This window comes from Hyperoodon ampullatus, assembly GCF_949752795.1.
Source record: "Hyperoodon ampullatus genome assembly, chromosome: 14".
NCBI classification, from domain to species: domain Eukaryota; kingdom Metazoa; phylum Chordata; class Mammalia; order Artiodactyla; family Ziphiidae; genus Hyperoodon; species Hyperoodon ampullatus.
The window spans coordinates 22,572,442-22,707,229 of NC_136927.1; the positions used below are offsets into that span (position 1 = coordinate 22,572,442).

Below are 134,788 nucleotides of genomic sequence, written 5' to 3' on the forward strand. Positions count from 1 at the left end.
CAGAATGAGGAAGGACATTCTTGCTAGAAAGACTGACCAGCAGCAGGTCAGTTTTTTTTTTCAATTTTTTTGGGGGGGCTGAGCCTCGATGTGCAGGGCACGTGAGGTTTTAGTTCCACGACCAAGGATTGAACCTGCTCCCCTTGCAGTGGAAGCGCAGAGTCTTAACCACTGGACTGCCAGGGGAGTCCCAGCAGGTCAGTTTGCTAATGTGAACCATGAGGGAACAGTGAGGCTATATGCTGCTTCTACGGTCACCCATTTATCAGAGCTACAATAGAGATTTCCTGAAACTAAGAAGAGGCTGCTAATTAACCCCCTTGCTTGGCCCCTTCCAGGTCTCAACATCTGTTACACTCCAGTCACCGCCAAGTAGACAAACAACTTTGCGCGTGAAGCTTGAAGACCTTTTCTGGGAGAGCAAAGAGGCCCTTGTCCCCCACCCCCACCCCCCACCTCTGTCTCCACGGCCTTCACACAGAGCTGGCCCAGGAGCGGCGTCACCGCCTGGTCTCCGCCTCCAACCTGCTCCCCGCCACACGGCATCTCATGGGCTCTGGGGCCCCTGGGCATGGGGGGACCCCCTTCACCCGGGGTGATGTGAGACAGGCAGCGTCTTTTCTTCCCGTGCCCCCTCCACAACCTTCCTTGCAGCCCCAGTGCCCCCTCCCCACTTGACATCTGTGAGGGGGGTGGCTCCGTTCCCAGGTCCTTCTCAATGACCCCTGACCCCTGACCCCTGACTTGCCTGCCACCCCAACAGTGTTGCCCCCTTTGGACCACAGGGCCCAGGGCCCCACTGCCACCGCGGGCGGGGGGCCTGCAGAGCAGGGCAGAGCCCAGAATGAGGGTCGAAAGCACGGAGTCAGGGTGCAGAGTGGCAGGGGGGCGGGAGGTGAGCAAACTGAGTATCCTGCCTGAGAGCAGCAGGGCGGGGGAATCTGGGTCACAGCCTTCTCCTGGCCTGGCTGCCACCTCCCAACAGGCCTCCGCTCCTCCTGGGCTCTGTCCTGCTTCCGTCTGTCTGTGTGTCTGTCTCCCTCTGGCAGGAAACCCTGACAGATAACCAGGGCCCAGCCTTAGTGCTTTGTTTGTTAATTTTATAGCCCTGTGACCACCCTGCGGCAAGCACGATTCTCCAACCCATTTTACAGATGAAAATGGAGGCTCAGGGGGCAAGTCGCATAGCCATGAGGCAGAGTGCCCAGACAGCCTCCCTGCCAGGCCTTAGGCCTGAGCCCACACCCACTCCCAGTGGCCAGAGGAGGGTTGAGCCAGGTTTGCACGTGTCTCCAGACCAGACGTGAGGTGGGACTGCCTGCTCACGAGTGCCCCCTGCCCCCTGTGAGGATCCAAGCTCCTTCTGGGCCTCCCCCTCCCTGCTCTGTGTCTCCTTCAGCCCTGTTCATGCCCTCGGGTCCAGCCCCAGACCTGCATGGCCTCAGGAAGCTCTGGGTCCACCTGGAAAGCGGCTGTCATCCTGGCCTGCGGTGTGGGCTCTGTCTCTCCCGGTTCCCAGGGTCTGCAAGACATCACAAGGGGCTGGCCGCCCTGCTCACTTCCTCTGCGTGGCCTTGACATTCCACAGACTCTGCTCGGCCCGGCCACGTGGGGTGCTACATGTGGTAAGCTGCCCCCAAGGGCGGGAGGGAGCTGACAGGGGCGGGGGCTGAGCCAGACACCTGGCGCCCCTCCAACCTTGTTCCTCCTGCACACCTGCCGCAACGTGTGCAGCCGCCCACAGGCCCGCAGGTGCAGGGGGCCGCGAGGTCTTGCTGGCCCCCTTGGAGTCACTGAGGCCTCGTGGGGTGAGGACTTCTCTGAGAGCCCTGTGGGGGGACCCTGGGCCCTGCAACTGGACAACTGCCTCCTGCCGACCACGCGGGGACAGTGGGGCCTGGAGACTGAAGGCCTAGGAGCTCTGCCCAAGCGTCATCTGCTGTCCAGTCCATCCCAGTGCTCAGCTCACTGACACCTTTTGGGGGAGTCAGGAGGTGGGGTTCGGGGAGGAGGGTGCCACCTGGAAATTCCAGAACAACTGCTCCGGCTGCACCAGTGCTTTCTTGGGGGATAAAGACCAAACCTTCCAGTTCAGAAGGAAGATTGAACAGAGCGGGTAGTTCTCAGCCTCTGGGGGCGGAGTGGCCGGCACAGACCAACATCTCTGGTCACTGAAGGTCCCGGCTCTCCCCGGCACAAGCCCACACCCTCCCCCGTCTCAGCTCCCTCCGTGGACTCCGAGTCAGGAACCTCTGCCCACGTCCTTGGCCACACCTGCCAATCTGCATCGAGGGACTAGGGCCACACACCTTCGGGCCCCCACCTCAGTACAGGGGACCTTGGGTAGTGGGTTGAATTGTGTCCCCCAAAAGACAAGTCCAGGTCCTAACCCCCAGTACCTGCAAATGGGACCTTATTTGGAAATAGGGTCTTTGCAGATGAGGTCATTGGGGGTACCCTAGTCCCACGGCTGGTGTCCTTACAAGAGAGGAGATTTAGAGAGTCAGACACACGGGGAGGCCATGTGGTGATGGGGGCAGAGGCTGGAGTGACGCAGCTCCCAGCTAAGGAAGCTGGGAGGGGCAGGAAGAGCCCCTGGGGCCTCCTTGATCTAGGACTCTGGCCTCCAGACTGTGGGAGGATGAGCTTCCGTTATTTCAGGCCATCTGGCAGCCCCAGGAGAGTCACACGCCCTGTGTCCTCCTCACCCTGCTCCCTGTGACTGTCCCTCCAGCCGCCCACCCCCAGGCAGCCTCCCCGGCTGGACAGCGCCGGACGTGAACCAAGTCTGGCCCCACTGCACCCCCCACCCCCACCCCCACCCCCTCCCCCTCATGTCACAGACTCCGGTGGGTCACTGGGACCCCAGAGGGGAAGCCCTAACTGGCACTGCCCCAAGAGAGCTGGCGGCGGTGGGGAGCTGGGCTGGGCCTCCCTCGCAGCCATGTCCCCCGGCTAGGTCCCCCGTGCCGCAGGCTGGGAGCCGCTCAGTCAAGGACGGCACTGAGCACCCACTGCATGCAGGGCACTAGAGGTACCACTGACCCTGCAGCATTTGGGATCCTTACAAATGGCAGGGTGCAGGGGCCTGTGCAGGGGGTGACAGTGTGTGGGAATTGGTCCAGTCCAGGTGGACTTCCCGGAGGAGGCAGTGTCTCACAGTCACAGGAGCATTTGCAAGGCAGTCCCAACCCCCAGCCCTGCTTGGCACAGTTGGCACTCAATAAACAGGGCTCCACAGAGGGGGCTGGAGACGTCTTCTGCTCACCCAGCCAGTGGCCAGCACGAACCTCCTCCAGTCAGCCCAGAGAGCTGGGACCAAATCATCCCCTCTGAAGGGAACCTCTTGAGCTCCTGCTGTTTACCTGGAAGGCGGGCCTGGGTGTCTGAGGCCTGCCCCCATCTTTAGGACCTGTCCTCGCTGTCTCCCGGGGCTACCGCTCCCTGTCAACTCATCCTTTTAAAATATTTAATCCTGTTAAATATTAAACCTCTTCCAAGCCCCAGTAATAATCACATCGATTCTGGGCTGTGGCTGTGCTGCCCCCTGGCGCTCTGCCTCCTGGTGCCCGGGTTGGCCTGGGGTGTTGGGGGGCGAGGGCCTCGTGGCGAGGGCGGCCGTTGGCCCCACAGATGCTGTCCCGGCCCAGCAGTGCCACCCAGCACCCACCAGGGACAGGAGCTGGTGCTCCTCCCTGGCTCCCTCAGCTCCCAAGGAGCCTGGGACACCAGAGAAGGTTTCTCTACAGCCCGAAGCAAGCATCAGCCCTGAGCTCCAGGAGCAGGGATCATCAAACCCGTGTGACTCTCCTGCTTTCCTGGCCACAGCTGGAGGTGGATGGAAACATTCCCAGGAGGTGGGGCATGGGGGAATCCCCTCTGGAAGGGAGACCCTGGGAGCCAAAACCAACCTCTGTTTAAAACCAGTTTCAAATTGTGAGATACTGAGACTTCCCTGGCAGTCCAGTGGTTAGGACTCTGTGCGTCCACTGCAGGGGGCAAGGGTTTGATCCCTGCTCAGGGAACTAAGATCCCACGTGCCACGTGGAGTGGCCAAAAAAACAAAACAAAAACAAATGGTGAGATATTTCCAAACTGCTAGAAAGTTCAGAAAATAACAGTGCTAACCCTGGACACTCCTTGGAGATTAAACACACACATGCATCATGTGGCTTCAGGTGTTGGGTTATTGATGGAAGTTACCTTGAGTTTATAGGTTAATTTTGGGAGAATTACCATCTCTGCCATATTGAGTATTCCCATCCACGGACATCATAGTTCTCCAGTTTTTTAGATCTTCTTTTATATCTTTGAATAACATTTCTTATTGTGTTCTTCGTAACTGTCATGAGCATCTTCCCTCTCCCTCAGCAGTCCCTCCAGCAGGAGTCAGGGAGTAGAAACCCTTTCCGTCCAGGTTTGTCTGAAGTGTCTTCACGTCTTCACTGACTGGTGCCCACACGCAGAGTCTCGCCAGCCCCTCCTCCCTCCAAACCTTGGGGGTGCTGTTCCATCGTCTCCAGGGTCTGCTGTTGGTCTTCTGGCTGTTCCATGAATCACCAAACCCCCCTCTCTACTTTCACCAGGACCCTGTCTTCACCTGGGTCCTGCAGCCCCACCTGGCCCAGCCTCGGTGGGAATTTGCTCCTATTTATCATATTTACCCATGTTTGCGTCTCTGGAATCTGAGGCTTCCTAGCTTTCATCAGTTTTGGAGAAGTCTCACCTGTAACCTTTCAAGCTTGCGTCTCCCTCCTTTCTTTTCGCTCTCCTCTGGAGCTCCTTCTAGGGCAGGGATCAGAAGTATTTTAGACCATGGGCCCAAGTGTCTTTGTCAACTATTTGACTCACAACATGTGTACTCCTGGGTGAGGCTGGTTCCAGTAAAAAGACGGCGGGGAGTGGGGGTGAGAAGGCAGACGCAGCCCTGGTCCCCCACCCCTGGTCTCCTGACCTCTCTTTCATTTATTCTGTCTTTCGGCCCCTCTGTGGGGCACTCAGGGTTGTCCCCAAACCTTCCTCTTCCAATTCACTAACTCTCTCCGCAGCTTCGTGCAGTTTGCCGTCCGCCCTGCCGTGCACTTGGTACTCTCAAAGGTCGTCTGCACATCTCCGAGTTCCACTCCCCTTTCCCATGATGTCTCATTTTTCCCTTGGGTATTGGCTCCTTCTTTTGCGTTTTTCACACTCTTTGACACCCTCTTGCTGGTGCGTGTCTCTGACATTGTGTAAGCTCATGTTTTGTTTTGTTTTGCTTTAATTAATTAATTTATTTTTTGGCCGCACTGCAAGGCATGTGGGATTTTAGTTCCCTGACCAGGGATTGAACCCATGCCCCCTGCAGTGGAAGCACGGAGTCCTAACCACTGGACCTCCAGGGGATTCCCCAGCTCATGCTTTTGAGCTCATGGTGCTGGTTTCCTTGTGAGCTGAGCCCCAGCAGGACCTGGTTGGAGGGTTATCCCTTCAGAGGAGTTGACAGCATATGGTCCAAGGGCCTGGGGTGTCGCTGGCCGGCTTTTATGTCATGCCTTGGCTGGAGGATTTCTAGACCAGCAGGGCCTGTGTGAAGCCAGCCTGTGGTTACGAGTTCCGGGACACACCTCTCTCTCCCGGCCAGGGGCCAGGCGGACACAGACAATGCCTGTGCCTGCATCTTTCCAGCCTCCTGGGACCCCAATTCCAATCCTGCCTCGCCTGGATGCAAAGCCTTGTCTCCTCATAGCAGTCAGCACCAAACACCCTGGTTAGGAGACAGGAACTCATGCTGCTCCAGCCCCTAACCCAGACCATGGATGCAGATTCCAGGCTCATCACCTGGTTCTTCGAACCCTCAGCTGTGGTCTGAGTGTCTGTGTCCCCCTAGATCCATGTGTGGAAACCTGACCCCCAGGTGATGGTGTCAGGATAAGGGGCCTTCGGGAGGTGACTAGGTTGTGAGGGTGGAGCCTCACAGTGGGATTAGTGTCCTTACAGACAAGACCCCACAGAGCCCCTCCGCCCCCTAAGGACACAGAGAGAGGTTGGCTGTCAGCAATCCGACCACATTGGCATGTGGTCCTGGACATCCAGGCTCCAGAACTATGAGACATAAATTTCTCCTGTTTATAAGCCTCCCAGTATGGCATTCTGTTACAGCCGCCCAAGCGACCACGACACCCCCTTCATTTATTATCCCCTTTCTTTCCTGGTGAGCCCAGCTAAGCCCTTAAAGTAGCCCTTAAAGTCTGTTGTGGTTTATGCAGCATTTCTCAGTGTCATTGGTTGGGATTTTCAGGTTACACTTTTCTCCTCACTGCTGCTGCCCGGGACACCCCTGGTCCGTCCTGTATATGCCTGGAGAGCCTGGTGCCCCTTGGCCAGACCCCAGCTCCCCTGAAGACCCACAGGGAGGCAGAGTCCACGACTTCAAACAGGTACCCAGTGGCCACTGTGGGCTCTGGGGACACAGAGCAGGCTTTGTCCTCCTCCCAGCGGGGCTCTTAGACGCAGACTGTCCACGTTCCAGATGAGGAGAAAGAAAAGAGAGAGAGGAGGCCGGGTCTGGCACCACCGGGAGATGACTGGCCAGGAGGCTGCAGCAGCTGCTTGATAAAGCTGCAAAAAAGCTGCAACAAAGGAGACCCATGTGACAGTGGAGGGCATTTCCCGGGGATGCCTGGGACAGCCCAGGCCTTCCCCAAGGCCACAACGAGGCTTGTGCACGAGTCAGAATGGGGCCAGGTCTCCAAGGGTGACCGAGCAAAGGAGGGCTGAATGCGGAGGGGAGTCGGTGGTGGACGCTGGGGGTTCTTTCAGTGGTCAGGCGATGGGCTGTCATGCGGGTAGGGACCTCGGAGAGAGCCCCATGACCTGCCTCCCACCTGGCTGTGTCGTGGGACAAATGCTGCCCCCCAAAGACACGGCCCCACCTTAATCCCTTAACCTGTGAGTGGGACCTCATTTGGAAGAAGAGTCTTTGCAGATGTAATTAAGGATCTTGAAATGAGATGATCCTGGATTATCCAGGTAAGCCCTAAATCCAGTTCTTTATAAGGTAAGAGAGAGAGAGATGAGACAGACACACGTGGGGAGTCGGCTGGGTGACAAAGAGCCAGAGATGGGGGTGATGAAGCCACAAGCCAAAGGACACCAAGGATGCTGGCAACTCCAGGAGCTGCAGGCAGCAGGACAGGGCCTCCCCCCACATCTTCGAGGGAGCGTGGCCCTGCAACACCTCGATGTTGGATCTCCAGCCCAGACCGTGAGAATAGATGCCCGTTGTTTTAAGCCCCCTGGTTTGTGATGGTATGTTACCATGGCCCCCAGACACTCACACTGGGCTCTTCTAGAACAGAGACCCCTTGGTGAGCACGAACACCGCTGTTTTAGGCACTCACCCAGCATTTCCCGTGTAGAGACCGCGCACGGTCACAGGACCCTGTGGGGGAGTGACCAGTATTCCCACTTTCAGAGGGAAAACCGAGGCTCCCAGAGGTCAGCCCCTCAGCCCTGGTGATGTGGGCCCCAGGGACAGAGTCGGGTCTTGAACCCGGCCCTGCACGGAGTGGAGCGTCAGGTTCATCTGACCTCAGGTTGGAGGGGTGTCCGCCCCTGAAGGCAAGGTCAGCCTGCTGAGATGGACACATGGGACTCTGCTAGAGGGGGCCTTCGGGAGGCCTTCGGGAGGGGGGTGCTGAGAAGGGGCCTCCCGCCTGCCCCTCACGACAGCCCTTCCCTCGGACCTTCCCCGGCTGCCTTTGGAGGAGGAAACCCACTGCTCAAGGTCCCTGGGCACCTTCGCCCACCACCCTCATCCTCCAGGAGGGCCGCACCCAACCCTCCCCTGGCCATGGAAGGAAGCACATGCTAGAGGCTGCAGGGCCCCAGGGCAGAGGATCCCAAGTCCCTGAGCCCTTTGCTGCCTTCCTCAGGGCTGAGATGTTGCTTCCTCTGCCTCAGGTGCAGGATCAGAGGGGAAGGAAAAGATAAGAGCATGAGTGAGAGAGGATGTGTGTGGCCTGAAATCAAAATCTCTCCGGGAATCCTGTTCGGTGGGAACCTCCGCCCCATCAGGACCTGCGGCCTGGTGCTCAGGCCCGTAATGGGGCTGCCTTCCCTCTCTCTCCTCCAGCACGTGTGATTCTCTCTCTGGGAGCCTCTTCACGACTGAGAACAATGAGACCTAGAGGAAATGCACTGATACAAAGTGTTCAATTCACTGAAGGTGGGGTGTCATTATCTCTGAGCACAGATGTTTTCAAGCGCTCTTGTGAGGTGTGATTCACGTGCAATGAGCTGCCCACGTTTGAAGTTTGACACACGCGGGAAGCCTGTGAAACCATCACCACAATCAAGACAGCAGAAATGCCAATCTCCCCAGAAGTCGCAAGCCCTCCCCCTCCCCCTCCCACGACCTGGCTCTGTCACTGCAGTTGGACTTGCGTGAACAGGATGGTGTGTAGAGTGTGTCCCTTTTCTGTCTGTCTTCTCTCCCTCAGCATCCCTGCTCTGGGCTCCATCTGCATTTACTCACCCCTCCCTGCTGCATCCTCGTGCTCTGGAGTTCCCCCGGTGAGGGCGTTTGGGTAGTTTCCAGTGTGGGACTTGAATTTGGGGTCTGAATATTTGTGTCCCTCCAGAATTCACACATTTACACCTGACCCCCAGGTGATGGTGTTATGAGGTGGGGTGTTCGGGAGGTGATCAGGTCAGGAGGGTGGGTTAGTGTCCTTATAAACCAGACCTTGCAGAGCTCCCTTGCCTCCTCCACCCTGTGAGGACACAGCAGGAAGAAGGACACAACAGAACCTGCAGGCGCTGTGATCCTGGACTCCCAGCCTCCAGACAGTGGGAGAAAAATGTCTGCTGTTTGTAAACCCCCCAGTTCCTGGTGTTTTGTTCTGGCAGCCTGAGCCAACTGGGACGGGGGATTACAAGGAAGCTGCCGTGAACCTTCAGACAAGTCTTTGTAAGACTGAACACTTTCTTCATCTCTCCTGGGTAAATACCCAGCCACAGAAAGACCAGACTGCATGTGTGAGTCCATTTAACTTTTTAAGAAATGGCCACATTCTTCCCCAAAGTGGTCACACCACTTTTGAATCGTGCCAGCAGTGTGAGAGCTCCGGCTGACACTTGGTACAGTGGGCCCCCACTGCAGCCCACCTGACAGGTGAGGGTCTCTCCTGTGGCTTGCGGGTTGGGTCTGCATCTACCCAGTGACTAGTGATGCTGGGCTTCTCTTCATGCGCTTCTCTGCCATCTGCATGTCTTCCTTGGTGAAGTGTCTATTGCAGCCTTTTGACCATTTCCAAATTGGGCTATCATTTTAATGTGAATGTTGGTGTTTCTTTATCCATCCTGGATGTGAGCCTTTCCTGTGGACCCGCACTGTGAATGCCCACTCCCAGTCTGTATCTTCCTTTGAGTTTCTTTCGATGGGCAGTTTTTTATTTATTTATTTATTTATTTATGGTCACGTGGCATATGGGATCTTACTTAGTTCCCCCACCAGGGATCGAACCCCCTCCCTCTGCACTGCAAGCACAGAGTCTTAACCACTGGACCGCCAGGGAAGTCCCTCATGGGCTGGTTTTAGTTGATGAAGCTCGATGTATCAACTTTTTCTTCTATGGTTATGTTTTTGTGTTTTCTTTGAGAAATATTTGTCCACATCAAAGGTGCAGAGATATTCACCCAGAATTTCTATGGACGGTCATAGTTTTAGTTTTTATGCGGGGTCTATGCTTTGTTTCAAATTGTCTCGTGTGTCCGGGGGTCATTTTCCTGCTGAGTTTGCCAGTTTTCCTGGCACAAGTTTTGGAGAAACTTCCTTTCTCCCACTGAACCCCCCACCCCGACCCCCTGGCTCCGTCAAGGCCACGTCTGCCCTCAGTTCTGCACATCCCCTGGCATCCATGTGACATTGTCGTGGCGTCCATGTGACATTGATCACCGAAGCTTCCCTGCAGATCATGGTTAGTTGAGTGTGAGTCCTCCAACTCTGCTCTTTTTTCTTAAGGTTATTTTAGCTCTTCTATGCTCTCTGCATTTCCATGTGTATCTTGGATTCAGCTGGTTAATTGTTACAAAAAAGCCTTGGGGTTTTGTTTGGGGTTGTCCCAAATCTCACAGGGCAACGTGGGAGGGGTGACAGCTTGGTGACACCAAGGCTCCTGGCCCCTGATTGTGGACGGAAATCTGCATCTCTGCCTGTTGAGGTCTGGATCCTCTCGCAGCAAGTTTCTGCTACTCAGTTCACTCCAGAGGTCTGCACATCTTTTGTTAAATTGATTTTTACATGTTTTATGTTTTGTGATATTTTATTTATTTATTTACTTATTTGATTATTTATTTTTGTGGCCGCGCTGAGTGGCACGTGGGATCTTAGTTCCCTGACCAGGGATCGAACCCATGCCCCCTGCAGTGGAAGCACGGAGTCTTAACTACTGGACTACTGCAGAAGTCCCTGTTTTGTGATATTTTAAATGGAAGTGCTTCTAATGTTACTTTGCTGTTTGGTGCCGATCCACACTTTTGTATGTGGTTCTGTGCTCTTGCTAAGCTCCATATTGGTTCTGGCTGATTTGGGGCAGATTCTGCAGGATTTCCAGACAGTCCTGATGTCTGTGTAAATGGTTTTACTCTTTCCTTCCCAAACTTTCAGCCTTCTATTTCTTGTTCTGGCCTAATTAAACGGCCTAGGGGGACTTCCCTGGCAGACCAGTGGTTAAGACTCCGTGCCTCCACTGCAGGGGATATGAGTTCGATCCCTGGTAGGGGAACTAAGATCCCACATGCCACGCAGCACACCAAAGAAACAAAAACACAAAAATCCAGGCTAGGCCTCCAGCACTGTGTTGAAGAGCAGTGGGCAGAGCGGGCGTGGTCATCTCATCCCTGATCTGAGGGGAAAAGCTTCCAGCCTTTCACCATCGACTGTGAGGTCCACTGTGGGGTTTTCACAGATGCCTTGGTCAGGTGGACAAAATGTCTGCTATTCTGGCCCCAGTGGGAGGATACTTAGCAGGTGACCAGCAGGCCCTGGCAGCTGCCCTAAGGCCCAGGGGCCCTCTTGCCGCCTGTGCAGGATGCACAGCATCAGTGCTGGTCTGCAGGGCAGCTGCACATCCCATCCCGAGTGGAGCCTGACAGTGATGGGCTCCATCTTATCTTGGTAATGAAGCCACAGAACACGCTATAAATCCAGGGACATTAAAGCATCGGCATCTGTGGGACAGAATCCCCATCTCCTGCAGCTGCTTTCTGGCCAGGCGAGAGGGCAAGAGCTGGACGAGACTCCTGCCACTTGGGCGGGGTGCTTGGAGAGGCCGTGCGGTCATTGCCTCCGGCCTGCACACAAACCCTCCTGGACTAGCCTGGGGGCCTCCAGTGTCCAGGGCCCTGTCCCAAGGCCCAGCCTGTGGAGGTCTTTCACAGAGGCTCGGGGACCAGAGAGGGACCCCAAGGGGCTGAGCTGCCAGCACGGGTCCAAAGCTCAGTCTCAGACTCGCCCCCACCCCCTGCTACACCCCAGCATGAGTCCAGGTGTGCGGGCGTCCCTCCCCAAGGCCCAGGTGGTAGGCTGCTCTCAGCTCAGGGGAACCTCCACTTCACATGGAGAGGCCCCTGGAGCCCCCTCCCCTGGGAGCACTTGGCTCAAGTCCCCAGCTGAACCCCTGTGCGTCCCAGCCCACCTCTGCTGCCCCCAAGCCCTCATCCCCTAAAAGCATCCCCGGGAGGCCTGATCCCGCCTGGCTCTGCAGACCCACCCTGTGACCCTGAAATAGGCCCTGCTTCTGCGCTAAAGTGGGTCTCCTCTGGGACTGGGGCTGCCCAATCCCCAGACTGCTCGGCCCCAACTGTCTCTCACCGCAGCAGCACCTCTATGCCCTTCCCCACCCTCATCACCCCTCTCATCACTGTTGGTGTGATGGGGAAAGGATTTGAGAGACTAATTCACACTAAAATGTCAATGGTTGCTACAGCTCATGACACAGCCCCTCCCAGAAGGATGTGGTCTTTGAAAAGAAGAGCCCAAGTGGGGCAATGCTTAACCCAACACTGGAACTTCAGGGGAAAGGCTTTCCAATGCTCCACACACTCACCATGAGTCCCTCCCTCCAGGAGAGGATGAGGCATCCGTGAGTCCTGCAGGCTGGTGGCCGGTGGGGGTTGGGTTGGATTAATTTAGCAGGGCCCACCCTGCATGCCCCGCAGGCTGCTTGGCGCCCTGCAGAGGTGTGGACGAGATCAACGAGGCTCGTGTGTACCCCCAGGCCATGGCGGCCAGCCAAGAGAGGGCCCATTCCAGCTCAATGACGTCTGCCTTATCACAGCCACTGCCAGAACACACTTGTTACAATGGCAAATGATGCTGTTTTCTTTTACCTTCACCTGCTCTGACAACAGTTAGAAGATGATTTGCTAATAAACACGGGAAGGAAAAAAGCCTCGGTTCTCTCCTTGCTGTCTGAAGCCTGAGGGTGATTGAAAGGCCAGCTGGAGTCATCGCTCAGACCTACATCAGGGCCCACAGGAGGGAGCCCCTGACGTCGCAGCAGCCTTTCCATCCCTCCCCCTCCCCTGGGCTCATGGAGCTGCCAGCTGAGCACCTACTACTGTGTGTTGGAGAGGACAGCAGGGGTCTGACACCCACCTCCCGAAGCCCCGGGCGTGGAGGGGGCACAGTGTAGGGTCTAACAGCGTTGAGGTCTGCACTCAGAGGCTCCCAGTGCTGGGGCAGTCACACCTGGAGCACAGTAGGTGCTCAAGAAACAGGTAAAAAAACCCAGGAAGACTTGGCTGAGCAAGGGCGACACCCAGCAATTCAGGGAGGGGCCAGAAGACCCAGGCACCCAAAGGTGGTGACAGGAGCATGTGGACAAACACCGCCCTCTCTCGCCCCTCAGCGGATGACTCCGGGGTTCAATCTACCTGATCCCGTGGGGGCCCAGCAGGACTAAGGCCCGGATGCCCATGGAAAGTCCAGCTGCCCAGGAACAAACCCATCTCTCAGGCAGAACCTATCATTTTATATGATTTATTCTCAGGCCCTTTATACTCCGAGGCTGCCTCATCCACTCAGCACGCCCCTTCTGCTCCAGTGCTGCCCATCCCAGCCAGAGACCTGGAGCCGTCCTCACCCCACCCCCTGCTCAGTCCTTCACCAAAGGTCCTGGGTACATGGAGAAGGAACACATGCTTGCTTGGACCTCAGTCTTGGGCTGACCTCACACCTTGACAGCCTCCTCCTCACCCTGTGCCCTCAACCAGGCCAGCTTCTCCAGCACCTCTTCCTCATCCCTAGCCTCTGAGCCACCACTTCACGGCCTGACACACTAATTCATACGAAAGTGTTGATGACTGACCATCAATGCTGGCTTCGCTGGGGGGTGAGGACAGCTCCTTGGAGTGCCCATTTCCACTGGGAATATGACATTGCAGCTGGCAACAGACCCTGGTGGGTGAGACACTCAGAATGACTGGGCAGGCTGGGAACAGGTTCTGGGTGGGGGTCTTTCCTGGTTACCCTCTAAGGCTGGCACAGCTATTGGCAGGTGCTGAGGGGCAGCTCATATCTGGAGGGGGTGAAGGAGGCAAGCCCAAGGGCTGGTGCTGTGAGAATGCCCCTCACCCTCGTGGACAGGCCCCTCCTCTCTGGGTGCCAGTCTCTCTGACTGGCTGGGAGGCAGGTGCCTTCGAGGCTGCTGGAGGCTGGTAACTCTGAGGGACCTTATCTCCCGGCCATCCTGTGCCCCAGCCCTACAGTGGCTCCCACGGGGTTGCTGCTCCCCCAGCCACACTCCCCAGAAGGCTGGCACCGCCTGGCACTCTCTGAGCCTTGACAAGCCGGGGCTGCCCTCTCACCCTTCATGCTGTACCCTGAGCATGCTGGTGACAAGATGGCACTTGGGGGCCACAGTGGGGCCTGGCATGGGTCTGCTAGTGTGGCCGTGGCCTCAGAGACTGCAGGGTTGGTTCAGGAGCCAGGAACACTGAGCCATTGGTCCCACCCTTCCCCAGCTTCCGGCCGCGCCTGGAACGTGGCCTGGGAAACGCCTCTCAGAGAACTGGCTGTGAGGGTCACCCCTCCAGTGATGGGGAGACAGGACCCACCCCAGCAGGGGCTGGAGGCCTGGAGGCTCAGAGCCTCGAAGGCCTCAGGAGAAAGGCTGTGTCTCTTTGTGCTTCAACACCGTGCATTAGGGAACTGGAGGCAGGGAAGAAGGACCAGTGCTGCAGTGGGCAGCCCCCAGACTCACCAGCCAGGACTCCATGTCGCAGGGGGTCGGTCCCGGGGCCCAGAGGCTCAGTCAGGCCTGGCCCTGCTGCTGCTTGTGAGGAAGACCCCAAATGCCCCAGGCTGGGTCTCTACGGGCTGGGTGCCTTCCTGGGTCCTTCAGGAGAAACCCTGTCCCCGTCGGGGTCCTGGTATATCCTGGGGCTGCACCAAGCCCCTCGGATGGCCACCCCGGGCCCTGCCCCCATGCAGGTTGTGTCCTCCCTCTGCCTCCCAGCACTGCCTGCCCTTCACCTGCAGCCCTGCAGCCTCCCCCGCTGTTCCCGCCTGGCCCACCCACCTGCACAAATGCACTTCCGGGCAGACAGACCCTAACCCCGCACGGTCTGAGTGGCCCCATTTCTTTGGGGTAGAACAAGACTAACTTGGGGGTTGCAGGCCACCTCCAGGGACCCAGGCGAGCTGGATGGCCACCAGATTGCATCTACTCAGGAGCCCCCCCCCAGGGAATTCTGGGGACCCGCCACCCCAAGCACAGGCTCTGGAGTTGGGCATCTCCTCCCCCTCCACGGTCACGGGTGCTCATCCAGTGCTGGACAATCCCCCTTCCTTTGAGTTGGGGAGGGGAGAGGGGCCAACGCTACCATGGACAGATGGGGACACAGAGAGGAGGACGCTGCCCGCTGGGCCCAGAGGGCCACTCTGGACCTCCTCTGTCCTCTCGCCCTGAGGTCTGTGGCCACCCTGCCTCCAGGTGTCCTCCCCCAGCCTCCAGGATGTGGCCAAGAGGCCCTGCCTGGCTGGGCCTCCATCTCCACCCACAGTCTCTAAGGCCCCACGGCTAGGCCCATGACGGCAGGGTCCCCAGATCAGCGGCAAAGTGGGGAGGGCTATAGACATGATTGGGAATTAGCCGGGAGTTGGCGCTGGCCTGGCCAGGCCTGTGGCCCACAGTCTGGAAGCCAGAAGCTTCCAAAGTCTCCACTTGGGGTTGAATCCTTCTGGGTGCCAGCCCGCCCACTTTTGCTTCAAGGACTCAGATTTTCAGAACGAGATGGTGGGGAATTCAAGGTGCCCCTGGGGCCCACGGAGACAGTTCCCGGCCCTGGTGGGTCAGGCCGCTCCTGGGAGGTGGTGGCCTGGCCGGTGGTGCCTCCTGCCTCCACTTCTGGGCAGGAATGGACCCAACGGGCCTTTTTCACACCTTCTGCTCATGTTTTCTCAGCTCCATGAGCCCTGACTGCCCATCTGAGGGGCTGGCCCAGGCCAGCTTAGCCTAGGCGGCCATGCTGTGTGCCTCCATGTATCCCAGGCCATCTCCTCGAAGCCCTGGGGTCCCGACGTGTTCGGCCAGACTGAGGCTTGTCAGGAGTTAGCGCTCCACCACCGGACAATCTGAAACTCCTTCCGGGGGAGGCAGGGGTCCCCCGTCCAGGGAGGGACGCCGGGCGTGCTGGGTGGTCAAGGCACAGATGGCCATGGCTCCTGGTGGGCTGGCAGCCCGTTGTCACGGCAGCGTCTTGCGTTGGGAGTGTCTCCCCTGCTCAGAAAACGTGAATTTCCTGCAATGTCCAGCTGCAGGCACTGGAGAAGGTAGTATTAAGTGGAATCAAAGGAACATTAAACAAAGCAGGAATGATTTACAATAAGTTATGTTAATGCTGTTGGAGCCTCCGCCTCTGCCAGGCCCTGGTGGTGGCCGAGGTGCAGGCGCCACATCTGCCACCGCAGTGCCCTGATGCTGCAGCTGGGGAGGCTGCCCCACTGTCCTCACAACTGGAGGGGCGTCCCTTGGGAGGGGCTGCTTGAATATGGGCAGTTGACAACTTAACCCATTTAACCAAAAGATAAACAATGTACCGGTACCCGGTGTGAAGAGGGGACAGGAATCAGAGGACCTCCCTCTTAGCTGGGTCCCCTGCGTCCCGCTGACTGCTGACCACTGACCACCTTGGTTGACACCTCCATTTGGTTCTCTCCAACAGAGGACAGGTGCAAAGTCAGGGCCACCGCAGTGCACAGGGCAGCCTTGGCCCCCAGAAGCCCTTCACGGGCTGTCCCCCGTGTCACCTGCCCAGACCAGGGCTGGGCTCACGCATCCTTCAGATATCACGCTCCCCCCCCCACTCTGTCCCCCCGGGTCACCTGTCAGTTCAAGGGTCTCTGTCCTGCTGGGTCTGAGCTCCGGTGACGGCACATGGGGTGGGAGGGGTGAGGGTCAGGGAAGAGGCAGGCATGCAGACCACCCAGTGGAAGGCCTTGTCTGCGTCTCAGGGGAGAGCTGGACCCTCCCGGGTAGTCACCAATGGCTAGGGCCAGGTAGACAGGGAGGCCAGCTGAGGAGGAGCTCGGGGTCTGTTGGGCCAGCAGATTTGACCTTCCAGGGGCCTTCCTCTGCTAAAGTCCCAAACCTTGGAAGGGACCCCGTGAGTGAATCTGCCTGCAGGCAGTGGGTGGGTGGAGCTGGGGGGCTGTGGAGAAAACAGGGTTTGAGGGGAGAAGATGGGATGACATCTGCATCCGGCCTTCCGCTTTCCCACGGCCCCTTCAAGGTCCTCTGGAAACACCCAGGCCGGCTCAACGCCCCCCATTTCCTCCCCCCAGGCCAGCCCTCATCCCTCCCCCCTCAGGAGCGGTCTTGTTGGGGGGCACTCAGCGGCTCAGGCTGGAGGGGCTGTACTCACTCCACCGCACCCTGAGGGGGCTGCACCCCCAGATTCAAGGCTGAGACACCCCCTTCAGAGGAGTTCCTGGAGGCTGCCCTGACTTACTGGGGTGGAGGCTGAATTCCCATGTGTGCACCCCCTGCCTGGCCAGCTGTGAGGCCTCGGCCCTGGCCCCATGATGTTGCAAGGTGGCCCTCCAGGGTCCTCGATGCCTGAGGACCCTGAGGAACAGGTGGGCACCCCAAAGGGTGCCAGCTCTGGTCCCCTCAGGCCCATCTCCATCCCGGGGCAGCCCCCCGAGGACTGCCCATCTCCCCCCGCTACCCCCGTCTCAGGGTCAATAAAAACGGCCGGGGCCACAGTCACAGGTGTTCATCCAGTGCTGCGCCTTCCCTGTCCCACTCCCAGCTCGTCGGGATGTGGTTCCCACGCCACACGGTTTACCAGATTGGGTGGGGTTCCCAGGATATTCCGAGTGGGGCGGCCACCACCTCAGTCAACTTTGGGAACATTTTCATCACCCCAAAAGGACACTCCACTACATTCTCCTCCCTCCACCCCATGGCAATCTGTGGATTTCCCAGGTCTGTGGAATCCTGCACCGCGTGACCTTGTGTCTGGCTGCTGGCACTCGGTATCATGGTTTCAAGACTCGTCTGTGTCTGTGCTTCACTCCTCTTCGTCGCTGAGTTGGACTCCACTACACGCACCGACCACGTGCAGTTCATCCAAGGGTCTGTCAACATTGGGTAGCTTCACCTTTTGGCTGCAGTGAATCCTGCTGCTGTGAACTCTCGTATGAAGTGTCCGGATGTAGTTCTTCACTTCTCTTGGTCACATACCTGGGAGTGGAATTGCTGGTGGCTTGGTAACTGTGTTTAACCGTTGACAGGAACTACCAGTTCAATAACACTTTTCACCTGATGCAGGTCTTTTTTCCCAGAGGAGGCAACTTAAGGCTCAGAGAAGTCAAGACACTTGCCCAAGGCCACACAGCCAGTTTGTGGCAGAGCTGGGATTCGAACCCAGGCCCTGTGGTTGCAGAGCCCAAGAAAGGCCCTGAGCCTCCTTGTAATAAGGCAGAAGGATTCTGCACTCAGTACTGTTAAGGCTTAGGCATTTCATATTGAAACTTTCAAAAATTGTTGCTGTGGGACTTCCCTGGTGGCACAGTGGTTAATAATCCACCTGCCAATGCAGGGGACACAGGTTCAATCCCTGGTCCAGGAAGATCCCATGTGCTGTGGAGCAACAAAGCCCGTGCGCTACAACTACTGAGCCTGCCCTCTAGAGCCTGCGAGCCACAACTACTGAGCCCACGTGCCCCAATTACTGAAGCCTGCGCGCCGAAACGAAGAGTAGCCCCCACTCGCCACAACTAGAGAAAGCCCGTGCACAGCAACGAAGACACAACGCAGCCAAAAATAAATAAATAAATAGTTTTTTAAAAAAGTTGTTTAAAAAAAAATTTTTGCTGAGTTAAGATTTCAGGCAATATCTGAGGTCCTTGGAGAAAGGGCGGCCCCCTTTGTGAGCTGGGGCCTGGGTGCCTACCGCCCGGCAGTCTCCAGGCCCCTGCCCACCATGGGGGGTCACCCCTCCCAGCACAACTTGGGTGGGGGGGCTGCAGTTCAAGGTAAGCACAAACCCCTGCAGCTATCCAGTCAGCACACATTCATTTAGCACCTACTGTATGTCAGGCACTGAGCAAAGGAGACTCACTGCTCCCACCCTTGAGGGTCTTGTGTCCAAAGCCCCATGGAGTTGTGCAGCTGGAGAATGAAGGTCTAGAAGCTTCCATGCTCCAGGGTGACCTACCACGCTTTCTCCTGCTTTTGAAGTCTGGGAGCTCAAAGGCCACACTTCGCAGTCCCCCTTCCCTCCCACGCTGACGCTAGGGAACCTGAGCTGGCTGGCCGGGGGTGGGGACCGAGCCCTCTGAGCCTCTATGGGGAGAGGCAGGCGAGCGAGGGCCAGCCTGCAGGGTGCTGGCCACGCAGGCATACACACTCAGGGTGCCCCCGGCCCCAGTTTAACACCCCCTCCCCAGGCACCTGCTATTTCACCCCAGAGCCCTGCAGCAGGCACCTGGCTCAGGTGGGGCCCAGCCCCCTCCCTCCCTCCCTCCCTCCCTCCTAGCCCTTCGTAGACCTGTCGTGCTATCCCAAGTAGGGGCACTAGATAAGATATAAAACACCCAGTTAAATTTGAATTTCAGATATAAACAAATGTTTTAAGTATAAATATATCCCAACTATTGCATGGGATATACCTATACTAAATGTTATTCATGTTTGTCTGAAATTCAAAGTTAACTGGGCAAACTGTATTTTTATCTGCTAAATCGGAGACTTCTGTGAGTAGCGTGGACTGTGCCCATTCTGCAGCCGGAGACCAGAGGGAGGCCTGAGGGCTGGGACACCTTCTCCTTCTTGTCCCTGGTCCAGTACTGCCCTGTGGGGACCCAGGAGGCAGAGGGGCCAGGGCCATAGGGAGGTGGGGGGGCAGTGGATTGGCTTGTCTGGGAGACTGGCAGGGGCAGAGCGGGCTGATTCTGCAGGAACAGCTTGAAGAATGGACAGGACACTAAAATGCAAAGGAAACCACTGTGCATTATACAAATGGCATCATCTGGACACCTGTGTCAACCGGTGCTGTGAGTTTCAAGTAAGAATTTAGAAAAGCCTCACCTTTAGCGCCTGCTTCGTCCTGGGGGCAGGGGTACCATGTCCAGCATGTCACCCCTTGAGCTGGGGTGACAGCCGAAGATGCTCGGGACCAGGCAGGCATGGATCTGGAGTAAGGCGCTTGTCACTGGAGGCGTCCCAGCTGGGCAGGGGTCCAGGCTTGTGCTGGCCCTGCCGCCTGCCCTGAAGGCCACTCCCTGCAGAGCCTGGCCTCTAGCCCCACGCATGCCGAGGGAAGCACCTCTGGGCCCAGTTTCCAGGCAGCGGGGAGCTGGGCCCTGCTCCTTGGTGATGGTGGCAGGTCCAAGAGGTGTAAGGTGGGCTCAGAAGGGCCGGGGTGGGGGGGGTGACTGAGGTGGATCGGCCACCTGCAGAAGCCCCAGGCCACCCCCCCGCCTTTGAGGTGTGAACCCCCGGCAGTGGCTGGGAGGGATCCGGGCTCAGCCTCCACTCCTCTGGACATGCTCACCTGCTGGGTAACAGACACCTCACCTCTGTCAGCCTTCGCTCAGGTCACCACTCCTGCCACTCATGCACCCGCTCAGTGTTTCCTGGCCACCCCCCAACCTCCGGGACGGGCACTTGCCAGGCATCTCAGGCACATTAAACATGACACCGTGGCCGCCCTCGGGAGCCCCAGTCTGGCCTGAACACCGCGAGGTGAGTGCTGTGGGGGAGGTATGTGGGGTTGGAGAGGCCCTGGAGCGGGCACTGCTGGCAGGAGGGCACTGGCTAAGCATGGGCCATGCAGGAGCATCCTAGCAGTGGGCACTGCAGGGCCAGGGCTGGGGCCTGGAGGGGACTTTGGCTGGTGAGTCTGTGGTCCAAAGGCACAGTAGGGCAGGACAGGCTGGAAGTGGGATGGAAGTGGGTCATGCCATCTTGAGGAGGCTTGACCCAGTGGGGGCTTCTGGATGGAAAGGGATGTGTGGAGGGGAGGGGGACAGTTGGAGAGAGAAGGAGGAAGCCACCTGAAAGGCAGGAGAAGGGGCCGATGTGATGTGAGGGGTCTTGTGGGCTCCAGACAGCCTGAGGGTGGATGGGGTGCCTGGGCACAGAGCAGAGTGTCTGGGTGGGGGTGGTGAGCTTGGGCAGGCACCTACATGTCCTGATGGAGGTGACCATGCTGCCCACTGCCCCACGGCCCAGCTTGCCAAGGTGGAGGGCCCCCAAGGTAGCCTGAACACCCCCCCCATTGCAGCCATGTGCCCCCAGGGTACGAGTCCTCTCCTGGGGAGGTGTCTAGTTTCTACTTGCCGCTGACTGAACCAATGGGCCATTTGCCCTCTGCCCCCATCTTTGTCAAGAAAAAGCTTTGCCCTTAAAAAAAAAAAAAAAAGAGGAAATAGCAAAAAGCAGAACCAAATTTTCCAGAGGCCAGGAGGATTAAAAAAAAAAAAATCTGAACACTCTGTTCTGTTTAATTAAATACTTTTAATGCCAATTTCCAAATTGTCCTGTGCTTCATCTCTCCAACATTCCTTTCTAGCGATGTGAATGTATTACTGCTTCATTGTTTCTAATGCTATTTTCCCGTCTCATACCAATCCATGATCTGTTCCTCATTTCCCGTCTGCAGGGTGAGCTGTCCCCCGCGCGGTGCAGTCTCCCTCTGGCTGAAGAACTCAGGCCTGAGACGCATCGCCCTCAGCCTCGTGGCTGAGCCTGCCACGTGGGCTGGGTGCCATCAGATGCCACACAGAGTCAGTGAGTATCAGCCCAGGGGACTCAACGCCTTCAAGAACAAGGTTCTCAGATGTGCTGGATGGAGCCGGAGGTGGTGGGAGGTGGTCTCCTTCCAAGACCTTCAGGTGGATAATGCCGTTCCAGTGTCTGTGCAGCCTCACCGGTCTATAAATGGGCCATGGGACACCTGAAGGCTACAGTCTTTGTCAGCTTAGAGATGCTGTCTTTAACAAATAACACCTATTTAAAAAATCCATGCCCTGTCCCTTCCGCAGATGTCCAAAGGACAGAGTGCGCAGAGCAGGGTGACAGTCTGTCACATTTAGGAATTCCCTGCACCATGGGGCCCCGTGGGAACCCCTGCCCTGCCCTCCCCGCCCTCACCACCCTGCTTCATGGCGGGGCCCCTGCAGGGCACCTCAGGCTATCTCTGGTTCTTCCTGCTCCTCAGCTCTCTCTTGCCTGCCACAGGGCCTTTGCAGAATCTGCTCTTGCTGCTGGGAGGAACCCCCTGCTTCTCTTCCAGCTGCTTTCGTGTCCTCAGACAGATCCTCTGCCTCCTATCTCAGCTCTGAATGGCACTTAACACAGCTTTTAACTATTTTCTTCCTCTAGCCACAAATTTGTTTGTGGCTGCCTCCCAGCTGGAATGAAGCTCCAAGGGACAAGGACAGGGCCTGTACTTGCCACCGCCACTGCCTCCCCAATTCCATGCAGGGCCTGGCACACTGTCGACCTCCCACTAATTTTTGTCCAGCAAATCACTAACAGTTCCCCAGCTAGAACCAATCTTGAGCTTCACCCTAACGTTTAATGAGATGGGCATTGTGAAAAGGATCAGGAGGTCCAGGTGATCCCTGCCCAGTATCCTGCTGAGGATTTCATGTCTATCCCACTCTTGCAAGCTTCCCTGCAGGGCTCCATCCTAGGCCCAGGGCTCTCCCAGTCCCTCTCTTAGGTGGCTGGAGCACTAATTGCTCTTTGAGGGCCTTAATTACTGGTCATGGCCCTCCATCGCTAAGTAGTAGCATTAAGATAGAGTAAATGTTTTCCTTTTCTTGAAAAGTTCACATATACAAGAGGAGGTGCTGCTGAGCAGTGATGGGCCAGCGCAGGACACCGCCTGGGTCTTGCATGAGAGCTGCCATGGTCCTGCCTTCCTGTCTTCCTCACCCCAGGGCCCAGCGGTGGAGGAGGGCACAGGGCCTCCTGGGGCCTTCCCTTCTCCCCGAACAGCATGTCCACCCCATTCTGGATGCGCTCTCTGCAGTACCACCGCGCAGGTGGTGAAGCCCGGGCTGGCAGTGACCTTGCCAGAGCCTCTCCAGGTCTGGGGGTCCCCACGTGGGCCCTCCCACCCACCCATCCACCCGAGCAACTGGTGAGGCCTGAGGCCCCAGGATCCGGCCTGTGTGGACCAGCCGCCCCGCTCTTTATCCAGCGCTGAGAGTAGGCTTGGAAGGAGTGAGGTCACACCCGGAGCCAGCAGACTTGTGGTCGTGGGGAAGTGGAAAGCCCGGCAGATCCTCAGGGGCCAAGGGGCCGGGAGGGACCCCAGAGCACAGGCGGAGGTGCTCTGTCCCTCGTCTCAGTGTGAGAGTGGGGGGCTGCGGGAGGGTCTGGCCCCTTCCCCAGGGTCCCACAGGTCTCGGTCGGTCCAGGAGGGGGCTAGGCGAGGGACAAGTTCAAAGAAGCTGCCGTAGGTGCGCTTGTGTGCGCGCGCGCGTGTTGTTGGGGGGATGCGGATGCACGAGCACCCAGAATCCCACCCACGGATACAGCAGCACATCACACGCGCGGTCACACCCAGGACACCCATGCGGAGGGGGAGGGGCACGCCGCCCGCGGTCAAGGCCTCAGGGCGCCGCCCAAGCCCGCCAGCCTAGCCCCTTCGCCGACCCCCGCCCGCGACGCGGAGGGGCAGGGAGTGAGCCCTGCGGCGGGGAGGGGGAGGGCCGGCCTCCGCGGCTCCGGCCGCCCCCGCAGTTGGGGGCGGGGAAGACGCCGGCGCCACTCCCCCGCCCCCGCCAAGCTTCTCCACCAGCGCCCCCTGGCGCCCCGCGGGCTAGGAGTGGGAGGTTGGGGGCGCGGTGGGGGGCTCGGGCGGGCCCAGCTCCGCCCTCCTGGGTGGGGGGCGGGGCGCCCTCCGCGACGGGGGAGGGGCGGCTCGCGCGCGCGCGCGCCTCTGGGCGGAGCGGTCCCTCCCCGAGCCCCCCGCCCGGCCCCGCCCCCCCGCGCCGTCCCGGCCCCGCCCCGCCCCCGCCCAGCCCCCAGCTCACTCTGAAGTTTCCTGCGCCGAGTGCGGACAGGCTCCGGGCTTGTTCACCGCCCCGCCGCCCGGCTCGCGCCCCCAGCGCCCCGCGCCCGTTCGCCCCGCGGACCCCTCTGCGCCGGGCCGCCGCCGCCGTCGCTGCCGGGCCAGCCGGAGCGGGAGCAGGAGCGGGATCCGGCGGGCCGGGGGCGCGGGCCGGGGGCGCGGGCCGGGGGCTGCGGCGCTCCAGCCGGGGCCGAGTGCCGTGCCGGGTCCGCGGTGACCGCGCCGCCCGGGCGATGCCCGCGGGGACGCCGCCGGCCGCCGGAGCGAGGTGAGACGCGGCGAGGACGCGCGCCCCACTGCGCGCCGGGACCCTCTTCAACTTGAGGCAGCCGGCGAGGGAGCCCCTGGGGCGCCTGCCCCCGCCCCGGCGGTGGGGGAGGGGCCGCCCAGCCCTCGCCGGAGGGAGGGGGCGGGCGGGGGCGGGGGGCGCATTTGTCTCTAATGAGAAAAGACAAAGACATTCTGGCGGCCGTGGCTGCTTCCGCGGACCTGCTCCACCCGAGGCGGGCGAGGGTGTTGTTCTCGGGACCCGGTTACCGGCTGTCCCCCGCAGGTGCTACCCGCCGCTACCATGACAGAGAGCGTGCAGGCGGCCGACGAGGTCCGAGTGCCCCTGGGCGCGCCAGCCCCGGGCCCTGCGGCGGGGGCGCCCCCGGCGAGCTCTGGGGCCCCGGGGCCAGAGGCGGAGCGGGGGTCGAGGCCCGGTGCGTCGCCCCCCCAGAGCCCGGCGGCCGAGCGCGGCGCGGAGCTGAGCGCCGACGAGGAGCAGCCCGTCCCGTACCCGGCACTGGCGGCCACCGTCTTTTTCTGCCTCGGGCAGACCACGCGGCCGCGCAGCTGGTGTCTCCGGCTGGTCTGTAACCCATATCCTTCCCGGGCCGCCGGGGTTGCGGGGATCCGGGGCATGGGGGTCCGGGGCGCGGGACCTTCTCCGCGTGTGCCTCCCACGCTCGGGCTCTTTGGCCTCAGCGCGGGCTGGGGACGCAGGGCAGGGGCGCGAGAGCAGCGCTCCTCCGAGAGAGGCGGCCCCGGGCCGCGCTTTGCTGGGCGGCGGGGGTGACTCTTGATACGAATGGGGTGTTCCCGCTTCACAGCCAGCTCGGGACGGAGAGGGTGGAAGAGAAGAGGCGAGGCCACCGCGGGCTTGGAGTGGAGAGGGGTCGGCAGGGAGGGGTGGGCGGAACTCAGTGCGCCCCCATGGGTGCCCGTCAGGAAGGGAATTCTCTCGTCTGGGTTTACACAACGTCTAGCCTGAGGCAGGATCTTAGCGAGGAGGAGGAGGCCGGCGGGACCTCAATAAGAGAGCAAAGTTTTCACCCTGTTCCTTGCGCTTCGAAGAGCCTAGGAGACCCTAGGGGGCCGGGAAGCGGTGCGCTCTCGCTGGTCCTTTTCCGTGGAGAGAGGCAGTGACGTTGGTTGTGAACTCGCCTTTTCAGGCTGAACTCGGTGTTGGGGTTGATTTAAGTCATGCGCAGCTGGGGGGTGGGGGGCAGGGAGGCAGTTGGCACCACACTCGGGCACACTGGTGACGCTTTTCTCGGTGCTTCCCTAGCCGGAGAGGAAGGGGCTCCCCCTTTTTGCTCTTAGTGTGATGGACACAGACTTTTAAAGAAGGTTCCAGATCAGAGGTGGGTCGGGTAGGGGGCATTTCTGGGACGCAGGTAGCAGTCTGGTGGCCCCCAGCAGGTGGCCTTTGGGGACTGTCAGCAGGCCCTGTGTCCCAGCTGGTTCTCCCACTGGCCTGTGGAGCTCGTTGCCAGGTGGCTGGGCTGTGGGTGCCAGGCATTCCCTCCCCCCGGCCTGGAGGGATTGGGTGACAGCACGGTGGGTGTGCTGAGGAGAGGAGGCTGACAGGGGCGAGACCTTGCACGTGAACTTCCCTTGTCTGGTGTGGAGGAGACAGGCAGAATGAGCGATGCATGTATATATTTTTCCTATCGTGTGTGTCTAACTGTACAAACATCACACACGAAGAGGAATTTGTATCAGGAAAGTAATAAACCGCATCTTTTTTACTTTTCTGAAATTCAAACGTGGGCTGAGTCAGGTTAGCCCCCTGGTTGTGAAGGGGGTCGTTGTGGCCTGGGTAGAGGGTGATGGCCCGGGGGCCGCCACACTGTGGCAGCAGGCTCCACTGCCTGCCTTTGTCCCGCAGCCCCTCGGTGGGCTTGGCAGCCCCCCCTCCCCCAGAACAGCTGCCAGGCTGAGCTTTCAGGGTGACTGTAGGCTAGTCTTCCCTCTAGAACCCTGGCCATTTCCAGGCCACCTCATTTTGGCGGGAAGGTGGCCTGGCTGGGTGAGGTGGTAGAGGATGGGGTGGGTGACCTAAGGCCCTGGGACCGGAGGCTGCCCTCCCTGCGTGTCTGTCTTTTCCAAGCATACGCAGAGACCAGATAGGGAAGGATCCCAGCGGGCCTGCACTTTCTCTTTCCTGACAGCCCCTGCCTGGTCTGGCTGCTCTGTCCTCTCTCGGCCCAGGGAGTCTTCCAGCCTGACCCTGTGTTCTGGATGTTCTTGGCGGGCTACGTCCTGAAGGACGTCTAACAAGGTTGTTTGTGTTACTTAGTGCAGGGGAGGTGGGGGGATGCCACACGCATGTGGGGTGAGGCCCAGGGGGGTGGGGGATGAGACTGGCTGGGCCACCTGCCAGTGTCCCTATCCCTGGGCTTCTCATGACTCCAGGAGCAGAAGATGCTTAGAGCAGGAGGAGGAGAGGCTCTCAGCCAGGGAAGAGCATCCCTTCTGACTGGCAGGGGTGTGGAGGAGCTCAGGTCCCAGGATCATTTTACCCTGGCCTGGCTGTGGAAATGCTGCATCTGTTGAGTGGGGTGGGCTTGTCAGGCCACCAGCGTGTGGGGACGGCTGCTGACCTGCAGCAGATGCCAGGCCCTGGTGCTGGGGTGCCTCGGCCGCAGGGAGAGCCTAAAATAAGCCAGCCCGCCTGGACAGGTGGGGACTGGCCCCCTCGGGGAAGCCCGTGGGCCTCAGCAAGGCTTTCCAGAGCGCTTCAGATTCCTGGGAGTCGGGAGTGGCGGCCTTGAGAGAGGCAGGAGCTTGGAGGGCGGCCTGTGGTTTTCTAGGGACTGCCTGTTGTCTGTCCTGGGGCCGAGGGTGTGCGCCTTGGCCTTGGTCTCCCACCCTGCAGGTGGATGTCGTGTTACCCACCATCCTTCCCTGGAGCCTTTCCTGCTGTGGAGGGTAAACTCGGAGAGGGAAATAGGATAATTGGGTTTGCTCTGGGAACCCACACTCCGTAAAGTAACTCCTCGCTCCCTGGACGCTGGCAGAGTCCCAGCTGGTCCGCCGAGCCCAGCCCTGAACAGGGATGAGATAGGTAGTTGGAACACAGGAAGAGGCCTTACTTAAGTCTTGGACTTTCCGGAACCCCCGCGTGGACGGCCCCCCACACAAATGAACACATGTGTTCTGTCGTTGCCTTAAGGGATACCCGATCCACAGCAAAGAAGCTTCCAAGGATAGCACCTATCAGTAATGATTTAGTTTGCTTTTTGAAAACATAATTGTGTTAGAACTTTTGGGGCGAGTGCTGTTTCTCCTACACAGGTTTATTTATAGAGGAAGGTGGGTGGGATCTATGTGTTGTAGCCCGAGAGGCTGGGTTGTGTTCTGCCCGGGCTCCCCTGGGGTTCCTGACTTGGCGCTGCCTGTGATGCAGCTGCCACGTCCCAGCACCCAGGCCAGGAGGGGCCTCCCAGGGGTGCCGGCTGGGAAGGGGGCCCTGCCGCGGTTGCCACGTGAGCCACAGAGGCTGGCTGTGGCCCCGTTGGGGTGTGTAGGGACTAAGAGGTGGCCGAGGAGGCACTTTGGAGCTTGGAGATGGTGGACGCCTCCAGGAGGTGTGTCCCAGGGAATGGGCACCGAATGCCCTGAGCATAGGTTTCAGAGAAGACAAAGGACATGACAAGGTCACACGGCTGCTGGAGGACAGAGCTGGGTGAGCCTGGCCCGACGCTGGAGTTCGAGTGTCTGGCTGGGCCCTGCCCGGCAGGGAGGTGAGGCGGATGCATCCAGGTCCTTGAAGGCATTTTGTAAAAATCAATGCCCCAGACTGTCATGCCGCTCGCTCTGTGGTTGCTGCCTGCACCTGGGCTCTTGGGCATGGGCACCTCAGCGAGGACACACAGGGCATTGATGTGGAAAAGGGTGGGCCACCATCTGCCCTCACCTGCCCCCCACAGCCCCCTCTGGCCCCACAGACTGGACATGAGCAGACGGTCTTGTGTCCTTCTCAGCCTCCTGACCCTCTGGCCATGACCCCTGAGCACTGTGTGGGCACAGGCCCGGGGGCACTCCCTCCTCTGAGCCTTCCCCTCCCCCCAGTACCTGTTCCTGGGCCCCACCTTAACGCTAGTGTGTGTTTGTTTCTCTGGACCTGGAGTTCCCAGGCCGCGATGCCCAGATTGGGAGCCTCGTGGCCCTAGGCCGGCCAGGCTCATGTGTCTGAAGGGACTCTGGGCTCCCCGGGGCTCTGGGGCGGATGAGGCCGCCCCGACTTCTTCTGACTGGAAAGAAAAGGAGTTGCAGTACGTGTGTCTGTGTGTCCATGTGTCTCTGGATCTGCCCCCCGCCCCACGCTCCGAGGGCTTATGTCGTGCCCTGGGGTGGGGAGGAGAGTGGAAGTAAAGACACCCCCAGCAGTGGAGATAGGAGTCCATAGTAGGGGAGCTTCCTGGGGAGGGACATTTTCCTGACAACTGGGGAGGGCAACAGTGGAGTGGCGGATCTCTGAGCACCTGCAGGAGGTGGGGTGGGAGGAGTCCCGTCCCTGGGGTGGCTGCTTCTGTGGTCCCTGGAAACGGGCCTGAGCTCCCATTGGACCCTGAGTTTAGAGCAGGGCTGTGATGTGTCATCCTCTTGGCTTATGTGTTCAGGAGGGCTTCTTGAGGAGGTGAGGCTGGGTTGGGCTGTTTGGGTGGATATGCGAAGGAACAGGAAGGTCTTGGGGCAGGGGGGTGTAGAAGGGGGAATTCGTGTGAGCTGGGAATTGTCTGCCCTGGAGGGCCCCGGCTGTGTCCGTGTCATGTTCAGTGTCGTTAGACTGCCCAGGAAGCATCCTGGCTGAGCCCCCTGCACCTCCTCCCCAGCGGCCTGGACTTCTAGCCATTCCCCACCAGGCACCCACAGAGCCCTGATCTGGGCAGACAGTTGGTGTCCCTCCAGCTTACTGGTGGCCTGATTAGTAGGCAGAGGCCAGTAAGTGCTGATTAAGTGCCCTGTGTGTGTGGCATGGTGAGGCCGAGTGTGGCCCCCACCCCCACATCTCCTGCCCAGCTGGACCCTGGGAATGTTGTGGGGGTGGGGAGAGCGGTGCAGAGCAAGGTGGGGGCTCCTGCAAACACTCGCTGTGGGGTGGCCTCGCTATACAAGCCTCTCCTGTCCTGAGATCTGTGCTGGGCCCACCAGGTTCTCCCAGCAGGCCCACTCTGGGACTCGGCCAGCTTCTAAACCGTGTGCCCGGCAAGGCTATCCTGATTGTGGTGGGGGTACTTGGGTGGGTGGGTTGGGTGGGCCAGATGGAGGCTGTTGGGGGCTGGGAGTCAGGGAGACTCTGCTTGATGGACACAGGGATTTGCGGAGGGAGGAGAGCTGGAGGCGGGTGGACGTGGAGCAGGGGTGTCCCAGGCAGAGGAATGGCACATGCAAAGGCCCTGAGGCGGGTAGAATGTGTCCCTACAGCTGGAGCAGGTGGGGGGTGTGTGTGAGGTGAGGGGGAGGAGGGGTAGGGTGGGTCGTGGGGAGGGAGACCAGGAATGGCCTGTGAGCATGGTGGGCAGGTGATGGGCTGGCCTGGAGGCTCAGGGAGTGGGTCTGCCTCCACCTGGGGTTGGGGCTCGTGAGGGAGGGGCTGTGTTGGGACCAGGTTTGGGGAGAAGTCAGGAGAGGGCAGGTGGAGGGCATCTCGGGCAGCGGCTTGAGGTGAGGACATGGCCAGTGGCACCCCTTCAAAGGAAGCTCGTGGATGCAGTGGGTGTCACATTCTGACCACCCAAACTGTCCTGACTGCAGGAGGCTGCAGGCGCCCTCCCTGGCACAGTGGAGCGCTCAGAGGTGGTCTGGGTGCTCCCCGCGCCTTCCCAGGGGCGGCAGATGAGGCAGAGGCAGTGGCTCCCTTGAGGTTCCAGGGTCAGGATGTGAAGGAATGTGGGGGATGGGCCAGCCTGTCAAACGTTCGACGGATGAGTCCAAGCAGCCCGTCTCTGGCTCCAGAGTCTAGACATTGGCCCCAGCAGTCAAGGTCGGGCGGGAAACACGTTACCTTCTTTTTTATGAGTGTTGCACATGCGTCCCCGCTTCCGCCCGCACAGAGACCGCCTGGGAAGGGGTGGCAGCTGTTGCGGCTGAGTTAGGAATATTTTCTTTTCTCTTCTTCTTGCAAGTGGGTATTTAACTCAGTGACACGAAAGACCAGTTGCTCTCTCCTCCCCTCAACGGTTAGCTTTGACAGAACTGGGAACACCTCTGAGTCACGTGGGCCTCAGGCGCCCATCCTGGCAGCCACAGGAGTGATTTAGGGCCCAGCTCCCCCGGGGGAGATGGGGGAGTGCCTGGGGAGGACGGGTCTTGGAGAGAAGCAGCCCAGCCCTTGCAAGTTGGCAGCGAGTTCAGGCACCGTCCCCAGAGCCAGAGCTTTGCGCCCGCCGCAGATGACAGATGGGGGCTGCTTGGCTGCGTTGTCTTCACATAGTGAGTAGCGGCTCGTTGTCATTTTGTTAGGGAGGGCCCCACGGAACACCCAACACACACACACACACACACACACACATGCGTGCGCGCGCGCACACACACACACACTCCTCCAGGGGAGGCAAGGCTGTGCTGCTCCGTGTGGCCCAGCAGACAGGTGGGAGGACCCCGGTGTCCCCGGCTTCTGGGATGCTTGCTCCTCTGCTGCTGGGAGGAGCAGGGTGTCGGCGGTGCTGGCAGAGCCCTGAGCTCTGATTAGTGGGGACAGTTGATGAACGTGCTCAGTTAGAGCATTCGGTGGGGACGTTGCCATCTCTGTGGACGTTGCCATCAGGGGGCATCGTGGTGTGAGCATCCTGCCTCTCCATGACCCTGAGCAGCTCTTGGATGCGTGCAGACTTCAGGGGTTTCGGGAGTACCCCTCTTCCTAAGTGGGATGCTGACAAGGACCAAGGCCATGTCCCAGAGCAGCCCCCACCTCAATCTCACTCATAGCTTCTCTCTTTGCCAAAGTTGGGCGCAGATCTGGCAGAGAGAGGACCCAGAACCCCCTCCACAGGGGCTGCCTGGGTGAGACTGGCCCCCTGCCCCTGCTATGTCTCGACCGGTGCAGGTGTGCCCCCAGTCGTGTCTGGGGTCAGCTCTCCCTCCTGCATGGGGCCCCGGCCAGGCCTCAGCCTTGGCGTCCAGCACGGTTGCCTGAACCTCTCAGGCATGTAGGGAGCTGATGTTAGTGAGATGCTCGCGGCTGGGCGAGGTGGGCCGGGCAGGCGGTGATGCTCAGGGCTGGCGTGCAGGCTGGCAGTGCAGGGAGGAGGCCAGCAGCCCCCTGACCTGCTTGAACCTGGGGGACAGGCCAGTCTTCTTGGGTGGACATGGGCCGTGTCCACTGCCTGGAACTGGGCAAAGCCCGACCTGGCACCGGTGCCAAGAGACATGGCAGGCAGCGGCCGGCCTGCTTGGTCACACTGTCCTCTCCCTATTCTGGGCTCTGCCAGTGCCCCTGCGCAGCTGGCCTCCAGGTGAGGTCAGGGCACTGGTGCGGCGGGGACAGTGCCCCTTTTCTGGGCCGCAGTGGCCTCTCTCTGCTCCCCACCTGCTCCCGGCAGAGCCCCCAGCTGGGGGTGGTCATGTTTCGGGCCCTCGCTGGCCTGAGGACTGTGGTGGGGGGGCACCCTGACGCCTCTTCAGGGGGCAAGGCCCCTGACGTCAGTGACCACCCTCCCCCCGCCAGGAGGTTAGGCTGGGACCTCTGGGATTTCTGGGATTTCTGGGGTCTCCTGGTCACAGGAAGAGGGTCTCGTGGCCCTCCCTCAGCCTGGGTTGTGGCCTTGGTTTCTCCCTCATGTCACCTCTTCCTTTTCATCACTGAAAAGGGTTCGCTGGGCACCCTAGTTTGAGGGGTGAAGGGCCTAGTCCAGTTTAGCCGGGCTGGTGAGAGGGTCTCGCAGCAGAGGCTCCGGAGGCCTGACAGGGACACAGCCCCCTCCCCAGGTCTGAGAGTGGCCCGGGGTCCCCAAGCCCCAGCCCACACAAGAGGGTGTGCAGAGTCGGATGCGTTAATGGAGCGAGGGAGAGGCTGGGGGATTTTCCAGAAGGTGGTAGAGCTTCTGAGGTGGACCGAATTTGTGTCCCTGAAGCCTGATGCAGCAAAGCAGCGGTGGGCTCTGGGCCCTGTCAGGGTGTTAGAGGCTGGGGCCCCATTGTACCTAAGTGCTGGGGCCACTAGGGCCACCACCCCAAAGCTGAGGAGCCTTGGTGGACGGGGTTGCCTCCTGGACCTCGGTTTTCTGATTTGAGGGGCAGGCCTGTGCCCCTCGACACCTCTAATTGTGGTTGTTTGTGGGCAGTCAGTGCCAGCTGGGCACTCCCATCCACACCTGCCCAGGGGGGGTCAGGCAGCTGGGGACCATCTGCTGGACCGTGGCCTGAGCGCCTCTGTCTCCTGTGGGAGGAGGATGCCCAAGGAGCTGGGCTGGTGGGCCTGGGCTCCTTGGGGGAGGGGCTTTCGTGGACTCCTCTGGGCCGCCTCTGGCCACCGACGGCTTTTGGGCAGTGCCTATGTACAGAGCTTCCCCCTCAGGTTCTCAGGTGCCAGGCCCGGGTCTCCCACTTGGTGCCTGTAGGGTGACCTCTGAGCTGCACCTGGGCACCCCTGGAGGTCTGGGGTCAGACGCTGCCTGTCTTGGCCTTGATCTGGGTGGTTCCTGTGACTATAAGGAGGTGCCTGTCAGTGGGTCAGGACACCCACGTCCCCTGAGCCCCGCGTGGAGCGGGCCAGGCCTCTGGAGCTGTGTGCACACCCCGGGCTCTGCCCTCGGTGCTGGCCCGGGGGTGGGATGGGGTCAGGTCCTTTCTGGCCGTGGGGAGCCCCTGAAGGGGACGGAGAAAGACAGACGTGAGGGCGGCAGCATTGGGGCCCCCTGCCCTATGCTGGGGGCATCATTGCAGGCCCTGGCAGAGCAGCCAGGCCAGTGGGGGTGGGGGGCCAGGAGTAGCCGGAACAGGCAGGGTGGGCACTTAGGGTGGGCAGAGTGTCAGGGATGGGGGTGCAGCGTCCAGGGTGTGGCTGTGGGTGTGCCCATCGTCCTCACAAACTGGCACATGTAGGCTAGTGCACTGGCTGGAGTGTGCCCAATTCATGTCCACCCAAACCTCAGAATGTGACCTCACGTGGAAGTGGGGTCTTTGCAGCTGCAGTCAAGTTAGGATGAGGTCAGATTGGGCTGCTGTGGGCTCTCAAGCTGATGACGGTTTCCTCCTAAGAGGAGCTGACACGGACGCAAGGAGAAGCCGCGTGAAGGTAGAGGTGGACGCTGGGTGAGGTAGCCACACGCCCCAGAAGCCCAGGGCTCCTGAAGCCACCAGAGGCCGGGAGAGGCCTGGATGGATCCTCCCCTCAGCCCCCAGAAGGATCAGCCTGCTGATACGCTCATCTCAGACTCCTGGCCTCTGTACCGTGACAGGAAGAATTCCTGTAGTGTAAGGCCCCCTGGTCTGTGGTGCTTTGTTTCGGGGGCACCTCCCTAGCTCACACACCTGGGCTGCACACCCGGACTTGCCCCCTGCTGTTCCCCCAGAGGGAGAGGCAGGAGGTGGGGACAGGCTGGTGGGATAAACCACGTCAGCCACCCCGGGTCCGCCTCTCCACGAGGAAAAGGGCCTCCTGGGGGGAGGGAAAACCAACTGTGAAATTGGTCATTTGGTCAGACCTCCAGCAACCGGTTGTGTCTCTGGGGTTCCTGAGGGGTTGCCCTGCTGGGGGATTTCCCTGAGGAGGTGTCCATTCACGATGTGGGCCTTCAGGCGCTTTTCTGCTGGGTGGAGGCTGACGTCCTGTCCCTGCGGGAGTCTGTGACCCTCACTCAGCCAATAACCCTATGCTGTCGGGGGCTTTTGGGGGCTTTCCTGCTGCTCCTGGGGGTAGTTCGAGTGCAGCGGCTATAGAGGGAGTCCCTCGTGTCCAGCCTCACCTGGCTCTGATCCGAGACCCTTGGCTGGGCCCAGGGCGTCCTGCAGGGTGCAGCAGGGATGGCTAGAGGGCGATGGGCCAGATTCCCAGCCGGGGACCCGCTCTGGCATGTTCAGGGCTCTGGGGCTGTGCTTGGCTGCAGAGGTGGCGGGTGGGGGGAGGCAGTGGACACGCAGACAGATGAGGCCCAGACCTTGCTAGGGCTGAGGCCGACTACGGCCGGGCCTGGGGGATGGTCTGCCAGGACTGGGGCATGCAGGCCGAGGCGGGTGGGTGTGAGCAGTGGGGGTGGGCCCCGGGGTGCCTGTCTGAAGGGTGGTGGGGGTCAGGGATGTGGCGTAGAGGCAAGGAGACAGGTTTGGGGCGCAGCTGATGTGGACAGAGTCTCGGGGCCTAGGAGTGCCTCAGATGCTCTCCTGAGAAGGGGGAAGCCGGGAGGGTCCACGGAGCCTCTGACCTGGGCCCACTGCTTTCTGAAGCCGTGGCCCCGCCTGCCACAGGGCAGGGAGCAAGCCTGGGGGCCTGTGGGAAGGTGCAAGGGTGGCGATGGCCTCTCCCAGCCAGGTGCGTGCCATGTAGCTCACCCCGTGCGTCCCTTTGTCTTTCAAGCAGCCGCCAGGCGGCCGCAGTCTGATGAGTCAGCCTGCATTAGCGCCTCGTCGAGATGGACGAGGACATGTCCCGGGTCCTGCTGGCAGGGCAGCCGCCCGGCTCTGGCCGCGGAACGGGCCTGCTGCGTCCCCGTGACCGGCCGCATTGGCCAGCATGCTCTGTGCCTCGGGCATGGCGGGCCCGGTGCTCCGGGTCTGTGGGAGTGCCCTCCAGGCGCTGGTCTCAGGATCATGTGGTTCGGTGGGGGTTCCAGGACGTGAAGGCTGCCCCACACAGGGGTGCAGACCGTGGAGGGGGCAGGGGGTGCAGGGTGGGCCCCCGGGGGGAGCGGGAGACATGAGAGCTTGCAGCAGGTGGGCGGGCCATCTGGGGTGGGACTAAGGGGGAAGGAGGCTGGCCAAATGTGGAGACACGGGGTTCCTGGGAAGGACCCTGCCTAGCCCCCCATTCGCAGTGCTTGGAGGCAGGGGCAGGGGGTGGGCACCATTGTCCTGAGGAATGTTCTAGAAGCTAGAAGCAGTGTCAGGATCGGCCATCCAGTGGACCTGGGCAAAGCTTCACAAAGCGCATCCCTGGGCCGTGGGTTTACGTTTTAGAAGCTGGGCTTCCTGGCAGTCTTTCCTTGCTGTTCCAGAGCCATTAAAAAACCTACCATCGAAATCTGGGTCGCTGGAACAGGACGGGAGGGCAGAACCAGCTCAGGGACCTGTGGGCAGAAGCAGGTGCCCTCGGGGAAGGGGGTCTGGCCTTAACCTCCCCTCCCCTGCTCTGTTCAGCGCTTCTCACAGTCCAGCAGACTCCTGGGCATCGGTGTTGGGGAGGGGGGCGCCTGGGCACCGGGGCAGAGAGAAGGGGTGTGTCTGGGATAGCCGGGCTCCTCCTGAGAGTATTCTCGCCACCCCCAACCTGGCTCCAGGGCCCGGGGGCGTCTGCACCGCACGCTGCCTCCTGGGGTTTCTCTTCCTTCCTGAGGTTCGGGGCTTGACCTGCCCCTTCCTCGGTGTGGCTCCCAAGTGGGTGACTGGCCACGTTTTTGCTTCCCTCACCCTCATGGGGCGTGAGGGGCTCAGAACAGGCCTTGGGGCCCCTCGTCACCCATTGTCACCTTCCTATGCTGCAACCACTCCTCGGCCGTCGCGCAGATGCCACCAGGCCATGTGTCCCATCCCCCGATTCAAACCGAGCAACCTGGACTGAGTGATAGGGATTCCCCGCGTTTGTGTGTTTTCTCACTCAGGTGTCACCAGGACTCGGGGCGGGCAGGCCACTCAGTGTGGCCAGGATGGGGTGGCCAGGTCCTTCCCAGGATGTCCCTCACCCTGGAAGGCCATGCTGGGCTCTGGGTCATGTTTCTGCACGCAGCAAATGGAAGGGGCCTTTAGGTCAGGCACCTGCTCACCTCTGACCTTGGGGCAGAGGAACAGTGGTGAAGAGGCTCCACTGCATTTGGGGTGGGGAGCCCTTCACTCTGTCTCAGCCCTGGGTGGGGGACTTCAGCACCGAGTTCTGTCTACGGATGAGGAAACTAAGGGTCAGAGTGGATTCCTGCATGGCCCCCAGGATTCGGAGCTCAAGGCAGGCTGACCCAGGCGCCCGCTTTCTTTTAGTCTTGTTGAGATGTACACACATAAAGTGCACCATTCAGTGGTCTTTGTTCTAGTCAGAGTTGTGCAACTATCACTACCGTCAATTTTGGAACTTTTTCATCACCCCAAAAGGAGACCCCGTCCCCATCAGCAGTCAACCCCCTCCCCCAGCCCCTGGCACCCACTGGCCTGCCTTCTGTCTCTGGATGTGCCTGTTCTGGATGTTTCACAGAAATGGAATCTCACATAAGTGACCTTGTGTGTCTGGTGTCCTTCACTGAGTGTGTGTCCTCAGGACTCATCCAGGCTGTAGTGCGATGGTGCGTCACTTCTTTTAGGGCTGATGCCGTGGGAAGTTGTGCTCCTTGTTCACCCGTCGGTGGACGTGGTTGTTTGCACCTTTCAGCTACTGTGAGTGGGGCTGCTGTGTGCGGTCGTGTCCAAGTTCTGTTGGGCATGTACGCAGGAGCGGAATTGCCCAGTTATGTGGAACCGCATCGGATTGCTTGAGATGCCAAAGCGTTTTCCGAAACATTGCCTACTTCCTACCCGTCTGCACCCTGGACTTGGGTCTCTGAGCCAGTGGGTCTGCAGCAGCCTTCGCGGTAGTCCCCAAGAAGGCAGCCTTTCGGCACCGGACACCACACCCAGCCCGTGTCTGAGCCCACCAAGTAGCAGGACTCGCCCGCCTGACCTCCCGAAGATGCTCCTGGGGTGTCCCCCTGGGAGGCGGGCAGAAGAGGGGTCTTGGTGGCCTCCTGGGTTGAGCAGCCCTTCTGATTTGGATCTCCCTTCAATGGACCTTCCAGGCAGGGCCGTCGGAACCACGTGGCCTGCCAGTCACTGCGCATCCTGGCGCACAGGTGGGCACACGGGTGGGGTGGCGCCGAGCCCTGGGCCGGGTGGTGCCAGGCTGTGGGTGGGAGTAGCTGGTGTGTGTTTGCCCGGCATCCGTCCCTCCATCAGCCCTCTGGAGAATTTCAACACCCACACCAGGAATAAAAAAAAATTATTAATGAGCTTGGTGCGGTTGCCATGGGAACCTGTTGCTAATGAATCTCTGGGGTTTCCTTTTACCTCTGCAGAGCAGCGAGCCCCAAGCCGTGCTCCCAAAGACGACATGTTTCCGAATAATCAGGTTGCCGTGGCAACGCCTGTCACTAATCCCCAGCTGGGCTCCTGGTTTACTGGCTTGGCCTGAGTTACATAAAGCGATTTAGCACATTGAGGGCTGCTCCAGGATTAGAGACCCCTTGGCTCCCCCACCCAGCGCCTCGGATGCCTGTCTGCAGGGTGTCCCTGCTGCCCGCGTCCTACCTCCTAACAAGGGCCATCCCTAGGGTTCCCCAGACTCAGAATTCTAATGGAGGCGCCAGAGCCCGTGGCATTTGGCGTTTTGTTAGAAGCCATGGAGGGTCGGATCTTTGCTTGGTCCAGCGTGTGTACGGTGCCCGGGGGGCTGGCACCAGTAGGTGCTCATTGAATGCCAGGGAGACCAGCGGGTGGAGTGTTCATGGCTGGGAGCTGCCTCATTCCCAGGGAGCCTGGGGCCCCAGGGCCAGTACCCATGCCTCTGTCTGCCCCAGGCCTGGTGAAGGGAGGACGTTCTAGCAGGAGCATGGGCTCCTGTACCTGAGCGATGGACCAGAAGCCCGGGGTGTGCGGTGGGAGGTGAAGGTGGAGTCCACCCTGTCATGTGATGGGAAGGATCCCTCGGTGACCGTCCACACCCTCAGTCCACTCCCAGGAGTCCACATGGTCTGGTCTGCTCGGATGCCAGCCTGATTCCCAGGGCTGCACGCGGTGGGCGTCTGCAGTGGGCATCAAAGACCCTCCTGTTTTGTTCCTCCTGCTCAAGTATTTGAGGCACTACTGTGTGGCAGGTGCTGGCGCGGGGATGGGAAGTGCATGGATCCCACTCTCAGTGGTCCTTCTGTCTCCCTGGGCACCCGGATCTAGGACAGGGTCAGCCATGCTGGGATGCACTGTGGACCCCCCCCCGACCTGGGTGGGGAGGCTATTGGACTTGGGGTTTGGGGTCTCTCTCCCATGGCTGTTGGGCACCTTGCAACTGCCCAAGTGGGTGCTGGCTAGGAGGCAGGTGGCCCTTCCCCTGGTCGCCCCCCATAGCTGCAGGTGGGGAGGGCTTCCCGGAGGAGGTGGTCTCCACAGAACCCTGATAGCAGTGGGGTGAGAACAGGGTCCCTGTCAGGGTGATGCCCAGCATGTCTGTGGACCCCGATTACCCTGAGAGCCCCTCCGACGCCAGCTCAGGGGTCTGCTGGGGGCACCAAACCCCTTGAACTGCTGAGCACACCCTCCGTCACCCCCTTAGTCTGGAGCTGCCTTGTTCCAGGGCGTTTGGGACACCCTGAGCCGTGCCTTCTGAATTAGCCTGCTCAGGTGGCCATGACAAAGCATCACAGACGGGGTGGCTTAAACCACACAAACGTGTTTCTGGATGTCGAGAGCAGGGCGTGGGCAGGGCTGGTTCCTCCTGAAGCCTGTCTCCTTGGCCTGTAGCTGTCTTCTCCCTGTGTCCTCACATGGTGACCTTGTATGCGTGTTGGTCCTGATCTTTTCTTACAAGGGCATGGTCTGGATTAGGGTCCAGCCCAGTGACGTCTTTTTTTTTTTTTTTCTTTTTTTTTTAAGAAATTTATTTTATTTTTGGCTGCATTGGGTCTTCGTTGCTGCGCATGGGCTTTCTCTAGTTGTGGCGAGCGGGCTTCTCATTGCGGTGGCTTCTCTCATTGTGGAGCATGGGCTCTAAGCACACGGGCTTCAGTAGCTGTGGCACGCAGGCTTGGTAGCTGTGGCTCGCGGGCTCTAGAGTGGAGACTCAGTAGTTGTGGTGCATAGGCTTAGTTGCTCTGTGGCATGTGGGATCTTCCCGGACCAGGGCTTGAACCTGTGTCACCTGCATTGGCAGGCGGATTCTTAACCACTGCGCGACCAGGGAAGTCCCCAGTGACCTCGTTTTACTTTATCTCTCTAAAGACCCCAGCTCCAAATACAGCCACATTCTGAGGTTCTACGGGCTAGGCTTCAACATAGGAATTTTCAGGGGAGGCCACTCTGCCCATAGCACCTCCCCAGAGGCCCCCAGGCACTGGCTGGGCCCTGCCTTCATTTCTGGGGTTCTCTGGTCTTTCTGAAACCCAGGCAGCCCTCCTGGGGCATGAGCAGAGCTCTTTCAGAGGGGAGCTTCCCCCACACCCTCCCGACAAGTGGTTCCCGACCCACGTGGGTGCCTCCAGCCACAACCTCTTGGTTAGCCCTCTGCTGCTAGCCTTGGGGCCCCTGGCAGCACCCCACTCCGAAGCACCTGGCCGGTGAGGGTCTGAACCACAGACCTGAAACAAGGCCCATGGAGCTATGCTTGTCCTGTGCCACAGCCCCATGGGGCCCTGGTGGAGGGGAGGCAGGGGCCACGGGACATTTGTTCTGAGAGGAGAGGAGGCTGGGGTCCCTCCCTGAGAACAGGGCTACAGCCTCATGGGGTCCTGGGTGGTGGGGTGGGGTCTGGAAATTATTCCAATTCCTCCGGTGAGCGGCGGCAGGTGGACGGATGGACAGGTGGAGGGTGAGACCCCGAAGCTTGAGTGGTGTCTTGTGCTCACTGCCAGGTCATCCCACACACAGCCTGTCCCCTCCCTGGGCTGACACCACAGGCCGAGGGTCAGCTGTTGGATTGGAGGGTTGTCCCCTGGAGTTTGTAGCCACCCTGGGCTGGTCACACAGCAGCCCCCTCCTGACCACGTGCTCCTGCTCTGCTCTCGGGAGTCCCTGAGCCAGACAGGTTAATGCCTGGAGTGACCGAGGCCCCGCACGGAGCCATTCACACACCATTCGTTACCCAGCAGTGCCCAGGGTGTGCGGGGTCCCCATTCCTCTGTGTGGCCGCCAAGGTCTTAGTTCAACTGCTCCGGCAATGTCAGGTTTCCTTCTGGAAGGAATGTCATCTCACCTGTTGGTGGAGGTGCTGACCAGAGGCAAGAGGGCTGGGCGGCCGTGCCTCCCTCATGGCCGGGGCATCCAAGCAGAGACATTGGGTGAACAGCCTGTGGAGGGGTGTCTCCAGGGGGCTCTGTGGGCCCTCCCAGCCCAAGGCGGGACAGGGCAGAGGCAGGCTGGATGGTGTTTGGGGTCAGATGCCCAGTGTCCACTCTGGCCATCTGGGTTCTGCGGGTCAGCCCCCCCAGGCCCTCTGTCACTCTCACAGTAGCTGTGGCCTGAGGTGTGGCCGAGCTCATGTCTGCTGGCCCTTTATGGCTGGGTGGAGGGGGGGCCACGGGCCCGAGGTGCCCCCATGACTGGCCAGTGACTTCCTCTGCATGCTGCTAGAGTAGGCAGATCTCTCAGCCACTGTTCCCCAGACATGTGGCCCGTGTGGGGGTGTCGGTTCAGGGATTGGAGCAGACCCCGTGGCAGCAGACACCCCAGGGAAGCATCTTCTCCTCGGCCTCGGGCAGACCCAGATGGTGGCTGTGCAGGGGGCACTGTGCAGGGGGAGGGGCTCTCGGGGGACCCCCCCACGCTTCATTGCTATTTGGCCCTCCCAGCTCCCGACATGCCACCTCCTCCCACCTGGGCCTTGGTCCTATGTCATCTCTCCGGACCCCCGCAGGAAGGTGGCGTCCTCTGGACCAGCCTCTTGGCCCACAGGCTGACCCACAGTGGAGCGGGCAGCGTCTGGCCCCACGCCTGGCGGCTGGAATTCAGGAATGAGCCCCTAAGTTCTGTTGAATGTCTGATGCCTGGAATTCCACCGCGGAGCGCACTCTGTCCCAGGGCTGCACCCAGTTCCAGGCAGGCCCACCCCTTGCAGTCCCCCTGGGAGCGGAGGGGCAGGAAGCTGGGGGAGGCAAGCCCTGGAGCTTGGGGCAGGGGGGTGCAGCCCTGCCCTCTACAGGGCCCCAGGCAGTGCTTGAGGGTGGACTTCCATGCCCAGCACACGCCAAGGCCTCTCCCGGGGCCAGGGTCGGGGCGGTGGGGAGGGTGTTCAACGTTCCCAGAGCCGCACCCCCCCCATCGACAGCTGCAGGGGTCCCCCATGCCTGCCGTGTGCCCAGCTTCCTTCTCAGGGGCTCGCAGGAGGCCTGGACAGGGTGGCATGACTCTGCTGTGGGCTGGGGTCCCAGCCCCCGCTCTGTGCCTGCCAGTTCAACCTGGCCCTGGCCTGGGGTGAGCAGGTTGTGCGGTGTCTGACCTGCTCCCCTCTGCGTGGCCCAATGCTGCAGAATCACTTTGGGAAGTTCGGGGCTCCAGGAGGAGGCCGGGGTGTTTCCTGCACGTTTGAAACACGGCCGGCCTGCCCGCTGGTGGGAGCAAGCAGTGTTTTAATTCCTAATTTAGACTGTTTGTCTGCAGAGCTCTGGAGGCCGGGCCGAAGAGACAGTGCCCCCGCCAACCCCTCCCAGGCGCCTCCCACCTCCAATGTGCTCCAGCTGCCTGGTGGGCACGGGTTGGGGGCTGGCTTCTGGACCCGCCCCCCCCACCCCCGCCAGTCCCCTGGTGGCTTCCTGGATGGCCATCTCTGCACCGTCAGCTGGGCACCACCCGCCCTCCACGAGGGGCGGTCCCCTCCCCATGCCTTCTGGGCCTTTCTCTAGGAGTAGTGAGGAATCTGAGGCCAGGCAGACTCAGCTGTGGCCTTGTCTGAGTTTTACCGTAAAAGAGTAAAAGAGGGGGCCTCCCTGGTGGCGCAGTGGTTGAGAGTCCGCCTGCCGATGCAGGGGATACGGGTTCGTGCCCCGGTCTGGGAGGATCCCATATGCCGCGGAGCGGCTGGGCCCGTGAGCCATGGCTGCTGAGCCTGCGCATCCGGAGCCTGTGCTCCGCAACGGGAGAGGCCACAACAGTGAGAGGCCCGCATACCACAAAAAAAAAAAAAAAAAAAAAAAAAAAAAAAAAAAAAAAGAGTAAAAGAGGGACTGGAGAAACCGGGGGAGGCACAGGAGGGGATCCTGGTTGGGGAAAGCAAGCCTGCATCACCCCCCATCCAGGTCCCCCCACCTTGTTAACGACCGCCCCAGGATCAATGTCGTCTCTCCCACTTAATTAGAAAATACATTTCTTTCACTAGCCTTAACAATCTGGTTAAGGCCAGGCTGGCTTCCTGGTTGCCATGCCGACCGGGTTTGGACCCCTTCTGATGTCCCTCCCGCACATCCTCTGTGGAGGGGGCTGGGCAGGGGGTTGGCAGGCTCCGGGCCAGGACCCCTCTGCTGGCGGGGGACCCCAGTAAGCACCTGCTCTTGTCTCCTGTGTGAGCCTGTGTATTTCGTCCTTGTCGCCGTGGTGTCCCCTTGCCTTGGGGTGCCTGTGACATGCTTGCTACTCGTGGGAACTTACGGCTGGGAGGGCGCTGGGCCGAGCATACCCCTCATGCTGCAGAAGGCAGCATGTGGTCACCCTGGGGTCTGGGGGCCTGAGGGGCTGCGTGGGCCAGTGTGGGGCATCAGGTGTCCACGAGGTCATAGAGGGGTATGAGGGTGAGGTCCAAACTGGGGGGCTGGTGACAGCTTTTCTTGGAAAGGCCATCTGGGCTGGGGGAGCCAGTCCTGGCCTGCTGGAGGCTTTGCAGACCCCACAGCTGCCCCTTCAGGCAGCGAGCCCCCCCTCAGCCCACCTGCTGGCCGCAGGCCCCAGGTCCACCCCATCCAGAGCCAGCTGCCAAATTCCAAACCCTCACACCCCTGATCCTTGGCCTCATGGAAGCTTCCAGAAATGGAGGAGGGGCTCCGAAACGTACCTTCAGTGTCGGAGTGCGAAGGACACCCCCTGGGGCTTCTTCTGCAACCCCAGGCTCTGCCAGGGTCCCCAGGCCACCCTCCAAGCCCCTGTCCCTGCAGTGGGGCCTGGTCCACCTCCCCCAGGCAGCACGTGGCGCCGGCTCATGGCAGGAACCCGAGACATGGGAGCAGCAGGTGACCTGCGTGCTGGGAGCTCGGGGATTTCCTAATTAAAGGATTTATTATGAAAGCGCCCGGCGTCCTTCGCTGGGGCTTCCTGCAGCCACGGAGACAGATGTAGCCTTGTGGGGGCAGGGTGGGCTGTGGGGGTCCCTGCTCCGGGAGGGTCCACCTGTGGGAAGGGTGGGCTTTGTTCCCCGAAGAGAGGCCTGCTGAGCCCTGGGTGGCCGGGTGGGGGTACATCTGGGATACTCTGGGCCCCAGCCAGCCCTGTGGTGACCTGCTCAGGCCTTGGGCAGATGCAGGAAGGGGGGACCTCGGGGCGCACGGGGTAGGGCCACTGACCCACACTGGGTGTGGGAATGGATGGGCCTTTGTGTGGCCGGAAATGCTTCTGTCCCCTGTGGGTGTTGGGGCGTGTTTGTTCCTGGGGCGGGTCGGAACCCAGGGGTGGCCTGTGGAGGGGCAGGGCACCACAGGGAATTCATGAGAGGCAGCGGGTCCAGGACCTGGGGGTGGCGGGCCCAGTGGGCCCAGAAGGAAGCCCCCTATTGGGGGGGGCTGGGGGGGCCTCACAAGTGGCAGGGGTGGGGAGGGGACATCCTTCAGAGGGTGGGAGCCACTGGCATGGTGGGGCACCCAGACCCTGGGGTGTGCCAGCTGCCCTGTTCTTCAGACCTTGAAACCCCGAACTCCAGGGCCTTGTGATTAATTGAGGTCCCCAGGGAGTTTCTGCGTTGGGGCTCTGTCTTGCTGTTTATCTTCTTGGAATTTAGAGTTGAAGAGATTTAGAAATTGCTGTTTAGTCATTCATTTAAAACAATAATAAACTCATTAGTTAATAACATAGCATTTTCTTTTATGAAAAATGTCTGTATCTGAAATGTAAAAATTCATCCGGAAAAGGGCCGTTTTTAGGGTTTTGCAGGTCTCTGACCGCCAGGCCTGATGGAACAACCAGGGACAGCCGATCCTCTGCTCTGCGTGCCTGGGGGCACCAGCGATGGAGGGGTGGGCCTCTGCCCCACCAGGGGCAGCTAGCCCGGGGCAGCAGTGCTCACCTGAGGGAGGATTCTCCAGGCTCCTTGTGAAGGTCCTCTTCTTGGTGGGGGTGCCATTGGGGTCCCCGCGTTGCAGATGAGGCAACGTCAGGCCCCTCCCCCACCACATCCACGGCCCCTGCCCCACTGCACCCATGGCCCCTCCCCACCCACACCTGTGGCCGCCTCCCCCAGCAGGGGCACCAGCCCCTTCCTGGACGTGTGGTGGCAGTGGCAGCAGTGAGAGTGGATAGCCCTGCTGTGCGGGGGAGGGGAGAGGCACCCCATTGTTGGTTTCATTTTCCTGCCAGTTTCCAAGAATTCTGCTCCCAACATAATGGATAGAGTCATTAAGGGATCGATGCAGATGTGGGTGGCTGGAGGGGAGCCAGGATGGGCGAATCAGCGTGCTGCACGGCTGTGAGCTCCCCGGGCCCAGGTCTGCGCTCAGGGGGCTGCTGGGCAGGTGGCAGTTGGTGGAAGGTGGTCACCCCCACCAGCCCAGCCACCGGCTTGTGGTGGGAGGTAGGGCATGGGACCAGGGCCTCCTGTGCGTGTGGTCCGTGCATGTATGTCTGCACACATGCATGTCCTGATAAAGCTCCCCTTTGTTCGTGACTCAGAGAACAAGGGCCCTACTGTCTGCATAGCTTCCGTCCACAGCCCCACCTGATGTGAGGCCCTACTGTGTGCATAATCCATTGAGCGTGAATTCCTACTGTGCGCACAGACCTAAATCCAAGCCCCGCGTTATTATAATTTGAGGTCCTGCTGAGTGTGTGATCCCATTGGGAGTAAGGCCCTACCCCTGCCGTGTGCACAGGTGTACCTACCACTTGAAGTCTGCTGTGTGCAGGGGTCTCCTGAGGGGCCGCCCTTAACTGGGGGGGGCTGAGCAGGGTGTGCTCTGAGGAGGCCCAGGAGGGCCCCTCATCCCCCAGCAGGTGTGTGCGCACCCCATGAAGCCCCAGTTGTAGGGTGGGGAGGGGGTGTCCCACAGGACCCTTGCTCTTCATTGTCCGATGCTGTGGGGGGCGGGTGAGGAGTGTGGTCAGGAGGGGTTGCCTCAGTGACTTGGTGTCATTGGCCCCCATTCTGCCTGCCCGGGCACTCCTGTCCCTGCTGCTCTGTCATCCCCCACCCACTCCCACCACAGGCCTGGGCTGGGGCTGGAGTGCCCCCAGATGGATTGCCTCGCTGGCACATGTAGCTGCTCGATGCATCACCTGTTCACTGTCATCTGCCTGGCTCCAGGCAGGCTGCCCCTGTCTGTTCATTTGGTCCAAGGACCTGGAGTAGTCCCTACACACAGTAGGTGCTCAGTAGAAGATTGAGTGAGGCAGAGGAGCTCTTGGGCTAGTTCAGGAAACTTCCTGGAGGAAGAGCCCTCGGCATGGGTTTTGAGGGGTGGATAGGAGTCTTCCCAAGGCAGGAAGGTAGATGGGTATTGCAGGCAACAGACTTACTGGGACTGGACCCAGGAGGTCACATCACGCAGGTGTGTCCCACTGCCTGTGTCACAAAGGGTCTGGGTCCTCTCTATTGCCCCATCATCCCCGCCCCACACAGCCTGGGCTGTGCCCCTGGGTCCTCTGTCTACACCTGGCCTGGGGCTACCATGCTTCAGGGACATCCTGTTGGCTGTCCAGGGGATGATGCCCCTGTGGCTGGGCCGCTGCCCCTCTGGTCAAGTGGCATGCCCCATTCGTGGGCTCCCATTTGGTGCTTTCCACTTCCCTGCAAATTGGCCAACATAATGGCTCAGTTGGGTTCTCAGCTTAAAGAATTTCAGCCCATTAAATGCAAATACTGTGCCACTTGAAATGTTTGTGCTGGGGCCCGCCCCTCTGATGGTGTTGAGCTGAGCGAGCGCCACACACACACACACACACACACACAGCTCTAATTAGCGTCTGATGGAGCTTGCAGTGCCATCCCGTCCCCCATCCGAATGTCTCCCTCCCTTGTCTTGGGGTGTGGGGGTCCTGGGGGTCCCAGGCTGAGCACGTGCTGATGTTTTGGAAACGCCACGGCCCCAGACCCCACCTGCCCATGCTAGTGGCTTTTCTGGAAGCTCTGAGGGCCCAGCTGTGCGTGGCCTGCCTGGGTTGGGTCTCTGTTGGGTCTGGGGGCCTGTACCTGCAGAGTCGGCGGTTGGCCACCTCTGCCTCCGGCAGCACAGGGAGCCCTCTCTGTGTGTGACCCAAGCTGCTGGGACTTCCTGTGGGATGAGGGGAAGGCAACCTTGGCACTGAGGGTGGGGTGGGGAGGAGATGGGTGGGGGCCACACCAGAGACTGCTGGCCCAGCTGCTCTGGGAGGCCAAGGGTGGGGTCTTCAGTGGGGCAGGTGGCCCCCAGTCATAGGCAGCGGGAAGCAGGGACCAAGTCTGTGTGTCTGGGGATGATTCAAGACACAAGAGCTTGGGACGAGGGACACAGGGTTGAGTATCCACTGGGACCGGGCCAGGCCTGGGTTCTCTGTGACCTGGTAGGTGACATGCCGTGAGCCTTGGTTTATCCACTGGGAAAACTTCGGTGTTGGGAGGGGACATGGGAGGGCCCCCCACAGCAGGGGAGTCCCCAAGGTCCAGCTGTCTTATCTGGGCAACCAGAAACCCCCTCCCCTACCAAGCCACTACGCCAAGTCTCTTCACCCAACTAATGGAGCTCATGGGACAGGGCATCATGGCCATGCCCCGCCCCAGGAGCTCCCAGCCAGGGGTTGAGGCAGGACCAACCAGGGGACAGGGAGGGTCTCCCAAGTATGTGGTGGCACTTCGTGTATTTGTCTGCACGGGGTGACTGTGACAAAGCACCACAGACAGGGCAGCTCAAACAACAGATGTTTATTTCCTTCCAGTCTTGGAGGCTGGACGTCCAAGATCAGGGCTGGTTTCTCCCGAGGCGCCTCTCTCTAGGCTAGTAAAGGGCCGTCTCCTCTGTCCTCACGTGGCCTTCCTTCTGTAGGTATCTGTGTCCCAATCTCCTCTTTCTATAAGGTATAGTCAGATGGCATTAGAACCCACCCTAATGATCTCATTTTACCTTCATCACTTCTTTACAGATTCATCTACAAATAACAGTCACATTCTGAGGTCCTGGGGGTAGTGTATAAATTAGGAGGGGACACAATTCAGCTCACACCAGGGAGGGCTGGGGGCCGGGGCCAGGAGGGGTCTCGAGTGAGAGGGAACGGCCCATGGGGGTATCCAGGCGGAGAAGGTGACCGCGACCTGGGCCAGAACGTGACCCTCACACTTGAGGTAAACGTGACTCTGACCCATGGTGAGGACTGTGCTCTGTTCCGTCCAACCCCCACTCTGCAGCCCTGCACAGCAGGGGACCACCGGCCCTGAACTTTGGGCAGGATCTCCAAGGATGCCAGTGGTGGTGGTAGTGTGTAAATGTCACGGTCAGGTGCTGGGCGGAGGGGGAGCAGCGGGGCATCCGGTGGCCCTGGACGGGCAGCGACCTTGGGAGATGCGGGGAGACAGCAGTACTGGGACACTGAGCCCAGGTCCAGTTACTTTCATTTTGAAATTGACTTACTGAGGGTTTGGGTCCTCTTTTTAAAATGTCACTGCTGTTAATAACAGAGGCAGGGCCGAGGCTGGACACCTGGCATCCCAGCTCTATCCATTTTTACCCAAGATCCTGGGGGAATCTTGACCACCAGAAAGTTTGGAAAGGTGCCCGGGGGCTGGTGGCGAAGATGTCTGGTCCCATCTGTGGTGGGGCGGGGGGGACTCCAGGGAACCTGACCTCAGCCTTGAGGGGCCGTTCTCCTGTTCCACACCCCACCCCCACCCCAGAACAGGCCCTGGCTGACCCAGCCCTCGGCGCAGGGAGCCTGGGTGAACCCGGCATGTACCAGGTGCTGTGGGAGAGCAGGCAGTGCCTGGCCTTCCTCCTCCTTAATAAGTGCCCGGTTGCTGGGCAGCACTCATGGGGAAGCCGGGTTTGCAGAGAGCCACCAGCGTGGGGTGTGGGCACAGGGTTGGCGCCTCCTGCAGAGCTGCCCGGGTGCCTGCTGTTGGGGTGACCAGCTACCGCGTGTGCAGAGATATATGTGCACACGGTCACCAGGCTCCCCGGGTGTGAGCTGGGTCTTAACACAAAGGGTCAGACTGTGGCGTCACCGTCCAAGTGTGCAGAAGCATGAGGGACTCAGCTGCCGGGGGTCCCGCTCTTGGGGGGCAGAGCAGGGGGAGGCCAGGATGAGGATGGCTGTGGGGGCCCAGCAGGGGGGCCCCAGGTGCACTCACCCCAGTTCCCCCGTGGGAAGGAGCCTCCTGTAGCCAGCTTTCTGCAGACCCTGGGCCCCCTCTCTGGGGATGGCCTGCCGGCTGGGGGGGCAGGGCACTCCAGACCACGTTCCCATGGAAGGAGCGAGCAGTCCCCCGGGGTCGCTAATTCAGGCCGCGGGCAGCTGTGCAGTGGCGCTGAGGCAGTTATTTCTGGCCTGGAGAATTCCTGCCCAGAGCAGGCCCCACAAGCCTGTCCCTACAGCCGGGCGGTCATCTTCCCAAGGGGCCCCTCCTGGCCCCTCCTGGCTCTGTGCCCCCTGCCCACGCCTTTCCCTTCCAAGGTCCATGGGCTGTGCAGAGCCCTCCATAGAGAGACCAAGATGGGCAGAGGTGTGGCTGGAAGGAGGCCTCACCAGCCTTCGATCCCAGGACAAAGGCAGCCTGGGGGGACAGTTCCCGATCCTTCAGCTGCTCCCAGCAGGAACCACGCCAGAGCCATGACCTGGAGCTCCCTCAAGAAAGCTGGAAATGAGAGAGAGAATAGGGGCTGGGGGTTGGCTTCACTTTCAGGCAGGAACATTCCTGGGGTGGGGGGCTCTGGGCCCCCAGGGCACTTGTGCATGCTGCCACCAAGTGGTTGACGGGGTCTTCACAAGGTTCCATGGCCTACACGGGGGCTTCTTGCCGGCATGGTGATTGGAGGTGGAGACAGGGCACTTTTCCACTTAATTATGCCTTGAAAAAAATCCCAAATCCAGCTCTTTATTAAGAGCTGAATAGAGACGTTAGCACTCTTCCTAATTAGCATGGTCTTTAGAATCGGGTGCAATTAGGGAGCTGTGGGCATGTGCTCGGCTCTGAGGTGTCCTGTAGTCCTGGGGGTGGGGATCTTCCTCCCTGAGAAAAAAACCGCTAGGCCTTTGGGGCCAACACCTGGAAGATGCGCACGTGTGTGTGTGTGCAAGAGCATGTGTATATGCGTGTGATGGTGTGTGTGCGTGATTATGTGTTTGGTGTACAGATGTGTGAGTATGTACGTGCACAGTCCTGCTCGGATGCACACCTGGACCGTGTATGGCTCGCAGGAACAGGCAGAGCACAGACATGCACACACCCAGCACATGCGTGCCAGGGGCACAGGCTCACTCTTGCTGGGGCCTGGCTTTTGTGGGCTGCACCCGCCCCCTGGCCCTACCTGACTGGAGTTGAGGGGTTGCCCACCGTCCCTTTGCCCTCCTTCCCCCTCCCGTGGCACATGGGTGCGGACCACCAGGGTGAGAACAGTGCTTTGCCCGGATTAGCTCAGAAATCTCACAGGGGGTTGGGGTGGGGGCTCTGCACCCAAGCTGCTCAGGATGACGTGGCAATTTAGACCCAGTGTCCCGGTGCTGGAGACCTGGGTCACGTCCTGCAGGCCTGAGTGCCCAGGGGGCTGGGGGAGGGTTTCCATGCAGACCTGGGTCAGAGCTGGCTTCCGGAGGAGCCTCTGGGCACAGCTCCGGAAGCCTCTCAGGGCCGCTGGCACAGGGAGAAGCTCTCAGGAACACACTTGGGTCCAGGAGGAGAAAGAACGTTCCAGCAGCCTCGGCCAGCCACTCGTGGGGCGGTGAGCTCCCATCACTGGGGTGGGCGGCGGGCTCCTGTGGGGAGTGGGCTTGCAGCCCCCCAGCTTTCCAGGGGAGGTTGCCCTCCCAGGGACAGTCCAGCCCCGAGTCCTCCCCCCACGTGACCTCGAGCTTCAACTGAGAACAAACAGCTCCATGTTTGGCCGGCTCTCCTCGCTCCCCACCCGGCTGAGTAGAACTAGTGAGTCACGCGGGCCCAGACCATGGTGGGGGGACCAGGGTTGGGGGAGGCCGGATCCCTGCAGCAGGGGTCAGAACAGAGGGACAGTCGGGGGAGGCCAGCGGATGCCGCCTGGGCACAGGGGCCAGGAGAGCCTGCAGGTGGCACCGTCGCCCGCCTTGGTCCTCACGGTCTGCTCCTGACCCAGACCCCTGCCCCGCGCGACCACGGCAGGCCCCTGGCCCCCCGGGACGGAGTAGGAGGAGAGTGGGGTACTGTGCCCCACAGTGGCCTGGACGGATCCTGTTGTTGCGATGCTGGGTGAGCTGCGTCCAGGGAGTTCTAGGGCAGGCAGGCAGACCTGTGGTTCCAAGAGGCACGAGTGGCCTGTGGGGACTGGCAGATCTGTCCCCACAGGTGTGGATGAGGGGGCAACTTGGAGCTGCCCATGGAAGACTGGGGCCCTTCCGTGTGCAGAGCTGCTGTGGGCAGGGAGGGGGCCGACGGGCCCCTTTTATTTCTAACCTCAAATTACCCTGCCTGCAACTGCCATGAGGCCACACACCCTGCTCCTCACTGGTCCCTTGGGTCCCCCTCCTGCCCTCCCCCCTTCTTAGACACTAACAGGATCCTCTGGACCCCACCCCCTCCCCCAATTAAAACCCTGTGGTGGCTTCCTGTGGGCAAGTGGGGGAGACAGAGCTGAACTGAGGGGGTCCCTGGGCTGTGGGAGCCCCCGCCAGCCCTAAGCTGGCCCACGTCCCCCTCAGCTGTTAGCAGCTTGTCATGGCAACGGCGTCAGGGGAAATGGAAACTTCCTTCTATCATGGTCCTGAGCTGCCCCCTCCCTCTCCCCCTCAGAGGCCCCTTGGGAGACCCACCTTGCTCTTTCCTGGCCTTGGGATGGCCGTGCTCAGGCCCTGCTCTGGAAGTCCCTCGGGTACCAGTCACTCCCACACCCTGTTGGGTTTGTCACCTCACTCTTGAGACAGGTCCTAGATGGCACAGTGGGCTTGAGTCCCTGGCAGCTGGCTTTGTCCTGAGCCCTTGGGGGCAGACACCTGCTCCCCCCCAGGCCCTGGAGTCAGGACCCCTCCACGTTAGGAGGATCAGCACACCCTCAGGGGCAGGGGCCCTGCTCCTATGTCCCTGCAGGTAGTGGCCTGGGCATCCCCCAGGGAATGAAGGCAGCTGGCCTGGCTCATCCGCCAAGCTGCAGCTGAGGCGTGTAGCTGCAGAGATGTCTGTGTCCACTTGGGGGGCTCCTGGTGGACGCAGCACAGCTGTGTTGGGGCCCCTTTGCCACCCAGATCCCCTTGTTTCAACCTGCCGGTCTTGGCCATGCTGGCCTGTCTCCCCTGTCTGCCGTCCAGTGTGCGTGAACATGTGCACGTGTGTACACGTGTGTACACACGTGTGCCAGGTGACCCAGATGCCTGTTCTGTCCCACTGTCTGGGGACCCCCAAATCTGCAGGAGAACATCCTGCCCCTGGCAGGGCCCCATCACTGTAGTAGGAACATTAATTAATGAATTACTTCGCTAACTAATTAGCCAAGAGTGCTTGTGGAAGAACCGTCTCCAGCCTCTGGGGAAGGTGCATGTGCCCTGGGGTGCTGCACTGGTGCTACAAGTGAGACCAGACCCCCAGGCCACGGCAGAAATGTTCAGGTTTCAGGGGTCTGTCTCTGCCTAGACCCTCTGGCTGCACGTAGAGGCTGGCAGTGGGGAAATGGGCCGAAGCCCACCCCGGGGCAGGGGAAGGCAGGTATACACAGGCCTCCATCCATACCCTCTGTCCTCTCAGTGCTGAGGGGGGTCAGCCCCAGGCTCCCAGGAAGCCCCCAGGCTGCCACACAGGCAGGGTACCTGCCAGGGCCCTGAGACCAGGGAGCAGATCCCTGCCTGAGGGTCCAGCCTGAATCCCTGGAGGTTTGGGCATCACTTGCAGAGGGAGGGGTGGAGACCCCCAGAGGTGGGGATCTGCTGAGGCCCTGGAGTGCAGGCCTGGAGCCCTGGGCCCTGCTGGGACCTGGGGGTGCACGAGGGGCCAGGCCCAGCCCTGGGGATACCCATGCTGACAGCCAGGGTGGATGCCAAACGTCATGGCCTCAGCACCACCTGTGCAGCTGCTGCCCTGCCTTTGAAGGCAGCAGAGGGCCCCCCACGTCCAAGGAGCCCTGCTCTCACTTGGTCAGGCTCAGCCCCTGCCTGAGCCCACAGGCTGCACTGCCCTTGGGCCTGCCCATGGGAGGCACGTTTCAAACAGCATCACCCAAGATGAAGTTCACATATCATAAAATTAGCCATTATAAAGTGAACGGTTCAGGGGCATTTAGTACATTCACAATGTGGCCGATCACGTCTCCCTAATTCTGGAATATTTTCTCACCTCAAAGGGACCCCCGCCCACCTTCTCCCAGCCCCTGGCACCCACTGATTCACTGCCTCAGGATTTGCCAGTTCTGGGTGTTTCATACACATGGAATCATACAAAACGTGGCCTTTGTGTCTGGTCTCTCGCTCACGTTTTTAAGGCTCATCTGTGTTGTCACGGGTGTCGGTACTTCACTCCTCTTCGTGGCTGAGTAACGCTCCAGTGCGCAGATGGACCACACTCTGTCCATTTGCCTCTTGGACCTTGGGATTGTCCCCACCTTTTGGCTGCTGTGAATGCGTGTGTATGTGTGTTAATCACTGGTTTTCAGGTCTGTTGGGTGTGAACTGGGACTGTGTGGGGACTTAGGGTTTAGCCGTCTGAGGAACTTCCGGACGGTGACTCCTCATCTCCCAGCCTCCCGGGTGTCCAGAGTGGGAGCTGCACTTGGACGGTGGCCGTAGGTCCTGCCAGGAGCCTTCTGAGGTCCATATGAGCTGGTGGTCCACAGAGGGCCCTGCTGGCCAGCTCAGCCGTCACCATCCTGCCTGCTCCTCTAGGGGGTGCTCAGAACAGCCTGGGTGGAGGCCATCACAGGGCCACGGTCGTGGGTCTGGGGTGTGTGCCCCCGGTCCTTCAGTGGGGTTCCTGCCAGTGTGAGGCTGATTAGGGGATCCCTTCTCGTTAGTGGTGTGTGTATCGGATAAAAAATAAAAAAATTAAAAAAACGCAGCTCCCTGTTCAGATGCTGGCAAGGGAAGGCTGTTGTGAGTCTCCTTCCGTGGCAACCTTGGGAGATGTGGGTCACCGCCTGAGGGGCAGGGCAGGAGGCCCATGGTCTCCCGCTGCCCTGGTGAGCACGGGGCTAAGTGTGTCTGCTCTGGGTGGGTGGGCAGCCCCAAAGCCAGGAAGCTGTGGTCTGCCAACAGCCCACACGGACCACAGCGCCTGGACTTCCTGACACCTCACCTTTGTCACTGCACCAACAATGCACGACTACAGCGTCCCCCTTCCTCTCCCCTGCCCTGGCCCCATCTTGCCTCACCCACAGCGGGCCACGTTCTCCCTGGAGTGAGTCTTCTGGACCTTTGCAGAGCTTGGCGTGCACGTTGCAAAGCAGCCTCCTGTGTGGCGCATTCTCCATAACTGGGGTCCCCTGTTCCCCACTGCAGGCTTTTCCTGCTCCGTCGCAGGACGTGTTTGTGCCAATAGGACAGCACTGCCGCCTCCCTCACATTGAGACATTTGACGTGTTGGTCTTGAGATCGCATACGCTGCTGCCTGGTGTGTGGTGGGCCCCCTGCACCTGGGCTGTGGACCTCAGGGTATCTGGACCCACAGCCTCGGTGGGTCCGGGAATTGCCCGGTTCTTGGTGAACGTGTGGACAGAGGGGTCAGTTGTGGGGGCCGTGCTGTGCCGAGAGGGGGCCGGTCCTGGGGTCTCCCATGCCTCCCACTGAGCCCCTGTCGCGGCTGCCTTGGGCCCCGTGGGGTATCGGGGCCCCGGGGCTGTTGTTCTGCCTCAGCCAAGGCCTTAGGGTGTGGGGCGCACTCATGCCCCCTCCTCAGTGGTCCAGGTGGTTCTTCCGCAAGACGCAGGAAGACAGCGCTTCCTCCCCCATGAATAAACATGTGCTTTTTTCCTCCAGCAGATTGGAAGCGCAAGGTTGAGTGCTTCCAGAGATGAAGCCTGGGGCCACGTGGGCATGCCAGCTGAGGGTGCTGCAGGCCTGGGCGCAGAGAAGCAGGGAAGGGGCGGCCCCAGGGCCCCCTCCCCCAGGGCAGGGAAGGTTTTGGCCACCAGGGCCTGCCCCCCGCCGGCTGTGTGTCTACAGGCAGGTCTGGTGTAGGTCCGGTTGGGAGCCCTGGGACCAGCCTGGTGTCCACCCTTCAAACTGGTCCTCACATCTCCCTGTCCGTTGGGGCAGCTCATCCACACCACACAGGAGGTCACGACGCTGGATGTCGGGGTGGGTTTGGAAACCCAGCCATCTCCGGCTCCCCACCCCTGCACAGCAGCCCCGAGGGCCTCCCATGTGGTGTGTCCAGCTTGGTCCTGCCTGTCTGCTAGGGGTCGAAATCACCTAGAGCCACCTCTTTTGTATGTGTGTCCTGGGCCCTGGCAGTGGGGGGAGGACGGAGCTTGGGCGGCTCCTGTGGGAATAGGGCAGACAGCAGGGAGAGAGAGGGGGTTGCCACGGTGGTCCCAGCTCAAGCCACCGTGGCCTGCCTGGGTGGCCATGGTGAGGAGGGCACAGGTGCTGACCCAGACGTCCGGAGTCGGGGGCTCTGGGCCGCCCTACCCTGGGCTCCCATTTTCCTGCTGCCGGGATTCCTCCGCTGCCTCACTGGCCTGGGCACGTGGACGCTCACGTGGACTGTCGCAGGTTGGGTGGGCCTAAGGGAGCTGAGCTGGCCCAGCAGATTGCTATGGGGAACAGCCAGCTCAGGCCGCCTCATCCTCCTGAGAGCTTTGCTTCTCTGCGTGATCTCACGATGGCCATGGGGGGAGCATGGCCTGTGGGGTCAAGGCCTCGTCCCTACACAGCCCTGTTTGGGGGCTACTGTGACCGTGGGGGGCCTGACTTCAGCCACATCTGGAGACCCCTCCCCGCGGCCCTCGAGCCATCGTATTCCCTGTTGGTTTGTGGCTCTGGGTCCTGGAGCCGTGTCTCCTGGTGAGGGACACCCAGCTCCGTTGTCTGTATCCTGGTGACAGCATCCTGACCTTTGTCCCACAGATCCTGCTTGCATCCTCAGCATCCATAGCATGGGGAAAACATAACGTCCCCTCCCTCCGCGTGTCTGGGGCCAGCAGGGGGAGGGGCCGAGGTGGCATTCATCAGGATGAGGGACGGGATGGGGGATACTTCATAGAAGGGGGTCTGGGTGAACCTCAGCATCTGAAAAGTAACGGTTGTCACCCCCGTTCTACAGGTAGGGAAACAGGCTAAGAACGGGTGAGGGGTGGCTGGTGGTATAATTGGGGGTCGGGTTCTCATCCCCGGACTCATGGAGTGAGAGGTGGCCCATCTGTGGGCCCCAGAGACCCTGAGCCAGCAGGTCTGGGTGGGCTGTGGGCAGCTGTGTAATAATGAGAATTTGGTTTGGAGGATCCAGGCCCACCCTTTGGGTCACACCACCTTAAACCACACAGGCCTTGGGGACCCCCACCCTGTTCCAGGACCCTGGAGGCCACCGTCATTGGTGAGAGATGGTGGCATGGCTGCCGGTGGGGTGCTGGCAGCCCCTGATGTGTGCTGATTGGCCTCGAGCCCCTCTGGCCTCCACGCACACTCCCCGCACGCCAGCTCCCCACCTTGTGGCATCATAGTGCAGAGATGACCATGTCTGCCCTGCTGCCCTCTGGGGTGGCCCCACTTCCGAGCTGTCTTCCAAGCGGGCCAGCGCCATCTTCCAAGCAGCCCTTGGTGTGCTTTTAACCATCTGGAAGTCCAGGAATAAGAAAGAACGTGGAACTAGAATCTCTGGAGTGGTGTGCAGCAAAACCTAGGCCCTGCGTGAGCAGGCCCCCTGGCTGCTGGGCGAGTGCCTCTTCCCAGCCCTGAGCTTGCTGGGACGTGGCCACTTCAGCACCACGGACAGCAGCCACCATCCCTCTTGGCCTCCTGGCCCTCGGGGCCTGGCATCGGATTTGTTTGGGGTGCGTTGCTGTCATGGTCTGGGAGACCACGGAGCCAGCACCTGCTCTGCACTGACTGGGGGAGGCTGGCCCACGGGCATGGCTGCTGGGGTGGGAAGGTGGGCCAGTCCTTGCTGAGCCCCACCGAGGCCGCAGAAAGGAGAAGGGAGGGAGGAGACGGGAAGGAGGCTGATGCTGGGACAGGTCGGCCGAATGCTGGGAGGGCTTTGTGGGTGGAGTGTGGGACCACGGCATTTGAGGGGTCCTTGGACGGACCGGCCCTCTGCTCCCACCGCTGGTCGGGTCTCTAGCCCTGGCTCTGGGCTCATTTCCACGCCTGTCTGGGGACCACTTTCTCACAAGTCCCCAGCCTGGGTGTGGGACAGGCTGCCCCAGGGAGAGTCACTCCACACCCCACCCTGCCCAGGCTGGACACCAGGGGCCTGTTAGGCCAGGGGACATCCCTGGGTCCTGATGGGTCAAGGCCTAGGGTGGTCTAGGAACCTGGGTCAGTGGGCTCTCTGCCCTTCTTTCAGCCTCTGGACCCGGGCAGAGCTTTCCTGGCTATGGGGTCCCATGGAGAGACCCATGCCCCCAGCCCCTCTGTGTGTGGCCAGGCCTCAGGCAGCACCACAGCCCCCCGGCCGTGCTGGCGTGGCCGCCTCTTCCCAGCCACACATCAGCCTGACTTCTTTGGACCCGCAGTGGAAATTGACTCTAATTTGTAGAATTTGGTTCAGAACCTAAAGGATTTTGAATTAAAACCCAGAAAATCCATCTGTGTAATTAAGCCTCCAGAAGTCAGTGGCCTTGTGATGAGAGTCCGGTTGGCACCGCCTGTCCTCAGCTGCCCACAAAGGCGTGACCAGGGAACGGCTGTGACGTGTGGGGCTGATGGAGCCCTCCCCCCACCGCTGGCGGATCCGCTCTCTGGGCAGGGCTAGTGGGACCCTGTGCGTGGGGAGCCCCTCCCTGGGCAGGGTGGCTCTTAAGTGCTTCTCCTGTGTGCACTTTGCACAGAAAGATGAGCAGGACCCCAGGAGCTCGTCCCTCCCAGGGTGTTTGGGGTGGTGGGGGAGGGGGGCTGGGGTGTATCATAGAATAGTAACCCCAAAGGGGGCCGTGCTCATGAGGATGGATAGGGAACTTTCTGGGCCGTGCTGACCAGGTTTCTCACCCCAGCCACATGGACAGTGTCCCACCTCACGAGCCTGTGCCCATCCTGCCGCATGGGGTCACTATGGCTGTGGAGGTTGTTCTGAGCCCCTAGGGCTTGCCTCCAGGGCAGGGGAGGCAGGTGGGGCCATGGGGCCAGCGGGGTCAGGAGAAAGCTGAGGTTGATGGGTGGTTTTTGCTTGTCAGTGGTTTGGGAAGGTATTGAGGTAGGACCCCGGCCCGGGACCTCAAGCTGGGCTACCTTTGCAAGTTTTGGGGGGCCTAGTTTGTGGCTCTTGCTGGAGACTGGGCCCCCCTAGCCCCTGATCAAGTAACGTCTCATGGGTCCTGGCCCAGACCAGCTCAGGGCTCCAGACATGCACTTCACCGTTGAGAACCAAGGTCCTAAGCTCTGTTCAACGCCAGCTCCGGGGTCTAGGGTGATCTCAGAGTGAGCATGGGCAGGGGCCAGGGAGAAATCGGGCAGCAGGCTTGCGACATCAGTCTGAGATGAGGGGCGTGATGCTGGTGGAAGATGGGAAGAGCTGAGGGCTCAGAGACAGGCTGGGCTGGGCTGGGCTGGAGACCCTGCTGCTCCTGGATGGAGCAGGATGTTCGCCATGTGGGAGGTGGGAGCTGGCCCAGCGTAAGCACTCGGGGTCAGGGGAGAGCTCGGAGAAGTGGGGCAAGGAAGGAGGGTCCCAGGACCCAGGAGCAGACAGTCCCCACACCCCCACTGCCTGGATGGGCAAACTGAGGGCCCAGGCTGCTCCGTGCTGTCTTCCTGCAGGGGTGGGGGTGGGGGGCCACGTGCCTGCAAGACCAAGGGTCCAGCCAGGTCTGGGGAGCATCTGACCATCGTGCGCCCAGACCCAGAGCTGCCTGCTCCCTGCTGTGTGTCAGCGTCCTCGCTGGTGGGCCTGCGAGTGCTTGTCCTTCAGGCGTGTCACCCACAGCTTTAGTGTTGGGAACCCACCCCTGCTCCTGGGAGACACAGTGACACCCTTGCAGCCCCTCCTCCAGAGGTGCTGTTTGCAGCAGTGAAGGACAGAGGAGCCGTGCGCAGCTCCCAGGGGCTGCAGCCGGCGGGGCAGGACACCGGGAGAGCTGTGGTGCCCTAGGACTGGCTTCTGTGTGTGGCCTCAGCATCCCGTGACACAGCCTGGGACCCACGCCCGGTCCCCTCGGGCGAGCCACCAGAGCTCCCGGTCTGTGCAGGAGGGGCTGGACTGTGGCTGCCCCGTGGGCTGGCGCACAGTAGGTGCACTATGGGTGTTTGGTGCAGCTTTCAGCTGCAACTCTCTCCTCCCCCCACCTCACCCACGGGGACCTTGCAGCACCCACAGGCCCTGACTGTGTGCCGAGCCACCCTGCCAGCCCCTCTCGGCCAGCTCCCGTTGAGCGCGCCCCTGGCCCGCCTGTCACAGACAGGCCTGGGGGGTTGAACCCTCAGCGCTGTCTTAGCAGGACGCTGATTTCTGTTTTTCTGCAGCCAAATCACAGCAAAGGCACTTGTTACTGCTGAACCCATTAAGTGTAATTATGGTGCTCTCGGTGGGAACGGGTAATTATGTTGGTGGCCCAGTGCCACACTGTGCAGTGTGCCAAGGGCCAGGGGCTTCAGAGCGGCAACTGTTGGCCCTGCCCCTGCAGGGAGGCAGGGGGAGAGGGGTCTGGGCGGGGCAGGCTGCCGGCCCTGCGAAGGAAGGACACACATGGCCTGGCTTTCCTGCCCTGATTCCGGGGCCTGTACACCTGAATAAGCATGCAGGCCCTGAACCTCCCCAGGCCTTGTCCTTCCCCGATTCCAGTCACAGCGCAGCCTCTGCCAGTTTGTCAGGTGCCCTTGGCATCAGAGCCCCTCACGGGTGGGGCCGCATGGACCCCTGGCCCAGTGCCCACATGTGGTGGAGCATGGAGTGGGCACTCATGGCCCTGGGGCTGACCTTCATTTTGGGGAGCAGGGCCATGCTGCTTCTGTCACCTCGTTGATCCATGAGATACGCATCCCCCTGCCCAGCTGGAGGAACACAGGGGAAACAGAGGGGCACCAACGCTCCAGGTCACACAGCCAGTATGTGCTGCAGCCGAGGAATCTGAGGGCGGATGCCCTGTCCCTGTCATCCTGCCTCAGTCCCCTCAGCGCCAGGCGGGCTGGGGGCTGCAGGGCAGGGTGGGGACTGCAGGACGGGGTGGGCCCCAAGTGGGTAGGTGCAGGGTCTCAACACCAGGTTTCTCAGGCTGTCTGCTGACATGCCGTGTTTTCCAAGTGCCGACTTCTCTCTCTTTAAAGGAAAGTCCCCCATCCACCCCGCACCAGCTCGGGGAAGACCTCTGGGGACCTCCTGCTCGTGCCCTCGCTCTCTCCAGCCCAGGGCAGGACAGGCAGGCAGCCCCACAGAAAGCCCACCCTGGGGGGTGGGGGTGGGTCCCGGTGGGAGGGGGTTCTTGATGTGGGGGTGGTGTGTGGAGTACAAGAAATGCCCCCGGGGCCCTCCCATCTGACGGGCACTTACCTGCACCCAGGAGTTTGGGTGAAGCCCCAGTCCCCCAGCCGGGAATCCCCCCCACGAAGCCTATCCCCCATTGGGCAGCCCCTGGGTCACCTGCCCGGGGTGTGGGCCCCTTCCTCATACATGACACGGCCGGCCCACCACAGGGCTCCCCGATCTCCTGATGAGCCAACGGAAGCGAACATGGGGGTGCACCCCTGCCTGGAGACAGCCACTGAGGGGGTCACAGCCAGAGTAATGCCATGGCCTCTGTGGAGCCACGGTGCCACCTGGTGGCCACTCCCAGAATGGCTGAGCGTTCTGGGATCCTGGGTGGCTTTTCGTCCTGAGGGCCAGCGACCCCACAGGGTGGCCAGGTTCACACAGCACAAGGGGATGCAGCACTGGCTGCTGGCCCGGCGCCCTAAGATCCTGGCTGGATACTCTCCTGCCAAAGGGAAGACTCTCCTGGACAGGACCCTTCACGGGCAGGCGGCTTCCACTCCCAGGACTAACTTGGGGCGGGGGGTGTCCTCACTCACCTGTCCTTCGTCCATGTCCCGGCCCCCTTCATCTGGGCACACAGTAGGGCTGCGGGTCCTCCGGGCCCAGGCACTGAGCTGGGCTCAAGTCCACATTTCTCATCGCCCATCACTGTGGTCAGGGCATTCTCCGTCTGCTGGGGTCACGGAGGACTTCATGCAGGGCCAGGGGGAGGGGTCTTCAGGGCTGCCCTCATGAGGTGTCTGCGGTACTTGGGGTCCCAGCTGGACAGTGCTGGTGAGACTGCTAATTCAAGAGGCTGACCTCAGTTTAGGGCACCAGAGTTGGGGGAGCCTGGCCGAAGGGCAGTGGCTGGCCTCCCACCTCCATCCAGGGTCTTGCTGTACATGAGGGGTTGGCAGCAGTGTCCAGAGGCCGGTGTTGGGGGTCTGTCCCTCACTGCCCAGCTGATAGCCTGGGCACGGGGGCACGGGTTTTGAGGGACTGACCCTGTGGCAGCTGTAGGGGGTGCTGGGGGTGGGTTCTGGGGCTCCCCCACCTACCACGTGGACCCTTAACTCGGCACCTGCCCCACGTGGTTCGAGCACGTCAGCATGCTGGTCATCATGCTCAACTGCGTGACCCTGGGCATGTTCCGGCCCTGCGAAGACGTCGAGTGCCGCTCGGAGCGCTGCAGCATCCTGGAGGTGGGTGGGGCCGGCGGGGCGGGGCCGGCGGGGCAGGACTGGCCACAGGTGACTGGGCTGGGTGTGAGGGGCGCAGGCCCAGCTCTCAGGCCCCTCTCCTGCAGGCGTTTGACGACTTCATCTTTGCCTTCTTCGCGGTGGAGATGGTCATCAAGATGATCGCCCTCGGGCTATTCGGGCAGAAGTGCTACCTGGGCGACACGTGGAACAGGCTGGACTTCTTCATCGTCATGGCGGGGTACGGCCCTGCCCCACCGCAGACCAGACCAGGGCGGCCCCTGCATCTGGCCAGGCCTGGCTGGGAGCCCTGCCCCCCTCAGACCCCACGGCAGCCCCTGGGCCCCCCAGGAAGAGGGATGGGGAGGTGTACTCAGGCGGTGCTGGGTTTTGGGGGTAGCTGGGTCTGGGGTGCCGGGGGCAGGACACTTGTCCAGGGCTCCCTGTGCCAGCACCAGGGACAGCAGGACAGACACAGGGTGCACGGAGTGGCCTGTGAGCGGTGAGGAGCCCCTAGTGGTAACCTAAGGTTATGCTTCCCCTGCCCTGGAGCCCAGCCAGGTTGGGTGCATGGTGTGGGGACCAGGCCTCTGGCATGTGCTCACCTGCCCTGGGCCTCCTGGCCTCAGCTGGCAGGTTGCCCTGGAGAGAACTGTGTGCCTGCTGGCCTGGCTCTGACCCTAGAGCACCTGTCGGCCGCCTGAGCCCCCGTTCCCTCTGCCCCACTCCTAGCATGATGGAGTACTCTCTGGACGGGCACAACGTGAGCCTCTCGGCCATCCGGACAGTGCGCGTGCTGCGGCCCCTTCGTGCCATCAACCGTGTGCCCAGTAAGTGACCCTCACACCCGGGCCTGGGACAGGCGTGTCCTGCCAGCCCTGATGAGAGCTTTTGAGGACCCACTGGGGCACAAGACCAGGAGGCCACACTGCCTGTATGGCATCTGGATGCTCTGGCCCCAGCCCAGACCCCAGTGCCGGGGTAGGAGAGGCTGGCCTCCTGCCACTCGCCATAGGAACCTAAGGATTTGCCACTGCTTTTCTGGGGAGGACAGAGCAACCCTGGACTGAGTGGGGGTGTGATGGGCAGTCAGGCTGTGTGGGGTCCTGACTCCCCACAGTGCTGCTGAGTGACGGGCCATTCTGGACCTCAGACTCCTCATCTGCATAGCATGCACAGCATTTGGGGTCGTGCCCGGGAGCTGTGCAGGACTTGGTTGCTCTCTTGTCTGGCCCACCCTGGTTCTCAGGTCTGAGTTCTGCCAAAGGGTCTGGTGCTCAGGGAAGGGTGGAGAAGCTTCCAGGGGGTCATGTGGCTGCTCATTTGGAATGTGGTCTGTCCGGACCCAGGTCATCTGCCCACATGGGGCTGTTTGGGAGTTTCTGTGTCTTCAAAGTCTTCAGGGATGTGATCGAATTCAGCCGTTAATTTTCCTGGGGTTGTGTGTGGGTGGTGCCCATGTGACTGTAAAGTGAGTATACATACATGTGCATGTGGGTCTGTGTGTGCCGTGTAGGTGCGCACAGCCTTTCTGGCTGCCTGGCCTGGGTCCTGGTGGCCTCAGCACCGAAGTCCGGGTGGTCAGGGTGTGTCCTGCGGCCCCTCCAAGAAGTCACACCCCCCCCCAGGGTGGGTCACTCCCTCCCCCTGGGGCTGTCAGCTCCACCAAAGGGCAGGTGGGTGAGGTTTATGCTGTGGGACCCCTGGGCCTTCCTTCTAGTTGCCACCTGGCTATACCCTCAGGGATCAGACAGGGCTCAGATGCTGTGTGATCCTGGGCAAGTACTGTACCTCTCTGAGCCTCGGTTTACCCGACTGTGAATGTGGTACTCCTCAAGGATGGCTGTGGGTTGAGGTGAGGTGTCACACGTGGTTTTTGGCTCTGTGCCCAGCACCATCAGGCACTCAGTCCACTCACCTGGACCCCCTTTCAGTGTGTGAAGTGATAATACAGCCCCTTTCACAACACAGATCTTCACTTTTCAGACCAAATGCCTGCAGTGGCCAGAATTGCTGCCAGCAGCTTGGCCTCGCTCTGGGGACATGCCCTGGTCCCAAACAGGGTGCCTCCCCAGACAGGACCATGTGTCCCTCGCAGTGAGCCCCCAGTGGTCATGTTCAGGGCTGTGTCTCACTCTGGCTGCCTGGGGTCCACTCTGACCCTGGATCATATGTGGCCTTTTGAGCCAGTTGCTGTCTGGCCAGGGTGTTGCTTACTTTGTCCCTGATGAATCTTCCTCCCGGCCATTTCTGAAACTTCAGTGCTTCTCCCAGCTGTGATTCCCCCCTGTGACCCCAGGGGTCCTGGCTCAGCCCCCTGGCCCAGGGCTCTGCCTGCACCCTTAGGTCAGCTCTTGCTTGTCTCCGGAAACAAGTCTTATCTTTGCTGAGGTCTGGGACGGGGGCAGGCCCGGGACCAAGGGGTGCATGGGGCTTGGCTGACCCACTCCCTCGAATAATCGGCATACACGCAGCCCATCGTACCCAGGAACAAGAGCTTCAAAACTGCCTCTCAAAAGCCGCTTCCTTCCCTGGGGTCCACATAGCCCCTGCTTCCCCTCCAGTGCAGGGCTCTGCTCAACGTGATTCTCACAGAGAATGGAAAGAAACGCTTTTTCCCAAACCCAGTATCTGCTGCAAGACCCCCAGGCTGCTGCTCGCATGCAGGAGCCTGGGGTCACGGGACTCCTGGTCTGGTCACCCTGGGGGCCTGCCTGGATGCAGTGTGTTCCCATATGGCATTCGCAAGGATCAGGGACCTCCCGCCCTGAGCCCCTCCAGGCCATGGCCTTGCTTCCCTCTGTGGTGTCTTACCGCAGATGTTTGTCCTTTGGGGCATGCTGGACTTTGGGGGCCCAGCTCATGTCCCCCACGGAGGTGCTGATGTCCATCTGTGAATGGCAGAGGGCTCAGGGCTCCCAGGAGGGCTCTGCTGCACTGACCAGCTGCCCTGCCACCTGCAGGCATGAGGATCCTGGTCACGCTGCTGCTGGACACACTGCCCATGCTCGGGAACGTCCTCCTGCTCTGCTTCTTTGTCTTCTTCATCTTCGGCATCGTGGGTGTCCAGCTTTGGGCTGGCCTGCTGCGCAACCGCTGCTTCCTGGACAGCACCTTCGCCAGGTGCAGGGGCCCTGCCCACCCTGCAGGACATGCCCCTAATCTGCTCTTCCCAGGGCCTGCCCCCAGAGGCTCCTCCTCTAGCAGGCTCATCCCCCTCCAGTCCCCTCCCCTCCCCACCCAGAGGCTCCTCCCCTAATGGGCTCTTCCCCCAACAGGCTCCTCCCTCTCCAGGCTCATCCCCTAACAGGCTCCTCCCCTCCAGGCCCTGTTCCCAGGGACACACCCTTCCTGGAGCAGCACTAGCACTGGTGGGCCTGGGTCTGTCTCTGTCACTTTTGGTTTTTATGTCTATTTCTATCTCTGTCTGACTGTGTCTGTCTGTCTGTCTCTCTCTGTCTCTCCATCTCTGTGCCTTCAGGAACAGCAACATCAGCTTCCTGCGGCCATACTACCAGCCGGAGGAGGGTGAGGAAAACCCCTTCATCTGCTCCTCTCGCCGGGACAACGGCATGCAGAAGTGCTCGCACATCCCCAGCCGCCGCGAGCTGCGCGTGGAGTGCACGCTGGGCTGGGAGGCCTATGGGCAGCCTCAGGCCGAGGGCGCAGGTGGCACAGGCCACCACACCTGCATCAACTGGAACCAGTACTACAATGTGTGCCGCTCGGGCGACTCCAACCCACACAACGGGGCCATCAGCTTCGACAACATTGGCTATGCCTGGATCGCCATCTTCCAGGTGGGCTCTGGGTCTCCCCTGCACTGGGCGTCCTGCATGCGGGGCCTGGGGGCTGGTGCCAGGCAGGCGAGGAGGGCCCGCCGCCCTCTCAGGGCCGTCCGTGTGTCCAGCCGCCTGCCCCCCCAGGTGATCACGCTGGAGGGCTGGGTGGACATCATGTACTACGTCATGGATGCCCACTCCTTCTACAACTTCATCTACTTCATCCTGCTCATCATTGTAAGTGCAGGGGTGGAGTGGGACGCATGGGGCAAGGGGTGTGGGGGGGCCCCCGCTTTGCGACAGCCCTTTCTCAGATCCCAAGCTCCTCCTCTGTTAGCAGCCGTCGTCCTGTCCCCGGGGTCCAGCGAGATCCTGTTTGTGCCCCTGGTGCAGCGCCATCTTGGCCTTTGCTGGCCCTCTTGGGTCCCTGCACTTGACTGAGCTATAGGGCAGGGTGGGGGCAGCAGAGACCCAGGGCCGTCATGTCCAGGGCAGGTGGGTGGGGGCCCTTGGTGGAGTCGGGGGGAGACTCTGTCCAGCCCCAGGAGGAGGTGGGCAGGGTTGGGAGGACAGAGAAGCCTGTGGCGGCGGGGAGAGAGACCTCAGACAGCCCCTCAGGCCCTCCCATGGCCAGGTCCTATCAGGAGGCTGCAGGAGAGTCAGGATCACCTGTTGGGGTCACAGTCCCCCCACAGTGTACATGGGTCCTCAGCACAGTTCTCCACAGTATAGGTGTTTCCCCCAGGCACGGCCCTCCACAGGGATTGTGGCCCCCAGGGTGGCCCTCACTTGATTCTCTCAGTGGCCCCTGGTGCCTGGGGCGGGGTTTGAAAAGACCAGCGGTGAATTAAACCAGGCACCTGTCCCACTTATCTCAGACCATAAACACAAACAGAGCAGAGTGTCACCAGGTGACCCTGCCACAGAGGACAGTGAAGCCGTGGGGGCTGAGGAAGGCCTGACCCGGGCGGGAGGGTGTGGCTGGGGACAGAGCTGAAGGACGAGGGGACAAACCACACAGATGACGGGAAGGCGGGTCTCCCCACATGTCCTGCAACTGTCCACAAATAGGCAAGAAGCACCTACCCTGCACCACCCATCCCAAATGCTGGGGCTCAACATCGATCAGCAAGGACATGCCCATCACAGGGTGCCCCGCCGCCGCCGGCTACCCTGGGGCCATATCCCGGGCCCTTAGAACGGGCAGCGCACAGTGGGGCTCAGTATTTTTCTCATCAGGGGCTTGATTGTTGTGTAGAAACCACAGCTGCTGTCCTGGTCTCCTGCCCTGCCCAATCCTGATGCCCAGGGCAGTGGGTCCCAGTGTCCCCGCTTCCCTGCCTCCGTGGGGCACTCGTCCGGTGAGCTCACTGCCTCCCGCCCACCACAGGTGGGTTCCTTCTTCATGATCAACCTGTGCCTAGTGGTGATCGCCACGCAGTTCTCAGAGACGAAGCAGCGGGAGAACCAGCTCATGCGGGAGCAGCGGGCCCGCTACCTGTCCAATGACAGCACGCTGGCCAGCTTCTCAGAGCCTGGCAGCTGCTATGAGGAGCTCCTCCGGTACGTGGGCCATGTGTGCCGCAAGCTGAAGCGCCGTGGCCTCCGCCTCTATGCCCGTTGGCAGAGCCGCTGGCACAAGAAGGTGGACCCCAGCGGCGTGCCGCACGGCCAGGGCGCTGGGTGGCGGCCACGGCGGGCGGGAGGGCGCGCCACCTCCATCCACCATCTCGTGTACCACCACCACCACCACCACCACCACCACTACCACTTCAGCCATGGCAGCCCACGCCGGCCAGGCCCCGAGCCAGGCGGTGGTGACACCAGGCTGGTGCGGGCCGGAGCACCTCCCTCGCCCGGGCGTGGGCCCCCCGACGCTGAGTCAGTGCACAGCGTGTACCATGCAGACTGCCACGTGGAGGGGCCACAGGAGAGGGCCCGGGCGGCACATGCTGTGGCCACTGCCGCCGCCGGCCTCAAGCTGGCCACTGGGCTGGGCGCCATGAACTACCCCACCATCCTGCCCTCGGCCGCAGGCAGTGGCAAAGGTGGCCCCGGGCCCAAGGGGAAGCGTCCTGGTGGACCCCTGGGAGCCGGGGTGCACAGCCCACTGAGCCTGAGCAGCCCCGACCCCTGCGAGAAGATCCAGCATCTGGTCGGGGAGCACGGTAAGGACCTCACCCTGTGGGGAGCAGTGGGGAGTGGGGGATGGGCTCCTGGGACATCCCCGCCTGTGTGCGAACCCTCGTGAGCTCAGTCTTCCTCCCTTGGAGCCCTGGATGAAGGGAAGAAGTGGGGGGAGGTCCTGGGCACCTCAGATGGGAGAAGGTGCCCCCCCACCTCCGTCCATGCCGTAGCCCTGAGCGTTTGCCACGTGGAAGTGAGAATTCTGAAGCTAGCAAAAAAAAACCCTGGGGCTGTGCCCCATTGCCCATGCCTGGCCCTGAGAGGGACCACCTGTCCGTGGCCTGGTCATTTCTCAGGAGGAGTGGCCGGCCCCCTTTCTAGGTGGGGAGACTGAGGCTGGGGCAGAGGGAAGGGAAAGCCGAGGTCACAGAGCTCCCAAAGGCCGAGGAGAGAGGGGCCAGGGTGCCCCCCAGTATACTCGGTCCTCCCACCTGAGCTGCCGGCCTCACCCACCTGGGACGGGCAGGACACTGCGACCCCAGACACTGGGGTCCCATGCAGACTGAGGCCCTCCCAGGTGGCATGCGCGGGCAGTAGCCCTCGGGGTGCCTGGAGTGGGTAGAGGTGTGTGTGTCCTCACACAGCGACCGGGGTGTGTCAAAATGCACATGCCTGTAGTCCTGCACTGCCCACTGGGGTAGGTTGGCCCCGCAGGGCTCCTGGCTGTGGGGAGTCTAAGCCGCCGCCAGTGCAGTCACCTGCGCCCCAGAGACTCAGCCAGGCAGGCAGCACCGAGCGACGATGGTGCTGCGCATCGTGACCTGGAAAGTTCACAGTCACGTCATCCGTTTAACGTGACTGCTGGAAAGGGGCTCACGTCATATTTCTGTGGATGGCGTGGCCCCCTGGCGGATGAGCCTCTCTGCCTCTTTTTATCCTTGAGTGAACAGAGAGTACCTGTGCAGGGCGTGCATGTGCTCAGGTGTGAGTGCCCAGGCGTGGGCATGTGTGTCTGTGCATGTGCTCAGGTGTGTGCCTAGGTGTGTATGAATGTTCCCACATGTGCACATATACCCAGGTGTGAGTGCCCAGGCGTGTGCATGTGTACGATGTGCATGTCTACACAGACACCGTTCACCCCATGGCAGCCTGCTTGTGCACGTGGGTCCCGGGCGCCTGGTGCTGCAGCTGAGCGGCCTGAGGCTGTCCACATCCTTCTCCCTGCAGGACTGGGCCAGGCCCCCAGCCGTCTGTCAGGCCTGAGCGTGCCCTGCCCCCTGCCCAGCCCCCAGGCGGGCACGCTGACCTGTGAGCTGAGTAGCTGCCCGTACTGCACCAGCGCCCTGGAGGACCCCGAGCTGGAGTTCAGTGACTCAGACAGCGGAGACTCCGACAGCAACGGGGTCTACGAATTCACGCGGGATGTGCGGCACGGGGACTGCCGTGACCCCATGCAGCCACCCCCAGCGGCGGACACGCCAGGCTCAGGAGGAACGCGGCGGAGGGCACAGCGGCGGGCGGTGGCAGGCGAGCAGGGAGGGCTGGGCCGCGTCTGGGCCTCCTTTAGCGGCAAGCTGTGCCGCATCGTGGACAGCAAGTACTTCAACCGCGGCATCATGGTAGCCATCCTCACCAACACGCTGAGCATGGGCATCGAGTACCATGAGCAGGTAGGCGGCCCGGTGCACCCTCCAGAGGTGAAGTGGGCCTGAATGGACAGCCCTCGGAGTGACCCCCAGGGAGCACGTCCCTCGTGTGTCTCCTCGAGACTTCAGTCTCTTACAGGGCCCCACAGAGGGGTTTCTGGGGGTTGGGGAACAGGGATGGCGTTAGAGCTGAACGTCAGCTGTTGTGGCAGTTTTTATTAGCCACTCGGCAAACACTCATGCTTCTCGTTGGCTGGGCCTCTGCTGAGTGGTGAAAGGAGAAAACGTGGCTCCCGCCTGGAGGTCCTCCTGTCTGGGGTGGGGGTTTGAAATCACAATCCCAGAGGCAGCAGGGGGCCGAGGGCGCTCACCAGGCCACCCAGTGTTCTTCTCAGGATGGGACTCCCACAGCCCAGCTCTCACAGAGAGAGGCCCCCCGCTTACATGAGCCAGACCTTCTGGCTGTGCCCGGGAGAGGCCAGTGGTATGGAATGGCCCCCAGAGGAGGAATTGTATGGGTGATGCCTGGTCCCCCAGTAGCCCCTGCCCGGGACTGGGGCCTCGCCAGGGAGGAGCAGCGGCTGGATCCAGCAGGGAGAGGGTGTCCACTCTGGGGACCGAGGCCAGTTCACTTTTTTTTGGGGGGGGGCTGCATTGGGTCTTCATTGCTTCATGCGGGCTTTTTTCTCTGGTTGCGGCGAGCAGGGGCTACTCTTCGTTGTGGTGCACGGTCTTCTCATTGTCATTGTTGTGGCTTCTCTTGTTGCGGAGCATGGGCTCTAGGGACACGGGCTCCAGTAATTGTGGCTCGCGGGCTCTAGAGCGCAGGCCCAGTAGTTGTGCTCGGGCTTAGTTGCTCCGCGTCATGTGGGATCTTCCCGGACCAGGGCTTGAACCCATGTCCCCCGCATTGGCAGGCGGATTCTTAACCACTGCACCATGAGGGAAGCCCCGAGGCCAGTTCACTTTTAATGACCAAGTTGCCTTCCTCGTTTTCCGTTCTCTGGGCTTTTCAAGTCATTTAAGCTATGTTTTTTCATCCTGGAGCAATTCAGTGTAAATGCCAGCAGTGTTAGCCTCCAGCAGCCCCGGCAGGGAGGTTCTCTTTGTGAGGGTGAGACTTAGGCAGGGACAGCAGTAGGCTGGAGGGAATCCCCGGCAAGGAAGAGCCTCTGCACACACACGTGTATATACACACGCACGTGCACACGCACATACTCAAGGTTTACCTGTGCAGATGTGGACACGTGTACAGACATGCACGTGTGGGAAGCCCTGTGCACATGCACGGCACATGCAGGTACATGCAAACTCACACGTGCACACAAACAGGCCACATACTGGCGCACACACATACCAGCATTTACACTGGTGCAGGTGTGCACACACACAGGGGGGCCAACTCATCCCCAGTAAGAGAGGGACCCCTGGGGCCTTCTGCTGACAGGGAAGGGTGTGCAAGGCCACCAGGGATCAGGGCAGCTCTTGGGAGGCACCAACTGTGTGCCCTGCACCCCGTGCACCCACATGCCCACCCTGGAACCCTGAGGCAGATGCTCCAGCCCCTTTTCCCATGGCCTGTGCTTGTGGGGTCTGGGGAAGTCTCTGGAGCCCTGTTTCTCAGACATGCTGGTGGGAAGGTCAGGCACAGTCAGGATAGGAGGGCCAGACAGGTTGGGGTCCAGCTGGAGGGGACATCGCTGGGGTCCTTGTTTTCTCCTCCAGACAGCAGCCAGTTGGGCTCCTTCTGAGATGCTGCCACAGCCCCTTGGCCCCTTGATGCAGACTTACCTGCTCCTAGTTCAGTGGAGTGGTCCCCCACCCCTGCTGAGGGGCACTGGGAGCCATGGGTGGGCCCTGATGATGTCTTCGCTGCCCACAGCCTGACGAGCTGACCAACGCCCTGGAGATCAGCAACATCGTGTTCACGAGCATGTTTGCCCTGGAGATGCTGCTGAAGCTGCTGGCCTTTGGTTCGCTGGGCTACATCAGGAATCCCTACAACATCTTCGATGGCATCATCGTGGTCATCAGGTGGGTCCCCACCTCCTGGGAGCCCACAGGGGCCGGGGAGGCTCCAGTGTCAGGCGACAGCCCCCCACACATAGCAGAGCCCCAGCCAGCAGGAGAGGCCCTGCCAGCAGCATAGCATTTCATGGGATGGGATGTCTTGGGACAGGATCCCCGCCCCTCCCCACAAGCACTGTCGGGTACACACAGGTAGGTCAGCTACATCTCAGGTGAAAGTTTGTAGAATCTAGTGGAGCTGTTCCCTGCAGGAAGAGAGTGGGCACCCAGTGGCCCTTCGGCCTCACAGCCGGACTCCACTTAGGGCTCAGAACCTTCGAGGAAGGCCAGCTTGCCTGAGGGGTGTCTGCTGCAGCAAAATCAACACAGAAATGAATTGGAGAATCTGGGGGAATTCCCTTCCCCAGGAGGAAGCAGGGCCCTCAGGGGTCAAGGGATCCCCCACCCTAACAAGAATAGACAAGCCAGGCACAGCTTGAAAGGCGTAGGACCAGGAAAGGCCCTCAACTGAGAAGCTTCTGATTGGGCAGCTTCTGGGGGTCGGGCAGCCAGCAGGACAGCAGCTGATTAGGAGGCTTCAGAGAAGTCACCACCATCCCTCAGCCCTGTCGATGCCTTGATGCCGCTGAACCTGCTCCCAGAATGGGGTTGAGCGGAGGCCACGGTGGCTCCCGGGCTGGTGTTCCTGCTTCTGGGAAGAGGGTATCCCAAGGTCAGGGTGGCACAGGGATGCACGGCCAGAGAAGGCCCTCCTGAGCCTCGGCCTGCCCACAGTGTGTGGGAGATCATCGGACAGGCAGACGGCGGGCTGTCGGTATTGCGGACCTTCCGGCTGCTGCGGGTGCTCAAGCTGGTGCGCTTCATGCCCGCACTGCGGCGCCAGCTGGTGGTGCTCATGAAGACCATGGATAACGTGGCCACTTTCTGCATGCTGCTCATGCTCTTCATCTTCATCTTCAGGTGGGCACGGCCGGTGGGGGTCATCCTGCCCCCTGTGGCTGCGAGGGAAAGGCCTGGGGCACTGAGCACATGCCTGCCCCAGAGGGGAGGCCCCTCCCACCACGCTGGCCCCGTGCTCTGGCTTTGGGGCCCGGGGTGCCAGGAGCCTCAAAGCGGCAGCAGAAACTCAGTCACTGGTTCCTTTTGACAGGACTGACTGGGCACCTTCTGTGCCAGGCACCGGCATACTGGGCTCTGCTCGCACGGCTCATAGCTGAGTGGGGTGATGGGACCGGCCCCCAGATGGATGGATCGGGGTTGTGCCCCCCCAAAAAGCCAAGAATGAGGGAGGCAGAGAAGGGGCGGGGCAGCCAGGCTGGAGTTTCTTGCTTCAGCTGCTGTTTGCTGAGCCCTTGCTGTGGGTCAGCTTGGCCCGGGGCCTCAGGCCTTGGGGAGGGGGCTAGGGCAGAGGGCAGCCCCAGGTAGGCTGGGTGAGACAGGCACCTCAGGTCCTGGCTGCTGCCTGAAGCCAGAGTGGCCTCTGGTTGTCCCTCCTATTCCTGGCCTTGGTCTTCCCACCTATACAATGGAAACAGCTCGGCTGTGGGCACTTGGGAGGCCCCTGCAAATCAGAAAGCTGGGGGTCCGGGGGGAGGTGTAGAGGAACAGCTGCTGGGTGTGGAGGTGACCGGGCAGCGCCCCCCATATCCCCCCACCTGTGCCCCCTCTCCCGCACTCACCACATCCCTGTCTGCCGCCCTTAGCATCCTTGGAATGCACCTCTTTGGCTGCAAATTCAGCCTGAAAACAGACACTGGAGACACGGTCCCTGACAGGAAGAACTTTGACTCCCTGCTGTGGGCCATCGTCACCGTGTTCCAGGTAAAGCCAGGCGGGGCCGTCCCCTCATGTACATGGTAGTCCCTGGAGAGCCATAGCCCTGCTCAGAACAGCCCCAGAGCTGGCTGAGGCCTGCCCAAGGCCACAGTGAGTGACGAGCTGTGAACAGCAGCAGGGACATTGATCCTGGCCCCTGGGGTGGTGGACCTGGTCTCACTTGTCCAGAGCTCCTTCTTGTCCTAAGGGCCTGTCAGCATTTCTACAGCCAGGCCCACCGTCCTGGCATCCCCTCGGCCCCCATGTTGGGCCCACTCTGCCCCGCCACCCCTTTTCCCCCAGATCCTCACCCAGGAGGACTGGAACGTTGTCCTCTACAATGGCATGGCCTCCACCTCCTCCTGGGCTGCCCTCTACTTCGTGGCCCTCATGACCTTTGGCAACTACGTGCTCTTCAACCTGCTGGTGGCCATCCTCGTGGAGGGCTTCCAGGCGGAGGTGAGAGGGGCTTCCAGGGGAGGCAGTGGGAGCCAGGCACATTGGGCAGACCAACATGGAGAGAACTCCGTCCTCCACCCGCTGGGCCCTTCCGTCCACACCCGCCCCCGTGCTGGCCTGCCCTTCCTGTAGGGGGGTTCCACCTGAGGGGAGCCTCATGTGTACTGTGTGCTCCTCGGGCACAGGGCGATGCCACCAGGTCCGACACAGATGAAGACAAGACCTCCACCCACTTGGAGGAGGACTTGGACAAGTTCAGAGACCTCAGGGCCACAGGTGCGCATGCAGGTGAGGGGGCGGGGCAGGGACAGGATGGAGGGGGCGCTGCCTGTCTGTCCGGACACAGCTGGGACTCCTGTGGGTGGGTCCTGGGCGGGCAGATTATCCTTCCTGGGAGCCCTGCAGGCTCAAGCGGCCTCCTCCCCCCACCCAGAGATGAAGATGTACTCGCTGGCGGTGACCCCCAACGGGCACCTGGAGGGCCAGGCCAGCCTGCCCCCTCCTCTCATCATGCGCACGGCAGCCACACCCATGCCCACCCCCAAGAGCTCCCCACACCTGGACGCAGCCCCTGGCCTCCTGGACTCACGACGTGGCAGCAGCAGCTCTGTGGACCCCCAGCTGGGGGACCAGAAGTCTCTGGTAGGGATGGTCCCCCACCCTGGCCTCAGGGCACCTTCAGGCTTCACTCACCCAGTTCCTTAGGCCCTCCCCAGAGATGAGTGAGGGTCCCGCACACCCCGCCCCAGTCATACCCCAGGAGTCCCTTGGCCCTGAGTGATTTGTGTTCTATAAGTTGGAGCCAGAAGCTGCTGTTTTTATGGGAGGAGTATGAACAAACGAGTAGACTGTCAGGCCGGAAGTTTATCTTCCAATTTGCAATCATAGATAAAAGCTGGCAAAGCGCACAGCGTACAAGATGGGGAAAACAGAGAAGGATGGCAAAAAGGTGTAAAAAACTGAGTATGTGGGACTTCCCTGGTGGCGCAGTGGTTAAGAATCCTCCTGCCGATGTAGGGGACACAGGTTCAAGCCTTGGTCCAGGAAGATCCCACAGCCACAGAGCAACTAAGCCTGTGTGCCCCAACTACTGAGCCTGCGCTCTAGAGCCTGCGAGCCACAACTACTGAGCCTGTACTCTGCAACAAGAGAAGCCACTGCAATGAGAAGCCCGCGCACCGCAAGGAAGAGTAGTCCCCGCTCGCCGGAACTAGAGAAAGACTGCATGCAGCAATGAAGACCCAACCCAGCCAAAAATAAAAAAACAAACAAAAATACAAAAAAAACTGAGGATGTGAAGCAGGTGACGGAAGCCGGGCAGAGGGTTCCGTGCATCACGACCAACAGCACCCTGCAGAGCTGGAGCCCACAGGGTCTTTTCCAGACAAACCCAGAAAACACCACCCCCAGCAGACACAGCCAAAGCCGGCTTCTGGGCTTCTCAGAAGGGCCCGGGAGGGGTGGGCAGAGCAGGACAAGCTAACAGTGGAGAGAAAGCACAGGGATATGAACCTGGAGGAAAGTCCAGGCAAACCATCAAGGCAGGACGATCGTGTGTTGGTAACAGAAAAGGTGCGGGGCTGAGCCTTGGGTGGGCCGAGTGATCTAGCAACAAGATGCATCACAGCCAAGCTGCTAGGAGTCCCTGGGAGGAGGACAGGGGCTGTTGAGCAAGGATTCCAGCTCAGCTCCTGCTGGACCCCTGAGGTGAAAACGATGAAGGGCAAAGAGGGTAGGCGCAGCAAAGGTGAAGTCCCCGGACCACAGTCCAGTTTATCTCCTGGATAAGCAGCGCCCAGCTTCTCTTTGCAAGTCCAGAGTCTGCCAGCTAGAAACTGATGTGGGGCCCCTCCCCAGAGATCCAGTTCAGCTGCTCAGTGGCATCTGAGGATGCCTGGTCCGTGGCTGGGCCCAGGCCCGCTGATAACCTTCGCCCACCCTCTGGTCCTCGAGCAGGCCCGGGAGGCCCACTCAGTGCTCTTGACGCTTGCTGGCTGTCTCTCCAGCTAGCTGTCGACCCACTGTGTGCCACAGGTGCCCCACTGAAGGTTCAGTGCCGCTAGTGTCTCTCCTTAGCAGGGCTGTCCGCTTGTTAAAGGAGATGATCCATGTACAGATGTCACCCATGGGTGTCAATGGTGATGCCACTGGATGCGAAAGGTCCCTGTGCCAGGTGCTCCTGAGGCCAGGATGTTTGGGGGTAACTTGTTGGGGGAGGTCCGACCTGCTCACTCCTGCCCCTTCCCCGCAGTCCAGCCTCCGCAGCTCACCCTGCACCCACTGGGGCCCCAACAGCACCTGGAGCAGCCGGCGCTCCAGCTGGAACAGCCTGGGCCGCGCACCTAGCCTCAAGCGCCGGAGCCAGTGCGGGGAGCGTGAGTCGCTGCTGTCCGGCGAGGGCAAGGGCAGCGGCAGCACAGACGAGGAGGCCGAGGACAGCAGGCCTGGTGTGGGAGCCTCGCCAGACACACGTGCCACACTGCTGCAGCGCACCGAGTCCCTGGACCACCGCAGCACGCTCGACCTGCGGCCCCTGCGGCCGGCCACCCTGCTGCCCACCAAGCTCCACGACTGCAACGGGCTGGCCCTGCCCAGCGAGTTCTTCCTGCGCATCGAGAGCCACAAGGAGGACCTGGCCGAGTTTGACGATGACGTGGAGGATGTGAGTGGGGGTGGGCCTCACATCAGCCCCTCGCCTCCCCCTGTCGTGGGCTGGTTTCCCAGGTGGGGACTCGGGAGCAGCGTTGATGGGAGGCCCTTGGGACGGGGGAGGGAAGCAGGACAAGCTGGGCAGGAGCTGATCTGGCTGGTGTGGCCTCAGCTGATCCACAGGGAGCTCTGGAGTGGGATTCGCCCCAGGGTCAGCCCCACCTCCAGCTGAGGGCTTGTTCTGAGCTGGAGTCGGTCAGCCAATGAGAGCCCCATGGGAGGAGAGGGGGAGAGAGCAGAACCACCTTCTCAGCTAGGCACTTCTGCTGCCCTGGACAGTTCTGCTGGGAGGCCCACCTGGGCAGGGATCTGAGGATGGCCACTTACCGGCACCCCCTGGACTCCCAGCATAGATCCCTCACCCAGTGCCCGGGTGGGTGGACAGGGCTGGGCCTGAAGGCAGGAGAGGCTGGGGGCTGGCCAGGCTGGGAGGGGCCCTGAGGACCCCCCACCTCCCCAGAGCTGCTGCTCCCGGCTGCAGAAAGTGCTGGAGCCCTACAAGCCCGAGTGCTGTCGGAGCCACGAGCCCTGGGCCCTGTACCTCTTCTCCCCACAGAACAGGTATGGGGCACACCTGGGAGAAACCTGGGAAAGCTGACCCCTCCCTCTGGGCCCCTGCGTCCCTACCACGTGGTGAGCGCTGTGCTCCGCCTCTGGGACCTTGGGGACGGGAATCAAGGGCTTGGCCGGGGCTGTCCCTGAACCCCCACCCCTGGCCCCCAGGTTCCGCATCTCCTGCCAGAAGATCATCGCTCACAAGATGTTCGATCACATCGTCCTGGTCTTCATCTTCCTCAACTGCATCACGATCGCCCTGGAGAGGCCCGACATTGACCCCGGCAGCACCGTGAGGCGCCCTCCTTGCCTGGGAGGGGTGGGGTCCCACCGTTGCGGCTGGCCCCTCCCATCGTCCTGTCCCCTGCAGGAGCGCGTCTTCCTCAGCGTCTCCAACTACATCTTCACGGCGATCTTCGTGGCCGAGATGATGGTGAAGGTACAGGGTGTCCAGGGGAGCCCAGGCGTCTGTCCATCTGGCCTCGCAGCCCTGCACAGTGGCCCCACCCTGGCCCCATGTGCAGCGCATATGTCCACTAGCCCCTCCTCTGCACCCACTAGGTGGTGGCCCTGGGCCTGGTCTCTGGTGAGCATGCCTACCTGCAGAGCAGCTGGAACATACTGGATGGGCTGCTGGTCCTGGTGTCCCTGGTTGACATCATCGTGGCCATGGCGTCAGCCGGTGGTGCCAAGATCCTGGGCATCCTGCGTGTGCTGCGCCTGCTGCGGACACTGCGGCCCCTGAGGTAGACTGGGCCGTGGGGCAGGGCCTGAATCAGGGATTGGGGCAGGGCTGGGGAAGGATGGGGTGGAGTTTGGGGAAGAGAAGGGTACGAATGGGCGGGGCTGTGGCTGGATGGGGCGGGGCCAGAGGGTGGGGCAGAGCTGGGGAGGGAAAGGGCCTGGGGCCAGCAGGGGGTGGGGTCTTTGCAGCGCTGGGCCTTCTGTCTGGTGGCAGCTCCCTTGGGTGGGCTCAACAGCACGTTTCTTCTGCTCCTCGTCCAGGGTCATCAGCCGGGCCCCAGGCCTCAAACTGGTGGTGGAGACTCTGATATCGTCACTCAGGCCCATCGGAAACATTGTCCTCATCTGCTGTGCCTTCTTCATCATCTTCGGCATCCTAGGGGTGCAGGTGCGTGGCCCTGCTTGTCTGTGGGACGGTGGTCTGTGGTCAGCAGCATAGCAGCCCCAGGAGGGCCAACTCCCAGGCAAGCAGCGAGAGAGATGTTGCTCTCTATCCGGCTGCTCTGGGAGGCCCCGTGGGGGTGGGTCTGGAGCATGGGGGTGCAAGCCCTGGCCCTCTGGGTGACTGCCCCGCCCTGGTCAGCTCTTCAAGGGGAAGTTTTACTACTGCGAGGGCACCGACACCAGGAACATCTCCACTAAAGCCGAGTGCTGGGCTGCGCACTACCGCTGGGTGCGACGCAAGTACAACTTCGACAACCTGGGCCAGGTGGGCAGGGCTGGGGGGTGGGGTGGTGGTCGGGATGGGGGGCGAGCCTGGTGGGGGTGACCTCACCTAACCTCATCCTTACCTGTAAGGTGGGAGCGGCATGGCGGGTCTGCGAGTCGTGGGTGGGTCTGCTGTGCGTGGGGCTGTGGTAGGGGGTGTGGTCCTTTGGGGTGTCTCCCCAGCAGGAGGCCACGTCCAGAAGTAACCACGTTGCTCTGGCCTTGCAGGCGCTAATGTCCCTGTTCGTGCTCTCGTCCAAGGACGGCTGGGTGAACATCATGTACGACGGGCTGGACGCCGTGGGCATAGACCAGCAGGTGCGGTGGGCGGTGGGCAGCCCTGCTCCTCCAAGCAGACCTTTCTTCCCGTGTCCTTTGGTCATCTCAGGGAATGTCCCCCGAGAGGCCGCCTTTGGCCTCTGAGAACTTCTGGAGAGTTCCGCGTCGGGGGCCAGAGCTACCCTGCAGGCAGGGGCCGTGCCCGGGAGGGGCGCCCTCGTGGGCAGGCACCCACGTGCCACTCCTGTGTCGCAGCCGGTGCCCAACCACAACCCCTGGATGCTGCTCTACTTCATCTCCTTCCTGCTCATCGTCAGCTTCTTTGTGCTCAACATGTTCGTGGGCGTCGTGGTGGAGAACTTCCACAAGTGCCGGCAGCACCAGGAGGCTGAGGAGGCGCGGCGGCGGGAAGAGAAGCGGCAGCGGCGCCTGGAGAGGAAACGCAGGAGTAAGGCGCTCCCGGTGGCGGGGGCGGGTCGGTACCTGCGCGTCACCCCAGCCTTTTCCACCTGCCTGAGCCCCCACCTTTCGCCTGTGGGAGGGTGGCTGGGGACCTGGGGACCAGCCAAGGGGCGGTTCTGAGACCCGGCTGCTGCTGGCCTAAGCCCGGGTCTCCCTCATGCTCGGCGCAGGGCTGTGCAGGCAGCACCCAGGCAGCAGCTCAGCAGCCTGGCCCCGGAGCCCCCTACCTGGCCCCAGTCCCCTTGCCCCACCCGCAACTCCGGCCTCACCGAGTGGCTCTGCATGCTTGCCCTTCTTGCCCTCAGAGAAGGATGGCTGCAGCAGGAGGCGGGGTCCCTTCCCAGGAGGCACAGGGGATGGATGAGGTCCCAGTCCCCACCCCCCACTACCGCAGGGGCAGGTTCACCCCATGAGTTTTCACGCCACGGTGTGGGGAGCAAGCAGAGCCATCCAAGACAGAGAGAGGGTCTTAGAAAACCCCACCCAGCTGGGGAGCAAAGAGGGCCTCTTCCAGGTGGGGCTGCTGAGCTGCCCGCCCACCCTGTGGAGTCTCCTGGCCCCGCCCACCGCGGCCAGCTCAGACCATCTCCTTGTCTTTCCAGGCACTTTCCCCAACCCAGGTACCTGCCCCCGCCCTGCATGCCTTAACCCCCACTTCTGCCGGCCACTGCACAGGGCTGCGGACTGGCCTGACCTCCATCCCTCTGCCACTGCCACAGGGAAGGGTGGACATCGCAGGCGGGTGCCAAGCCCACTGGGGTCCACCGCAGGGTGGGCACAGGACGGCTGGGGTGGGCGCCGGGAGCCAGTGGGAGGAAGGGTTGCTGGCTTGCCTGCCTGGTGTCCACGCTGCTGCCTTCAAGCTCGTGTGTGTTCCTCCGCCCGGCCTGCATGCCTGACTGCTTCTCTGCTGCGCTCTGGGAAGCCTGCCGGCTGGTGGCTACTCCATGTCCTCAGTGCTGGCCTGGCCCAACTGGTCACTGGCCCCTTTGGCTGCAAGAGCTGAGCCGAGCTTTCTAGTGACCGCATGCCAGACCAAGGAGCATGCGGGCCCCAGGGAGGGGTCGGTTCGCGTCGGCCCCTGCTCTCCCTGGTCCCTGCCCGCGGGGTTCTGTGGCCGAGGTGGGTCCCCTATGCAGTGGTGGCAGCTATACCCTCACCCAGTGGGAGCTCGGTGGGCACTGATCTGCCCTAAAGAGTTACAGCAGGTGGAGCATTTAGTGCAGACAGAACTGCTGGGAGATACACAACCTCCCCCCGCCACCCAGGTCATGGCCATCAACCTCAGATGGACCGGAGAGCAGGCAGACTCCAGACAGCAGGCAGTTGCCCACTGGCCTCCTGGAGCACAGGGAGTAGAGGGACTCTGGGCCTGGGGGTCAGAAGGCAGCACATGCCCAGCCTGGAAGATGGGGTGTGGTAGGCCTCCCTGCCCTGCCCCCCAGGAAAGCTTCCATCTGCCCACCCTTCATCACTGAGGTGTCTCTGAACCCTGATGCCAGCTCAGGAGAGTAGATCACACAGGTCCCGGTTTGGGAGCTCCCGGCAGGGCGGGGTTTGGGCAGGGCCCCACAGCAGGGCACAGGTGGGGTCTCAGCTTCCAGGCCCACTCCTGGGGTCTGCCCTGGGGCTGGGGCCCTCTTGGTGGAGTAGGTCGGTGGGTGACCTGCCCCTGAGGCCCACGTCTGAGCCTGGGCCCTCCCCCAGCACCTCTACCCTCCAGCCCTTGGGAGGCAGCCCTCCCACCCCACCCCACCCAACCCCTCACCATCGCCCTTTTCCCACAGAGGCCCAGCGCCGGCCCTACTATGCGGACTACTCACCCACGCGTCGCTCCATCCACTCTCTGTGCACCAGCCACTATCTGGACCTCTTCATCACCTTCATCATCGGTGTCAACGTCATCACCATGTCCATGGAGCACTACAACCAGCCCAAGGTGGGGTTCACTGCCTGGATACCCCACCCACCCTGCCTCCAGGCCTGCAGCGGGGAGGGCCGCGAGTGGGGTCCATTGCTCAGCGAGGTGGTACTACCCTAAGAACTGGGGGCCCCAGGTATGCAGCAGTGCCTGAGCCCTCACTGGGGTTTATGGGGTACATGGATGTGTGGCTGGAACAAAGGGTCCTCCTTCCTTTAAAACCAGTGGAAACTCCCAGGGCACACCTGCCCCAAGGGCCTCCCCAGCCCCATGAGAAGTTCCATCCAAAATGCTGGGTAAGGGAGTGTCCCTGAGTCCAGCTTCCCAGACTGTGGATTTCACAGTCCAGGAAAGGCCAGACTGAGAGAGGGAGATGTCCTCCGATCGCATCGCTACCATTTCATTAAAGACGGGACGCCCCCTCCTCCTAGAACAGCAGAGAGCCTCTGACTCTTTGGCTGAAGCTGAGCCCATCCGGTGGGCTGGCCCCTGCCCTGGGCTGTGGGTGGCTCTGGTCCAGGCAGGGCCAGAACTCTGGGCTCTGAGGGGCAGGTTCCCCCACCTGAGAGTTGTCCCCAGAATGCTGCGAGGGTAAATTCAGGCAGCCCTCCCCAGCCCAGCACAGACCTGCATCCAGTAATAGCTGAGACCTGTCCCGTATCTGAGGAGGTGCCCAGGTCAGCAGAGGAGAGAGATGGAGCAGGGTGGACAGGGCACGGGTGCGGGTGCGGCAGGGGGGGTGCGTCCAGTGCCGCAAGGGGGCAGGAGGATGGGTGGGAAGGGGCAGCCGGGCAGAGAGCCTGACACTCAGGAGCCTGACACTCTGTCCCCAGTCTCTGGACGAGGCCCTCAAGTACTGCAATTATGTGTTCACCATCGTCTTCGTCTTTGAGGCCGTGCTGAAGCTGGTGGCGTTTGGGTTCCGGAGGTTTTTCAAGGACAGGTGTGTGGATCAGGGGCAGGAAAGAGCCGTGGCCTGAGGCCTGCAGAGGTGACGGTGCTGAGTAGAGGTGCAAGATGCCCTGTGGTGACACCAGGACATTCCCAGGGGACAGGGAGGGGACTCCTGGTGCTCTGAAGGGCTGGGGGTGCTGGGGAAGAGTCAGTGGCCAGCACTGAATCATGCCTGCCCGCCCGGCCCAGGTGGAACCAGCTGGACCTGGCCATCGTCCTGCTGTCCATCATGGGCATCACACTGGAGGAGATAGAGATGAACGCGGCGCTGCCCATCAACCCCACCATCATCCGCATCATGCGTGTGCTCCGCATCGCCCGTGGTAGGCCACCTGCCTGTCCCACCAGGGTCTCCGGGCTATCAGGAGGGCCGGTAGACAGGGCTCAGGTGTCCACCTACCCCGTGTCGTTCCTCACCCCACCCTGGTGGGTTATGCTGGTGACGGGAAGTGGGGGGACGGGTGGTCCGGGTCTGGCCAGCCAGGGGAGGGTCAGACCAGCCCCACCCCCTCCCCGCTAATGCTTGGCTCCCGGCCCTAGTGCTGAAGCTGCTCAAGATGGCCACGGGTATGCGGGCCCTGCTGGACACAGTGGTTCAGGCGCTGCCCCAGGTAGGTCGGCAGCTCGGGGGCTGGGCCTGGGTCTGGCTTCCCTGCTCCCAGGGTGGGCATCACAGACGCCCCCAAGAGGACAAGGCTGCAGGGAGGGCCTCACCCACTGTCAGTCAGCACTCATTCACGTGGTCGCCCCGTCTCGCGGCAACTGTAGTTACCAACCCCCCTCCCTGCCGGGTGCAAGGAGTAACTGAGCTGCTGGGCTGTGCTGTGAGAGGGGCGTGCTGCCTGCCTTCCGGGCCTCAGTCTAGTCTTTCTGGGGAAGACCAATGACCAATGCCCATATCCCCCAGTGCAATTCTGGACGCAGTGGGATTTGGGCAGAGGGCAGAGTTGGTGGCGAAGGTGTGCTTGTCGAGTTTGGAGGACCACACCCAGGGCTCAGGTGTTGGCCAAAGGCCTCTCTCCTCTGGAGCCGTTCAGGCCCTGCGTCCTCGCGTCCTGTGCCCAACAGCCACCACACTGATCCTTTGTGATCTCTTGAGCTGAAAGTCTTATTGCCCCGTCTGTGCAGTATTCAGTCCCTCTGCCAGTCCACCTGACCAGCCATCCATCCACATGTCCATCTGGCCGTGGATCTAGCCCTCTCAACTAGCCTTCCAGCTACCCAGACACCCACACATCTGTCTGTCCATTCAGACAGCTGTCTGTCCACCCATCTACCAGGTGTCCAGCTGTCCAGCACCCAGCCCTCCTGGCCAGCTGTCTGTCCACCAGCCCAGCATGTTTCTATCCACCCAGCTGCCTCCCCAGCTGCCCACTAAACCCCCAGCCCTCCACGCCCTCCACCTTCAGCCGGCCCCCACTGGTCCCCTTAGCAGCATTCCTCAGACCTGAGTTATACTCAGCGCTCCTTGGAGCCTGCCCAGTGTCTGTGGGAGTGACGGGAAGGGGTGGGGGGTGGAGGATGGGAAACCCGGGCCTGGCCACGCCCCAGTGCCATGCCTCTGGGGGCCGGAGCAGGTGCTGGAGAAGAGGGGCAGCAGCCACATCAGGGTCAGGGAGGCGTGTGAGGGTGCCCCTGCGCCGCACCCCCCATAGCCCAGAGTGAGCGTGAGCAGGCGCTGGGAGGGTGGGAGGCAAGTTCACAGAAGAGCCTCGGGCAGGGGTCAGGCCAGACCTCACTGTCTGCAGAGCTTCAGCCTTCACCTTGCGGTGGGGACCCTGAGGCTGGAGGCAGGCCCTGCACAGAGTCCACCAGAGCCCTCGGGAGGCCTCCCAGGCTCTGGGGAGCAGAGGAGCTGGAGGCAGCACCCTTGGTGCCGGGTGGGCGGGAGGAGCCAAGCAGGGGCAGAGGCCAGCAGAGGGGCCTTGGGCACCAGGCAGGACAGGGAGCCCTGGGGGCCACAGGAGCTCCGAGGCCAAGAGGGATGGATTAAGAACAGGGCTCAAGGCAGTCCCCAGGAGCTTGATGCCCTGCTGGGCGGGTCTTGGGTAAAGGGGGTGGGGTGGGACTGACGCCCCACTGACCTCATTCTGCTTCTCTCCTATGTAGGTAGGGAACCTCGGCCTGCTTTTCATGCTCCTGTTTTTTATCTATGCTGCCCTGGGAGTGGAGCTGTTTGGGAGGCTCGGTGAGTGCAGCTGCGCCGTGGCCCACACTCCAGACATGGGGTCCCGGAAGGCGCAGCATCACGCATGAGCACACAGCCCGCGGATGGCTCCGGGTGCTGGCCAGGCTGAGGCCCTGGCCCCTGCTCCTGTCAGCCCTTCACCGTGAGGTGACTTGGCACATGCAAAAGTGCTGTGGCAGACACATGACGTGCACACAGACACGCACATGTGTTCATACCCAGGCCAGGAGGATAGAGCTGCACATGAGTGTGAGTGCACGTGCCCACACACAGGTGTGACCTGAACTCCACCTGGTCCCCAGGGGACATGCTGCAGCAAGTCCTTAATTGTCACCAAGGATCTCCTCAGACCCCCAGGCGTGAGGCTCTGGCTAGTCCCGGCAGGGGTCCGTGGGGACCTTTCATGGCAGCCCAGACCCTGTGGGAGCCCCCTCCCCTTTGGGTGTCACTGAAGGCTCAGTGGGTTCCATGGTCTGCCCAGAGGGGACTCCTCAGACCCAGCAGCTAGTGCCCCACAACCTGGATCTGGGCCGCCTCATGCCCAGGGCAGCCCTGTTACTCCTCAGAATAGAAGGGGGACATGCTGATGCAGAGCTGGGCCTGTGCTGAAGGCATCCACCTGCCAGGGCCCCTGAGCTGTACCACCACCCTGCATCCCGGAGGAGCATGCCTTTGTCCCTGTGGGAGGGCAGGGCCTGTGTGCGGACTGGCCCCGACAGGCGGGCTGACCAGGTCCCTCCCGGCAGAGTGCAGTGAGGACAACCCCTGCGAGGGCCTGAGTAGACACGCCACCTTCTCCAACTTCGGCATGGCTTTCCTCACACTGTTCCGCGTGTCCACGGGGGACAACTGGAACGGGATCATGAAGGTACCGGCCCACGCGGTGGGCGGGGTGGTGGGAGTCCACGAGAGGCCCTGCAGACGGAGGTGGGAGCCTGCCTGCCGCCCTCCGCCCGCAGGACACGCTGCGGGAGTGTGCCCGTGAGGACAAGCACTGCCTCAGCTACCTGCCTGCCATCTCACCCATCTACTTCGTCACCTTCGTGCTGGTGGCCCAGTTCGTGCTGGTCAATGTGGTGGTGGCCGTGCTCATGAAGCACCTGGAGGAGAGCAACAAGGAGGCCCGCGAGGATGCCGAGCTGGACGCGGAGGTCGAGCTGGAGATGGCGCAGGGGCCCCCCGCCCGCCCCAGGCCCACGGCCCCGCCGAGCCCGGGCGCCTCACCGGACGCCCCCAACCTGCTGGTCGTGCGCAAGGTGTCTGTGTCCAGGATGCTTTCACTGCCCAACGACAGCTACATGTTCCGGCCCGTGGCGCCCGCTGCGGCCGCTCATCCCCACCCTCTGCAGGAGGTGGAGATGGAGACCTACGTGGGCGCCTCGGGCACCTCGGGTACAGCCCCATGCGGAGACAGCCAGGACCTGGGCGGGCGGGGCCGGCCAGGGCCGGCAGGGGCAGGGGTGGGGCCAGCGGCAGATACACATTTCAGGCACCTTCTTGCCCCAGGCCCGGTCACCGCCCACTTGCTGCCTGTGGAGTCCTGCCCATCCCTCCAGGTCCCGTCGGCCATGTCCTCCCCGGCCAGGGGCGGCGACACCCACCGTGCCCTGACCCCTCTGGGTGCAGCCCGCTCCCCTAGTCTCAGCCGGCTGCTCTGCACACAGGTAGGAGGAGACTTCCGGTCCTCAGCTGAGGCCTGGGGGCTCCTTGGGGGTTCCCTCCCCATTTGAAGGATGAGTGACAGGGACATTGGGGAAGTAGGCGCTGTGTCCCCTGAGCCTGTGATGATGGCACCTGGCCATGGGGACCCGTGTCCCCTCAGGCGGCAGCCTTGCCCTTCCTCAGGCCCCCCCCAGCAACCTTTCCTGTGGGCCTGGATGTACCCACAGACCACTCTCACCTGAGACTTCGGCCCCTCTCCCTTCCTCTCTCCTTGAGGTGTCAAGCTGAGCTGGTGGTGCCAGAGTCAGGCAGTGGCTGCAGCCTGGCTCTGTGCCCCTTCGGGTCTCCAGAGGCCCATGGCAGATTCTGCCCGTGGAAGCTTGGGCTCCAGCCCTTTGCTCCTCACGGCCCCTCCCCAGCATGACCAGCGTTGGTGGGGGCCCCTACACTAGGGCTGGGGGACAGTGCTTCCGCACCAGTGTCTCGCAGCCCCATCTCACCCTGGCCCATAGCCTTGGGGGTCACGAGGTCATCCTGGCCCGGGGTGGGGGGAGGGGTCCCTGTTGCCTGGGCTCTGGCTGGTCCCATATGACTCCATGTCTTTGCAGGAGGTAGTCTGCACAGAGTCCCTAGAAGGGCAGGTCGATGGTCCCATGGACAGCAGCCCAGGCTGGGGAGAGCCTGGTGGGAAGACCCCTCTGAGGAAGGCGCCCCTGGGGCCCTCCTTGCGGTCCCCGCCCCGTTCCCCGCTGCCCACCAGCATCCGCATCCGCAAGCACACTTTTGGACAGAACTACATCTCCAGCCGGCCACCGGCCCTGGGCGCAGAGGAGGCTGAGGCCCCAGACCCGGCTGACGAGGAGGTCAGCCACATCACCAGCTCTGCCCACAGCCCCTCGGCCTCACCTGCTGCCCGCGGGGTGGTGGGCGGTGAGCCAGACCTGCACAGGCTCTACAGTGTCAATGCCCAGGGCTTCCTGGACCAGCCGGGCCGGGCGGACGAGCAGAGGCGGCCCTCCGTGGAGCAGGGCTGTGGGGACAGCGGCCCAGAGGCCGGGGAGGTGAAGACCCGGGCCGTAGAGCCCGAGCTGGCCCTGGGGGCACGCAGGAAGAAGAAGATGAGCCCCCCCTGCATCTCCATAGAGCCCCCTGCGGAGGACGAGGGTGCAGCCCGGGCCCCTGCAGCGGAGGGCAGTAGCACCACCCTGCGGCGGAGAACCCCATCCTGCGAGGCTGTGCCCCACAGGGACCCCCTGGAGCCCACAGACAATGCAGGGTTGGACACTGCTGCCAAGGGGGAACGGCGGGTCCAGGTCCCCTGCCGCACGGAACACCTGACCATCCCGAACTTTGCGTTTGAGCCGCTGGACGTGGGGGGCCCCAGGGGGGACCTGTTCTTGGATGGTGGCCATGGTGTCGCCCCAGAACCCAGACCTTCCTCAGGCATCACGGCACCTCCCGAACCCCAGCAGACGGAGCCTCCAGTGGCCTCGGGAGACCCCCCAGAAGAGGGGCGGAGGCTGCACCTCACAGTCCCTGAGAGCCCACCGAAGAAAGGGTCCACCCCAGTCTTGGGTGACAGTGTGGACAAGCCTGTGTAGCTCGGGGTGCAGTGCCCACAGGCTTTGGCACTGGGGTTGGGGTGCACCCGGCAGGGTGGTGGCCCAGGCGGGGCTACGCGTGGACCCTGGGTCCGGCCCCACTGAGGGCAAAGGTGCCAGAAGGATGTCAGCCCAGGGAGAAGGAGGCAGATGCTATTGTGGGCGAAGTGGAGCAGGGGGAGCCCACAGCCCGAAGCCTCAGTTCAAGTTTGGGATTTCCGAGTTTACTGCCATGGTCCCAGACCGTGCCAGTGGCCTGGTCAGCAGTCCCGTAACGAGAGCTATGTCCAAGGGACAAGGACCAGAGAACACCAAAAGGAGAAAGGCAGAGGCCACCTAGCAGAGCCCCATTCTCACATCCGCTTATTTTTATACATGCTTAGGGCCGTTTGTGCCCTCCAGCTTCATCCCCAAGGCCACCGTGGTCACGCTTCACGTTGCTCACAGTCTGAGTTCTCATCCATTTGCCTCCACCGCTCATTGCTGGCTCATCCCCCCTCCATACCCACTGCCCACCGTCCTGTCCCCCTCAGGATTCCAGAGAATGCCCTTGACTCTGGTCTCTGGGAAACAGCTGGTCACCAGGGAGTGGGGACCATGCAATAAGACCCTCACTGCCCGTGGGGCTTGGGCCGAGAGTTTCAGCTGATGCCCCCTTGTTTCATTTTGTTTCTTTTATAAATTCAGGTTAAACATTTGCAATAATCCGATGCAGAAAACTCGGCTTCTCGAGCCAAGGGGAGGGGAGAGGGGCAAAGCAGAGCGGAATAAATATTAACTTATTTAAGAAATGCGTTGGATTTCCTCTGTCAGAATCCGTCCCTCACGTGGGTAGGTGGCAAGCCCGTGGCCTTGGTGAGGGCCAACCTGGGTGATGCCTCCACCACCAGCAGCGGCACAGGGCTCCACAAAGCCCTCCTGCAGGCCCCGCCCCCCCCGCCACTTGGGCAGATCGCAGATAGAAAGCTCTCCTTCCCTGGAAAAGGAGCTCATCTTGGCAGCCAGAGCCGTGTGATATCATTCACACACTGGAGAAACAGGGTCTGATCCAATTAGGAACAAGTTTCTGCCAGGGCTTCCAGCAGGAATGGGTGCTGTGGGAGCAGGGGGCGGGCCCCCGTGAGAGCACTTCCCAGCTGGGCAGCCACCTGGGGTTGCAGGGGCCACCCCCCTCTCTGCTGTCTCCCTATCTGAAGCCTCTGACCTTAGACCCGCCCCACGGCCTGCTGGCCTCTCGGCCCGCAGCCCTAGTGCACAGACACCCCCCCACCCCTTCCCCGTGAGAGCAGGTACAGAAGGGGGCGGGTCAGGATAGAACTTGTGAGCCTCCACAAGTTCAGACTGTGGCTGTGAACACAATGGGGGGCTGTGCCCAACGCAGAGCTGGCTTCAGGATAGGGTCCAAGCCCTTCTCTCCGTGCAGCAAAGCAGGAGCCCAGCGACACTGGGACGGCAGGCCTCCTGACCCACTTCAGCCGCCTCTGGGCTGGCCTAGGTGGTGGGAGGTGCCATCCAGGGCTCTACCTGGCTGAGGCCGAGGCCTATTTGCTCTGACACGGGTGGGCAGTGAGTTCCCAGCATAGGGCCCAGGGCTGCAGCCCGCCCCTCCCTCACTCCCCACCTGCCCAGCCCCTCCCCCACTCCCCACCTGCCCAGCCCCTCCCAGGAGGTGCCAGGCCTCCCTCTGGTGGAGACTCCGGGAACTGCAGGGCTTCCCAGAGCGGGCGGCCCTGGTGTGGGCTTGGGGGCGGGGCACAGCTGGACCTGGAGTGATGGGGTCTGCAGACTCTCCTGCGTGTGACCTTGGCCTCAGTTCCCACAGCGAGAATATGCTGACCTGGGCCGGACCCAGGGCTGCTGCAGTGGTTCTTCCCCCAGGCCCAGCCTCTAGTCTGCAATCTCCCTGCTAGAGAGGGGTCATCGGTCAAGGGTTAGAGGGCAGAAGGATGGGACAGTTGACTAGTTTCTGTGTAGAAACAAGGATGTGGAGCACAGCCCTTATCCAGTTCACCACACCGCCTCCAGTCAAGTCCTGGCCCCTGGCCAACTAGAGGCCCTCCAGGTCATCCTGGAGGCAGAGTGGGTGACGACCAGGACGCCAGGGAGTCGGGGAGTCCCCATCCTCAGCCTTGCATGCCTGGGCTTCCCTGGCAGCCCTCCCTGGGGGCCATCCCCTGGGCTGGGTAGTCCTGGTTGTTGGTCTTGGGATGGGTGGGGTGGCTCTGGGGAAGCGGACAGGCTGCAAAAGCGAAATGGAGGGACCTGGCCGAGGGGGATGATGCTCTGGCTCTTGACCCCATTGCTGGGTACCTGGTGCCCTGAGAATCATCTAAATGGCCCGTGTTTCTTTATCTGTCCCAAAAGCATGATGCCACTCACCAAAAAGAGACACAAGCCAGTGTGCAGAGAAGTCAGCCCCGGGCACAAGGGGCAGGGCGGGGCCATCCCCACAGCAAGGCGGGTGCTCAGGGCCCAGGGACCCACAGAGAGGGTGGCTGCACCTGGCTGGGCCCTGGACCCTTCCCTCTCCCTCAGCGACACCCACAGCCAAAAACACAGCGACGACCACATCTGCTTTTCATGATCTTTAATGAGCGTTAGTGCCCACTGCCCGCTCCCTGGGCTCGGGGCAGGGGCGTCAACAGGGGGTGCTCAGGGCAGGGGGCCAGGGAAGGTGGGGAAGGACGCTGCCTCAGCAGGAAGCAGTGGTGTGGGGACAGGGTGGGGCTGGCTTCTCCGCTGACCCAGGTGGCAACCCTGGGGACCGGGCTCAGGGCTCCTCGGGGACGTACTGGTGGATCCAGTCCAAGTAGTGGGTGATGCGGGTGTAGATGCCTGGCCGGTTGGGCTGAGCACAGCCGTCGCCCCAGCTGACCACACCCGCCTGCAGCCAGGTGCCATTCACCTTGCAGACCAGGGGCCCTCCGGAGTCACCCTGGGGAGGGGAGGGGTCAGCGGTGGCTGTGAGGCCTGGGCGGCTGGGGGCTGCAGGGGGACGCGAGACCCGCCTGGCAGGAGTCCCTCTTGCTATTCCCGGCACAGAGCATGTCGTCCCGGACGATCGGGATGTTGTCCCCTGTGTACAGGCCAGTGTGGTATTTCATGTCACATGCTGTTTTCCACGATGGGGACCTTCACCTGCTCCAGGGGGAATGGTGGTGGCAGGGGTTCTGGGGGTGAGAGGAGAGGAAGGATGCTGCATCAGGAGAGTGTGGGATCACCGCCCTGAGCCTGCCGGTTGGGACCCTGTTCCCCAGAGGAAACCCCAGGTGGTGGAGCCGTGATGTGCCCAAGTCCCCCTCCAGCGGTCCCTGACACTCACCTCCACTGTTCAAGTTGCCCCAGCCTGTCACCCAGCACCTAGTCCCCGGGCGAAAGGTCTCCGAGGCAGGGGGCAGGGTGACCGGATGGACGTGGCTGGAGATGTTCACGGGGTCCCCAAGCTCCAGCAGGGCGATGTCTGCCCCGTTCTCAGCTATATAGTAGTTGGGGTGGGGGATGACCCTGCTGATGGGCAACAGCTCATCCTGGTAATAGAGGTGCTGCTCCCGCAGCTGCACCCTGAGGACTGTGGGGTCTTGGACTTTCCTGGGGAGAGAGAGGGGCACCTACTCAGGGGCTGAGCCACCTCTGGGACACCCAGGAGCGTGAGTGAAGCCCCAGGCCCACCCCTACCTGCCAGGCCCTGTGGAGACTCACGGTCCGACGCAGTGGGCCGCGGTCAGCACCCACCAGGGGTGGATCAGGGAGCCCCCGCACATGTGTTTCCAGTACTGGGTGCTGAATCTCAGGCTCACCTGCCAGGGCCACTTGCTCCCAGGGGCCTCCCGTCCCCCTACGATGCCTGCTCGCTGCAGGGCCTGGTCTGGGGCTGGGGCAGGAAGTGCCTTCAGGACACGACACGGCCCGGCCACCAGGCTCAGCCCTTCCCTGTGCCAGCACCACCCTGGGCTTCTCTGAACCCACCCACCCATCCCTGGGCTAGTGGGGGGTGGGGTGAGGGGACAGAGACAGCACGGGCCCAGGGTCAGGACTCACCAGCGGCCACATGGACCAGGCTCACCAGGAGGGGCAGCGCCAGCACCAGCAGATGGAGCATCTGGAAGGAGCACGGAGGGGCAGCTGGAGCTTGGCTGGGGGTCTGTGGGGTGTGGGTTCTGCGGGGTGTGGGTTCTGCGGGGTGGGGTGTCTGTGGGGTGCAGGGTCTGCAGGGTGTGGGGTGCAGGTGGAGTCGGGGCCCCCGGTGATCAGGGAGTCAGTCCAGGCCAGGGGGTCTGGGGCCTCAGTGCTCCGGATCTGAGGCTCGACCACCCTGCTCCATGGTGACACCTAGATGTCGGACTCCCACTGGGGGTTCTCACCTTGGCGGGCCCAGCTGCTTTTGCCCAGTCTGCTCTCCCTGCCCTTTTATCCTCACAGAGCAGGACAGGGTCTGGGGAAGGGTGCTGGTCATCCAATCCAGAGGGGAGGAAGTGGATGACTCAGACCCAGTGCCCGAGTCCCTCTGGCCAGGAAGAGGCCCTGCAGCCCCCGCCCCAGATGGCAGACCCGATTCCTCTGTGAAGTTGGACAACAGTCATCTCTGGGTGTTATCTGAGCAGTTAACTCTGCCATCAGTGGGACCTTGTTATCTGGTGATCTGAGTGCCATCAGCAGAGGGACAGGCAGAGGGAAGTGAAGGGGAGATGACAGGAGAGGCCAGTGCCAGCCTTCCCTGGCCACTCCCCCACCAGGCCCAGTACCACTGTCCCTGTCCGTCCATCGACCCCACTTCCTTACTCTCCCCTGGGCCTGCTCGTCACCCGGGGCCTCCAGCCCACCTCCTCACCTGACGGCCTCCTGGACCCCTGCTTCCCCCAACACAGCCACCCAAGTGGATCCTCCTGTGCCCTAAGGGAGCCTTGCCCTGTCCCCACCCTGCCCGGACACCAACCTGGCTCTGGGGCCCGCCTGTCCCTGGCTATAGCAGAATCCGTCTCAGGTGACCAAGTGCTCAGCCCTGCCCCCTTCAGATTTTGTGTCAGCTGTATGCCCTGTGACCTCGGGTCTCTAATAGGATCAAGAAAGTGTGTTGATTTGCAGTTTGTCTGGGGTGTGAGCAATGCTCTGTCTGGCTGTGGACATCTCTGAGTCTCTGAGCTGTGTATGATATTAGGTCAGACCCAGGCTCTGATCTTCCCATCGAGGTGTCTAGCTGTTTTAACACATTTTTGAAAAAAACATCCTTTACCCACTGAATTACCTTGTCATCTTTCTCACAAATCACCTGGCCTTGTGTACGTCTATTTCAGGCTTTCTCTAGTTCCGCGCATTTTAACTAGAGCGCACTGTTGAGATTAGTTTGCTGAGAATTTCTGCTCGCCACAAATAGGTGTTGAATTTTGTAAAATTCTTTCTCTGCATCTAAGGAAGTGATAATACTTTTGCTGTTTTAGTTTGTTAATATGGTGAGTTACCTTGATTGATTTTCACATGTTAAACTAACCTTATATTCCTGCAGTGAATTGTACTTGGCCATGATCTGTCATTCTTTTTATATTCTTAAGAACTCAATTTGCTAAAATTGTATTAAGTATTTTGGTGTCTCTTTATAGGACAGATGCTGGTCTGTGGTTTTCTTTTCTTATAATGTCTCTGTTTGGTTTTCTTATCAAAACTCCTCTTGGTCCTTATGTATTATCTCCCTTGTATATCTCTGCATTCAATTTGCTAATACTTTGTTTAATTCTTGTATCTATGTTGATAAGGGATATTGGTCTGTAGTTTCCTTTCTATAACGTCTTTGTCTAATTTTGGTAGACAGAGTAGTCCTGACCTTATCAAATCATTTGGGAAGTGTTTCTTCCTCTTTTATTTTCTGGAATGAATTATGTAGGTTTGATGTTATTTCTGCCTTAAATGTTTGGTAGATTTACCAGTGAAATCATCTGGGTTTGGAGTTTTGTTTGGGAAATTGGGAGCGGGGGGGCTAGAAATTCAATTTTAAAAATAGACATAGGACTACTGAGTGTATCTATTTCTTCTTAAGTGTTTTTTGTGGTCATTTGTATCTCTCAAGGACTTAGTTCAATTCAAATTTCTGGGTACGGATTATTGACAATGTTTATTATCGGTTGGACATGTCGCAGGTCTGCAATGACGCCCCTCTTTCCTTCCAGGCGTTGGGGTTTGTGTCTTCTCTCTGTTTTTCTAGTATAGTCTGGATGACGTTTAATCCACTTTGCTTCTTTTCAAAGAGCCAGCTCTTGGGCTCGTGGGTTCTTCTCTGTCACTTCCCAGAGAGCGAGTCCCGTGCTGTCTCTCTCTTGCCTTGGATTTCAGGTTGGTTGCCTGCCCTGCAGCCCCAGTTCCTGAGGCTTCAAGAAAAGCTGTGAGCTTGCAGTTTGTCTGACTTTTTGTTTTCTTTTAATGGTGAGAGTGATGCTCTTTTGAGTGTCTGAGGTCCCCAGGCAGAAGCCAGCACATGAATTCATTCTCTGCATGCTCAGCCCCCGTCTAGTCTTTTTTCTTTAATAAATTTATTTATTGTTGGCTGCGTTGGGTCTTCATTGCTGCGTGTGGGCTTTCTCTAGTTGCAATGAGCGGGGGCTACTCTTCGTTGTGGTGCGCGGGCTTCTCATTGCAGTGGCTTCTCATGTTGCGGAGCACGGGCTCTAGGTGTGTGGGTTTCAGTAGTTGTGGCACATGGGCTCAGTAGTTGTGACTCACAGCCTCTAGAGCGCAGGCTCAGTAGTTGTGGCGCACGGGCTTAGTTGTTCTGCGGCATGTGGGATCTTCCTGGACCAGGACTCGAACCTGTGTCCCCTGCATTGGCAGGCGGATTCTTAACCACTGCGCCACCAGGGAAGTCCCCCCTGTCTAGTCTTGAAGGCAAACTCCTGCCACACCAGGATCCTAGGCCTAGGCTCTAAATCCACCCCCTGCCCCCCCTCCACACTGGCTGCGTCTCCTGCAGTGTCCTCTCGTCTGGGTCGGAACGCGCCCGCTGACAGCCATGGCCGCACAGTTTGGTGGGAGAACGTGAGGGCCTTGGAATGACCAGGCGAGCACGCTGATGCTCCCGCTGTTGGCAGGCCTTCGAAGGTGACCACAGGGCAGGGGGAGGGGCGCCTGACCCTCTCCAGCCCCCTCCTGCCCTCCTGCTTAGCCCTGTGCCCTCACAGACCCCAACCAAACTCGGGCCCCAGGGCTCTGCTGTCTCAGGATCCGCCTCTGTGCAGATGGCCCTCGATGGATCTGACCACCAGGACCCTGCCCAGCCAGATGGAGGGGGATCAGTCACTGCGGGGGGGTGGGGGGGCAGAAGAAAGAACCTGGGGTGCTGAGGGCTGGAGACAAAGGTCCCTGCAGATGGGCTCCTGGAACGTTGGGACAAAGCGTGGGGAGGGCCAGGGTCCATCGGGCAAGGTGGGTGCTGAGGGCCCCCGGTTCCCCATCTTGAGTGAGCCCTTGCAGCTGTTCTACGGCTGGAAGAGGCTGCTGCTGTTGCCCTGGCGGATCCCAGGGTCACTTAGTAGAGACCGAGTCACAGCAGGATGCAGCCTGGGGGAGGGAGAAGGAGAGGGTCGTGGCACAGCCCCAGCCCCAGCCCCCCTCCTGGTGTCCAGGCTGCTCCCCCCAAGGATGGGCAGATGGTGGCCTCCCAGAGGAAGCTCCTAACTGGAGCAAGATCTGAGGCAAGCAACGCCCCCGCTTTGTGGGTTCTCTACGTCGGGGGCATCCTGGGCCTTGGAAAGAAAGGGGTGGCAGGGCGGGGGGGGGTGCTTCTACCCCAGGGAGGGGCCAAGCTGAACCAGCATCCTCCCTAGGGGATGGCACCTGGGTGCTCAGGGCCCTGCACTCCGGGCCCCCGGGATTATGGGCTGCAGGAGACCCCCCAGGCCAGGAGGGCATCGCTGGGGCCAGGATGCCCCTCCCTGTGCCTCCGCCTGCTTGCCTTCTAATGGGGACAGAAATAGCACCATGTCACAGAGCCCACGTCCAGGGGACCACACAACAGTGCCAGGATGGCTTCATTGGCCCGTGGGCTGTGCCACCACCTGGAGCCCCACACTCAGAAGGCCTCGTGCCCACTCACTGCTCTGCTGTCACCGCTTTGGGATCTGTAATAATTTTTTAACAAGGGGCCCTGCATTTTCAGTTTGTGCTGCCACCCCCCCACACACATATTACACAGCGGATCATGGGTGCCTGTGGCGTTTCTTCCAGGAAGCAGCCCTGAGCCCCTGCAGGTAGGAAGCCCTGCGGGGAGTGTGGTGTGTTCCTTTCCCATGGCCTCTGGAAGGAGTTACCAAACTTTGTTGTGTACCGACACGTTTATTACCCTATGGTTCTGGAGGTCACGTGTCTGACATGGGTCTCCTGGGCTAAAGTCAAGTGTCGGCAGGCTGTGTTCTTCCTGGCGGCTCCAGGGGAGAATGTGTTTCCTCACTTTTGCAGCCTCTGGAGGCACTGCGTTCCTGGGCTCCTGGCTCCTCTGCCATCTTCAATGCCACGTGGTGCAGCTCTCTGACCCTGCGGCCTTCTTCCCGGCTCCTCTGAGCGCAGCTGGGGAAGAGTCTGTTATTTTTAAGGATTCACATGATGACATTGGGCCCATCGGGTAACCCAGGGTAACCTCCCGTCTCGGCACCAGAAGCACATCTGTGAAGCCCTGTAAACTGGCAGGATCACAGGTTCTGGGCGTTAGGATGAGGACGTCTTGGAGGGACCATCCTTTTGCCCCCCACATATGTGATAGGGTGCAGGTGGGGAGCGGGGTCCCCAGTGCTGGAGTGAATTGAGCCGGGACAGGTGAGGGCCCTGAAGTGGGACCCAGGGATGGCACTGGGGGTCCCAGAGTAGTCAGAGCACCTGGGTCTTTCCAGACCTGCCCCCGCCCTCCATACAGGGTGACCCCAGGCCTCCTGGGCCCTAGGAGGGGCAGCCTGGGCTCCAATTCCTCCCTCCCCCACCCCGTGCTTGGCTGATAGGGACAGGTCCCCTCCCCCAAGGCCACCCTCACAGGTGTGTGGTCCTCACAGGCTCAGCGCAGGCCCCGTACACAGAAGTGGTGTCACTGTCATCCTTCTGTGTATTTGTCACCGGGTCAAACGTGGAGCATGCGCTTTTTAGCCGCGGTTCCGGGCCTGGTGCTGGTGGGAAGGAGACAAGTCTGTGCCCCCCTCCCACACCCTGTGGATCATCAGGCAGCTCTCCACCCGCCCCCGTGATTCAGTTTCCCCCCACCTAAGAGGGGGTGGCTGACCTAGAAGGTCTCAGGGGGACCCACAAACGTGTGCTTAGGAGCTGGGCTGGGAGCTGGGGCAGGAAAGTCCGGGCCCCTCCCAGAGGCCCTAATCAGCTCGGTCATCAGGCCCTGGCCGGACAGAGGACGGTTAGGAAGGGCAGCTGGGCAGCTGGTGCTGTGCCTGACTGATCTGTGATGGAGACCACGGGACCCGGGGACAGGGGGGGGTGACAGGGACTCTGGGCAGGGGGGCGAGCTGGCACAGAGACTCCAGTCACAGGGCCTGAGCTATCTCCACTGGGCTCAGTCTGGGCCTCAAACTGTATTCTGTATTTCTTTTTTTTTTTAATGTAATTTTTTAGAACAAGTTTAGATTTATAGAAAAATTTCAAAGTCAGTGTAGATGTACCCGTGTACTCCTCATCCAAGCTCCTCTTTTGTTTTGTTTTGTTTTATTTGGTTTTGCTGGGTCTTAGTTGCAGCAGGCAGGCTCTTTAGTTGCAGTTCAAGGGCTCCTGAGTTGTGGCATGCAAACTCTTAGTTGTGGCATGCATGTGGGATCTAGTTCCCTGACCAAGGATCGAAACCAGGCCCCCTGGGAGCGCAGAGTCTTAACCACTGGACCACCAGGGAAGTCCCTTCCTCTCTTGTTAACATCTTCCACTGGTATGAGTCATTTGTCATAATTATGAACCAATATGATGCATTATATTAACTAAAGTCCATAGTTTATTCACTTTTCCTTACTTTTCCCCTAGTGTCCTCTGTCTGTCCCAGGCCCCCATCTGGGCCTCAGGTGACATTTAATTGTCTCGTCTCCCTGGGCCCCTCTGGGCTGGGACAGAGTCTCCTGGCTCATTTGGTGTATTTCCTGCTTCAGTCCCAGTATCGGTCCCAGCATCATTTCTCCGAGGAGACCAGTTCCCTTTACTGCAGGAAGACTTAGAGACCCAGATCCAGGCACAGAGTGTGCTCATTGCTCTTGGGGTGTCATTGCCCTCAGGCCCCCACAGCTGACAGAGCCAGGCTGTGTGTGTACTGACTGGTGTGTATCCTCGTAGCCGGGGTATCTTTATACGCATCCACCTGCATCTACGTGAAGCTACACTCGGCTTCAGACTCACACCTCCACCTTGGATGCATCAGGGCAGGGGTCACTCCAGCCTCCACCCCTGCTGATCTGGAACCTCCCACCCAGGCGAGAAGCTGGCTCCCCTCGGGCCCCCATCCCATCCCTCGGCTGCTCACGTCCAGCCTGGACGGCAGTGTGGAGACTACTCCCTACACCCCATGGGAACTGACTCCATCAACAGAGTGCATGCCCTGTGTGGCCCCTTAGCCCTTAGTCTCACGGTCCCACTCAGTCCTAGGGTGACCCAGGCAGCACCTGGTGCCCAGGGAGGTGGTTCCAAGCTCTCGTGAACGGTGGGTTGTCCTGCCTTGTCTGCACTTGGGTAGCAGGACTGCACCTCAGGATGTTCATCTCGCACCTGCGGGGGGACTTCTGGCTGTTTCCTGTTGGGGGCATGAACATGGAGCTGCTGTGAACGGTGCTGTTCAAGTCTTTCTGTGGAGCTCTCAGCTCTCTTTGACTGTTTCCCTGAACAAGAGGATTCCAGGCCCCTCCCGTCACTTCTCCAGGGAGCCCAGCCCCTCGGGGGCAAATGGTGTTTAGAAACCGAACCCTGTGACAGGTGATGCTGAGGCTTTTGGGGTTTCCCGGGATACAGCTAGGGAATGCACACACGGGCTGACACGTGAGCACACACGGGCTCCCACACCTCACATCTACAGTTCAGTATCTATATTGAAACCACCGGCTCTCCCCAGTCCCAGTTCCACACTGCGGGGTTTACTGCAATCCCCCCTCCTATCAGCAGCCCTCTCTGGCAGGTGAAACCTGGTTCCAGTCCCTAATCCCTCAACTTGTTTGGGTAGTGACCACGTGTCACCATCTCCCACCCGTTACCCTCCCCCGAGCACAAGCCCTTTCACTCAGCAGCACCCTCGCCTCTTCTCTGCAGCGTGACCCCCTCTCGGGCGAGCACACTCCCACCTGGATCTGCCCGGCCCAGGCTTTGGACTGCACGGCTCAGAGGAAGGTGGGGGAGACTGTGGGCAGAGCCCGTGACTTTCCAGCATTTCAGAGGGTGTGTGGCAGCGTCTCCTTCCATCTGCACTTTCCCGATGAGTGAGCAGGTGTTTCTTGGTCATGGTTCATCTTTGAGGAAGTGTCTACACAAGCTGTTGCCCATTTAAATCATGTTGGGCGTTGTCTCAGGGGGTTGTAAGAGTTCTCTCCCCTCCCTCCTTTCTTTCTAAATCTGGATGCAAATCCTTTATCAGATACGTGCATTACGGATATTTTTCTCCAGTTAGGGGATTGTCCTTTCATTTTCTTAACGGTGTCACTCTAAGTGTAAGTTTTAAATTTTGGCAAAGCCCCGTTTACCAATTTTTTGTTTCTTTTAGTGGTTTTTGAGCCCCCTCTGCCTTCCTTCATGTCATGAGGATTTTCTGCTATGGTTTCTTCTGGGTGTTTTACAGTTTTAATTTCTACATTTAAGTGTAAGATCCATTTTGAATGAATTACAAGTCGAGCATCGAGTCTCTTGTCTTCTCCCACACAGAGGACACAGTTGTTCCAGAAACATTTGTTAAGAAGGCCACCCTTACCCTCTCTTGAAAACAAGTGACCATGTACATGTGGGTCTTTTTCTGGGCTACTGTTCTATTGATCTGTACTTTACCCTCCATTAATACCACACTCTCATGGTTACTGCATCTTTATAGTAAGTCACCAAGGGCTCAGTGTGCGATCCACACTGTGAGTCGGTGCCTGGGGTCCCATGTGTGGACTCATATCTGGGTGACTCCACAGCACAGGGCTGCCGCCCCCCTTTCCCTACAGCCTGTCGCCTCCCCCAGAGCCTCCCCCGCCGTCCCGCAGAGACCACCAGCCAGGAATACCCGGCCCAGGGGGCAGCCCCAATTGGCCAGACATGCTGTGTCCCCACGGCCTGGGGAGGCCTGCCAGGCGAGCCCAGGCGTGCGAGGCAAAGGATGGGGACTCCCTGACTCCCTGGCATCCTGGTCCGAACCCCACCCTGCCCCCAGGACAACCTGAAGGACCTCTGGTCGGCCAGTACCTGACTGCAGGTGGCATGGTGAACTGAGTGAGGGCTTTGGCCACCCTAACTGACCCACATCTCAGGCTCTCCTGCCCTCCCGCCCTCTGACCGTTGACCCATGACCCTCCCCTGCAGGGAGGGCGCAGACCACAGGCTGGGCCAGGAGGAAGAACCACTGCAGCAGCCCTGGGTCCGGCCCAGCTCAGCATCCTCTCCCCGTGGGAACTGAGGCCAAGGTCACACGTAGAAGAGTCTGCAGACCCCAGAACTCCAGGTCCAGCTGTCCACCTCCCACGCCCACGTGCAGTGCCGCCTGCTCCTCGGAGCTCCCAGGCCAGGGCCACAGCTGCAGTCAGATCTCCACTCTGCGACCGCGACCCGGTGGGCAGGTAAGGGGTGCCGGGTGGCGAGTCCCTCCCGTCCCAGCATCTGTCCAGCCCCGCCCGGCAGGTGCTACGGGGCCTCTGCTTTTCAAGCCAGGCGCTCCCTCTGTTGTACACGCGGGGAACTGCAGGACTCCGGACGGAGCTGAGCTCGCGGCAGAAATAAACCCACTTTACCTGTGGGTGATACGATCACATACATAGGAAAACAAAAATCTTCTGGAAACACCAGAATAAATGAATTCAGTGAGGCTGTGAGGCACAAAATCAATATGCAAAAAATACTGTATTTCTAAATATCATCCACCAGTAATTGGAAAATAAAAAACACAAAACTATTTCCTATAGAATTAACAAAAACCACTAATGATACATTTAAAGAAAGGTGTGCAAAGTCAATAAAACAAAAAGTACAAAACATCGCCGAGAGACATTTTAAGAGCCCTAAAGAGAGATGTGTCATGCTTCTGGATTGTTAAGATATCAATTATATCCATTTTGATTTATAGCCTCATGCAATCCAAATCAATATGCCAGCGGCCTTACCTCTTGCAGAGATTGACAGTCTGATTCTAAAGTTAATATGAAAATGGAAAGGACCTGGGATAGCCAAGAAAATTTAGAGGAAAAAGACAAAGATGGCTCACTCCTCCTCTCCAACATCAAGACATACTCTAGAGCTGTAATAACCAAGATCATGCATTGGGGAAGGATGCACACAAAGATAAAAGGAACAGAACAGAGTAGATATAGATCCCAGAACTGCAGGACCACTTGATTCACGACCACGATGTCACTGATATTGAATGGGGAATGGGTGGCCTTTTCGATCAATGGTGCTGGTCTGATAAGATAAGCATGTGGGGAGAAGTAAAACTGGGCCCCATTTACATCAGACACAAAACTTAATTCACGATGGGTTTATGTGAAACGTGGGTGTTGACACAATGAAGCTTCTATACAAAACAGGAGAGTATCTTCAGTACCATGGAGTTCTTCTGACCCACAGAAGGGAGTCAGTTCCATATGCACACAACCACCTGAGTGGAACTCGGCATCGTTCCGCTGGGCAGAGGACATCCACACGGCACGTGTGACCCTTCCATGTGCAGCGTTAGAATCAGCAAAACTAACCTACAGTGACAAAAATCATGATGGCGGCTGCCTCTGAGGGTGGAGGAGGGTCTTGACTAGAAGGAGACATGAGGAAACCTTCCAGGTGATATGTCTTGTTTTGGGTGGTGGTCACACAGTTGTTAGAATCATCACAATTCATTGAACTGGAATCTCACAGTCTGTGAATTCTGTTGTATATTAGCGTTATCTCAGAAAAATATACATCTATAGACTTCCCGGTTTCTGCTCTGACACATAAAGAGCTTGGAAGTCATGATTTCCATCCTCACAACAAGAAAGTGAAGAACAAACTGAAGGCCAAGTGAAGTCCCATGGGAGAATCCAGGTCACAGGGCAAACCTCTGTCCCCAAACTGGACAGGCAGATGATTACAGAGAAGCTCCCACTGAGCAGAAGCTTCAGAGCCTGAGAACACGTGCAAAGTGGCTGCTGGACACTGAGCCTGGGAGCTTGGGTGTTAAAACTTCCTGGGGCACCAGTCCTGGGTGTGCTTGCACTTTGATGAGAGTTTCCTGCAGGAGCTGCACCAGGCTCTCAGGGAGAAGATCCAAGAAAAAAAGCCTTCAGGTTTCAAGCAAGGGGAAGGGAAATAATCAACTAGAAATGCACCCAGAGCTTTCTGTTGTCTGTGACAGAAGCCTGCCCTCAAGGAAAACCACTTCACCAGACCTGGGGAAGGACAGTAGGCCACTCAGTCCCCTCCAGCCTTCCTGTAAGCCCACTAAAAAACTGAGACTTACTCATGGGATTATTGAACCTTTCCCCCACCCAATCAACAGGGCTCCAGCATAATAACACTGGATCACAACTGAGAGGGCTGTGGACACAAACCTTATTTAAGGAGGAGCTTCTAGGGAAACCAAAGGCAACAGAAGAGAAAGGACCAGGACACCAGAGGAATTTGAAGCCTCACAAACAGTCAACACACCCCAACTCCAACCAGGTAAACACAAATCCTCACACTAAAGACCTATTTGTCTCAGTTCCTATTAGCCAGTACATTGTAGCCAGTTTCCACCAAAAAAATCACAAGGCATGCTAAAAGCAAGGAAAACAGTCTGAAAAGATAAAGCAAGTAATAAAACCAGACTCAGATATGGCAGAGATTGGCAACTATCAGACTGAGAACTTAAGATAACTATGATAATATGCTAAGGGCTCTAATGGAAAGAGTGAACACTATGCAAGAACAGATGGGTAATATGATCAGAGAGATGAAAACTCTAAGGAAGAACCAAAAGGAAATGCTAGAAATTAAGAACACTGTAACAGAAATGAAGAACTTCCAGTCAATATCTTACTGGAGTCCTCAACGATGTGATAAGAAAAGGAAATAAAAGGTGTACAGATTGGGAAGAAGACATAAAATTGTCTCTGTTTGAAGATGCCATGATTGTCCATTTAGAAAAATCCCAAAGAATAGACAACAAACAAATTCCTAGAACTAATACGGTATGGTAGCAAGGTTGCAGGATAGGTTAATATTACAGAGTCAGTTGTTATATTTTATTTTATTTTATTTATTTTTTTTTTTTGCGGTACGCGGGCCTCTCACCGTTGTGGCCTCTCCCGTTGCGGAGCACAGGCTCCGGACGCGCAGGCTCAGCAGACATGGCTCACGGGCCCAGCCGCTCCACGGCATGTGGGATCTTCCCGGACCGGGGCATGAACCCGTGTCCCCTGCATCGGCAGACAGACTCGCAACCAGTGCGCCACCAGGGAACCCCCAGTTGTTATATTTTATATATTGCTATATTCCAGAAGTGAAGAATTGGAATTTGAAATTAAAAATACAATGCCATTTACATTAACACTCCCCAAAATTAAGTACTTAGGAATACTCTAACAAAGTATGTGCAAGATCTATATGAGGAAACAACACAGTTCTGATGAAAGAAATCAAGAGTCTAAATAAAGGGAGAGATATTCATGTTCATGGATAGGAAGACAGTGTTATTAAGATGCCGAACATTCCCAACTTGATCATAGGTCCAGCACAATTCCAATCCAAATCCCAACAAGCTATTTTGTGAATGTTAACAGACTGATTCTAAAGTTTACGTAGAGGCCTCCCTGGTGGCACAGTGGTTAAGAATCTGCCTGCCAATGCAGGGGACATGGGTTCGAGCCCTGGTCCGGGAAGATCTCACATGCCGTGGAGCAACTAAGCCTGTGCGCCACAACTACTGAGCCTGTGCTCTAGAGCCGGTGAGCCACAACTACTGAAGCCTGTGCACCTAGAGCCCGTGCTCCTCAACAAGAGAAATCACCGCAATGAGAAGCCCATGCACCGCAACAAAGAGTAGCCCCCACTCGCCACAACTAGAGAAAACCCACGTGCAGCAACAAAGACCCAATGCAGCCAAAAATAAAATAAATAAAATAAATAAATAAAATTTAAAAAACAAAGTTTAAAAAATAAATAAATAAAGTTTACATGGAAAAGCAAAAGACATGAAATAGCCAACACGATATTGAAGAAAAAGAACAAAGTTAAAGGACGGACACTACCCAACTTCAAGACTTACTATAAAGCTATGATAATATTGATGAGAGAATAGACAAATAGATCAATGGAATAGGATAGAGAGCCCCAAAATAGACTCATATAGAACAGTCATCTGATCTTTGACAAAGGAGCAAAGGCAATTCAATGGAGAAAAGACAAGCTTTTCAACAAAAGGTGCTCAACATTGCTCGTCCACGTGCAAAAAATGAATCTTGACACTGACCTTCCACAAAAATTAATTCAAAATGGATCATAGACCTAAATGTGAAATGAAAAATATAAAACTTCTAGAAGATAACATAGGAGAAAAATCTAGATGACCTCGGGTTTGGTGATGAGTTTTAAGATACAATACAAGGGCTTCCCTGGTGGCGCAGTGGTTGAGAGTCCGCCTGCCAATGCAGGGGACACAGGTTCGTGCCCTGGTCTGGGAAGATCCCACATGCCGCGGAGCGGCTGGGCCCGTGAGCCATGGCCGCCGAGCCTGCACGTCCGGAGCCTGTGCTCTGCAACAGGAGAGGCCACAGCAGTGAGAGGCCCGCGTACCGCAAAAATAAATAAATAAACTTCATCAAAATTTAAAAAAAAAAAAAAAAAAAAAAGATACAATACAAAAGGCAAGATCCATGAAGGAAAAAAATGGATAAGTTGGACTTCATAAAAATTATAAACTTCTGCTCTGCAAGAGACACAATTATAAGAATGAAAAGACAAGCCACAGAATGGGAGAAAATCTTTGCAAAACATGAATCACATAAAGGACTGTTATCGAAATATACAAAGAATTCTTAAAACTCAACAACAACAAAGCAGGCAATCCAAATACAAAAATAGGCAAAAAACCTAACCAGACACCTCACCAAAGGAGATATAGAGACGGCAAATGAGCACATGAAAAGATGCTCAACATCATACGTCATTAAGAAACTGCAAATTAGAGCAACAATGAGCTACCACTACACACCTATTAGGACGGCTAAAAATCAAAAACACTGACAACACCACACGCTGGTGAGGATGTGAAGCAACAGGAACTCTTGTTCATTACTGGTGGGAATGCAAAATGGAACAGCTACCCTGGAAGACAGTTTAGCAGTTTCTCACCCTACAATCCAGCAATCACGCTCCTAGGTATTCATTTATGCGAGTGAGTTGAAAACTTATGTCCACACAAAAACCTGCACATAGATGTTTATAGCAGGTTTATTCATAATTGCCAAAAACTGGAAGCAACCAAAAGGTCTTCAGTAGGTGAATGGATAAGCAAATTGTGGACCATCTCAACAGTGGAATATTCTGTGATAAAAAGAAATGCGGGGGGTGGTGGTGGTGGTGGGATGAATTGGGAGATTGGGATTGACATATATTAATATGTATAAGATAGATGACTAATAAGAACCTGCTGTATATAAAATAAAATAAAATTCAAAAATAAAAAAGAAATGCGCTATCAAGCCATGAAAAGATCTTAAATGTATACTGCTTAGTGAATGGAGCCCATCTGAAGAGACTGCATATGTATGATTCCAACTCTAGGACATTCTGGAAAAGGCAAAACTATGGAGACAATAAAAAGATCAGGGGTTGCAAAGGGCTCAGGAGAGAAAGATGAATCGGGGGAGCACAGTTGATTTTTTAGGGCAGTGAAACGCTTCTGTATGTTACTGTAATGGTGGACACATGTCATTATGCATTTGTCAAAACACATAAAATATATAAAACCAAGAGCGAACCCTAATGTCTACTGTGGATGTTAGTTAATAAGAATGTATCAATACTGACTCATCAGGACTGACTTCCCTGGTGGTCCAATGGGTAAGACTCTGCGCTCCCAATGCAGGGGGCCCAAGTTTCCCTGGTCGGGAACTAGATCCCACAAGCCACAGCTAAGAGTTCGCATACCACAACTAAAGATCCCGCATGCCGTAAGTAAGACCTGGCACAGTCTAAATAAGTAAATAAAATAAATATTAAAAAAATACCAGCTCATCAATGATAACAATATACCTCATTAACACAAGATGTTCATGATGGGAAAATTGCGGGGGGGGGGTGTATCGGAACTCTGTACTCTCTGCTCAACTGTCTGTATACCTAAAACTGCTCTAAAAAATAAAATTTTAGTTACTTTTAAATGATTATACAACTTCACATACAACTTCGCTTCATAACAATAGGCTTTAAATGTCTGCAGATCTTTTGTGTTACTGTGGTCACATACTTTACCTTCAAGTAGGCTATAAACCACACGGTACACTGTTTCAGTTGTTGCTTTAAAATAGTAACTTTTATCCTTTAAATGTTTTTTAAATGAGAGAAAAAAATGTCTTCTTATTCAGGCATTTCCATTTCCAGAGCTTGTCTCACTTTGTCCAGCTGTAGCGTTTTCCTCTGCTATCACATCCTTCTGTCTCCAGAACATCCTTTTACATTTCTCGAAGTGCAGGTACGCTGGCAATAGATTCTCTCGGCCATTGTTTGACTGAAAAACCTTTGTTTCACATTCCTTTTTTGAACGATATTTACTCTGGTTAAATAACTCAATGTACATAGTCTCTTTTTCTCTTTTCTTTTTTTTTTTTTTTTTTTACTGATTTAACAATGACTCCCCCTCAGATTTTTTTTTTTTTTTGGCTACTTTGGGTCTTCGTTGCTGCTCACAGGCTTTCTCTAGTTGCAACGAGCAGGGCCTACTCTTCGTTGCGGTGCGTGGGCTTCTCATTGCGGTGGCTTCTTTTGCTGCAGAGCACATGGGCTCAGTAGTTGTGGCTCGTGGCTCTAGAACGCAGGCTCAATAGTTGTGGCACACAGGCTTAGTTGCTCTGCGTCATGTGGGATCTTCCCAGACCGGGGATCAAACCCGTGTCCCCTGCATTGACAGGCGGATTCTTAACCACTGCGCCACCGGGGAAGTCCCCTGTCTTTGTTTCTGTGTACTGTGTTTTTCCTCCTGGGGATGTTTTTCATCTTTTCTCTCTCTCACTGGCTTTCAGCAATACATGACGTGCTTTGGCGTGTTTTTCTTTAGGTTTATTCTATTTGGGATTCATTGAGATGGTTAGATCTCTGGTTATAGTTTCATCAAATATGGAAAGTTCGGGGCCATTAATTCCCCAAATATCACTTTAGTTTATTCCTCCTCCTCTCCTTCTGGGGCCCCAGATAATTTATGAGAGGCTGTTCGATACTCCCAGGTGATTCTGTTAAATTTTTCCTGGCTTTTTCTCTCTGTGCTTCATTTTGGACAGTTTCTATTACTATGTCTTCAGTTTTACTGTTCTTTTCCTCTGTGTGTAATCCGTCAATAACTCCATCTAGGATGTGTTGTTTTCAATGTAGAGATTTTATCGATTGTGTCTAGATGTTTCATTCAGGTCTTTTTACAGCTTCCATTTTTCTCATCACACTCACGTTTCCTCTACCTGAACATACTTGTAACAGCTCTTTCAGCATCCTTGCCTGTGAACTCCATCATTTCTGGATCTGTTTAGAGTGACTGACTTTTTTTCTGGCTATAGGTCATCTTTTTTTAAAATTTCTTTTCATGCTTGGTAATTTTTAAAAACTTATTTTTTTTAAATTGTGTCAAAATACGTGTAACATAAACTTGACCATCTTAGCCATTTTTCAGTGTACAGTTCAGTGAAGTACACTCACATTGTGGTAAACCATCTTGTAAAACTGGAACTCCGTCCCCACTAAACAACCCCCCTCCCCCTTCCCAAGCCCTGGCACCCAACTTTCTACTTTCTGTCTCTATGAATTTGACATCTCTAGGGACCTCATTCAAGGAGAGTCGTACAGAATTCATCTTTTTGTGACCGTGCCTAGTAGTGTTTGATTGGACGCCAGACCTTGTGCACACCCTATGGTTGGTGGCTGGATTTTGCTATGTTACCTCAAATGTTTGGGGCTGTGTTCCTGAATGCCATTAAGTCATTTGGAATCCGCCAGATCCTTCTGAGGCTTGCTCGTCAACTTTGTCAGGGTGGGTCTGGAGAAGCGGTCACTCTTGTGCTAACTTCACTCCACTGCTAAGTTGATGGGACTTGGCCAGCGCCGGGTATCATGAAGTTTCTCCAATCAGCTGGGGGACCATGAGACGTTCCCACGCCTGTGTGAGCACCCGGAATCCTCTGCCTGCTCCCCTCAGGTGGTTCTTGTCCCTGACCTCGTTCCTGGTGTTGACGCTTTCCTCTCAAGCACTGGCAGGACCCCAGGGAACCCCTCTGGGGGCCTCTGGAACTCACTGTGTGCAGGTGTCTCCTCCCTGGCTCGCGGCCTCACGAGTTCTGGCTGCCTGGGGCTCCCCACCCCCTCACAGCTGCCTCCAGGTGCGCTGTGGTCACTGTGGCTCTCGCCTCGCCCTTCGCCCTTCTCTCAGGGGCAGTCCCAAGCTGCCTCTTGCCCAATGTCTGAAACTGCTATTTCGTGTACTTTCCCCAGCGTCTAGCTGCCTACAGTGGTGGGGGGGTGGTTTGCACATGTCCCCCGTAAACCCATCTTGGCCGGAAGCAGGTGTCCTGGGTGAAGGATCCTTACTGACCTCACTGGGCTGGATTCGGAAAGGTGGAGACGGCCTGGAGCACACGTTACCCTCACATGGAACAAGCTCCCCTCCCAACACAGCAGAGCCTCTTCATCTCTTCTCTTCACGAGAACCGCGCTTGGAGCATGCCTGGTGGAGACCCTGAGGGTCCTGCACTGGCTGTGTCCTCTGTCCTGTTCACACTGTCCCAGATGTTACAGGGGCCCTGAACTCCGGGTAGTTTGGAGAATATGGGCCAACAGTCCAGGGACAGGAGGATCTCTCTGTCTGAGATGGCTGGCAGGGTGGCTGTGCCTGTCCTGGAAGATGAGTGCCATGGGACACAGGCCACGTCCTCGGCGGACAGGTATTTCCTTCACTCGGCTGTCACCAGGGCTGCAGAAGACAGTCCCCCCCGCCACACACATGCCCCCAACTCTGATCTCCTCCATGCTCCCCCTGTCACCCCCAGAGCCCACCCCTGGGGAGGCCCACCCCCCAGGTCCCTCCTCCCCAGGGCAGCAGCCCACCCACCAAGGGTGGCCCAGCCCCACTTTCCTCTGGGTCCCCCTGTCCCTGGCTGGCTGAGGCTCTCTGGGCATCCCCCAGGCTCCTCCTTGGGAGTCCTCCCCCCGACCCTTCTCACTTCAGGTCCCACCTCAGACCAGTGGCTTGCGACGCCTGGGGAAGCAGGACCCCCGTGTCTAGCCCCAAAGACCACAGCCTCAGCCAGAGACCTCCCCAGGGGCTACCCGGGGGCTGAATGCACCCACGGCCTTCACTCGTCACTCACTCATTCCACAGTTAGAAATCCACAGTAAGGTCAAGAGATCACTTGTTTTAGGGCCCTTGATGGCACCACCTGACAACAGCATCTCTTCCCAAGCCCGTGGTACACGTGGGACACAACCTTGCAACACAGGGAACTGCGTCTCAGAAACCTTGCAAACGTGACCCCCAAGATGATCGCTCAGTTTATATTGCATTTTCGTTATTAACTAGGTGAAATCTTTTTAATGTGCACATGGTCATTTACATTTCTTCAATGAATTGTTTATTTATTTGGTTATTACTGATTTTATATGAGGGACTTAAACTTTTTGTTATTACTGAGTTGCAAGAGTGAGGAGGTGGTCCTTGTGTACTAAGGATACTCACCTGAGAGGGTCTTCAGGGGGACCCATGTGGAATGTGTTAACTCCTTCCCATCACCTAGCCCCCTCCCACCCGCTTTGGTCTGGCCAGGTGTTGGTCCAATGTTAGCCAATCAGAGCAATCACATCCTCAAGCTGCTGATTGGTCAGCTTCCCAGGACTGAGCCAATCAGATCCTTCCTTGGAGGTACGGCCCTCTGTGCTCCCTAAGCCCCGCCAAGTCCCCTGGCGGGCCCTGGGCACCAGCATGTCACCTGTTGTCCCTGCCTCCTCCACCGTGGGCTCCTAGGGTCCCATCTCCATCAACCTGGTGCATGGGATCCGGATGCAGCACCTGGAGGTGCTAGGACGAGTTTGTTGAGAGAATAAGTGAGCACTGTCTGCTAGAGGGAGGCCTGAGGGGGCGGTCTCCAGGCCTCCCTCTAGCAGGATGCTGTCCCCCGAGAAATCCAGTTGAATACACCCCTAGGGTGTTCAAGGGAGCCAGCCAGAGACAGAGCCAGGGCGAGGCTCCCCCAGGGCATAGGAGGGGCCACCCGGGTGGCTGTGTGTGGGTGGGGGAAGCAGGGGTCCAGGAGGCCGTCTGGTGAGGAGGTGGGCTGGAAGCCCAGGGTGACCAGCACGCTCAGGGAAGAGTAAGGAGGTGGGGTGGATGGACGGACAAGGACAGTGGTCGCCTTGGCACTGCAGGACAGGGGACAGGGGTGGTGGGCCTGGTAGAGAGTGTCCAGCGAAGGCTGGCACTGGCCTCTCCTGTCATCTCCCCTTCACTTCCCTCTGCCTGTCCCTCTGCTGATGGCACTCAGATCACCAGATAACAAGGTCCCACTGATGGCAGAGTTAACTGCTCAGATAACACCCAGAGATGACTGTTGTCCAACTTCACAGAGGAATCGGGTCTGCCATCTGGGGCGGGGGCTGCAGGGCCTCTTCCTGGCCAGAGGGACTCGGGCACTGGGTCTGAGTCATCCACTTCCTCCCCTCTGGATTGGATGACCAGCACCCTTCCCCAGACCCTGTCCTGCTCTGTGAGGATAAAAGGGCAGGGAGAGCAGACTGGGCAAAAGCAGCTGGGCCCGCCAAGGTGAGAACCCCCAGCAGGACCCCAACATCTGGGTGTCACCGTGGAGCAGGTGGTCGAGCCTCAGATCCGGAGCACTGAGGCCCCAGACCCCCTGGCCTGGACTGACTCCCTGATCACCGGGGGCCCCGACTCCACCTGCACCCCACACCCTGCAGACCCCGCACCCCGCAGACACCCCACCCCACAGAGCCCACACCCCACAGACCCGCAGCCAAGTTCCAGCTGCCCCTCCGTGCTCCTTCCAGATGCTCCATCTGCTGGTGCTGGCGCTGCCCCTCCTGGTGAGCCTGGTCCATGCGGCCACTGGTGAGTCCTGACCCTGGGCCCGTGCTGTCTCTGTCCCCTCACCCCACCCCCCACTAGCCCAGGGATGGGTGGGTGGGTTCAGAGAAGCCCAGGGTGGTGCTGGCACAGGGAAGGGCTGAGCCTGGTGGCCGGGCCGTGTCGTGTCCTGAAGGCACTTCCTGCCCCAGCCCCAGACCAGGCCCTGCAGCGAGCAGGCATCGTAGGGGGACGGGAGGCCCCTGGGAGCAAGTGGCCCTGGCAGGTGAGCCTGAGATTCAGCACCCAGTACTGGAAACACATGTGCGGGGGCTCCCTGATCCACCCCTGGTGGGTGCTGACCGCGGCCCACTGCGTCGGACCGTGAGTCTCCACAGGGCCTGGCGGGTAGAGATGGGCCTGGGGCTCCACTCACACTCCTGGGTGTCCCGGAGGTGGCTCAGCCCCTGAGTAGGTGCCCCTCTCTCTCCCCAGGAAAGTCCAAGACCCCACAGTCCTCAGGGTGCAGCTGCGGGAGCAGCACCTCTATTACCAGGATGAGCTGTTGCCCATCAGCAGGGTCATCCCCCACCCCAACTACTATATAGCTGAGAACGGGGCGGACATCGCCCTGCTGGAGCTTGGGGACCCCGTGAACATCTCCAGCCACGTCCATCCGGTCACCCTGCCCCCTGCCTCGGAGACCTTTCGCCCGGGGACTAGGTGCTGGGTGACAGGCTGGGGCAACTTGAACAGTGGAGGTGAGTGTCAGGGACCGCTGGAGGGGGACTTGGGCACATCACGGCTCCACCACCTGGGGTTTCCTCTGGGGAACAGGGTCCCAACCGGCAGGCTCAGGGCGGTGATCCCACACTCTCCTGATGCAGCATCCTTCCTCTCCTCTCACCCCCAGAACCCCTGCCACCACCATTTCCCCTGGAGCAGGTGAAGGTCCCCATCGTGGAAAACAGCATCTGTGACATGAAATACCACACTGGCCTGTACACAGGGGACAACATCCTGATCGTCCGGGATGACATGCTCTGTGCCGGGAATAGCAAGAGGGACTCCTGCCAGGCGGGTCTCGCGTCCCCCTGCAGCCCCCAGCCGCCCAGGCCTCACAGCCACCGCTGACCCCTCCCCTCCCCAGGGTGACTCCGGAGGGCCCCTGGTCTGCAAGGTGAATGGCACCTGGCTGCAGGCGGGTGTGGTCAGCTGGGGCGACGGCTGTGCTCAGCCCAACCGGCCAGGCATCTACACCCGCATCACCCACTACTTGGACTGGATCCACCAGTACGTCCCCGAGGAGCCCTGAGCCCGGTCCCCAGGGTTGCCACCTGGGTCAGCGGAGAAGCCAGCCCCCTCCTGTCCCCACACTGCTGCTTCCTGCTGAGGCAGCGTCCTTCCCCACCTTCCCTGGCCCCCTGCCCTGAGCACCCCCTGTTGACGCCCCTGCCCCGAGCCCAGGGAGCGGGCAGTGGGCACTAACGCTCATTAAAGATCATGAAAAACAGATGTGGTCGTCGCTGTGTTTCTGGCTGTGGGTGTCGCTGAGGGAGAGGGAAGGGTCCAGGGCCCAGCCAGGTGCAGCCACCCTCTCTGTGGGTCCCTGGGCCCTGAGCACCCGCCTTGCTGTGGGGATGGCCCCGCCCTGCCCCTTGCGCCCAGGACCACTTCTCTGCACACTGGCTTGTATAGAGCACACACCTCCTGAAGGGAAGAGCCATACCCTGCTATTGTCAGATCTCAGTCCCCAGAGGACTGCACCCTCCACGTTTGTCTCATTTCATCTCACAGACACGCCTGTGTCCCCTGTCTCCCAACTGGCTTTTTTTGGGAATGTGTTCCTGCTTATGCACAAGGCTGCTCTTTTGATCTGCATTCTAGCACTGTCTCCTTATTGGTGATTGTGTTCTGAAGCAAATTCCCGGAGAACCCACAGGGGCATTGCTACTTCATTTCCAGAAAGGCTGTTCCCCTGTCTCCTCCTACCCGTGTGCATCACAGCACTCCCTCATAACTGCCAATGACAGGGATTCTTTGCTTGATCAAACTTTAGTCAGGCTCCTGAACCTTCTCCTGGACCCAACTGTACCCTTCCTGGTTATCCCCCATTTTACCAAGAACCCTGCTGAGTCAGTTTAGCAAAAACCCCTGCCCTTGGTACCCAATCACCCTTCACATCTGATCAAAACCCCTCTCTCCCCACCCTAGGTTTCATCTCCCTGGGATGTGTCGGTAGAAGCCTCTTTAGGGTGGTTTAAACAGAACTCCCCCAGACCTGCTGTCTCCTCTTAGAAATTCTCTGACCACCAACCCCTTGCTCCTTGGCTACAATCCCCACTTGTCCCTGCTTTCTTCGGAATGGTGCCCAGTTCTGTACTGGGGTCTCTTTTCCCCTGTTGCTCTGGTTTTCTTTGAATCCAACACCGTGACACAATGTGAAACACACTGGATACAAATGTGAGACATAATATATCATGTCTAAGTGTAATAATGTAAACATGATACAAGACGCATAGTGTAATACATGTAATACACAGAACATAATCAAATAAATGTATCATACACTACATTGTGGGCAAAAAGGCATAATCCATATTCAATATTTGAAATTCTTGTAATGAATAGCATCCTTTTGCTGTTTCATTTTGTAGATTGCATTTATCTCATTCCTGGGGTGGGGGGAGGTGAACACTCCCTGTTTGTCTAACAGATCATTTCTGCCAGCAGCTCTGCTTCTCCTTGTTAGTGAGGCTCTTGGAGTCCTCGGTTTCTTTTCGTCATTTTAAGGTATTCAACGAAATGACTGCATTAACACTTTGTCTTCCACAGTTGCTGAAAATTGTTTTGTTGGCTTTGCAAAGTTGGAGGTGTTTGTGTTTACAGATTGAAGATTTGAATTGTTGCACACACAGGCACAGATACATTCATGCACATGTGTGTGCACTCACACACACAGACATACTTTGATGCTAATCCTCTAGAACCGATTTCCATGTTGGGTGAGGCTCCAGAACCACTGAGGCAAGAGCTTCCTTTGTATTTCCAAGTCCTTCTCCAGCCCCACCGGCCTCTGTCCCTGCATCCCCGCCGAGACTGGGGGACCGAGGGGCACTGGGGGCCCTGGCTCTGCACAGGCTCTCCCCCAACTTCCGACTCTGACTTGAAGCTACGTAATGGGGGAGGGGCCAAGGCTACTCATTATTCCTCTTAGTCTTGAATCATTTTTAATTACAAGCGTGGAGCATGCCCACTGTAAACCCTTGAAGGATACATACATGTTACGAAGAAACCTCCTTCCCCTGTCCCACCAGGGATCATTCCTGTCTGTTGTTGGGGTGATGACTTCCAGAACTTTCTTAAGCCTGTACAACATGGCCTTGGGCTGGATGGAGTGTGGAGGGAGGGGTACTTCAGGGGATCAGGTAGGTGGGAGGACAAGGATTGGGCACTGGAGTCCCGGAGCTGCAGACCTGAGATGCTGCAGGCCGGGGGTGGGGCAGGGCATGAGCTGACACCCGGGTGTCCCCGTATCCCTGAAAACCAGACCCAGATACTGACTACAGGTAAGAGTGAGCATGGCTCAACCTGGAAGGGTCAGGGCTCGGGCCGGAGGACAGTCTGAGTGGGTGAGAGGTTGGTGCCAGGGGTGGGAGCCAGGAGGAGGGTCCAGTCCTAGATATGGGACTGTCCATGTGTCCTCCCAACATGTGGGCCCACATGACCCAGGTATGCTGGGTAACAGGGCCCCTCACCCCCTCCTGGGCCACGAGGGCATCCCCAGGGTCGGGGAGGGAGCACTTCGGGCAGGACACACCCCTCCCATGCCCCATGCCTCAGTTTGCCCTCCTGTCAAGTGGGAACAGAAACAGTACCGTGTCACAAAGACATCAAGGGGACATCGAGGGGATGGAATTCTGTTTCTTTCTCAACAGCAGGCTGGAACCCTGGGGGTGTTAAGGTCCCTGCAGGGAGCTATGTGATGGGGTGCAGGTAGGGAGAGAGGTCCCCAGTGCTAGAGTGAATTGAGCCGGGACAGGTGAGGGCCCAGAAGTGGGACCCGGGGATGGCACTGGGGTTCCCAGAGTCAGAGGATCTGGGTCTTTCCAGACCTGCCTCTACCCTCCATACAGGGTGACACCAGGCCTCCTGGGCCCTAGGAGGGGCAGCCTGAGCTCTGATTCCTCCCTCCACCACCCCGTGCCTGGCTGATGGGTACAGCCTCCCAGGTGTGCGGTCCTCAAGGGCTCAGCACAGGCCCCACACACAGAGGTGGTGTCACTGTCATCCTTATTTGTCCTTATTTGTCACCAGGTCAAACATGGAGCACACACGTCCAAGCCGTGGCTCCGGGCCTGGTGCTGGTGGGAAGAAGACAAGTCTGTGCCCCACTCCCCACCTGTGGATCATCAGGCAGCTCTCCACCTGCCCCTGTGCCTCAGTTTCCCCCCACCTAAGAGGGGGTGGCTGACCTAGAAGGTCTCAGAGGGACCCACAAGGGTCCTGGTGCTTAGGAGCTTTCAGCAAAGCCACAAGCACCTGTCCAGAGGGTTACCCTGCAATCTCCACACACACTCACCAGGTCTCCCAGAGCCTTACCGCCGAGTCTGATGTAGCCCCAGACGGTCACCCAGCACATCTTCCTCTCTGAGACCCTCAGTGAGGCAGGTGGGAGCAAGACCACGTGGATGTGATGGGAGAGCATCACAGGGGCCTCCAGCCTCAGCAGGGCGATGTCCCTGCCCCCCTCAGCAGACAGGCTGTAGTTGAACTTGGGGTGTCGGATGATCTGCTTCACCTTTGTCAGCTGGTCATGGTCATAGAGTCTCAGCTGCCCGACTTGGACCCTGACATCATAAGTCTGCAAGTTTTCCCTGGGGGAGGGGAGACCGGAGCTTCTCAGAGGAGCCTGCGGGGCGGGGCCTGGCCTGCCCCGAAGCAGGAATCCAGGTGGCCGCTGGCAGAGACGTGGCTTTCCCTGCAGCCCAGCGCCCAGGCCCCTGCCCACTCCCCACCACCCCTCTGTGTCCCCCACCCCCACTCCCCCTGGCCAAGGGGGCAGCGGGCTGATTGACTCACCATCCAGTGCAGTGGGCAGCGGTCAGCACCCACTGGGGGTGGACGAGAGAGCCCCCACATACATGCTGCCACTGCTCAGGCTCCTTACTGTGCAGTCGGAGGCTGACCTGACATGGCCACCGGCCGGCAGGGGCATCGCGCACCCCCACGGTGCCATTCTGCTCCCTCCCCAGGCCGGAATCTGGGAAGCCAAGGAGGGGGTGCTGTCAAGGACCCCAGCATGGCCTCTCACACTCAGTCCCTCCCAGGACCATCACCCACTGAGCTGATACTGAGGGGTCTGGGCGGCCGGGGCAAGGGACAGAGACAGGGAGTCAGGACTCACCCGGGGACAGAGGCACGGGGCCCCCCAGGCCTAAGAGGGTCAGGAACAGCAACCACAGCATCTGCAGGGGGAGGGCCAGGACCCCGGGCGGGGATGGAGAAGCAGGCCCGAGTGGGGGTGTCCTCACCTGGTGGGTGCTTCCCTCACTCCTCTCCGGCCTCTCTGAGCCCCTTTGCCCCCTTGGTGGGGGGATGAAGTGGCTGTGAAGCTCCTCCTTTCTCGGGCCCCTTGGGGACCGAGGTTGCTGAGTTGATCAACAGTCACTGGGGAGCCCCTCCCAGCCCCTCGCCCTGCACCCCGGCAGACGTGCCCTTGCCCCCGCCAGCAACATCCACACTGAGACTGCACAAACCTCAGCTGCAAACGCACAGCCAAGTCTGTGGAAACAGGCCCAAAAGAATGGGAAGAAGATGCAGGTTTGCTGGAAGAAGCCCTGGAGCACCGGCCCAGGCTGGCAGGATGAGGGGCAGCAGACACCAGGGGCTGGGCCGCTTGAGCCACGAGGCAGCCCCCGGACACCACTGAACTCAGCAAGCCAGCTGGAGCACGCCACCATCTGACTAGAGCACAGCAGGCTGCCGCCCTCATCACCGAAATCTGACTGGCCCATGGCCTGGGTCACCCACCCTGCCACCAGCTGAGGGACACGGCACCCATCTGCTCTGCAGGTGGGATTCTCGGAAGCTGTCGCTGAGACAGTGTGACCTGCAGGGAACGAGCCAGGGACGGGCCATGGAAGGTAGGTGGATGGAACCAGCCTGGGCCGAGGGAAAGGCCAAAGGGCAATGTAGGTCTGACCACCACCCAGGGGGATGTCCAGGGTTTACATGGCCCTCACGGGGACAAAATGCTGGCCCTTACACTGTTCTGGATTAGCCAGGAAGGGACCAATGGGGGTGAGGTGGCCACGAAGGAGCTGCCAGCCCCACCACACACTGGCCAGCAAGGACTGCCCAGAAGGGGGACGTGGTGGCCCACTCTGTCCAGCACAGTCCACTGCACTGTGTCGTGTGTGGGGACAACTGCTGCAGGACAGCGGGGACCTCTCTTCTCGGGACAGCTGGGAGCAGAGGCTCAGGGTGCAGCCGACAACCGCTGTGGCCACATCAGGGACCACCAGGGCCCCTCCACTGTCCACCTAGACCCCCCTTGGCTATGACCTGTGGACTCTGGGACTCACCTGGTGGCGCGACCTAGACTCCCATCCCTGAGGGTTTGAGCTCCGTCTGGTTACATGGATGTTTTCAGCCAGGTGGCTGCATATCCCCATGCCATCACAATTGATGCAGGGTGCCAGGAGAGTGCCCCTCATCCCCCCTGCCCCCCACTGTGACACAGCAGCCCTGTTCCCAGTGGTCGGTGTCATTGTCCCTACCAAGATGGTACCCTTTCTTCTTGCCCACTGGCCTCTGGACAAAAACCTCATCACGGTCAGGCATCGGCCATGACTTCGATTTCAATACCCCCAGTGAAAGTGTGACCCTTTGAGGGACCTCGACCCCTGACCCTGCAGAGTCCAGACTTGGGGGCACCGGGAGCACAAGTTCCCCACCGAGAGTGACAGTGGGTGGACCCCCCACTCCCCCCGTGGCCCCCAGACTGATTCCCTCTGTTGGAAACACAGCTCCAGAGAAGGCCTGCAATTCCATCTGCACTTTGTCCTAGAGGATGGTCTGTCCCGTGACGCATTGCCACTGAGCGGCTGCTGCAGGCCACCGCACTGCGCCGTCAAGCCAACGGCTCCCAGGGTGTGACCAGCCGGCACCCGGCCGTGGGCCCTCTCTCTCGCCTCCTAAACTGCAGAGCGTGTCTGTGCGCTGACGCCACGTTATGTGGGATTCAGACCCCCCTGTAGCTCTCGGATCATGGTGCCGGCCGAGTTTCTGCAAAACCATACACAGACATGTGTCCATTCCCATCAGAACAAACCTCTGGTCCCTCCAGGAGTGGAAGGGGACGACATGGGCCGCTGTGCCATGCAGAGCTTGGCGCTGGTGCCCATTGCTGGGCGGTGGGACATCAGTGGCAACAGTAGCTAAATCAGCCCTGGTGAAAGGCACAGCCCCCACCTCTCCACCGAGACCACTTTCCCACGGGCCCGTCTTGCTCGCTCTGCAATGGCTGATGGCCAATGAGCTTCTCTCCCAAAGGTGAGAGCTGCAGGACACCGCCATCCGTCTGCTACTTTGAAGACGGTGTTGCCCACGCCCCGGCTCGGGACCCCTAAGTATTCAACTGACGTGACCCCTGTACATCCAGGTCAGACTGGAGTAGGTGGCCACTCGATCCAGTGGTCGGTGTCCTTGTAAGAAGAGGTGGAGACGTTGGGAGATACACAGAGAGGACAGCCGTGTGACCACGGAGGCAGAGGTTGGAGTGACGCAGCCGCCGGCCCAGGATGCCGGCATCACTGGAAGCTGGAGGCGTCGTCCCCGGAGCCGCCTGGACACCTTGGTTTGGACTCCTGGCCTGCAAACTGTGAGGGTGCCTTCCTGCTGTTTTAAGCCCCCACCACCTTCCCTAACCTTGATGGCCCCACCAGGAAGATCCCACCCACCAGCTGCCTTGGCCACACCCACAGGTAAGGACACAGCCCAGAGCCTGCTTTTCATGAGCTACAGAGGGAGGCAGGGGTCCTGGATACTCCCCCAACTTGAGCCCCACTTTAGGGCACAGTCTGGCCTCTACTTCTCAGCTGAGGGCGGGGCCAGGTGGGAGAGTCTCAGGGCAGGGGGACAGTGGCGGACGCCAGGTGAGGTGAAGAGCTGGCATCGGGGGCCCCGAACACCCTGGAGGGCCTGCCTTCAGCTCATGCAGGCAGCACCCTGCTTCCCGCCCAGGGCTGAGGGTGTGAGCGGCCGTAGCGGTGGCCCCAGCACAGGTAGGCGGTCACTCCAGGAAAGCTGGGCGACTGCAGCCCTCCGACAGCTCACCACCCCTATCTGGAGTCAGGTTCCCTTCCAGGTACAGCACTGCGCCGAGGCGAGGCCAAGTCTCCAGAGACCCTCACTCCCTCTTAGGGCCAGAGTCACCATCATGCTTGCCAAGATCCTGGTTACTCCAGGGGGGCCCATAATCCCAGGAAATACTCAGGAAACAACCATGATCCAAGATGGCTGGGGGGGGCCAGCAGGGAGGGGGAGTCCGCGTGCAGGAGGGTGGGGTCCTGCAGGCCCCGGGGCACAACCTCTGGGTGGGTGAGGGGCTTCCTCCCCTGTCCTCTGCTCACCGGCTGTGGTGGATGTGAGTTTGGGGCCTGTTCCCAGGGTCCAGCTGACAGGACAAGTTACAGAGGTGACAACAAGAAGCCACAGGCCCTCAGGGCCAAGCTTGATGCTGGAGCCAGACTTCCCGTCCCCCAGGGCCGGTGACCACAGCTTCTGAGAGGAGCCCGTGAGAGGTCCCTGGGGGCAAAGACAGCATCTGAACGTGACCCTCGGATATGCCAGAGCCAGAAATAAGAGGTTTGAGGGTTGTGGGAAAAATGTCTCACGGCTATTATTGGCAAGTAATATGATTTTCTTCCCGGAAAACCCAAAAGCCTCAACTGAAGAGGTTTTTAAATTAAGTTTCTTAAAGTGTCGAGAAGGAAGATAAATGTTTTAAACACAAATAAGTAGAGAAAGAAGAAACTCATTCTTGTTTCCCAGTAATAACTGGGAGGGGCCGTAATGGTAAGGACTCGGTTTACAGCAGCATCCGCAGCACTGCACCCCCCCTAATAGCTTTACGAGAAATGTTCAGAGTCCGTGACGACTACAAAACTCTCCTGAAAAGGAAAACAAAATGTCATGCAAGGCTACTGTCATCAAATGTCAACTCTTCAAAACTCCAATGTGACAGGAACTGCAGGAGAATCCGGTCGTTTTCATGAATGTTGAAGTGATTACCAAGTTTGTCTTGAGGGAAACACAGGGCAGGACGTCCACGGAGGCCACAAAGCAGAGCACGGGGCAGCCGGTGTCACAACGTTGTCACGGTGAGGACCAGGGCCTTCCAAACACACAGCGGTGGTCGCACTGGCTCTCGAGCTCACGCCCTAAACCCCAGCCACAGAGACGGCAAAAGCGGCTGCAGATAAACGGCATCGAGGGACTTTCCTGGTGGCACAGTGGCTAAGGCTCCACGGTCCCAAAGCAGCAGGCCCGGGTTCGATTCCTGGTCAGGGAACTAGATTCCCACATGCTGTAACTAAGAGTTCACATGCCACAACTAAGGTGCCCACCTGCTGCAACTAAGAGCAGCACAACCAAATAAATAAATATTTAAACAGCATCGACTCAGGGGGACAAAGAAAGAGGCCACAGCATCGATGTCGGACGGGCAACAAGCAAGCGTCTGGACACCGGATGGAGGAGACAGAGAAGCGGGGCCGGGGGAGCACAGCCCGCTTTGCTGGTGGGTTGAAGCCCCCTCACTCTGCTAGGAGGGCACCTGGTGAAGGAGCCGCCGTGTTCCAAGGGACCCAGGCGAGGGGGCTGGAAAGACAGTGTCCACACAGTGTCTGTGAACAGGGAGGTTGTTTGAAACTCTGGTCACAGAGCTTCAGAGGCTCCTCAGGCAGGACGATGAGTTGCCCACCCGGGACATGCGCCCAGATTTACTCTTGGCAGAAAGTGAACCAGACTCAAGGCTTAGGACCACCCAGCACGGAGGAGGGTGGCAGAGGGGCATGAGGCTGAACACAGAAGGATTAGGAGGTCGGGGGACTTCCCTGGCGGTCCAGTGGTTAAGACTCCGAGCTTCCACTGCAGGGGGCACAGACGGGTTAGATCCCTGATCGGGGTCCTAAGATCCCGCATGCCGCACGGATTGGCCAAAAAAAAAAAAAAAAAAGGATTAGGAGGTCAGGACCCCAGCCTCCATCCCCCTCCTACACCCAGGGTCATGCCCCAAGGAGGAGGCTGAAAGATCCAGCCCTAGGTGACTGTGGGTCCCAGAAAAGACCAACAAACATGGGAATGGCATCTGGGAAGCCCAGTTTCTTGCCCAGTCATCTTAGAATAAAACAAAATAGTCAACAAGCCCAATGAGGGTGACAGATTCAAATCATCACCCGAGAGCCTCACTCTTATTGAACTTTTGATAAACACAGTTGTTCTCGTCCATTAGGAAAATACCCTTGGCTATTCTGGGAGCTTTGGCCATAAACCACCCTTAAAACCTAGGGATTTATTCTTTTTATCTTTTTTCTTTTTTTTTTTGGCCAGGCTGTGCAGCTTGTGGGATCTCAGTTCCCTGACCAGGGACTGAACCCAGGGTCATGGCAGTGAAAGCACCAAGTCCTAACCACTGGACCGCCAGGGAACCCCCTTACTCTTTTTCTTTTTTTGTGAAGTATAGTTGATTTACAATGTTGTGTTAATTTCTGCTGTATGGCACAGTGACTCAGTTATACATATACATACATTCTTTTTCATATTCTTTTCCATTATGGTTTATTACAGGATGTCAGATATAGTTCTCTGTGCTATATGGTAGGACCTTGATGTTTATCCATTCTAAATATAATAGTTTGCGTCTGCCAACCGCAAACTCCCACTCCATCCCTCCCCCACTCCCCTTTCCCCTTGGCAACCACAAGCCTGTTCTCTATATCTGTGAGTCTGTTTCATAGATGAGTCCATTTGTGTCGTATTTTAGATTCCACATATAAGTGATATCATATGGTGTTTGTCTTTCTCTTTCTGACTTACTTCACTTCGTATGATAATCTCTAGGTCCAGCCATGTTGCTGCAAATGGCATTATGTCATTCTTTTTTATGGCTGAGTAGTATTCCACTGTATATTTATATACCACATCTTCTTTATTCATTCATCTGTTGATGGACATCCAGGTTGTTTCCATGTCTTGGCTACTGTAAATAGTGCTGCAATGAACATTGGGGTGCGTGTATCTTTTCGAATTATAGTTTTGTCTGGATATATGCCCAGGAGTAGGATTGCTGGATCATATGGTAACTCTATTTTTAGTTTTCTGAGGAACCTCCAAACTGTTTTCCATAGTGGTTGCACCAATTTACATTCCCACCAACAGTGTAGGAGGGTCTAGGGATTTATTCTTAAATATGAAGGAAACAGTTGGGGGTCCCCGGAAAGCGGTGAATTAGAGAGTTAGAAACCAAAGTATAAAAACAAACCAAAACAAGTTATTCAAAGCTATTCAACTAACAATGGAGAGAATTAGAAGTTTAAGGAAACTCAGGGAGAAGATCCTGCTTTTGTGAAACAAGAACTACATACTATGTGTTTTTTTAATATAAACTATTTATTTATTTATTTTTGGCTGCGTTGTGTCTTTGTTGCTGTGCGCAGGCTTTCTCTAGTTGCAGTGAGCGGAGGCTACTCTTCGTTGCGATGCGCAGGCTCTAGGCGTGTGAGCTTCAGTAGTTGTGGCACACAGGCTCAGTAGTTGTGGCTCGCAGGCTCTTTAGGGCAAGCTCAGTAGTTGTGGCACACAGGTTTAACTGCTCCGCGGCATGTGGGATCTTCCTGGACCAGGGCTCGAACCCATGTCCCCTGCATTGGCAGGCGGATTCTTAACCACTGCGCCACCAGGGAAGTCCCACTGTGTTCTTTTAATAAGAAATAGAGAACAACCAGGTGCCCTTGAAAATTAAAAATATAACAAATTAAACATTCCATAAAAGAGTTGGAAAATCAATTCAAGGAAACTTCTTAGAAAATGGAACAAAAAGACAAAGAAGGGGCCTTTCCTATTCTCTTGACAACCTGAAAAGAGAAGTGAGCTCAAGGTGGCCCCGTCCTGGCTGCACCAAGGGCTGTGCCTGCCCCCAGCTGCCTGCCCTTCCCCCGGGGCAAGCTCTCGGGAACAGCCAGACAGAAAAGCAAACAGCTGTGACTCAGGCATAAGCCGCCTCAGCTGGGGAGGCAGCTGTTACCGGAACGCCACGCAAGGCCAGCCGCCTGGAGCCCATGGGCTCCCAGGGAGCCATTGCATGAGAAGCCAAGCTCTGGAACAGCCCAGCATTTGGGAGAAGTTGCAAAGTTGAAACCGTGGAGCCATCAGACACGGCTAGCCATTCTGGGTCACTCCAAGAGAGATCCTGGGGTCACACTCTGAAAAAGTCCTGCTTTCTCCACAAGAGTGATGTCACACATCTCAAGAGACTGGAAACGAGGGAGGGGGCTCAGAATCCTCTACCCCCAGGGTACAGGCGGAGTGGAGGTGTGCTTGGCATGCAGAGACTCAGAGCATGCACCCCAAGGTCCCTGCTGCAGGTAGACAGAGGGCAGTGTGCAGGAGGTTTCTGGGGAGTCAGCCCCGGAGGGAGGCCCTGCTTTTTCCCAGCCAGGCCCTGGCCTTGGCGAGTGGACCCCGCTTTCTCTGCCCTGAGCCCCCGGGGGCCGGGCTGCGCTCACTCTCAGCCTTTAATTGCTGGTTAATCGCTCCCAGCTTCTTATCTTTTAACAGGCACCTCCACTGGGTTTATAATCACTGCTAAGCTCCCAGGCCCCAAAGCCCCCATCCTCCCCAATTTCTCACACTGCCTGCTCCCCCAGCACAGCTGGACCCCACACTGCAGTCTCGTGCTACCCACTGTCAGTGTGCGGGCCCAGCTCCAAGACCCCGCCCCAGAGTGGCCGCCTCGGGCCCTGCCTGGCTCCAGCTGCTATGCATCAGGCTCAGGAAGCCCACACTCAGGCGGGACTAGCACGCAGGGAGTTTTATGAGGGTGGGGAGGAGGGCAGAGGGAGAAGCTGGGCTGCCAGGCAGTCAAGGGCTCAGCCGATGCCACATGGGGTTTAGGAGCAGGGAGGTCCCAGGCAGGAGGCTGGGTGGGGGGGTGCCTATATAACCTCCTGTCATCCGTTTTGGGATACGGACGCCCAGGAGGGGGCCTGGCCTTGGTGAGCGGCCCCCCAGCCGTCCCTTAGAGATGAAGGGTGAGGGCCCTGCCCGCAGCCCTGCCAGCAGCGGGGGCAGCCGCGTCTCCCCAGAGGGACGTGTGGAGAGCATCTCTGAAGGAGCCACCGCTGACCACACAGCGCGTCCCAGGGCTGCGGGAAGGTGAGTCGGCCTCTTGCTTCTGTTCCTGGACAGGCTGTGTGGACAAGCCTGATTCCCACAGGCAGGGGTCCATGACCCACTTTGGGGGGACAGTCACTACAGGGGCACAGACTAGGGTGATTGGCTACACGCCTCCCCATGTGCCAAGGAAGGAAGGAGAAATGGAGTTCCAGGAACAAGGGGAGCAGCACAGGGAAGGGCCTTCCATGCACCCTGGGATCCCGTGATGGAGGGAACCCCAGGAGGAGGGGTGCCAGGGCCCACGGGAGGCCGTGGCACCCCTGTAGTGATGGTGGCTATGCAGCCAGTCATTGCTGGAGACCTGGGCGGGATGCCATGAACCAGGCCCCAGGTCACTCCCTCAACAGTTGCACCAACGTCCTGGCATGGCCCCACATCCCCCCAGGTCCTGGAGGAAGGAGGGGCCGTGCACATGGCCGGCCATTATGTCCTTCCCCCTACTTCAGGGGGGGAGCCCTTAAATGCCCCAGAAGGAAGGGGAGGGAGCTCAGGACCCTCTGCTGTAGGGTAGTCAGCATCTCCTAGCACCTGTCACCATCCAGGTGTCACTGCTGAAATCTGTCCCCGTTTCTCACCCACCACAGCCCACCTGCAGGCGCGGCTCGGGGCTCAGGCCCCGGCGCCCTGGGAGGGGTCCCCACAGCTCAGTGCTGAGCCCAGCCTGGGGAGGCATCGGGGAACTGCACTTTCCTCCACTCCGACCCCTCTCCAGCCATTTACTCCAAAGCACCAGCCTTCCCGGGAGCCCTTGAGGGCAAGGCCGGGTCTCCAGTTTGTCTCTGGCCCCCGGGGAATGGGGGGTGGGGAGCCGGGCACGGAGTGGACAATCAGTTTGCACCACCCAGACGCCAACAGAAAACTGCCCAGGGGAGGGCGTCTGGCAGGGTGTGGCCACCAGGGGGCGGCAAAGAGCAAAGGCAGCTGCTCCTGGGAGTCCTTACCCTCCCCCGTCTCTTGCCCCACGTTTTGTCCTTAAATTTGTTCAAATGTTGAATGAAACCTGGAATTAAAAAATCACATTGCTGTCAGAAGTGGAAAGCCAATATCACATTTCATGAGCAGAAAACCGACATTAAAGTGTGGAAAGTGGAAACAAAACATCTCTCGGCTCTGGGAGATGGGGGAACTGCCTGGCTCTCCAGCCCAGGGTGTGTCTGATGGGGGGGAGGGGAGAGAAACTGCCGCTGTTCATGGGGGAAACCCCATCCCCTCTGGGCTCCAGCCTCCTGGCTGCAGATGCAGGCAGGGCAGGCAGGTCACAGGAGCCTCAGAAACTGGGTGCTGTTGGCCCTCAGCAAGGCTCTTGACCTCTCTGAGCCTGGGCTTTTCTGTCTCAAAATGAGGGGCGATGTCTGCCCCTGGGGCATGGGAGGTGCGGGAGAGCTCAGGTCCTGCCTGGCCAGGCAGGCAGGAGGAAAACCAGGCTGTTGTGCTCGGAGAGCGAGGGGCCTCCATGTTCAGCAAGGTGATGTCTGCGCCCCGCCAAGGCCGACAGGCTCTGGTTGAACTCGGGGTGCTGGGTTATATGGGTCACCTTCGTCGGCTGGCTATGGTCGTAGTGTCTCAGCTGCCCAACGGGGACCCCATGTTTTGCAGTTATATAAGAAAGGAGCGGGTGGGGAGTCCTGAATGTTGGCTGTGCCCCTTCTAGAGCGTTCTGCAGGGAGTTCATCTGGTCTCTTCTTGGGGAGGGGCTGGACATCCCCCCACAAAACTTTTTAAACAAGATGCTCTTCTGTAATTGTCAGGTTGGCACTTGATGCAGGAAAAGCATCCCCAGGGGCTGACAGGGTCAGAGGGTACCCGGCCTGGTGGGGATCATCCAGGGAAGGTGTCGTGTAGGGAGGATACATACCTTTGTCAGACCCACAGAGGGCACGACATGGAGCCAGCCTGGGGTAGACGGGGGTGGTGGTGGGGCTTCAGCCAGCAAGACTGTGTCCATATCAGATCATCAGTCCTAACATGGGCACCTCAGGATGAGGATGGTCAGAGAAAACTGTGTGAGACCTGGACTTCCTGACACAGTTTTTCTCTAAATCTAAAAATGCTCTTGGGAATTCCCTGTAGGCCTAGTGGTTAGGATTCTGGGCTTTCACTGCCGAGGGCTCTAATTCAATCCCTGGTCGGGGAACTGATATCCTGCAAACCACATGGCATGGCCAAAAGAAAAAAGAATATTCTTAAAGAATAAAGCCTAGGGACTTCCCTGGTGGTCCAGTGGGTAAGACTCCATGCTCCCAGTGCAGGGGGCCTGGGTTCAATACCTGGTTGGGGAACTAGATCCCGCATGCATACCGCAACTAAGAGTCCACATGCCACAACCAAGACCCAGTGCAACCAAAATAAATAAATAAATAAATATATTTTTTTAAAAAGAATAAAGTCTAGTTTGTATATATATGTATATATATATATATATATATTTTTGCCTATGTTGGGTCTTCGTTGCTGCGCGCAGGCTTTCTCTAGTTGTGGCAAGCAAGGGCTACTCTTCATTGCAGTGCACAGGCTTCTCATTGCAGTGGCTTCTCTTGTTGCGGAGCATGGGCTCTAGGCGCGTGGGCTTCAGTAGTTGTGGTGCACGGGCTTACTTGCCCCGTGGCATGTGGGATCTTCCCAGACCTGGGATTGAACCCATGCCCCCTGCATTGGCAGGCCAATTCTTAACCACGGTGCCAACAGGGAAGTCCCAAAGTCTATTTTAAATTGCTTGTAATTAACTAGGGGGAAGAAAAGAAAGTCTAAGGCTCAAGGCAAAGAGGGCGAGCTGGGGGAGGGGGCAGGTGTGGAGGTGACCAGTGGGGCCGGGCGGCCACAGAGCAGGATGCAGAGTGAAGGCACCGTCAGATGGGCCGGCGTGAGATGTCACAGGAGACGCTGCATGTCCGGTCGCCAAGTAGAGTCCTCGGGGAGAAAGTGGCAGGAGCAACCCTCTCCATCCGCCCACCATGTCCATGGGAGAGAGGAGTGGGCCCTTTGCTCGGCTGAGACACAGGACACCAGCGACCCCCGCCACTCGGGCCTGCAGGACCTTCTGTCACCCAGGGGCAGAGGAAGGAAGGTGAGAACATCTGGCATCTGTGAGGACACCCTGCAAGTCCTGGGGACACATCCACGTGTGACAACTGCTGCAGGTGTGGGCAGAGCAGCGTGGAGGGGATGAATTGGGGTGCATGACCCACTGACCATGCGCCGGGGCTGCAGCCTTAGGAAGCCGTGTGTGGCTGCATGGCCGTGGGGTAGACGTGCAGGAACGTATGGGTTGGAAGTTACGTATCACCCAGTAAGCCGTGCAGACCTACAGGATCGGGGTGGGGGGACAGGTCTCTTGCTGGCCCCTGCCTATGGGCCACCCTGCATCATACACGTGGCAGTCCCCTGGCCACACCTCTGGCTGACTCCTTGGTCAGTGACACCTGGGTGCCAGCCTCAGACACCAACTTCGCTGACTCAAGCAGAAGAGGGATTTCAGGAACGGATGCTGGGAGTGCAGCTTCCACCTGGTGGGAAATAGGGCCCCATAGACTCCTGGCTCCCTTTCCCAGACTCAGTGGGTTGCAATAGCATCCGCAAAAAATCCTGTCCACCCGGAACCTCAAAAGAGGACCTTATTCAAAAATAGGGTCTTTGCAGGTGTAACGAGTCGAGGTCATACTGGATTAGGGCATCCTTAGGAGAGAAGACAGAGGCAGAGGGTGGAGTGATGTGTCCACAGGACAGAGGATGCCAAGGACGGCCAGGAGCTGGGAGAAGCCGGGGCGGCTAGAGCAGGTGCTCCCTCAGAGCCTCTGCAAAGAACCCACCTGCTGGCACCTCAATTGCAGACTTCTGGCCTCCAGAACCTTGAAAAAATTAATTTCTGTTCTTTTAAGTCATCTGGTTTGTGATACTTTGTTACAGCAGTCCCAGGAGAACAATACACCAGCTGAAACAAAATAATACCCTGGGAGTAGAAGGACGTGTGAGATGTTGGCTGGGATCCCCGAGACAGAGGGCAGCCAAGGCCTGGTGTTGAGGGGAAATGGCTCAGGGCAGCAAGGACACCAGGACAGAGGGCTGAGCTGCTCACTAATTTCTCTGCCACATCAACCAGGCCGAACGTGAAGTCTTGTGTGATTGTGTACTTCTGTCAAAAACTCATCACATTGTACACTTAACGCTGATGAGTGTTATTAAATTACACCTCATTAAAGCTGCCTTTTTAAAAAGAGACTTTACAGGTATTGAAATAATGCACGCAGGACATTGGTGCAGAATTCTAAAGATCAACCGTCAGAAAGGAAAAAATTTAAACCTAGGTAATAACAAAATTTGGGGGAACGCAGAGAAACGGGCGCTCTCGGTTCCAAGGTGAGTGGACTCGTTTCCCATGGCTGCTGTAACAAGCACCAAACTGATGGCTGAAAACAACAGAAATGTGTTAATTTTCTCTTTTTTTATTGGCGTGATGGCCACATCACTGCTGTCTCTGCCTCCATATCCACGTTGCCTCCGTATCCCCTACGTGTGTCTATTATTAAGATGCATTCGGTTGCATTCAGGACCACACATGGAACCAAGACAGGCTCCTCCTCTCAGGAGCCGTCATCACATCGTTTGCCGTATGATGTAACATCCACTGGTCCCAGAGGTGACAACACGGACAGATCTTTGGGGGTCAACATTCAACCCACTGCAGTGGAGTGGCGACAAGCACGGTCATCGGCCTGGTACTTCGTGAAGTGAGGCGTGCCTGTGCCCTGGCCCGACGTTTGCACCCCAGGCAGAGAGCCCAGAGAAGATTCCCTCACGGAGAATGAGATCACAAATCATCAAGACGCGAGCAGCATATGGAAGAAGAAGCGGCACATGAGAAGTTAACTCAGAGATGTGGCTGGACTCCCCAGGCTTCACGCTGAGAGGAGGAATCCCCGACTCCAGCTCTGCCTGGAGGGAACCTGACCCCAGACGGGACCAGAGCAAACACCTGGGGAGCGGGCTGGCAGGGAGGCCCTCCTGCCCCAGCAAGTGTTGCAGCAGAGTTCCACCAGGGGGCGCAGCAAAGGCGGGTGGGAAGGACTGGGCGATTTCACACCCCAGGAGTATACATCCCAACCGCTCAAACCCAGCACAAGGAGCAGGGTCCTCGGTCTTTCCTTCTGGGTCCTGAGTCACCTTCCCTGAGGCAGGCGGGGCTGAGATATGAGGAGACGCATCCTCTCTGCCCTCAGACCTTCTGTCTGTCCACCAGGCTTCCTCCCCTCCTCTCCACAGCCCCGGGGTCACTCCCACACCTGGCTCCGAGGGCAGGAGGGAAAACTGCAATGCTAGAGGTCAAGGGTGCAGACGGGGCCAGCAGCACACTTCACACTACAAGTGTCCACAAGAACCATGCGCGCGAAGGTGGAACTTTATAACCAAGATCTTTTTTCCCCTCTCAAGTCCCTGGTCTGTTTGAGTCAGCCAACTCAGTGCACACGTTTCAGTTAGTGACCAGTGAGGGTTTGGCACGCAAATGTGAGCAGTTTCTGCAGCCCTAAAGTCCGTCCCCGGAGCACGAGTTTAAAAATCGGCGGTGGGTGGGGTTTACAGCGCCCGGCCGGCCGGCCCCGGGGGGCGTCCCAACAGCGCCGCCCCCACCTGCAGAGCCGCCAGGTGTCAAGAGACTGGTCCCATCTGCGGCCCGACCTTGGCCACGCCCTCCTCCCGGCCCGCGCGCCCCCGTGTGGCCTGGAGGAGTAACTGCAGGCCCCATCTTTAAGATTTTTTTTTTCTTGCTGTGGACAATTTTTAAAGTCTTTGTTGAATTTGTTACAATATTGTTTCTGTTTTATGTTTCGGTTTTTTGGCCGCGCGGCATGTGGGGTCTCGGCTCCCCCAACGAGGGATTGAACCCGCACCCCTTGCATTGGAAGGCAAAGTCCAAACCACTGGACCACCAGGGAAGTCCCCGTTTTAGGCATCTTAACAGGCAGCGAGCAGTCAGTGCGCGGGCGGTCAGGGCCCCGCGGTCCTGCGGAAGCTTGTCCCCGTGTCTCACCCACCACAGCCCACCTGCAGGCGCGGCTCTGGGCTCAGGCCCCCGTGCCCTGGGAGGGGCCCCCACAGCTCAACACTGAGCCGGGCGGGCGGGGTGCGGGGCGCACTTCCGTCCACTCCGGCCCATCTCTGGCCGTTTCCCCCAAAGCACCAGCCTTCCCGGGAGCCCTTGGGGGCAGGACCGTGTCTCCGGTTTGTCTCTGATCCCCGGGGGCATGGGGGGCGGGTGCCGGGCACGGAGTGGACACTCCGTTTACACCACCCAGAGGCCAACAGAAAACTGCTCAGGGAGGACGTCCGGCAGGATGCGGCCACCAGGGGGTGGCAAAGAGCAAAGGCAGCTGCTCCTGGGAGTCCTTCCCCTCCCCTATCTCTGCCCCACGTTTTGTCTTTAAATGTGTTCAAATGTTTAGCTAAGATCTGGATTAAAAACAAAAACTGTATAGCACAATCAGAAACGGAAGGCCAGTGTCACTTGTCATAAATAGAACGACAACACAATAGTTAAAACGGTGAAAAATAAACTCAAAATGGATTAGAGACCTAAATGTAAGACTGGACACTTAAAACTCTTAGAGGAAAACATAGGAAGAACACTCTTTGACATAAATCACAGCAAGATCTTTTTTGATCCACCTCCTAGGGTAATGGAAATAAAAACAAAAATAAACAAATGGGACCTAATGAAACTTAAAGCTTTTGCACAGCAAAGGAAACTACAAACAAGACGAAAAGACAACCCTCAGAATGGGAGAAAATATTTGCAAACGAATCAACGGACAAAGGATTAATCTCCAAAATATATAAACAGCTCATGCAGCTCAATATTAAAAAAACAAACAACCCAATCAAAAAATGGGCAGAAGACCTAAATAGATATTTCTCCAAAGAAGACATACAGATGGCCAAAAAGCACGTGAAACTTCTGCTCAACATCACTAATTATTAGAGAAATGCAAATCAAAACTATAATGAGGTATCACCTCACACCAGTTAGAATGGGCATCATCAGAAAATCTACACACAACAAATGCTGGAGAAGGTATGGAGAAGAGGGAACCCTCTTGTACTGTTGGTGGGAATGTAAATTGATACAGCCATTATGGAGAACAGTACGGAGATTCCTTAAAAAATTAAAAATAGAACTACCATATGACCCAGCAATCCCACTACTGGGCATATACCCTGAGAAAACCATAATTCAAAAAGACACATGCAGGGGCTTCCCTGGTGGCGCAGTGGTTGAGAGTCCGCCTGCTGATGCAGGAGACATGGGTTTGTGCCCCAGTCCGGGAAGATCCCACATGCCGCGGAGCGGCTAGGCCCGAGAGCCATGGCCACTGAGCCTGCGCGTCTGGAGCCTGTGCTCCACAACAGGAGAGGCCACAGCAGTGAGAGGCCCGTGTACCGCAAAAAAAAAAAAAAAAAAAAAAAAAGACACATGCACCCCAATGTTCATTGCAGCACTATTTACAATAGCCAGGTCATGGAAGCAACCTAAATGCCCATCGACAGACAAATGGATAAAGAAGATGTGGTACATACATACAATGGAATATTACTCAGCCACAAAAAGGAACGAAACTGGGTCATTTGTAGAGACGTGGATGGATCTAGAGACTGTCATACAGAGTGAAGTAAGTGAGAAAGAGAAAAACAAATATCGTATATTATCGCATATATGTGGAATCTAGAAAAATGGTACAGATGAACCAGTTTGCAGGGCAGAAATACAGACACAGATGTAGAGAACAAACGTAGGAACACCAAGGGGGGAAAGTGGTGGGGGGGCGGGGGTTGGTGGTGTGATGAATTGGGAGATTCGGATTGACATATATACACTAATAGGTATAAAATGGATAACTAATAAGAACCTGCTGTATAAAAAAATAAATTCAAAAATTAAAAAAAAAAACAGTGAAGATGGGGACTTCCCTGGAGGTCCAGTGGTTAAGACTCCGAGTTCTCAATGCAGGTGGCACGGGTTCCATCCCTGGTCGGGGAACTAAGATCCCACATGCCGTGTGGTGTGGCCACAAAAAAAAAAGAAAAAGAAAACGGCGAAAATGAAGCATTGTTGCCAGATTCTGACTATGTACTGCTGTCCATCAAGAGGTGCCACCTCCTCCATCCCAGGACTCAGGGGAAGGAGGGACAGAGAGCAGTGAGCCCCGTTTTCCCAGAGGGAACTCTCAGATCCGCTGTGGAGCCTTTATGGTGGGAAGGCCTTCTCCTCTCCCAGCCAAGTCTGTAAGTCAGATGCAACAGGACATCCAGCAGGACCAGCCAAGACCGGGCCACACTCAAGACTGCAGGGATGCAGGGTGGTCCTCATCACGTCCCCTGAATGCACCACAACAGCCCTGCAAAAACCACACGGATCCTGGTGTATATTTGGTAACTTCGACTGTAGATGCTGGGCTGGAATCTTCACCAGGACAGATCAACAAGCTTTTGGCACCTGGAATGTGGCTACGGATCTGGTGGGTATGTTCTTCCCAATCCTCATCAGCAAGGAGGATGGAAGCATTTACCTGGCGGGGACAGCAGTGCATGCACATGGTCTTGCCCTGGAGCATCCAGCCATCCCATTGATGACATCATGATGACGGGACTTGGTAAGACACACACCTGCCAGGGGTGTGGTTCATTGATGAGTTTTTCAGGGTACAGTGCTTTGGGGGAGTCCTGGGACATCCCTTCCAAGAAAAAGGACAACTTCCATGTTGCACCTCCTGCTGTCAAAAAAGCAGCACAGCACTCAGCAGCACCTCTGGTTCTGGAGGTGTGTGGACCACACTGGGAATGCTGCACCAACCCGTTATCAAGTGAGGACTTGATATCAGCTGCCGATTCTGAGTGGAGCCCAGCAAGAAGGGGCCCCACAGCAGACTCAGCCTAGTCCAAGTGGCCCTGCTGCCTGGGCTGTACGACTTGGTGCTGTGAAGGCATGATCTTCCCAGGGTCTCACCGGGTAGAGCTGGCACTGGAATTCTGTGTCCCATGGCTTGTGGTCTATTCAGACCCCCTGAGCATTCAGCACACAGGACTGGGGCTGGGGCACAGGCTGGGCTTTCTCCCACCTCACAATGACCACCCCCACACTCCACACCCCCACTCCAGCCAGGAGATCCATCCCAGGTGTGAAGAGGCCCTCCCACATGCTCTCTCTGCCCCAGGATCAGGCTGGTGTGAAACAGGCAGAACACTCCTGCCCCGTGCTCTCAGTTCCTCCCCGGCTGCAGGAGTGCCGTTCCCTCCTGCCAGGCCTTGGTAACACGTCCTCCCGTCCTCCCGCCTCACACGATTCATCCATTTGTTCATTGATTCAACACGCCTCTCCCCAGGCTCTCTGCCTGCGCTGAGCACCATGAAAGTGGCCTGAATAAGAAACTCCCCCACCTCAGGGCTGCTGCACTGCTGACCCGGAGCTGCTCCAAGGATCTCTCAGGCCCCTCTGCACCCGCCTGCCACTGCTCCCCCTGGGCAGGCACCCCTGCTCAGCTCTCGGCTCTCTGCCCTCTGCAGACCACCAGGGGGCACCACTTAAATAGCAGGCCCCGTAGGTGGGAAGCCAAAGGGCCGGACACATGGAAGGACAGTGGACAGTCACCCAGGCCTCACAGCAGTGGATGGTGCCTCAGTCTGCTCGGCCCCGTAACAAACCACAGACATTTACTTCTCACAGCTCTGGAGGTGGGAGGTGCAGGACCAGTGTGGCTTTAACATAACAGATTGGCAGGGTCACAATTCAGCCCAGAGCAGACAGTGTGAGCACCCAGTCCCGCCTCGCACTCTGAGTGATCTCAGAATCTGAGCGCCACACCTCAACCCAGGCAGGAGGCAGTGTCCTGTGGGGTTCCCCCCACTCTTCTTCTCCAGCTTTGCTCCCCAAGCTCTCCTGCTCACACACCCCTCCTTGCAAGGGCACAGAGAGGCTCAGTGAGGCCCATCTGGACCCAGAAACTCGGCAGGGAGGGCTCGCCAAGCCCTGCCCGGTGACCCCACACCCAGAGACCCCGCCGCACCCTGGGCGGACCTCAGTTTCCCCTCTGTTACCCCGATCTCATTCCTCTGCTGTGAATCATTGGCGTCTGGTCTCCCTTGGCCAACCAGCTTTTCAGGTTTTGGTGTTTGTTTATGAAGTTACTTACCTCTTCTTGGGTCATTCTTGCTGAGAATATTTCTCTTTCCCTACTTAGAAAAAAAAGTTTTTTTAATGTATGGCACAGACTGAGTTTCTTATCAGCATTTAAACACACCTCAAATTGCTTGGATTTAGAAACAAAACAACAAACACTCTCCCCTGACCGGCACTTTCCTCCAGCTTCCTCTCTGCTGCGTTCTCTGGTCCACGCGAGTTGCTTCCTTGTCCTCCCCACCCCCCTCCTGCCTCTCACCCCGCAGCCCTGCAGCCGCTCTGCCGAGGTCAACATCAACCTCCACGCATGCTCCGTCCCAGTCTGTATATGGTGGTGACCTGCCATCCTGACCTGTCCAGACTGAGGGGGCTCCCAGGAGGTGAGATTTCAGGACATTATTACAGTATTATTATTATTACCATTATTATTATAAAACACACAACATAAAATTTGCCATTGTAATCATTTACGGTGAAGGATTCAGTGGCATTTAGTGCATTCACAATGTTGTGCAACACCCACCTCTTTCTGGTTCCAGAACATTTCCAAGCCCCAAAAGGAACCCCATCCCCATGAATCTGTTGCTCCCCATTCCTCCTTGCCCCCAGTCCCTGGTGACCACCGATCCGCTTCCTGTCTGTCTGTGGATTTCCCTGTTCTGAACACTTCACCCGGGTGGAGACACACGCTCTGTGGTCTTTAGTGTCTGGCTTCCCTCGCTCAGCACGTTGCCGGGTGCGTCCATGCGGTGCGGGGTGTGGGGTCTGACGATGCTCCGCTGCCTGGATGGAGCGGTCTGCTGATCCATCTTCCGCTGACGAGCCTGTGAGTTGCTCCCGCTTTTTGCCTGTCATGAATAGCAATGCTGTGAATATATGTGTACACATTTTAGTGTGAGTGACTGGTTTCAATTCTTTTGCATCTACGCCTAAGAGTGGGATTGCTGGGTCCTATGGGAAGGGACTTTCAGTGCTAAACCCAAACCGCGGGTGGTGGGCCACCCCCCACCCCCGTATTGCCTGACCTCCCAGCTGTCTTCACCCCGCTCTTCTGGGCTCCTTGACAAGCTGCCTCCACCATCCTGCTCCACATCCACTCCTCTGCAGGCTCCTCTGCCCGAGCCCTATAAGTGTCATCACAGCCTGCCAGGTGGGGAGTGGTGGGCAAGACCAGAGAAGTGGCAAAAGTAGCTGTCAGCCCCTGGGAGAGGCCTTGTCGGACAGGGGCCCTGGTGACAGGGAAGGTGGCAGGGGAGCCCATGACAAGGCTGGGCTGCCCTTCCTGCCTCAGGGCTCTGGGCCATGCATCTG

The 134,788-nt window shown here is 58.9% G+C and overlaps 3 protein-coding genes across 4 annotated transcripts; 2 read left to right on the top strand and 1 right to left on the bottom strand.

Moving 5' to 3' along the window:
- Positions 1-24,151: 24,151 nt before the first annotated feature.
- Positions 24,152-86,438, top strand: CACNA1H (calcium voltage-gated channel subunit alpha1 H; the record flags this gene model as incomplete). The annotated part of the gene is made up of 33 exons (XM_079719150.1): positions 24,152-24,444; positions 60,690-60,801; positions 60,906-61,039; positions 61,531-61,628; positions 63,762-63,921; positions 64,280-64,598; positions 64,725-64,817; positions 65,971-66,748; positions 67,935-68,377; positions 70,236-70,387; positions 71,156-71,341; positions 72,085-72,202; positions 72,500-72,655; positions 72,841-72,931; positions 73,089-73,297; positions 74,907-75,317; positions 75,825-75,925; positions 76,088-76,211; positions 76,290-76,358; positions 76,481-76,665; positions 76,925-77,051; positions 77,247-77,372; positions 77,600-77,689; positions 77,906-78,098; positions 79,900-80,051; positions 80,867-80,976; positions 81,177-81,310; positions 81,528-81,598; positions 83,097-83,175; positions 83,922-84,043; positions 84,135-84,567; positions 84,682-84,839; positions 85,446-86,438. 33 exons carry the CDS (start codon positions 24,152-24,154, stop codon positions 86,436-86,438), a joined length of 7,020 nt encoding a protein of 2,339 aa, XP_079575276.1.
- A 2,770-nt stretch (positions 86,439-89,208) lies between these two features.
- Positions 89,209-90,537, bottom strand: LOC307063305 (tryptase-like; the record flags this gene model as incomplete). The annotated part of the gene is given in 6 exon segments (XM_079719356.1): positions 89,209-89,373; positions 89,447-89,549; positions 89,551-89,608; positions 89,761-90,026; positions 90,138-90,309; positions 90,477-90,537. Coding segments are annotated over 6 exon segments (825 nt in total).
- Positions 90,538-109,838: 19,301 nt separating this feature from the next.
- Positions 109,839-111,169, top strand: LOC307063306 (tryptase-like; the record flags this gene model as incomplete). 2 transcript variants are annotated; one of them, XM_079719357.1, is made up of 5 exons in its annotated part: positions 109,839-109,899; positions 110,067-110,238; positions 110,350-110,615; positions 110,768-110,931; positions 111,005-111,169. In XM_079719357.1, 5 exons carry the CDS (start codon positions 109,839-109,841, stop codon positions 111,167-111,169), a joined length of 828 nt encoding a protein of 275 aa, XP_079575483.1. The 2 variants fall into 2 exon arrangements, with proteins under 2 accessions (XP_079575483.1, XP_079575484.1); XM_079719358.1 differs by having other exon boundaries at positions 110,073-110,238.
- Positions 111,170-134,788: the final 23,619 nt, after the last annotated feature.